This window comes from Kogia breviceps, chromosome 6, assembly GCF_026419965.1.
Source record: "Kogia breviceps isolate mKogBre1 chromosome 6, mKogBre1 haplotype 1, whole genome shotgun sequence".
NCBI classification, from domain to species: Eukaryota; Metazoa; Chordata; class Mammalia; order Artiodactyla; family Physeteridae; genus Kogia; species Kogia breviceps.
In genome coordinates, this window is record NC_081315.1 from 74718212 (window position 1) to 74862390 (window position 144179).

General features: G+C 41.7%; 1 protein-coding gene across 17 annotated transcripts; it reads left to right on the plus strand.

The window, feature by feature from the left end:
- Window positions 1-35632: 35632 nt before the first annotated feature.
- Window positions 35633-101719, plus strand: DCUN1D4 (defective in cullin neddylation 1 domain containing 4). Of its 17 annotated transcripts, none has more exons than XM_067036062.1 (14): window positions 35757-35885; window positions 47415-47503; window positions 51644-51714; window positions 51890-51929; window positions 54538-54666; window positions 57144-57194; window positions 60737-60851; window positions 63740-63831; window positions 72310-72380; window positions 77308-77399; window positions 83878-83986; window positions 95692-95796; window positions 98209-98311; window positions 98420-101719. In XM_067036062.1, exons 5-14 carry the CDS (start codon window positions 54651-54653, stop codon window positions 98473-98475), a joined length of 810 nt encoding a protein of 269 aa, XP_066892163.1. In that variant the 5' UTR covers window positions 35757-35885; window positions 47415-47503; window positions 51644-51714; window positions 51890-51929; window positions 54538-54650; the 3' UTR covers window positions 98476-101719. The 17 variants fall into 17 exon arrangements, 16 of the variants coding, with proteins under 16 accessions (XP_066892161.1, XP_066892167.1, XP_066892157.1 ...); XR_010841050.1 differs by lacking the exon at window positions 54538-54666 and adding an exon at window positions 93577-93632 and having other exon boundaries at window positions 35802-35885; XM_067036056.1 differs by lacking the exon at window positions 54538-54666 and having other exon boundaries at window positions 35675-35885.
- Window positions 101720-144179: the final 42460 nt, after the last annotated feature.

Below are 144179 nucleotides of genomic sequence, written 5' to 3' on the forward strand. Positions count from 1 at the left end.
ATCTTTTGGGGCAGAGATAAAAATTCTAAGAGAATTTCCAAAGGTTTTATGTCACAATCTAAGGAGGTTCCTGCAATCTATTTAATAAAAACGTGTTGAGTACGTCACCATATGCAAAACATGATGTCATACTTTGGTGGTTTTAAATATGTCCACAAGTGATTTGGCACTTCCTTCAAAAGGTGGGGCCTGACTGGTCTCTTTCTGAGTGTGGGCTAGACTTAGTGACTCCCTTTTGATGAAAAGAATAATCTGAGAGAGAGAGGGCATGTGACTTCTAAGCTTGGGTTTTAAAAGATTGTGGCTTATTCTGCCTCAGTCTCATCCTCTTGGATCTGAGAGAAGCCAGGTTCCACATCATGAGCCACGCTGTGGAAAGGTGGGGAGGGACTGAGGCCTCTTGCCAACAGCCATTGGGAGTGAGCCACCTTAGATGCGGAGCCTCCAGCCTCAGCCAAGCTTTAGATTGTACTTCAGCCCTAGCTCACATCTTGACTGCCACTCATGAGAGACCCAAGTCCAACCACCTGGCTTAGCTGCTCCTAAATCCTTAACAGATAATAACTGTTGTTTTAAGCCACCTGTGTTCAGATCTTCCTCAACTTATGATGGAGTTATGTCCTGAAAAACCCATGTAAATTGAAAATATTGTAAGTCGAAAATGCGTTTAATACATCTAACCTACCAGACATCATAGTTTAGCCTAGCCTACCTTAAAGGTGCTCAGAACACTTACATTAGCTACAGTTGTGCAAAATCATCTAACACAAAGCCTATTTTATAAAGAGTACTGAAAATCTCATGTAATTTACTGAATACTGTACTGAAAGTGAAAAACAGAATGGTCACCTGGGTACAGAGTGGTTGTAAGGGTGGGTTACCCTGTGATCATGTGGTTGACTGGGAGCTGCGGCTCTCTGCCCTGCCCAGCATCACAAGAAAGTATTTGTACTGCATATCACTAGCCTGGGAAAAGATCAAAATCCAAAATTCCAAGTGTGGTTTCTACTGAACGCATATTGCTTTCGAATCATTGTAAAGTCAAAAAATCTCAAGTGGAGCCATGGTAAGTCGGGGACCATCTGTATTTGGGTAATTTGCTCTGCATCAGTAGATAACTAACACAGCCCTTGAAACTATTCACATTTAGGGAACTCTGGGAACCTGGCAACAACAAACATATTTACTTAGCATCTATTATATCCATAGTACGGCACTGGGCATGTGATTGTGATAGGAGGTATCACTTAAGTGAAAAAGACACTGCCCTTTTCTCTGGATCCTCATCACCAAGTTTGGGAAACAGAAAGATACAGAGACATCTTGAATGGTAACTATTGACTATTGTCTCTCTATTGAGCCAAGTGCTTTACCAACATTGTCTCCTAACAACAATACTGCAAGGTCATGTAATCCAGATGACAACTGGGGTCACTTTACCTTTTAGCTCTGGATAAGATGGACAGAACCTCCATGCCACTCCCTCCAGAAGACAGTGTCCTCTCCCAAACTTCTGTCAGTTGTGGGAAGTTAAGGGGCAAGTGACATTTTTGTGGTCACCCCTCACACAGATCTCCTTCCACTGTCATAGTTCAGTTCATAGATGGTCTTGCGCTTGCATTTCTAACACTTTGATTATGCTGCAGTACAAGGAGAGGATGCACTTAATGCACCTAGCGGTGCCTGGCACTCAGCAGGTGCTCAGAATTTCCCAACGTTCTGGGGAGGCAAATACACAGAGGCGAGGGCTGCGTCTGACTGTGCCAAGCCAACAGAGGACTCTGTTCTTTCCTTGAGTTCCTCAAAACAAACCAAGTAAAGCGAAACTACTCTCACCGTGTGTTTTAGTGGTAGCATAAGATTTGGAAAGACAGAAGGGTTTAAATTATAAAAACTCAAAACCCCTTCAAGTAAATTAGATATTCCCTTGTTTTACAAATCTTTTGTTTCTTCCACATCATGAAGTTTAGGAATCTCCCTCTCATCTTCTCTGGTTTCCCACAGCTCCCCCAAATTTCTGTTCATTTCTAATGCAAAGTAGATACTAGCTCTTTTTCTCAGTCTCTCACTTGTTCATCAAGTGCTTAGGACCTTACTTTCCATTTCACATGGCTTATCTGAGGTGGAGATTTTGATACACTTTTCTCAGTAAACGACAGAGCAAGCAGAAAGTTTAAACAACACAATGAACTTAACCTAACTGACATGTGTAGAAAAATGAGTATCCCAAGTAACTTCAAATTACTCATTCAAGTGTACATAATTACCAAAACTGACCATATGCTGGAGCAAAAAGCAAGTTTTAACAAACGTCAATTATTGAATTAATACAGAATATATTCTCTATGAAACTAAGCTTAAATAACAAAAAGATAATGAGAAATCCCTAAATATTGGAAATTGGATAATAAATTTCTAAGTAGTCCATGAGTCAAAGAAGAGATCAACATAAAAATTAGAAAATATTTTGAACTAAATATTAATGAAAATATGACATCAAGAGAAATACAACCAATAGGAGATATGTATCTATATATAGATATATATACACACACATATATGGATATATATACATCTATATATCTGTAGGCTGTATATATAGAACCAATAGGAGATGGATATATATGTACATATATATCTCTATATCCATATATATCCACATCTATGTATATATCTATATCTATATCTATATCTATATCTATATCTCCATCTCCTATTGGTTCTGTTTCTCTGTAGAGACAGGCTTGATATGATATCAAAACTGAAAAGAATGTTGAGTGGAAAATCATAGGCCAGTCTTGATCATGTACATAGATATAAAATTCCAAAGCAAAATATTGGTAAATCAAATCCAGCATTGTATAGAAAGATAATATATTATGACAAGTTAGGTTTATTCCAGGAATTCAAGGTTAGTTTAACACTTGAAAATAAACCAATGTAATTCAGAATGTAAAACCAGAAGTACCACAACAATGTATAAATGTAAAGATATATACAAAAAAGCATTTGATAAAACTTAAATATCCATTTATTATTTAAAAAAAAAAACCTCTTAGCAAACTAGAAATAGAAGAAAAGTTTCTTGGTCCAATGAAGTGTATGTACAAAATGTTACAGTGACCAGAACAACAGTGAATTATTGAATGCTGTTTCTTGAGATGGGGCATGAGGCATGAATGCCTGCTATGATCACTGTTTTTGATACCAGAGGTCCTAGCCAGTGCAATAAGGCTAGAAAGACAAATAAAGGGTATAAGAATTTAAAAAGAAAAATAAAATTGTCATTATTTCAGACTACATGATTGTTTTTGTGAGAAAAACCCATCAGAGTCTACAGGTAAACTTTTAGAATTACTGGAAGCATACATCAAGTGGAAAACACACACATTAGGATGAACTGGAAAAAACTAGCATTGAAAAGAACTGCAAGCCTGCTTCAAATAATCTAAGTCCTGTTCCTTAAAGTGTGGCTCATGGACCATCAGCACTGGATTAGTCCGGCTTCTCCAGAGAAACAGAACCAATAGGATATATGTATATAGGAAGAGATGTATTATATGAAATTGACTCATGCAATCATGGAGGCTGAGAAGTCCTGCAATCTGCTGTCTGTAAGCTGGAGACCCAGCAAATTTGGTGGTGTAATTCAGTCCAAGTCCCAAGGCCTGAACCAGGGAAGCCAATGTTGTAGATTCCAGACTGGGTCTGAAGGCCCAAGAACCAGGAGTTCTGAGGGCAGGAAAAGGTCAATGTCCCAGTTCAAGCAATCAGGCAGGATAAAAAACGGTGAATTCCTCCTTCCTCCACCTTTTGTTCTATTTAGGCCCTCAACGGATTGTATGATGACCACCCATACTGGGGAGGGCCATCTACTTTACTGAGTCCACGGATTCAAATGCTAATGTCATCCAGAAAACCCTCACAGGCATGTCCAGAAATTATGTAATCTGGGTACCCTGTGTCCAGTCAACACTTAAAATTAACCATCACGCTGACATCACCCGGGTTTTCTTCTTAAATTGTGGAGTCTCAAGGCTTGCCCCAATTCTACTAAATCAGAATTTTCACTTTAACAAGATCCACAGGTGGTATGTGTGGACATTAAAGTTTGAGAAGCCCTGATTTTAGTTGTCCCCAAAATCTCAAGCCCTGAACTGAAATGAAGGTGATTCTGGATGGCTCGTGCCCCTAGACACTTGGCAAAATGAGTAAATAACATAAAATAAAATACAATTAACAATCCTCTTATGAGGAAGGTAATAGACCTCAAATCATTTTTGTAAATAATTCTTTCATATACAATGTCCAGTCCACAATCAAAGATGACAGAGCACACAAGGAGATAAGACACCCATAAACCACAATCAGCAGAAATAACAGACAAGGGAAACAGACTTACTGAGGCTTTAAGTATGGGAATTATCAGATATAAACTATAAAACAACTATGCTTGCTGTGTTCAAGGGCCTAAAAGCCAAACTTGAACATTCCAGCAGGAAAATTACACTTTTGTAAAACTATACAAGTAACACAGCAGATTTGAAAAAAAAAAGAAAAATTCTAGAACTCTCAAAAATACTATAATTGAAATTAAGAATTCAGTGAACTGCTTTAACATCAGAATAGACAAATAACTGAAGAACTGGAGGATAGGTCAGAAGACACTCAGGTACACAGGTGGAACAGGGCTAGGGAACAGGTTCCAAGGAATAGGTGTAAGGGGAAAATTCAGATGCATCTGTTAAATATTTGCAGACACTATCCTTGTTCTCCATATAAATAAACACATATCTAATAATCCCTTTATACCTTCATACAGTAGTGTGCTACTGTATACTGTATACACCTTTCACTAGTTTTAACAGAAAGTTCACAGAGCCCTGGTATTACATAATCCCCTTTAACCTGATGATGATGATTCCAATGCAAGTCCAGGAACTCAGAGCACCTCTAACCAGCCCAGCCTTGCAGATGCTTGCTGTTGCTGAATCCTGGGGTAAAATAAAGGCCCTGATGTTTTGGGTGGAGTGAGGGTGTGGCTGACCACAGTTTCTCTGATTGCTGGGCCCTTCTGAGAAGACTCGCCTTGGAGTAGGAGGCTGATATCAGCCTGCTGTAAATTGCTAGGAGGGAAGGTTGCCATCCTGGAAATCAATGAGACTACTTTGGAGACTTTGATAATGTGGCTGCACTTGAAATGATTGGTAAACTGGTATGATCTGTCAACCCAGCAAAATACAGTATGTTCTTAGCTCTCCTTTTAAGGTTTCTGAGGAAATCTATAGACCTAATTCCTCTTCAATTCCAGCTGACTTTGTAGAGAAGTAAGGTATGCAGATTCCTTATGTTTGCACTGCTGCCTAGCAGAGTAAAAGACTATATAAAAGTTTCTTTTTTTTTTTTCAACTTGTTTGTTTGCAATAACAGAAACTCTCAAAGAGTATCTTTATAAACATTTTCTAACATTTCTGGCAGTTTTCCACTTAGATTTTTTTTTTTCTTTTAAAAACTGAGCTAGCAAGCAAGATATCAAATATGCTTTTCTCCCCCCGCCCCCAGATTCCTTTTAAATTTAAGATGAGAATACACTTATTTCGTGAATACATACTTAGTGGGACAGGTATTATGGATTGAATGTTTTTGTCTCCCCCAAATTCATATGTTGAAATCCTAACCCCTGATGTAATGGTATTAGGAGGTGGAGTCTTTAAGAGGCAATTAGGTCATGCAGGTGGAGCCCCCATGAATGGGATTAGTGCCCTTATAAGAAGAGACAAAAGAGCTTTCTCTCTCTCTTCCCTCCACCATGTGAGGATACAAGGAGAAAAAGGCCATCTGCAAATCAGGAAGAGGGCTCTCACCAGACACTGGATCTGCTGGCACCTTCATCTTGTACTTCCCAGTCTCCAGAACTGTGAGAAATGTTTGTTGTTTAAGCCAACCAGTCCATGGTAATTTGTTATAGCATCATGAACTGACCAAGAGAACAGATCTGATAACCCAGTGAGTCTCAACCTGGGGTGGGGGTGGTCTGTAGATTGAAGAAGGCAGAGACCCATGGGGGAAATGGAAACTTCCAAATCTTTCCCCTTACTTTATAGTGGACATATTCTTAACAGCCAATGTCTCCTCCATTCTGGAGACCAGGCTCTCCTTTCTTCCCTGCTTGCTTTCCAGCCAATTTTCTACTTAGTGGAATCTGGCAATTCAGAGATGTGTCCTCTTGATTTCCATTCATTTCTCATTTGTTTTTTGAATACTAGTACACTTTAAAAATGATCAGATGGATTCCGGGGACAATGGAAGAGACAAGAAAAAAGGAGAGTGCTGATCTGCTGTATTGTGGAGTGGTGAATTTATCTTATTTTATACAGTTGGGTCAGTAGTTATTTTGATTTCAGTGTATTTGGGAAGCATCTGATTATTTTAGCCATAGCTTCTTATGAGCTAATAATACAATCTCTCTCCCTCTTTCTCTCTTAGTTAGATCACTTTCATCCGTACGAAGAAGCTCTGAGATAATGCCGTGAGCTGCCTTCATTATATGAGCAGCTAATAGGAGCAGAAACATAGTCAAGTAATTTCAGAGTAAAGACATTAAAGAAGACTCTAGAGGGCTTCCCTGGTGGTGCAGTGGTTGAGAATCCTCCTGCCAATGCAGGGGACGCGGGTTCGTGCCCCGGTCTGGGAAGATCCCACATGCCGCGGAGCGGCTGGGCCCGTGAGCCATGGCCACTGAGCCTGCGTGTCCGGAGCCTGTGCTCCGCAATGGGAGAGGCCACAACAGTGAGAGGCCCACGTACCACCAAAAAAAAAAAAAAAAAAAAAAAAAAGACTCTAGAATGGGAACGACCTAGTCAAGCATTGATTGATAATGCAAATAACCAGACACCCTTAATAAACTATAGCTTTTCTCTGCACTCAGCGTGTAGGCATAAGAGGCAATTCCTCGGAGAATATGCCCCTTTCAGAATCCTGAAATTCATAATCACAGGGCTGGAAGGGAACCTAGAGATCATGTAAATTAGCTCTCTTGTTTTGCAGACGACAAAATGAATTCAGAAGCTAGGTGCCTACACAAGGACGTAGCTGAATAACAGAAAAGCTGAAACAAGAACACAGTTTTTTGACTCCCTGGTCCAGAATTCTACATTCCCTACAATATTGCCTCATAAAATTTGGTGGGATGGGTGGGTGGGAAACATTTCCAGGATATATCATGAGGATCTGATACAGTCATGCTTCTACACCATAAAAACTGACGCTCCAAATTGAGTTATGTCTGTCTGTCTTACACATGTCTCTAATCACAGATGGTGCCCCAGCCCTGGACTCACTCACCACCCTATAGGGACAGACGCTGACCATCTACTTCTGCTTCTCCTTCCTTTCCCCCTTCCCCAGGGCACCAGTAGAGGGCCCTTATCTCCAGAGGAGGAGATTGCTTTCCGAACCACCTTTTTTTTTTTTTTTTTTAGAAGATGTTGGTGCTAGGAGTTATTAATTAATTTATTTATTTTTGGCTGTTTTGGGTCTTCGTTTCTGTGCGAGGGCTTTCTCTAGTTATGGCAAGTGGGGGCCACTCTTCATTGTGGTGCGCGGGCCTCTCACTATCGCGGCCTCTCTTGTTGCGGGCCACAGGCTCCAGACACGCAGGCTCAGTAGTTGTGGCTCATGGGCCTAGTTGCTCTGCGGCATGTGGGATCCTTCCAGACCAGGGCTCGAACCCATGTCCCCTGCATTAGCAGGCAGATTCTCAACCTCTGCTCCACCAGGGAAGCCCCGAACCACCTTTTTGACCTCATTTCTTCCCTTCATTTTGTTCAGCCTGCCGTCAGCAGCTCCGTGGAAACTCTGCTTCCTCCCATTTTGTGAGATGCTCGGACCAAAGGGACAGCAAGCCCACTCGCTGGCTAACTTTGTCACTGATGCTTTGCCTGGCTGGCTGGTTGGCTGTTAGAGTTCTTCCCTTCCTCTCTTCCTCTCCCTACCTCTCCTACTCCTCCAAGGTCATTCCCTTTGTAAGGAGGCAGGCCCTTGTCTTCGCTGGAGGCTGGAGGATAGAGACTCAAGATCTTTCTTGTCACCAAGGACATTCAGCTGCCTCTGCTCACGGCTGGGCTCCTTCTTTGAGGCAAATGTCCACCTCTGCCCCACTTCAGACCCAGTGACTTATCTGCCCTGCTTCAGACCCAGTGACTTATCTGCCCTGCTTCAGATCCGGTGACTTATTTGAAGAATTAGGTCAATGCTCTCCAAATGTTTTTTTTTGTTTTTGTTTTTTTTTCAGTACGTGGGCCTCTCACTGTTGTGGCCTCTCCCACCATGGCTCACAGGCCCAGCCGCTCCACGGCGTGTGGCATCTTCCCGGACTGGGGCGTGAACCCGTGTCCCCTGCATTAGCAGGCGGACTCTCAACCACTGTGCCACCAGGGAAGCCTGCTCCAAATGTTTTGATGTATGCAGACCTAACAGTAAAAAAAAAAAAAAAAAAAAAAAAAAAAGCATGCACTGTCAATATATTTACTTATAACTGACATACATGTACTACTATTAATCCATATGTTAAATATAAGTAAAGCTTAATTTATCTCCAATATCTTGGGGGTAAGAAGAAATATAAATTGTCACAAATTCTCTTTGTACATCCTCCTCCCCGCCCCGCACACCCCAGAACTGCTGAATTGGGCAGTAGCTGCTCTGGGAGTCACACATGGAATAAGTCTGGGTGCAGTAACAGTAATAATGATTGCTGCCACGTTTTGAGCCCTAACTGTGTGTCAGGCATGATACCATGTCTTTACATCAAATGTTCCACTGAATTTTTGCAGGAGCTCCATGTGGTAGGCACTCTTGATTCTCATTTTATTGTTGAAGAACTGAGGCTCAGAGATGCTGAGCTTTGCCCACTGTTGCCACTAGCAAGAAGCAGGGCAGAATCAAAGCCAGGTCTCTTCTGACTTGAAGCACGTCTTAGTCACTGTGTTGTGCTGCTTCGGGGATGACAGCAAGCAATTGAGGACTAAGCACTGTGCTGAGCCCTGGACACACATGGAGAACAGGGACTCAGCCTCTGCCCTTGTAAGACTGCCATCCTACTGGGCTCTGATGTCCTGGGGAGCTCCCTAGATCTGACTGAAAAGGGTTTGATCAGGTTGTGTATATCTTCTGAGGCTTAAAAAAAAAAGTTCACAGCATGGAATTGTTGTAGGAATTGTTTTAAACCTTAAAATGTATAATTATGCAGTATTGTAGCACATTTGGAATACTGTTGGCTCTGAGTCTTGGAATCTTATCATTTATAGCATTATTTCAATGGGAAAATGCATTCTAAGTTTCAAACACTCAACTCATAAACTAACTTTTTTTGTGTGTGTGTGGTACGCGGGCCTCTCACTGTTGTGGCCTCTCCCATTGCGGAGCACAGGCTCTGGATGCGCAGGCTCAGCGGCCGTGGCTCACGGGCCCAGCTGCTCCGCGGCATGTGGGATCTTCCCGCACCGGGACACGAACCCGTGTCCCCTGCATCGGCAGGCGGATTCTCAACCACTGCGCCACCAGGGAAGCCCCATAAACTAACTTTTTAATAAATTAAGTTTTCACAATTTTTTCAAGAGCTTGGATTTCCCGAACAACATACTTAAACAAAGTTATTATAGCATTTTAAAAAGATCAGCAAGAAGCACTGATGAAATTTTCAGGTAGAGTACCATGTTCTTTGAATATTGTGGTTAACTGAGATTACTGCTTCAAAATACTCTCAGGTGAATAGAGTCATAGGAAAAAAATTCATTTCTCCAAGTTCCTTAATGAAATAAATAACTTCAAGCCTGATGACATATTCTTTCCCAGCTGGAGATAACATTAATATCCCTTACTCACAAAGCCCTGGAGCCCATCACAGTAAAGAACTAGAAGTTGAATGTATTTCTGTTCATGTCTACTACAGATTCCCGATGGCAAGTGACTTTGCATCCCTAAACAGTAATGGCAAATGTCACAAAAATTAATCATTGGGCTTCCCTGGTGGCGCAGTGGTTGAGAATCCGCCTGCCGATGCAGGGCTCACAGGTTCGTGCCCCGGTCCGGGAAGATCCCACATGCCGCGGAGCGGCTGGGCCCGTGAGCCATGGCCGCTGAGCCTGCGCGTCCGGAGCCTGTGCTCCGCAACGGGAGAGGCCACAACAGTGAGAGGCCTGCGTACTAGGAAAAAAAAAAAAAAAAAAATCATTGTAAACACCTGTGTTCAGAGACTATCTGTTCTTAAAACAAAACATGTTGCTTTGTAGTCTGCAAGCCCTTTTGCATTTACAATTTCTTTTTGATCATCATAGTCATCTATTTTAGCTGATGTCCTAATTATTATTGTATAATAAACATGTCTCATGATTTTGTGGTGTTGACCTAAAACAAATAGACTGCCAGATATTTCTCCAGCAAAGATGGGTTTATTCTGGATTAGCAGAGGATTGCAATTTGGTGTCTGTGACCACGACAAGCCAAGTGGAAGTCCCAATAAGGCACGGGAAGGAGAACACTTATAGAAGAGAAAAGGAACTTGGGAGGGCTACAGTAAACAAAGAGTCCAAGGCTGAGTCCTTGCCAGGAAAGAAGACGAGTCTTTCTTCTTCCTGTGGGGCTCTGCTATCATCACGGGGTGTGACAGTTCTCCCTTCTGGTTTCCTGACTTTAATTTAATTGAGGTTTGTTTATTAATTTTTTACAGTGGGTTAGAAATTTGGGCAGCACTCAGCAGGGCAATCCTTCTGTTCCATGTTGCATTGCCTGGGTCACTTGCTGGCATGTGGATGGTGGCTGGGTGGACCAGAGGGTCCTAGCTGGCTTTACCCATGTGACTGTGTCTTGATGAGGAAGGCTGGAGAGGAGGACTCATCTGAGTCCCTTAGCTGTCTTCTCTATGCTGTTGGGTAGTTAGACTTTATATATGGTGGCTCAGGGCTCCCAAGTGAGTATTCCAGGAGTTAGCATATGGAAGCTTCCAGAAGACTAAGACGTAGGCTCAGATGGAACAGTCACTTCTGCCATATCCTATCCATCAAAGTAGTTGCTCAATTCAAGGACAGGGGACCAGGTCCCCACCTCTCAATAGGACAGGTATCAAAATGTATGTGACAATCTTTAATCTGCCACAGCTAGATTTCAGGAGGTGTTCTTTGCATTTTCTAGATGAGGAAACTAATACTCAGGCTAATCGAGTTGACTTGCCCAGAAGGGCATATCTAGTAGGTGAGGAAGGTGGGACACTTCCCAGGACTGCTGATTCCAAGGCCAGTATACTTATATTGCTGGAGACTTTGCTGGGCTCAAATAAATATTTTCTGAAGAACATAATATGCAACAGTGCTTCTCCTCTTCCTCCTCCTCCCCCCTCCCCACTCCTTTTCTTCTGGCTTCTTAGCTTTTAAAATTTATTGGGGGAATTCAGAACATTTCAGGGCTCAGACAAGCCCTTAAGTATCTGTGTTTCTGATGGTGCATGTGCCCAGTGGCTCTTTTTTCCCATTTGACATGTTTTCTTCCTGAGGCAGGAATGAGGTAAGGGCCAAGAGGGAAAAGGTGGAAGTTTTTCTGTAAGAAATGGGGGTTAGGATAATTTTATTTAGTAGCACCAGATGCTGCCCTTAGCATTGGCTGCTGGTTCCATTACCTTGAGTTCTCAGCAAGCAAGGGGCTTCACCCATGCAAGAAGCACCATTTATTTGAGATTAATGTGGGTGGGAAATTAGTCAGGAAACAAATAGCCGGGGGACAAGGAGATAAGTATGAGCTATTTCATTGACCATTAAGAATCAGTCCTCTGGAATCTGGCTTTAAATCGAGATATTGCTTAACAAAAGCCAGAGCATGCTTCACAGCAGTTTTCCTGTACAGTATAAATGGCTTTTTTGAAAAGCACCACCCAGTACATGACATTTGCTCTATTGCTCAGATTTGGTCACAGGAAATCCTGGGGTTCTCTCTGGTAGAAGGCATTTTGTCTTTACTAATAAGCTATGCTTTCACTTTTCTTTATCTTAAAATGTCAAAAGATGCTTCTTTTCCTCTCTCAGTGAAGCAATGGCTATACTAACCCTCTCCTTTTTTTATTATTATAGCAGAGCCTATTGTTATATTATCCAATATTATTTTATATTATTAATTATGTAATATTTTATTTATAATTATAATAATAGCCTATTGCTATGGCTACTATAGCCTACTGCTATAGTATCCTTTAGATTTAAATTTGTGCACCAAGTCTTTGCAAATACCTCGTCTCTCCTCCTCTTCCAAAGTGCTGGATTTGTTATATTTACTGAAAAGAAACCTGCCCTATTTTTTACCAGACAGCAAAAGCACTAAAGAAATCTACAAAAGCACTTTGTAAATCTACATCAGATGTAAGCGGGGGAAAAATTCCCTTCCAAGTACTCCTGAATGAAACCATGCTGAACAGCATATTGCATACCTTTAGCCCAGGACTTCAAAGTAACAGCAAAATTAAAGTTCAATCAAAGCATCCTTCACTCGGAACATTTTTGCTTTGTGGATATCAAGTACCACATGTACTTGCAGTGGCTAGAATTTCCATAAAAGGAACAACAGGAGAGCTAGATTGCATTACCTAAAAGCAATGGTGGCTGTTATCACAAAGGGAAAAAAATTAAAGCAGAGGAAAGATGATAGGAGTAGAGTTAGCTGAAAATGAAAGGCAGAGTGCTTGAGCACTACCTGGGAATATTAGTGGGACCATGAGCTGTGTCCATCTGATGTGTGCCTTTATTATATCTTTTGTCCACTATGTCTGAGGCTTGGGAAATTTCTGTGATTTATGAAGTGCCACCAAGCTTGCCTCTCTGGCAAGGAAAGCCACTGTGGCTCAGTTTAGTGCAGTGGTTTCCAAAATGGGATCTTTCACTCCTGGGGTGCGGGAAAAATATGAATTAGAATTACTATTTTATTCCATAGTATTTTAGTGTTTTAAATCTTGATTTGGGGGTGTGTTTATAGCAATATTACTGAAAGTGAGGTCCATCACAGGCAGCATCGCTATCACCTGGAAGCCTGTCAGAAATACAAATCCTTGGGTCCCATCTCAAATCTACTGAATCTCTGCTGCTCTGGGGTTGGGACCCCATGGGCTGTGATTGAACAAGCTCTCTAGGTGATTCTGATAACCACGAGACTTTGAAGAGCAAACTGGGTTTTAGTGTATATGTTTATAAATAAATACACATGGGAGATGCACTCAGACTTTTTAAAATAATTTTTAAAAAAATTTATTCAACTTTTTAGAAGTCGTTAATATACTTTTATTTGGGGCTTCCCTGGTGGCGCAGTGGTTGAGAATCCGCCTGCCAATGCAGGGGACATGGGTTCGTGCCCCGATCCAGGAAGATCCCACACGCCGCGGAGCGGCTGGGCCCGTGAGCCATGGCCGCTGAGCCTGCGCGTCCGGAGCCTGTGCTCCGCAATGGGAGAGGCCACAACAGGGAGAGGCCCACGTACCACCAAAAATATATATATATATACACTTTTATTTATTTATTTTTACGCTGTGTTGGGTCTTCGTTTCTGTGCGAGGGCTTTCTCTAATTGTGGCAAGCGGGGGCCACTCTTCATCGTGGTGCACGGGTCTCTCACTATCGCGGCCTCTCGTTGCGGAGCACAAGCTCCAGACGCGCAGGCTCAGTAGTTGTGGCTCACGGGCCTAGTTGCTCCGCGGCATGTGGGATCTTCCCAGACCAGGGCTCGAACCTGTGTCCCCTGCATCGGCAGGCGGACTCTCAACCACTGCGCCACCAGGGAAGCCCCCACTCAGACGTTTTTGCTGATGGGATGCTCAAACAAAAATGCTGTAAGATGATGCAGTGATGGAAACCTGCTGACTCAAGAACATACTCTTCCCTTTTTTTCTATTTTGCTAATTAACCCTGGGATGGGGGGAGGTATCACTTAGCCTCTTACTGTACTTTCTAGGTGAATTTTAACAGGTTACTTAATCACTGTGGAAAATGAGAATAAAGTGAGATGTTTTATCTCACAGGACTGTTGAGGAGAGTTAAGTAAGCTCGTGTATACCAGAAGCATGTAGTGAACGTTGAGCACAAAATAGATGCTTGGTTCCTCTTTTCCCATATAGCTGTGGATGCCACAGCATCAGCAGTGTAAGTTCTTCTGCCTGCTCTGGTAGATCTATTAGTCCCCAAACACATCAGTATATGTATGGAAGCTAAAAAAAAAATCTCTTACGGTCTACAGACTATAACCTTATATATCACACTTTGTGACACCATGCCAATACAGACAGATGGAGAGGGCAGCAAATGAGTTTATTCAACATAGTTACCCTTTCCAAGAGTTGTATGTAATTTTCCATTGACATTCCAAGCTGCAAAGAATAGCAGTGTCAGTGATGCTATAGACCGTAGCAGTTCAACATCATGCTGTTGTGAGGAAGAGCTAGTAAAACCCATTACTGATTATCCTCTAGAGCAGGTAGCCTCTGACTCAAGCTGTGCATGCTTCAGCCCGGCAGCCAGACACAGCTGAGTTAGTTTGTGGGAGATGATGAAAAGTATTAGCCAAAGGTTTTCTCTATGAGACCCGGGAAATGTGCCGAACCTTTTGTGTTCATAAGAATCACCTGGAGAGCTTGTGCAATTGGCACATTTCTGGGCCTCATCCCCAGAGATTTTTATTCTATCGGTATGAGGAGGGCCTAAGAATCTGTACTGTTAACAAGCTTCCCACATGTTTCTATTGCAAGTAGTCCACACACAGGAGAATTTATATGCCCCGAATTGCAGAGGTTTTAGAGCTGATTAGCACTTTAGAGCTCATTTGGTGTAATATTTCTTAACCTTTTTCCCTGCATGAAAGCCAAGATGATTTCCATTAAGATAAATGCATGACACCTTCTCATTAATATATTCACATTTGACAAAACCACAAAGGTTGGGAAAGACTAAAACATGCCACAACTATTAGTAGCAGTAATTCACAGCAGACCGAGGCATTGATAAGACTGTGATTTACTCAATTCCCTACTGTGGAATTTAACAGTACCTCTCAAGAAAACTTATCAAAATATGAGGGAGAGAGAAAAAGTGTTAATACAGAGATGACCTTGAATCTGCTCTGTTTTAGAAATAAGTCATTAGTAATTTTGAGTACTTTATCAGTAACAGATTTCCTGGTGATAACAGATCACAATTGAGACACGCCCTTGTGGCAGGATCTGCTAGTTGTCTCCTGATATTTCTTTTCCTCTGTGCTCTGTAAGAACCTCCAAATTTTAGCTGGGCACATGGACACTGAGGAAAAAACGGCTACATTTCCCAACCTCTCTTGCAGCTATGAATAATCATGGGCCTAAGTTTCTGACAATAGGATATAAGTGGAATTTGTGTGTGAGACTTCCAGGCAGTGTCCTTAAAGGGAGGGCATGCCTCTTCTCCTTTCTCTGGCTGGAATGGGAGGTGAAAGTTAAAGCAGCCGTCTTGGACTATGATGAGGAAAGTATGTGTTGAAGGTGGCAGAGGAAAGAACCAACTAGAGGGGAAGAAATAATCAAAGAAATAACAGAAAGAAAAATGTTCAAGGCTGAGAAAAGGTGGAATCTTCTGACTGAACATATCCTCCAAATCCTGAACAGGATGAAGGAGGCGAAATCAATATCAAGAGACACACAGGCACCATTTCAGAAATCACAGCTCTTGTTGCCTCAGGATCCAGAGAGGTTTCAAATGGCTTAATACTGAGGGATTGTGAGTTGTTGCTTCAACACCTTGAATCTTGAAATAACTGCCCCTATACTGTTTCCAAGGTATAGAGCAAGCAGTCGATGATTGTGTCTTAGTCGATGAGCCTCAAGAGGAAAATGCTCAGATCAAGATGATGGAGTAGGAAGACCTTGGGCTCACCTCCTCCCGCAGACACACCGAAACTCTCTCTTTCTGAGAATGACCTAAAGACTAGCAGGACAACTCTTCTACAGTTAGGGATGTAAAGGAAAAACCACGTTGAAACAGGTAGGAGGGGCAGTGATCTAGCCAGAACTCACAGGCGACCCAAAAGCAGAAGGGGATATCCCAAACTCAGGGGTCCTTCCTGAGGAGTGAGGGGTTCAAGGCTGGATACCCCAGCCCTAGGGACCAGGATGATGAACCCCCTTAAAGGTCTTGAAAGCCAATGGCACTCTATGACTAGGGAGCCAGGGGCTGTAGTAATCTGTGACTCCACTCTGAAATGGTACTCACACAAACTTACTTGCTCTGAGTCCCAGCCCAGAGGCAGCAGATTGAAAAATGCCTGGCATTCTATCTGGCCTGCCAAGACCACCCCAGCACACACCCAGCCTGCACCAGATTCCCGCTCTAGGCCCCCATCCCCCTGCCGAGGCGGCAGCCCTCAGTGGGCCCCAGGAGAAGTCCCTGTCAGCACCAGGCTCTGGCTACAGCCCCACCCACCAAGGTGGTGACCCCCAACATGCCCCAGGAGAAGCCTTGTCCTGTGCCCACTTCAGGTCCAGCCCTCCCATCAAAGCCACTGGCACATTCAATCTGCAAAGGGACATTCCTACACAGGACATGCCTTTACGACTGGGAGAGGTAACTGTTTTGCCTAATTCGTAGAGACAAACACAGCAAGTCAAACAAAATGAGAAGACAGGGGAATACATTCCAAATGAAAGAACAAGATAAAACCACAGGAAAAAACCCTAATGAAATGGAAAATGAGTAATTTACCTGATAAAGAGTTCAAAGCAACAGTCATAAAAATGGTCAACAAACTCCAGAGATGAATGGAGGAACACAGTGATAACTTCAACAAAGAATTACAAAATATAAAAAAGAACCAATCAGAGCTGAAGAATACAATTACTGAAATGAAAAATGCACTAGAGGGAATCAACAGCAGACTAGGTGATATAGAAGAATGCATAACACAGAATAGTGGAAATAACCCAATCAGAAGAGAAAAAAGAATTTAAAAAATCAAGGATAGTTTAAGGGACCTCTAGGACAACATCAAGCATACTAACATTCACATTATAGGGGTCGCAGAAGGAGAAGAAAGAAAGAGGGTGGCAGAAAATGTATCTGATTAAATAATGGCTAAAAAATTCCCAAACATGTGGAAAGAAACAGATATCCAGGTCCAGAAAGCACAGAGAGTCCCAAACAAATTGAGGCCAAAGAGGTCGACATCAAGACACATCATAATTAAAATGGCAAAAGTTAAAGAGAAAATTTTAAGGCACAAGAGAAAAGCAAAGAGTCACATACAAGGGAACTCCCATAAGGTTTTTTCAGCAGAAACTTTTATAGGCCAGAAGGGAGTAGCATGATATATTTAAAGTGCTGAAAGGAAAAAATCTACAACCAAGGATACTCTACCCAACAAAGTTATCATTCAGAAGTGAAGGAGAGATAAAGAGTTTCCTAGGCCAGCAAACAAGAAAAGAGTCCATCACCACTAAACTGACCTTATAAGAAATGTTAAAGGACCATCTTTAAGTGAAAAAGGAAAGGCCGTAACAAGAAATAAGAAAATATATGAAGGAAAAAAAAAATCTCACTGGTAAAGGCAAATTTATAGCAAAGGCAGTGGATCAACAACTTAAAAAGCTACTATCAAGGTTAAAAGTTGTAAAATCAACTATAGCTATGATAAATAGTTAAGAGAGACACAAAAAGATGTAAAATATGACATCAAAAATGTAAAATGGGGTGGGGGGAGATGAAAAATATAGAGCTTTTAGAATGTCTTAAACACTATCATCTTAAATTTATCTATCTACCTACCTATCTATGTATCTATCTATCCATCTATCTCTTGGTAACAATAAACCAAAAACCTATAAGAGATACACAAAAAGCAAAAGAGGAAGCTAAACATAACACTAAAGAAAATCATCAAACTACAAGGGAAGAGATCAAAAGAAGAAAAGAACCACAAACACAAACAGAAAGCAAGTAACAAAATGGCATTAAGTATGTACCTATCAATAATCACTTTAAATGTAAATGTACTGAATGCCCCAATCAAAAGACAGAGTGGCTGAATGGATTAAAAAAGCGAGACTCATCTATACATGGCCTACAAGAGACTCACTTCAAAGTGAAAGACACAGAGAGATTGAAAGTGAAGGGATGGAAAGATATTCCATACAAACAGAAACTAAAAGAAAGCTGAGGTAGCAATACTCACATCAGACAAAATTGATTTTAAAACAAAGTCTATAACAAAAGACAAAGAAGGGCACTGCAATAACAATAAAGGGGTCAATCCAAGAAGAGGGTGTAACACTCATAAACATATATACACCTAACACAGAAGCACCTAAATATATAAAGCAAATATTAACAGGCATGAAGGGAGAAACTGACAGTAATACAATAATAGTAGGGGACTTTAATACCCCACTTACATCAATGGATAGATCATCCACACAGAAAATCAATAAAGAAACACTGGCCTTAAATGACACATTAGATCAGATGGACTTAATACCTACAGAACTTTCCATCCCCAAAGAGTAGAATACACATTCTTTACAAATGCATGTGGAATATTCTCTAGGATAGATCACATGCTAGGCCACAAAACAAATCTCAATAAATTTAAAAAAAAGAAAAAGAGGAAATTGTCAGAAACATTATACACTTAGATTCTAGGAATAGAATCACATACAACAGAATGCAAAATAACAGTAAGGTAGATAAACAATCATTCATATAGAGGAAAATAACTTTTATATCTGTACCTGCTGTTGAAGTCCCACAGAAAGTGCACCAGGGAAACTTACTGCTTACACAAACTGAGTCTACTGCAATTGCAGAGCAAGGAAAACAACCTTTTCTGGAGTCTCAGTAGAGTCTCCAAAGGGGGAAGTTAGGGAAGGGTACTTATAGAGTTTGGAGGGCTGGAATTAGTCATAGGGCGGTTTAGGTCAGGGATTGACAAAATTTGTAAATCTGGCAGGTTGCTAGAACTGTCTGTGGTCTTTGGAACACATAAATCCATGTGGAGTTATTGTTACTGTGGTCTTATATTGGGATATATGGGTCTGAATGAGCAGGTGTTAAAATAATTTGAATTTAGATAGTTTATGTTACACACTATATTCTGGCATAGTTAATCTATTTTGCAAACCACAACACAGGTTGTTTTTTTGCAAACTGTGGTTTCCATTTCTTTTCTCACTGTAGTGTCTCACATAGTGCCCTCGTGGGCACTCAATAAATATTTGGTTGAATGAATTAGTAAATTAATTATTAAAGGTAAATCAAGAACAAAACTAATGGTCCAAGTATCTACTCACAAAAGCATCTGGCAGTGGTGCTTAATAAAAATGCAGGTTCCTGGGGTCACCCCCCAGATAGTGTGATTAAGTAGGTCTGGATTTGGGGCTAGGTGATTCTGATGCAAGTGGTCCATAGATTTCACTTTGTAGAAACACTAGCATAGTGGCATGGTGATAAATAAAGTGGGCTTGAGATGTTAACATGTGGAAGGGAATAAGACCTTATAGGTATCTTTGAGACTTGGTTAAATAGGATTGATAATTGAACTAAAATCAAGAGTTATGTCCCCTTCAAAATAAGCCAGCTGATAGAAGAGGAAGCACAATGAACTGTATAAGTACATACCTACCTAAAAATCTATACATTATTTTTTAATGAATAACAATCCTTTGATTTATTTACTACACATTTTTGTTACCCAGAGCTAACCTCTTTCAACTCCTTTTTATTTTTTTCTATTTCCTTTTTAAACATCTTTATTGGAGTATAATTGCTTTACAAAGGTGTGTTAGTTTTTGCTTTATAACAAAGTGAATCAGCTATGCATATACGTATATCCCCATATCTCTTCCCTCTTGCGTCTCCCTCCCTCCCACCAAAATCTATGGATTTTTATGTGGTACACAGTGGTGAGCACTTAGTTGAGAATTAAAGAAAAGAGAAATAGAAGCGATATTGTCATGGTAGAGCATGTCAGATTACAGTGTCTTGACAGAGCTGTGTTACTAGGTTATTTCTTATTAATAATAAAATGCCTAAATTAGAATGCTTTATTATGCTTTTCATTGAGGTGAAATTAACACAACATTAAACATTTTAGAGTGAACGATTCAGTGGCGTTCAGTTCATTCACAGTGTTGTGCAACAACCACCTCTCTCTAGTTCTGAAACATTTTCATCACCCAACAGTAAAACCATGTATCCATTGAGCAGTTATTCCCCAATCCCTCTGCCTGTCCCCCCCACCTCCCCAGCTCCTGGCAAATGCAGATCTACTCTGTCTCTATAGATTTACCTATTCTGGATGTTTTGCATAAATGGAATCATGCAATATGTGGCCTTTTTGTGTCTGGCTTCTTTCACTTAGCATAATGTTTCCAAGATTCATCCATGTGGTAGCAAGTATCAGTACTTCATTCCTTTTAATGGCTAAGAATATTCCACTGTATGCGTATACCCCAATTTGTTTATTCATTCATCTGTCCATGGACATCTGGGATGTTGTTTCCACCTTTTTGCTACTGTGAATAGTGCTGCTGTTTGTGTACAAGTATACCTGCTTTTTTTAGGTATATACGTAGGAGTGGAATTGTTGGTTCATGTGATAATTCTATGTTTAGACTTTTGAGGAACTGCCAAACTATTTCCTGCAATGGCTGAACCATTTTACACCTCCACCAGAAAAAGATGAGGGTTCCAATTTCCCCACATCATCACCCACAGTTTTTATTTATTTATTTTTTGCTACAGCCATCCTAGTGGATATAAAGTGATATATCATGGTGGCTTTGATTTGCATTTCCCTAATGACTAATGATGTGGAGCATCTTTTCATTCGCTTGTTGGTCATTTGTATATTTTATTTGGAAAAATGTCTATTCAAATTCTTTGCCCATTTTAAAATTTGGTTGATTGCCTTTTTGTTGTTGAGTTGTAAGAGTTTTAAAAAATATATTCTGGATACCAAGCTTTTATCAGATATGTGATTCAAAAATCTCTCTCCCATTCTGTAGACTATTGTTTTTTAAAAAGATTAGTTGAATTGACTAACAGTTATCTTTATACTAACGTAAGTTTCACTCCCTTGTGTTCTGATGTGCTTTCTTGAGTGGAAGACCTAGTTAGGACCATGTGAATACCTATAAATCTCTGGTATATATTGCCTCGCTCCTAATCTTAATAAGTTTGTGGGAACAAGTTGCTCATGGAAACATATTTTTCAGGAGTATCATGGCAAAAAAAAAAAAAAAGATTGAAAATTGCTTTTCTAGACCAAAGGTCCAGATTCAAGAATGATGTATTCCTGATTCCTGCATACCAAAAACTGGTTCAGAGGTGTGAAACAAAAGCAGGAGGGACACCAACTAATGTGACATACATGAAGTCTCCTCAGCCACACCAACCTTGCCGTCCCTCAACCCTTGGATCTTGAGACAGAGTGACGAAAAGCAAGATAATTCCATGATTCTTATTCCCAACGTTGGCTCATTCAGCAACCTCCATAGAACAGAGTGCAGCTCATGCCATTAGAATTCGTCTGATTAAAAGGGGACATGAGTCTCACAAAGCCTCAAATACCAGCTTTTAATTTTTTTAAAAAAAACAAAACTAATAGCAGCAGCAGCAGAATAAGATGAAGCATGAAGCTGAAATTGTTCAGATCCTGGAGTTGGAAGGGAAGGATATGCACCAAAGAGTGATTGCCCTTAATTTAGGAATAATACAAAGACCAGTGGGAAAGCAGACTGTTCCTGGCTGGTAAAACCATGGAGGATTTCAAGTTTTCTGACACCTCTAGACAGGGCCCTAGCAAATATTAAGCACAGAGTGAAAACCATCTTTAACATTCGGCTATAGACTTTCAGATCTGGACTGTGCTTCATCTGAAAGGTGGCCCACTGGCATGTAGCACGCAGAGACAGAATAAAAGCTGCTGATTCTTCCTTATGAAATCAATCCTGCTGGCTACCTACAGCCAGTTCTAGACAAATCAGAGGCATCTATTAACATAAGTATAAACTGGAGACTGTGTATGCTCAGTGTCAGCAGAAACCATGGATGAACTTGGTGGATGATGAGAAAAGTACAGAAATCTACTCTGCCCTCTAATACTTCACCACTTCTTCTAGTCCCAGTGGACACAACCATCACCAGCAGAGAGTTAATCCACTCTTTTTTTGTTTTTTTTTGTTTTTTTGGTGGTACGTGGGCCTCTCACTGTTGTGGCCTCTCCCGTTGCGGAGCACAGGCTCCAGACGCACAGGGGCTCAGGGGCCATGGCTCACGGGCCCAGCTGCTCCGCGGCATGTGGGATCTTCCCGGACCGGGGCACGAACCCGTGTCCCCTGCATCGGCAGGCGGATTCTCAACCACTGCGCCACCAGGGAAGCCCTAATCATCATTAGGAAGCCCTAATGAGTTTTTGTTACATGCTGGAGACAGTGCTAGATCATCAAAGACAAAGCTCCTGTTCTGAAGGTAAGGCGGCCATACAGAGTAGAGGTTTCTCACACAGGAGGATGGGGCCTGGCAGAGTGGAGAGGCCCACTGGACTTGGGAGGCAGGAGAGCTGGGTCCGCTTTGCTCTGAGCCAGGACTCTCCTGGTTGCAATTGTTAGAAACCTAATTTGAATTACAAAGAGGGAATGTATTGTCATGAAACCAATCCCCTGGAAGGGAGAGGATCTGCCAGGTTTCAGAAGTAATTGGAACCAGGGACTAGCTAGCCATCAAGACAAGGTCACTGCATGGGCTATGTCTGGAGAGCTCTTCTCTCCCACTTAGTTTATCAGCTACTCATTATTCATGTGTCCAGTCACTTCCTCAGGAAAGCCTCCCCTCCCCTGACTCAGCTCCCTGACTGAATCTCACTCAGAGACCTGGCTGGTCTATTCAAGCCTTTGGGGCAAATTAGAAAAAGGTGACCCTTTTGCATGGACAGCACCAGGGTGTGAAGAATAGGGTCTCCCTTCCTCTGGGCACATACAGCTTCACACCAGGCCTCATGGCTTGGTGATAAGGCTCTAGATGGGATTTCAGCCCACTTGTCCCCTTGGCTGTGCTGCTTCGCGCAGTGTACACACTGGCTTATCGGCTGTGGACCCTGCGGTTCTCAGCTAGCCTGACTGGCTCTTGGAGACCCTAGTCTTTCTGTTGAGCCTCTCCTCAGAGTCTGTGCCCATCTTCAGCGAGGGACCACACAGTGGCAGGCGAGAGACTGAATTTGCATTGTCGAAGACAGAAGTTGGAAAACCAAAGAAATAAAGTGATGTGGTGCTCACAAAAAAACTCTGTAGTCTATTGTATATTCTCAGAAGACTACCTTTTCTCACTACTTGTCAAAATAGGAGTTTTACTTTGCTTGCATGATTATTTAAGGAATGTCTTCCCTGCAAACTTGTAAGCCCCACAAGGACAGCAGTTGGGCCTGTTTTTGCCTTACATGTTATTCCTAGGGCCCAGCAGTGTCTGGCACATGGAAAGCCCTTAATAAATACTGTTTGTTTCATGAATAAATGAATGAGCAAACAAATGAGTGTGCGTTTATTCCTCTGAGACTGGCTTTTTTAATGAGGGGGAGCCATGGCTGAGGGCAGCTTATAAGCCCACAGACAGAGAAGGCTGCTTCTTCTTAATTCTGATTTTTAAAATTCCAGGGAAGGATGCTAACTGGCCAATTTGAGATCGTATGTCCACTGGGAGTGGGAGGCACCCTGACTGGTAATTCCTATCAAAGCTCTTTTTTGGTGAATGGTAGGGTGAGCAGTACCCCAAAAGAAGAGGAGACTCTTCCTGGCGAAAGAGGGAAAGGCTGGGCAGAAAAAAACTCTGGTGGCCCCCATACTGTCATTGACTTGCCGTGGGCTGGTCACTTCTGTCTTGGTTTCCTCACCTGTGAAATGAGGGAATGAGCTGAGCTCATCTTTGAGATCATCTAGCCCAATGTTCTCTTCCTTTTGTTCTGCTTCTGGTTTTGGTTCTGTTTCCTCCTGCCAAAGTCTGTTCCAGTGCTGCGCGTGTTAAGTGGAAAAAAACATGACTGTGGGCGGCCTCAGTCAAGGAAGGTTTAATGGAGGTGAGCTTTATGCTGAGTGGGAAGGGTAGGGGAGTTGTATATGGAGAGAGAGGGAGGAGGTGAGGTTTCAGGGTGAGAGGCTGGCTGGGAGAAGTCTGTTAGGGATTGGTGTTGAGCCATTTGTTTTCTAGAAGTCTTTTTTTTTTTTTTTTTTTTAAGAGTAAATATCTTTGTAAGGGGTACCATGTTAACTCGACTATATTTTCTCCTGAATTAGCTTATCCAAGAACAGCAAGCCGGTCATCCACAAGGATCCGAGGGAATGAGACATTGGACAGATAAGTTTTGATCATCAAAATAGGTCCTGTGTACAAGCATTTCTCACGTGTATGAATTAGGTTGATCACCGTGAGGTCGATGTATATATTTGAACAACATGGTTTGAACTACACGGGTCCATTTTTATGTGGTTTTCAATAGATATACAAAAATGTACATGTAGAATATTGTGTGCAAGACTTGTGTTGAAGTGGACAGTCTACCCTTACATAGGCACGAGGTGAGTGATAGTATAAAATTCATAATGTGTTAGTTTTCTTACTGTTTTATAACTCTGCTCTCAAAGAATTACATTACTATACAGTATGCTTCTCTCTCTCATAACTGGAGACACTACATATCAGCCTATCATCACAGGTAAGTGGTTTTTAAAAAACATGTAACAATGTTTCCAGCACTGTGTTATGCATATGACACTATATGCCATAAACATTTTATAATGATTCATTCATTAGTGTATAGGCTAGGCTACTGGGAAGCCATCGTATCAATTACAGTAGGCTACCATAAAGCAATCATAATGCTGCTTCTTCATTATCGATGCATGAATCGTTAAACCTGTAAATATATACAAACTTCTTTTTCACATTATCTCTTCATTTTTGATGCCTGGTGTTAGTAATACACATAACATCTACAGTGTTTTATATTATATGACAATATTGATGTAGATGCTGAAAGACGATTCGTAAACAGATGGTGTAAACTTATAGTATAGATAAATACAGTACTGTAAATGTATTTTCTCATCCTTATGATTTTCTAAATAACATTTTCCTTTCTCTAGCTTACTTTATTGTAAGAATACAGTATATATTACATATAATGTGCAATATATGTTAGTCAACTATTTAGCAGTAAGGCTTCCAGTCAACAGTAGGCTATTAGCAACTAAGTTTTGGGGGAGTCAAAAGTTATATGCAAATTTTTGGTGCCCCCAACCGACCCCACCCCCAGTAGTTCAAAGGATAACTGTACTTTGTACGTGTGCTGGTTGGGGGTGGAGGGTGGCTTTGCTGCAATAGTGGGAGAGGGGACTCAGGGGGGCAGGAAGGAAAGAAGTGTCTCCCTTTCATGAAGCTTAAAATGCATGAGGCTCTTACACACACAACTAGCCCTAAACCCTTCCCATGATCATTAAGTACAATAACCTCTCAGTGCCTATCTGTTCCCCTTCTAGTTTTTCAAGCAACCCCTCTGGTTTTCCTTAAGGATGCTGTTTAAGCTCATTTCAATCTTTGTCAATCTTGTTCCTATTGGGGAACAGGTAGGTTTGCCTTCACTCCCTAAGGATGGGCCTCTTCCTGAAAGTGGGAGCAGTCTGTCCAAGAGGGCCATCCACCAGACACCGCAATGGAAGCTCTGAGAACCTGGGAGCAGGGCTGCAAGAGAGAGAGAAGGCTTCCAAGGGGATATGGCAAGAGGGGGACGAGTGGCACAGTTTGGAGCTGGGTTCAGTGGCAATCCTATAACAACACTCTGCTTCTTTGGGCCCTGCTCTCACACACCCCAACACATAGTCCTGTTGCCGCACCCTTGGATCTGTTTCACAAGTAAGAGAATAAAATTCCATACCCTGGAACTGGGGAAACTGTGTTTCATGTTACCACTAATGATGGACCGAGAGAACACAGGACATTGCCTGGATCCCAAGAACTAGGCAAGATGTGACTGTCTACTGGTACTAGAAAAATCAGTCCAGCTTCCACATTAGAGGCCCTGGAGTGTGTGTTGGGGGAGGGGAATGGGTGGGTATGCAGCCCTCTGTAAAATGCTCTACAAAGACGCAATACAGGGCTTCCCTGGTGGCGCAGTGGTTGAGAGTCCGCCTGCCGATGCAGGGGACACGGGTTCGTGCCCCGATCCGGGAGGATCCCACATGCCGCGGAACGGCTGGGCCTGCGAGCCATGGCTGCTGAGACTGCGCGTCCGGGGCCTGTGCTCCGCAACGGGAGAGGCCACAACAGTAAGAGGCCCGTGTACCGCAATAAATAAATAAATAAATAAATAAATAAATAAAAAAAAATAAAAAAAGATGCAATACAGCAGTGACTGAAAATACAGATCCGAAGCCAGTCTGTGTGGGTTTAATTCTCCTGGTTCTGTCACTCACTAGCCGTAAGACTTTGGGCAAGTTACTTTACCTACCTGTGCCTCTGTGCCCTCATCTGTAAAATGAGTTTAACACAAGTGTCTACCTTGTGGCATTGTTGGGAGGGTTAAATGAGTTCATACAGGTGCTAGAACAGTACCCGGTGCCAAGTGAGTTGTACTTAAGTGTTTGCCAGTATTTATAGTCCCCCCAAATTGTCTGTGGGTTTGAACTGTTTCCCAAAGCTGAAGTTATAAACTTTGAATGGAGGTTTAGGACAGACTAAGGTTGTGGTGATGGAGCTTGGAAGCCAGAAAAAGTGATTGTGAGGACGGAGGGATGGAGAATAAAACGGAAGCCGTTGTAAGGGCTTGAGGCTGGACTTTCAGGGTAAACCCACCTGACCATTCGGGGCGGGGTGTGGGGGGACAGGGTGGCTGGGAGGCCTAGAGCTCAGCAGGAGGTCCGGGAGGAGGGGAAAAAACAATTAAAGGAGAGACAAGGCACTGGGCGATGGTGGGTAGGGTAGGGCCCAGGGTCTGGGTGTGGCTGGCTGCAGAAAGAGCAGTTTTGACAGCAAGCAGTTTGGAACTGGAGGTGAGCAAAATCTGGAAAGAAAGGAATTTTATTTTTTGGCATCTCCTCTCCAGAGAACACTGCTCCTCTTTTGCTCTATGTCTGATACCTCCACACTGCCTTGAAAATGCTGCCCTCCAGAGCCAAGCCTCCCCTCCCCCTCCACCCCCCCTCACAAACCTCCCATTATTTAAGCGCAGGCTCCCAAGTCAGCCCGCCTCGAGGAAAGCTAACAGAGTGGAACTCGTCTCTCACTAACAAAATTACTGATAACCACGGACTAGTCCCTAAGGTGCCTTGATTTTTAAAAGTTCAAACTCGTAAACTAAAACGAATTTCTAAGCTAGGAATTCTTAATTTAGGGGGTGATAGGGTGGGCGTTGGTAGGTTTCTGGCCTTTGACAGACAGTCATCATTTTCAATGATTCTTAAAGGGAGTCTGTGATTCCCCAAATGTTGAGGGCATTTGCTTTGACCTATTTTGGCTGAGGCAGCGGAATAAAGTAAAACGTAAGCATTCAGCTTAGTTGGAAGAAAACAGTTTTCGATTCTGTAAGTTAGTGGTGTGTGTGTGTGTGTGTGTGTGTGTGTTGTGTGTGGGTGCGCGCGTGTCTCCAAATTCTTTTGTGTTTCTGTTTTGGAACCATAGATGTTTTCCTTAAATGCTTGGCTTCACTGCTTTCCTCCCACCAACGTGGCTCCTGTGGTAGCTTCAACTGGGGTTCAGGTGCAACTGTTGGAAGGTATGGGGTAGCTGAGGCAGGTGTAACTAGGTTGTAGGGCCTGGAATCGGCTTAGTCACGGGTTTTCGACATCCTACATCATCTTCCTTTCTAAAACAGGAAGTTCATACTTCCACAGCATGCTGTCATCACCAAGGAAGTGGGCATATATTTCCACAGCGCGCGCCCTCGTCTTCCCTCCCCCATTTCCTATTGCTGTCTGCTGCTCCACCCACTCTCCCAGAATGCTTCCCTTTGCCATAATGAGATGCTCGGCAGCCACGACGTCCGGAGGTGGATGGGACCTCCTGTACTGCCCTGAGAGGGATGTTAAAGATACTGTATTCATGGAAGCAGGCTAGAAAAGGCGAGGAGAAATGAAGAGCCTCGTTTCAACAACACACGGGAGCCGATGCTGGAGTAAAATGTTTTTTCCTTCTGTTTGTGCCCTGCTAGCTGGGGTAACTGAAGCAATGCTGTACTTATGAAAGTCACTCTAAAGGTCATGGATTGTTTAGATTCTATTGGAAAATTATACCTTCTGAGATTGAATTTAATGCGACATCATTAGGACTTGATTAGCTCAATGCGGTTAAGGTGGAGACGCCCAATTCAGAGAAGAACATGTGGTAATGAATGAATACATTTTAATTCAAATATTCTGTTAAATCCCTAGACAGGTGTGATTTCCATAAAATAAAAGGCCCTGGATAAAAAAGAGAGGTGTTGGTTTAGGCGTCTTATAGTTGTGGGGGAGAAAAGATTAGTTTTTTTTTTTTTTAAAAAGGCTTATTAATGCTACCCTAATAGTCACATGTCAAGAAATCTTGAAGGTTAGAAATAGTTTCAAAAATAAATGAAATTTTCTCTACATCTAGGAGAGGCAAAAATAAATTCATTGTTAAATGAAACTGAAATTGAAACACTGATGTCAAATCTCAGTGTAATTGAAAATTCTTAGCTTTTCTGAGAGATCCCTAAGATGGCTGCTTCATAAAGGAAGAAACTAGGATCTTCTAGATATTTAAACATACAGACTCATTTTTACCCGAAATAGTCCCAAGCATAAAAATTAGCCTACTGCATCTCACAAGATTGCATTAGGTTCACACAGAAATATGTGATCCCATCACATAATTGGTGCTCAAGCAGTCATTCCTGCTCCCCTCCTACTTTTATAAATGCTTTTATATATTTTATCTTATTTATCCCTTGAAGGTATTATCCCCATTTTTTTTATAGATGAAGGAACTGAGGCCCACACAAGTTTAATGCCGGTTCAAGGGTTTAAGTGTAGGTAGGGCTTGAGTCTTATTTCAGGCTGGCCCAAGGGTAATACTTAAAGACATTTTGCCTTTGTCTCTAGTATAGCAGATTTAAAATCTTTTATACCAGTAACTGTGGCTTTCAGGGAAATGTAGTATTACATCAAAGTACAAGGAAGAGAAATTATTCATTATGGGAACACAATATGTGTCTCTATTCAGGTAGAATAATCCCCTGTAATTTATTATGATCTGTTTGTTTGGGATACCATCTTTCTATAGTCGCAGGAATTTTCTATATCCATTTGAACTTCCAGTATCAATCAATTTTCATTAAGCAAGTTTTTAAAGAGTTTGAATGGCAGGCATTGATATTGGGTACTCATTTTTTTTCTTTACTGTATAAAGTCTCACATGTCGGTTCCAAACTAGACTAATTTCACACTGGTGGCATGTCCTAGTGAAGGACGCTCTTGTATGCTAATTCAGTGTTCACCGGAAACTCTAGAAGGGAGGAAAGAAGCCCAGCTAATAGAACATAGTGACTGCGGAGTCAGGGACTAGCTCAGAGGAAAAGACAGATTTGGGATGACAAGCTGTGTGGGGGAAGAGTATATTCTAGAATGTGCTGAGTCCCGGAGAGTGTCACACCGACCACAGCAGCTATCATTTATTGAGCATTACTATGTGCCAGGTACTTTTAAGAGCTTTACTTGTATTTACTCATTCATTTAATCCTCATAACATTCCTGTGAAGTAGGTCCTACTATTTTCATTATCTTGTTGATGAGAAACCAATACGATTTTAATCCAGGCCATCTGGCTCCAGAAAGCCTAAATTCTGCTTCAGAAAAAAATGGCAAAAGTGCTCCAAGGCTAAAAAATGTCCACTGTACAGGTGGTTCCAGAAAGTTCCATCTGTTAAGGTGTTTTTATACTGGGACACACTTTATAGCCCCAGTGGAGGCAGATGAAAAAAATGGAAGTCTCCTGAATGTGCATTATAAGCCCACATGACAGAAGCATATCAATTTTATGAAGTAACCAGCACTGACTGTTACTTGTGTTTAATAGTCAGTGTTCTGACCTCTAGTGTAAGAGCAGAGATTGTCCTTTTTGGTAACAATCAGGAAAATGTCTACTTCTATGCTTTTTCTTTTAACCTGATAATTGGGACCTGACTATATGCAGGTGTTGAGAAATGAAACCAACATTTTTATTATCCTAGTAGCATCTGGCAAGTGGCTATTTGAAAAACTGTTCTATGTATATATGTGAACAGCAACATATGTTAATAGTGACATACGTAATTAAATTAAGAGCTGAAACTGGTTCCCAATAACACAGGCCTCAATGGTTAAAAGGTTAATTCTAGTAGGCTGAAGAGGCTGCCCCCTCTCACTGATATATATTTATTACATTTAGTAGGACCTCATTAGATACTCTGGATAAATAACCTCAATAATAATATACCATGAAGTAGACAGCTGCTTCTGAAATAAGATCAAAAGGATAAAATAGATAAGAAAGGTATAGTAACCTGAAAATAATCTTTCTGACTCATATTTTTCATAATATATGTCTACAAAGGCAGCTTGAGTGGCTAGATATTCAACTCCAGAAAAAGGCCAGGTTTCACACACTATCTTCTAAAAGCACATTCATATCCATATTATTATATCCTTATAAATAAATCTCTCACGTATGTAGGGCATATATTAACCTGATTACGAAGAGTGAGAACTGAAGCCCAGCATGAGAACACTGTAACACAGGGAGTTTGGCTACTTAGGGGCACTATTACTTACTAGCTGAGTGGCAAGTTATTGAAGTTCTCTAAGCCTCAGTTAACTTATCTGTAATTTGAGGATAATATTAGTACTCCATTGGGGGTGTTGTGAAGTTAGGTGGAATAATTAACAAGCAAAGCACTGTCACACTGAAACACTAAAAAAAGCGTCATCCTTTGGGTCAGCAAATTGTCAGTTGGTTATGACTTTGGAGAAATAAACCATCCTGATCTCTATGGATATATTTACTCCTCCCCCCACCTCCCATATCCTGGAAGCCCACTTAGCTGGACTTTTTGTAACTAGTGGAGTTCTACACACTCTCTCACTGTATGTAATCTGAGGCTGAGTTAATACCTTCCTGCAGTTTGTTTTCTCATTCTCTTCACATCTCCACGGGGCACATTTATCTATTTGTCTGAGCAGGCCCAACTTTATTTCAGTCTTAAGGACTATGCCATTCTCCATTCTGTAACCCCAACCCTAATACATGCAGGAAAAGCAAGCTATAATGGAATTTGTGGAATTTGGGGAAAAGTTCTAAAATTTTATTAAAGAGCACTGCTATTCTTTCTCACTAGACTCTTCCATATCAATTTTCAATCTAGGCTTAAGGTATTTTAAAATATATGATTAAAATTAATGTTGGGCAACAAATAATATGGAAAGATTCCAATTAAATTAGGTATCAGTTGACACAAAGTAACTTGCTTTAATATTACCTTAAAGCAGCAACTGGGTGAAGCAAAATGGCATAGAGACTGCATTCCTAAATATCCACCACAGTCCCAAGACAATTATTAACTTTTTTCTCCAAGGATATGAATATAAATGCACAGAAGTGTAACATTATTATCTCAGTAGACATCCCCACAGGGATCGAGTGATTTGGGAATGCTACCAATGAGAAAAAATAGAAATGTATTATATATTTTAAAAATTCCTTACTGAACTTCATAAAAGAGGCGGCAATATTCCAGCTCTGAAGTACAGAATTTGAAGTAGATTGATATAATAACTTTCAAATGGAAAGGGAGAGTCGTTTACCCACCTTTGGAATTTGAATCCTTGCTAATTGGACAGTGCAGTGCAGGGGAAAGACCTGGTCTAGGAGTTGGGATACTTGAGTTTTTTTTTTTTTTTTTTTTTTACATCTTTATTTGAGTATAACTGTTTTACAATAGTGTGTTAGTTTCTCCTTTACAACAAAGTGAATCAGTTATACATATACATATGTTCCCATAACTCTTCCCTCTTGTGTCACCCTCCCTCCCACCCTCCCTATCCCACCACTCTAGGTGGTCACAAAGCACAGAGGTGAACTCCCTGTGCTATGCGGGATATTTGAGTTTAATTAATGCTTTGCTATTAACTAGCTGAGTGACTTCGACTACATGTTTAACTCTTTTGGACCTCAAATTTCATATTCCTAAAATGAGGAAGTTGGATTTGATAAATCTCCAAAGTTCCTTCGAGATCTAAAATTACACCTTACAGTCAACATTCAGTTTACTTTGAGGAAGAGTTAACTAGTGCCTACTATTTGAAAGCACTGTAATAGGTGCTAGGGACATAAAGATAAATACAACAAGCTTCCTACCCTCAAAGGTTTATAATCTATATATTTGCAGAATATTATGCAGTCATTTAATTATACCTGTTTTATTACTCATAACACATGTGGGGCAGGGAGGCTTAGCAGACTACGAGCTTTGCCTCTCAATCCTCAGGCTATAGCCGACTCACTAGAAAGATCTGAGTAAATTACTTTCTACATCGGTGTTTTTCTTTGAAAATAATCATACTGACCCTGAAAGTGATGCTGGAAAATAACAAAGGTTGTATATTTTATAAATTTTTATGGACCACATGTGCCAGAGGAGTGTTGGGTGCTGGGGCAAACAGCTGGCAGGTACCTCATGTAGATTAACCATTATATACATTATTATTCAATTTGCTGCAAATAAATCAATATAGCAAATGACTACCTAAAATTAATTGTGGCCTTATTTTAATTTAGAGGTCTCAAGAAACAAGTCCATTTCTGTGCAAAATAATGTGTCTCAGTCCTTGAAGTACCATGCTAAGCAGTAAAAAGCCATACAAATATTACATAAACAAAATATTATAAACTTGTATAAACTATAAATGTTTCCTAGATGTAGAAAAGGTTGAAAACACAAATGGGGTAAAGAATGTAGGAGCAGTTTTTCTGCTCAGACTAAGGACAGACATGCAGACAATTAGATCTGCCCCCAAAGTTCTAATTTTCTTTTTCAAAAGAAAGGGGTGGAGGGGGGAGTCAATGGGCCTCTCTTTTATTTGGCGACACGCAAGTGCAAGAAAGTTCATCTGTAATTTGTTCAGTTGTCTATCTTTTGCACATCTGTGTTCTGGCCGGAAGGGACTCTGAGGTTTTTCTGCAGCACATGCGCATCAGCGAGCTCTATCCTCTTATAGTAGTTCCTCTTTGTCTCAATAATCTCAAAGCCAAACTTTCTGTATAAGTCAATTGCAGACTCATTGCTGATCTGGACATGCAGATAGATGTTGTCAAAAGTGCCATCTTGGGGCTTCCCTGGTGGCTCAGTGGTTGAGAGTCCGCCTGCCAATGCAGGGGACACGGGTTCACGACCCGGTCTGGGAGGATCCCACATGCCGCGGAGCGGCTGGGCCCGTGAGCCATGGCCGCTGAGCCTGCGCGTCCGGGGCCTGTGCTCCGCAACGGGAGAGGCCACAGCAGTGAGAGGCCCGTGTACCGCAAAAAAACCCCCAAAGTGCCATCTTTTTCACAGATGTTTAAGACATGATTTAGGGCTTCCCTGGTGGCGCAGTGGTTGAGAATCCGCCTGCGGATGCAGGGGACACGTGTTCGTGCCCCGGTCCGGGAAGTTCCCACATGCCGCGGAGCGGCTGGGCCCGTGAGCCATGGCTGCTGGGCCTGTGCGTCCGGAGCCTGTGCTCCGCAACGGGAGAGGCCAGAGCAGTGAGAGGCCCACGTACCACCAAAAAAAAAAAGACATGATTTAACATTTTAGTTCCTATTCCTAGCCTTCGGTATGGTGCCAGACATCCTAGTTGTCATGATGTAAAGTCTCTTCTGATTCTGTGAATGATCCACCTTACAGCATACTGCACCTACTGCAATATCATTGATATAGGCAAGTATTTCAGAGTCCAGAGGTACCTACCCACCTCTGCAGGGCTCAGCTGATGCTCTGTCAGGTTAAAAGTCACCAAAGTGATCCATAAGTGTCTGAATGACAGAAACATGATAGATATAAAATTATAAGGATGTAGTGAGACATTAGGGATTAAGAGGGATGGAGTATATTACAAGGGGAGTGGTGTGGGACAGAGGAACTGGTTTCATTTTGTTCTTTCAAATATGTTGCTTTTAGCCGTAATATTTATGCCCTGATTTGAAACTTAAATTTCAGAACCCTGAAACTCAAAAGCCTTGGCTGTATAAGTCTAAAACAAAAACTACTGTTTTGTTACCGGTCGTTCTTAGTGTCATCTATCCTCTGAGGCAGGAGGAGGGTGGATTGCCCCCGCTGCAGGATGGCGCAGGGCTTCTACATATAGAGAAGCGGTGTTTGTGTGTTGCGGCTGGGATACGAGGGGTGCAGTCCTCCGTTAATATCTCAAAATATCATTCCGCTACAATAATATGGTTGGTTTGAAAGCCTTAAGAAAAACTGGTCGGAACTCATGAAAATGGTGCGAATTCTTAGGAAACTCAAATGGTCAGAAGTCACCTACATTAACGCCTTCCTCTGCCAAGTAACAGCCAGTTTTTGTTTTTGTCTTTTTAGCACAGGTTCCGGACGCACAGGCCCAGCGGCCATGGCTCACGGGCCCATCCGCTCCGCAGCATGTGAGATCTTCCCGGACTGGGGCATGAACCTGTGTCCGCTGCATCGGCAGGCGGACTCTCAACCACTACGCCACCAAGGAAGCCCAACAGCCCGTTTTGCTTTCTGGACAGTTTCGTGGCGTTACTGACTTATGCGCTTACGCTACTTGTCCTTTGAAGGCTGGTAACTTGGCCTCTGGGCTCGCCGACGTGCCAGACTGAGCCCGAAGCTCAGAGGGTGGCCCTGGTTTTCCTGCACGCTGTCTGGGGGGCGCACATGGTGTATCACCGACAACGCAGCATTCGAAGCTTTTAGAACAGCCCATTTGTGACGAAGGAGGAAGAAATGTGCTGTCTCTGGAAAAGAAGTGCATTTCGAAAACGAGGAGAGGATGGGTTGTTGTACAAGAAAGAATTTGTTCCTCACCAGAGGGTTTGCTGGAAATGAAGACGCGGCGATGCTTTATCCAGTTTCTAGCTGTACGAAACGGCTAGCAAGAGAAGTCCCAGTCCAAGTTCGGCGCGGAATGGGATCCTGCAGAGAGCCGCTCGGAGGCGTGGAGACAAGCAGGAGACTCCGACGCGTCGCGCCAGGCGCGAGGTTAGAGCTGATTCCCCTACTCTGTGTAACGGGATGCAAACCGCCCCAACTGCTCTTCCCCTTCTAGGTTCTTCGGAAAACACTTCGCGTGCTTTGTTTCAGACGCCAACCCGTCTTTCTCGGTTGGTCTACAGCTCCACCAATCCCGCCCGCCCAGGGCGGGGCTTCAGGGTCAAGGTGGACCAATTCCCCAGCCTCGCCCCTACACGCGCTTTCGGACCCCCGGGGCTGAGTGACAGTGGTCGGGTCCAACCTGCTCTCCCAGAACGTGGCCTCCGCCAGGGGCATAAGGGAACGGGGAGTCGGGACCAATCGCTTTGGACCTAGGGGGCGGGGCCTCTTTGCCAGCTCCAGACCGGCGTTCTCCGCACTCCTTTTGCCAAATGAGAGATGAGGAGGGGCGGTCGCTCAGTCAAGGTTCAGCCAGTGGAGGAGGAGAGGTGGGCGGGCCGGGAGTGCCTGGCGGCGGGTCCTCAGCTCCCAGCCGAGGTGCGGCAAGCCGGTGGGGGTACCGCGAGGCGAGCGCGGGAGCTTGGGCGGCGAGCGCGGTGTGAGCTACCCGAAAATGCACTCGGATGCCGCCGCTGTCAGTGAGTAACAGAGAGCTAGCCGGCCGGGACCGGGCGGCTGCCAACACTCTCCGCTCTCCTCCCACGGTCCCCGCTCGGCGCCTCCTGTCCCCAAAAGCACCGGGAGCCCCCTGCCCGGGAGCCACCCCTTCCCCTCCCGGGGCCGGGGCGGGCGGTGACGCTGCGGGCGGCGCGGGGCGGGGGCGGGCGTGGGGGGAAGGGGCCGGCCTGCCGGGGGAGGGCGGAGGTGAGGGAGGTGGGGACTGGCTCCATTTCAGTGTTGGGGGAAGGGGGGGCGGGACGTGCGATGAAGGGCCGGGACCAGAGTGTCCCGGGTGAATGGAGGTGGAGGCGGCGGCGGGCGCTAGCGAGCAGGGCTGGGGGGTTGGCACCGGCGGCGGGGGAGAGAGAGGGAGCGAGCGAGCGGGGCGCAGGGGTGAGGATTTCCTAGGGGCCGAGCGGTGCGGGCGGCTCCGTGAGAAAGGCGGGTGAGTGGTAGGGGAGCGCGGGGGCGGGGACAATGGGAAGAAGGGCTGGATGGCGGGGGTGGGGGGGGAAACAATGGGGTGGGGGATTGGGGGCAGCGGCCGTGTGGGGCAGGAGGGCGGGCGAGGAGATGAGGGCTGATGTAATGGGAAAGCGAATGGTGGGAGGGATTGGGGTGTGATGGGATAGTTGGGGAGTCCGGCGGGCGGGAGGGCCTTAGGAAGCGTGGAGGGGTAACTGGGAGTGGTGAGAGGAGGCAGACGTCGGGGTAATAGGATGGAGCAGGTGTTGGGAAGGTAGGGTAATTGGGAGTGGAGAGGAAGAAGGTGGGGAGGGTTTGGGGTGAGGGGATGGAGGTAGGGGTAGAGGAGGTGCAGTGGGGGTGAAGAGCTGGTTGGGAGGGGCCGGGGCAGGGGTAAAACTGTCTTGCCCAGATTCGGTCCGCGTGGGGCTGGGGGGGAAGGTGTCAGACTACGCCGTTTGGGGGAGGTGTATCCTCCCCCGGATTAGGGCCGGGTTCCTTGAGGGGGAGCTCTGAGGTTTGGGGTGCTTGGAAAGGAGGGGGCGGGGCTGAGGTGGAGGGGGCGGGGGAGGTGCCCAGAGGTTGGCGCTGGCCGCGGTTTCCCCCGAGCGGCGGGAAGCGAGGTCAGCGCTGGCGCGGGCTCTGGCTGCGGGAGTGGGAGGCGGGGCAGGGGAGCGGGCTGCGGGTTTTCCGTGGTGGGAGCCGGAGGGGTCGGCCCTGGAGGCCAGGAGCGTGGGGCGGAGGGTGGTCCCTGGCGGTCCGTGGATTTGGCAGTCTGTGACGCAGTTGTCTAATTTCTGGTCGTCAGGTGTGGAGGCTGGTGCCTCGGGACCCGCTTCCCTGCCGGGAGGGCCGGACTACAGGCCCCGCGCAGCGCTCACGGGGCGCGACCTCTCCCAGCCTTGCTGGGAAGGCGCTTTAGGGGTTTCCTTTAGGGTCTGGCTCCAGTCGCCGGTGTGAGGGGAAAGGCAGTCCCGCGGAAAGGGGAAAAGCAGTCTTGCGGGATTCTGGGACTTGTAGTCCGGGTCGCGGTTGGGTTGGGTGCACGTGGGTAACTGTGGAAACGAGTCCCAGAATGCAGCGCGCCCCTCGGAGCTTCCCAGCTCTGCTAACTCGTGCTTTATTCACCGCGGACCACAGCGCGCTCTAGGGCTGTGCTCCTGTCCGCTGGGACGTTCTCCCTGTGTCAGCGGCTGGGGGAGAACCAAGCCAGATGCAGCCCTTTCGCCCTTAGGTTCTTGATCCCCGAGTTGACTATTTTCCTCTGCGTTTGGTGGCCTTACTTGTAGAATAAATGTTTGGTTTTGAATCATCTAGTACGTAGGTTGTGGAAAAACATTCAAGATGCAACACAGTCTAAAGCAGCGTTTAGGAAGGTGTATGTTTGTGGCATCCAGTGCATATAAACACTAGGTTAAAATGTTCCGTCTTAGACAGATCTGGGAATGCAGTTGAGACACATGTAAACCTTGTGAAGATAGTATAAATTATGTGTTTGTAGTTCTTGGGCTGTTTGGATTGCCAAAGGATAAGGGGGCTTTTGGAAAAAAGATGGTCTTGAAATGAATTGACTGTTGGAGGCGGCTTAATGGAATTGAGGGTGGACATGGTCCCATTCATTTAAGCCTGCGTGAAAATGAGCGAAGGGAACATTTGATGTCTTCAGTTTTCAAAGAAGCATGGGAAGCAAATGAGACTAGAGGAAGGTAAACTCAGTGCAGGACCTTAAGAGGTTTACATGTTTTTTCGTTTCTGTTCTTTAATATTAGAAACCATCCATTTAGACTGCAGACTTTCCAAACATTACATCCTTTGCCAGTTTTCTTTACCATTTATGTGTGATGACTCCAAAACCTGTAATGATTAACTCAGATGAGACTATTTTTATGTGTTGTATAGGGTATTTTGAAACTGTTGGTAGAATGGTGACTAGAAGAGTATTATGATGACCCTAATGATAAAAATTTTACCAAGAAGTCCAAAGATTTGGAAACTGTCTGGTATGGTTACAAAGTAACTGAACTTGAGTACTTGTGTGATTTTTATCAGGAAAAGATTTATATCTATTTTATATTTTACTTAAGCTTATGGTGAAATACCCAGGAAATCCTTTGATATGTAACATGGTCACGTTTGTTTGTTTGTTTTAATGTGCATGTATTACTGGAATTTGCTCTTGTAAAGGGTGAAGTGTATGAGGTTGAAAACAAGAGCTGTACAAGATGGTGTTTTTAAAGAAAATATTAGGCTAGTCATTTTTTTCCCTTTTCTTTTTTTTCAATTTCATCCCAAAGGGCAGGTGCCCTATACACACACATGACACTCCCTCTCCCCCAGCCCGCAAACCCTGGGTTCCTGTACATAATCACCTTATACTTTGTGCTCTGGTTTTTAGGTTCCTCTTTGATTTTTGGCCTTTGGGGGGGTTCTGTGTTTTCTTATGAACAAAATTTTTTGACTGTTTTAAATAGATGGTTCCAACTTAATGATGGCTCGACTTTACAATGGTTCTAAAGCAATATGCATTTGATAAAAGCTGTACCTCGAATTTTGGATTTTGATCTTTTCCCAGACTGGTGATGTATGATAACTCTCTTGATGCTGGGCAGCAAGCGGCATCCAGTCAGACACAACAGCTCCCAGTCAGACACAATGCGCTTATTACCATTTTGTACCCAGACAGCCCTCCTGTTTTTCACTTTCAATACAGTTTTCTATAAATTACCTGAGATATTCAACATTTTATTGTAAAATAGGCTTTGAGTGAGATGATTTTACCCACGTATATGCTAAGGTAATAAGAGTTCTGATCATGTTTAAGATAGGGTAGGCTAAGCATTTATCTGTAGGTTAGGCATATTAAATGCATTTTCGACCTAGGATATTTTCAGTTTGCAGTGGTCTTACTCAGGGTAAGTGGAGGAGGATCTGTACTGGTAAGGATTTTCAGGTTATCTTGTCAATAACGTTGCCAGTAAAGAAAGCCCCTCATTTTCTCCACTTCAGAGGATTTCTGTACTCGTACTCTTTTCTTCCTCAGTTCTTGCCTCCAAGAATTACCCCTATTAACACTTGATCACATTTTTTTCAAATGTTATTTATCATTATATCCTTTTATCTTTTCATCTTTAACTGCTCTCAGAAACTCTTATTAACTGATTGCTTGCTTCCTGACAATAATATATGCTTGCATTTTTCTCATCTCGATAATAACAATCTTGCTTAGTCAGCAGTGTAAAAATCATGGTTTTAGAAACTGACCTCATGATGACTTTTGTTGTATCAGTTAGGATGCCTCTGGCAGATAACAATACTCAATCAAAAATGGCTTAATTAGTAGAACTTATTATTGTTAGCAATAAGTTTAGCGATAGGTGGTTCTAAGGCTGGTGCAAGAGTCCTAATGATGTCTTAAGAATCTAGGCTCTTTGTATACTTTTTTCCTCTCTTCTTAGTATTTGGTTTATCAAGAGCCTCAGGCTCATTGCCTCATGTTTGCAATATGGTTGCTGCAGCACCAGACATCATGCCTATGTAAGAAAAGGAGGGAAGGAACATACTTCCTTACAGTTCCCTCTTAACAGAGTGGAGTCTTTTTCTCACCTTGGCGACTTCCTCTTTAGTCTCACTGGGTAGAATAGACCTCATGCCACTGCTAGTTGTGAGGGAGGTGGAGAAACTGAAAGTCTGGCATTTTCAGCTTCAGTTGTGGGATGTGGACTTTGCTAGGATGGAAGAAGGGTGAGGAGAATGCTCTGGGTTAGTAGCTTGCAGTTATTTCCCTGAATCAGCTACTTAGTCCAATTGTCTCTGGCTTGGACTCAGTTTTTTTTATCTGTTGATTTATTTTCTGTTTCATTCTAAAATAGAGGTGACTTACTAAATATAGATAAAATTCTGTTGAGAGAAAGAAAATAAAGATTTACAGGCTATACATAAATGCTTGCCATATGTTAGAAATGGGCCATATATTTGGCTCTGAGCTTCCTAGTAGCCAAAATAAAGAGGAAAACAAGACCAATTAATTTTATTCATTTGGTTAATGAAACTGCAGTTCATTTAATAACCCAAGCTGGAAGCATAGACATTTCTCATCCTCTCTTTCCCTGGTCAGTAGCGAGAGAGAGGCTGTATCTCTTCCCATGCCTGTCCTTTTCCATACCTATTGCCATTGCCCTAGGTCTGATCCATTCTTTTTTATACTGTAATAACCAGTAATCCTTTTGCCAGGCTCAGCCTCCTTTTTATCCTCTCCATCACCAGTTGAATATCTTTGTCCTTATGATCCCCCTACCCCAAAACCTCAGAGGTTCCTAGTTGCTTACTGAAATAGATTCCTCAGAAGCTGGGATTGATCCTGTTCTGTAGTTTAAGCTCAGTTTTGAATTCCTCCAGCACTGCTCCCTCCCCACTGCCTTCAGTGCTACTTCTGTGGAAGTTCTGTGTTCCTTGTTCCCTCTCTGGAAGGCTCTCTCCTTCCATTGAATCTCCAAAGACTGTTTACTTCTATTCTCAGTTTTATCTTACTTAACAGTAGCTGCTTGTTTACTTATTTGTCCCCTCCCCAATTAGATGATAAGCCCCCTGAGATATGGGACTGTGTCTTACTTAGTAACCACTTTATGGTCCAGCAGAATGCCTCGCTTAGGACCTCAAATATGTAATGAGTTGAACTTAAATGGTCAACTCTTGAGCAGTTAGTGAATTATCTGGAAAATTTTAATGTTTCCTCCTGCTACCCTGCATGCTTCCGAGGTGTCTTTCATTGTCTTTAGATTTTTCTGCCTGGCATACAAACTTCCGCTTATTCATTCTATGCCCTTTTTTGACATAGTTGTCCTATGCAAACCAATTTAAGTAATATATATGTTTAAATACATGCAGATACCAGTTTTGAAGAATGTCTGTGGCATGGAGCAGTTCTCAGGGAGGGAGCGGAGTGCTGGTGATACGCTGAGGGGCTGAGAGCGTGCGTGTGACAGTACACGCCTGTCTGCTTCTGACCTGGTGTGTAACAGGCTGAGAGGTGGGGGAAGGCTTGGGCAGGGCTTGGACGTCCTGGATATGTCTGTTTTTCCCCTCTTCTTGTTTTATGACCAGATTCTGGTCCAAAGGGCTTATTTCTTAATGTTAACAATACATTGAGGCTCACTAAAGGCTTTTTTTCTTTAGAAAGTGAACTATGTTAGTTGGAGGTGAAGTTTCTGAGCCTCTGACATAATGCTAACATCTCTTTGTAGGTGGTCAGCTTAAATTAGAGTTAATAGCTTTTCACAGCTTATTCTTTTTTCTTATTCTGAGATTCAAGTTAGGAGAAGTACCTCTTGAGAGTTATTCTTTTAAGCAGAATGTACATTTAAAAATATTTGTGGCTATAAAAGAGGCTATAATTTGTGGCTTCTGTTTTAAATAGAAAAAGTATTGAAATACATTTTAAATAGAATCATATATTGTAGCAATCCTTGCGTTACTGTTTCAGATCTAAGGATCTTTTTTCTATTATGTTCGGTATTCTAGTAGACAAACTATCTGCTACTTTAGATTTTAATTGTTTTTCTTTTAAACAGAAGATGCCATTAATGAGTTATTTTCAGTCTAGGAAGGTAGGCTTGTAGTTTTTGAAACTACTGATTAATATATTGAGTGAAACACTAAATGATGCAGGAAAAGATCCCCACCCTCCCCAAATAACATTACCTCTGGGTATGATTTTTTTAGTTCCATCTTTGAGATTTTTTCCTTGTGAATATTTTTTGAAAACCTTTCATTACTTGCTGGCTGTATCAGTAGTACTTGCAGAGATGGTGTGTCATCCGTCCGTGTCCGTGATGGCCTTTGCCAGTCTTCGGGGCCCAGGCTCTTCCTCTGATTGGGGAATTCTTTTTTTTTTTTTTTTTTTTTTTTTGTGGTACGCGGGCCTCTCACTGTTGTGGCCTCTCCCGTTGCGGAGCACAGGCTCCGGACGCGCAGGCTCAGCGGCCATGGCTCACGGGCCCAGCCGCTCCGCAGCACGTGGGATCTTCCCGGACCGGGGCACGAACCTGTGTCCCCTGCATCGGCAGGCGGACTCTCAACCATTGTGCCACCAGGGAAACCCTGATTGGGGAATTCTTACCATCAAAGGCAGAGCTGCCCAGATACACTCACACCAGAGTGTGAATCTGAAGCTGACGGCAAGACATGGGAAGAAATTGGAAGTGCCTGGGGGCCACTTACAGAGGATGGACAGTGGTGACCACTGTTTCTAGAGGCCGTGGGAGCTACAGTCCAGGCAGGTCCAGGCTGTGTCAGTGGTGCACTCTGCAGTATGCCCTTAGGCATTGTTTTGGTTGTACACCTGATGTGCTTGGACCTCTGGTTTTCCTAGAGATTCTGTGAACTACCCAGTAACCTTTAAAAAAAAAAAATCGCTGTTCAAATAGCTAGTTGATTTCTGATGCTCGCAGCTAAGAATTCGGACAAATCCAACATCCAGACCCGTCATGGGTTGGTACTTGGCTGAGGCCCCTGTGGAGAAGAGCAGTGATCTGCCTTTCCACCCTGGTTGGACTCTGTTCAGAGTCCAAGAGTCCTGGCTTGAGGTGACCCAAAAGGCTAAAGGGGGGACACAGGCAGTGTCAGTGGGAGCTGCCTTTGCCAGTGGTCAGGCAGGGCTCTGAGGCATGCGTCGGTCACCCCACTGATCACACTGTATGGAGCTCTTACTGCTGTCTCTGCCTGATTCCGTCTTTGTCCCCCCGCCCCCTCCCCAAAATTCTTGACAATATTAGGTATGGAAATAACATTGGTAGAATATTTATTTTGTTTAGCCAAAATTATATCTAATAGTTCTAATTGCTTTTTAATTGACTTTATTGAGTGTAATTTACATTCTATAAAATTGTACCCATTTGATAAATACGTGTGTGTGTAAGCAGTACTATAATTAAGATACAGAATGGTTTTTTTACCCCTAAAGTTCCCTATGTGTCTGTACTTCTCTACCTCCCACCACAGTTGTTTTTTAAAGATTTTTTTGATGTAGACCATTTTCTTTTAAAAGTCTTTATGGAATTTGTTACAGTATTGCTTCTGTTTTGTGTTTTGGTTTTTTGGCCACAGAATCATGTGGGATCTTAGCTTCCCAACCAGGGATCGAACCCATACCCCTTGCTTTGGAAGGTGAAGTCTCAACCCCTGAATCTCCAGGGAAGTCCCCCACCACAATTTTTGGCTTTTAATGTATATCATCTTAGGCCTCCTCTGTGTTAGTTGATGATTTGTCATTTTGCTGTTCATGGGGATAGTACAGTATAAAAAGGTGTAATATCTCTTTGTCTTTTTACTGAACTGTTAAATCCAAAGAAAAACTATCAGTGCTGTATAAATTATAAATCTGGTAATTAATACTTTACCACATAGAATGGGCTTGAATTAGATGACTTGTTCCCTTGAAAGATTTTCTGGTGGATGGCTTTTCTTGCTTCTCTGTGGGCCCAAGGCATACAATGCTAGGATTTGCTCCTTGGATACCACAATTTCTTTTAATTGTAATCTGGGTCAGGTTGAGAGGCAGGAAAGCGTAGTAGTTAAGTGTGGGCCCTGGTTCTGGGTTCTGCCTCTGTTAGTTGTATGACTGTGGATAAATAACTCAACTACTCTGTATAAGCTTCAGATTCCTCATGCATAAAAAATACCTCCTGTATGGTATGGAGTTGTTCAGTCAACAGTGTTTATTGAACACCTACTATGTACGAGGCTGTCTTCTTCATCTGTCATGAAGTTCCCCTTCCAGTGTCGGGGAAGATACAGATAATAAGCAGATAAATCATGTCATATGTCAGGTGGTGAGCAGTTCGTTTGAGAAAGCTCAAGCAGGGAAGGGCAGTGCACAGGTGCCCTTGTGTGTGCAGGGGGAGAGGAGCAAGAGTAGGGGATGTTGTAATTTTACAAGCCTCGGTCAGGGAAGGCCTGACTAGAGGGCTGTCAGACAAGACCTGATGGAGGGGAGGGGGCATTCCAGGGAGAGGGAACACAGTTAACTCAGAGACTCTGAGGAGGGGAGCAAGTCTGTATTTGAGGAACAGCAAAGAGGCTGGTGTGCTTGGAGTGGAGTTGGGGATTGGGCAGAGAGAAAGAAGTAGGAGGCAAGATCAAAAGTGACCCTGAGGATTAAATTAGATAAAACACAAAGTATATAGAGAAATGCTTGGCACTTTTCTAACGATTACTGTGTAATGACAATTTCTTCATTAGGCTCTAAAAGGAGACCCTTGAGAGGAAAACAGTTTATAAGAAAGAAAAGAAGCAAGTGAAGCATTCCCTCACTTAGTCACTCACCAAACCTTTTTTCTTGCTGCTGGGTGCTGCTGTAACAACGTGACTGAGCCTGGTCCTCGTGTTTAAAGGGGCTTCCTTCCAGCAGGCTTAGAGGTGGATGCAGAGAGGTCCTGGACAATTGAAGTATGGGACAGGCCAAGGTTATTTGGATACCCAGGGTGCTTTGGGAACAAATAGGGAGTCATTAAAATTAGACTTCAGGGAAGGGTTAGCTATTGTCATGTGGGTTTAGCTTTTGAAGTTTTATTACATGAAGAAAAAGATGGGTGTGTGCCTGAGGGGTGAGGTGGGAGGGTGCTTTCCAAGCAGAGGGAACAGCCTGGCAATAGCATGGGAGTTGGATAGGCCAGAGCGAAGGGGGGCGAGGTGGAGGGATGGTCAGGAGCCACGTGGGAAGGGCTGAAAGGAGGCACCAGGGAGGGTTTATGAGTGGAAAGGAGGTGAGGGGAAAGAGAGAAGTTAGAGGAGGTGGGGCATGGGGAGAGAAGAGGAACAAAGCAGGATGCAGGGGAGGGACTGACACATGTTTATCCACAGTGATTATTCTTGGGCTGCTCCAGCTGCTGTGCCTGCTTTAACTCATGTAATCCTCACCACAGCGCTCTGCAGTAGGCTATGCAGGTACTGTTATCGTCCCCATTTTACAGATGAGGAAGCTGAGGTACAGAAAGGTTAACTAACCTTTTCAAGGTCACACAGCTGATTGGTGGTGAACTGAAATTCTAACTCAGGCATTCTGACTCCGGGGTTTAGGTTCCCACCACTGCCTATGAAATAATACTCACTGTTTTATCTGTGCTTTTCATTGAATCCTTATGGTAACCTGGCAGGTATATTGGAATTCCGTATTTTGTCACTGTTATCTTTGTTTTGCAATTGGTTCTTTTCTTCTTGGAATGGGTCCCAACAGGATAAGGTCTAGGATGAATTCCTCCTTTTCCACTGCTTTTCTTCCTCTCATTTCTGCCATCTCACAATGACAGTGGGCATTTAAAAATGGATTCTCGCTGGGCAACTGACTGTGGCAAAGAAGAGTATTTTTTTTTTTTTTTACTTCTTGTTTATTTTTTATTTTAATTTTATTTTTTTAACATCTTTATTTGAGTATAACTGTTTTACAATAGTGTGTTAGTTTCTCCTTTACAACAAAGTGAATCAGTTATACATATACATATGTTCCCATATCTCTTCCCTCTTGCATCACCCTCCCTCCCACCCTCCCTATCCCACCCCTCTAGGTGGTCACAAAGCACAGAGGTGATCTCCCTGTGCTATGCTGCAGCTTCCTACTAGCTATCTAATTTACATTTGGTAGAGTGTATATGTCCCTGCCACTCTCTCACATCGTCACCGCTTACCCTTCCCCCTCCCCATATCCTCAAGTCCATGCTCTAGTAGGTCTGTGTTTTATTCCCGTCCTACCACTAATCTAAAGAAGAGTATTTTCATACTTCTTCTTTACTAACTAATGAAATAGGCATTTTTAGTCTTAGATTTTATTTTAAACAGACATTTGTATTAAGTACTTTTTAAACACGTAATTTTTATATATAGAGATACCTAACAACATTGCAGAAAAGCCAGAAAGCTTACCTTTCAGTAGAGCTACTAATGTAGTTTTTGCGTAACATCTTTGAAATGATTTTCTTTCCTTTTCCTGTAGTTGAGGGTGAGTTTAAGTCTTTTTCCCCTTTAAGATCTCTTTCTACAGATTCCATTCCCAAAATTATTAGACCGCAGATTACTTGTTCTTAATTAAACAGGAAGCTGAGAAGGAGTGTTGTACATTCAAGTCCAGGCAACTGGCTATTGAAGTGAGAGTTTTAAAGACCTGTCCTCTTGTCATCCCTTCTGCCCCGTCTTTACTTTGTGATCTTCTGGGTTCAGTCTGTCTTAGTCTCTTCTATGTTGAATAATAATAGGGATTAAAATAATAAAGCTTCATTAGTGCACAGTATGGGCCAGCGCTGTGCTGAGTGCTTGGCATGCACTGTCTCAGGAGTCCTCACAAGCCCTTGTGAGGAGGGGCCTGCTGTTCTGGTCTAGGGAGGTTGGGTTATAGACAGGGCCCTCAGCTGGGACGCTGCAGAGCAGGGACTCTAACCCAGGGCTTTCCGAGGCCAGAGATGCACTCTTTACCCTAAATCTGGCCTCTTCTGAATTAGTGAGATGAGAGGGTGATTTTTACTCTGAGCAACGGAGTGGACGGATCTGTGTTCTTCCGTGGGTAGGGTGGGGTGAAGAGAGTGAATCTAGGGCCCTGTGTACCTTGTCACGGTGGGAGAGCAGCCAGACCGGCTGTCCTGAAGTGGCCGGCTCCATTGAGATGGCACCACCAGCAGGCACAGGCTGTGCGGTGGATGACGGGCGCTAGGTGGCACGCCGCCTGTCATGGGCGGGTGGCTTCTCTCCTAGACGCTTCTACAGGTCCTGTGAGAGTTAGGAGGAAAAAGCCAGCAGCAGTGGTGTGCTTGGTTGGTTTTAACTTCAGATCTTGTGTTCAGTGAAGGTGCTGCGTCACCTGTGATGACCTGCTCCCATTCCTTGTCAGTTTTCCCCTTTCCATGCTCACCTTTTTGGCTTTGTGCCTTATAAATAGCAAATATTTATTGATGAGGAGAATGATATTAACACCTTCCTCACTGCTACTTTGCTTCATTTAGTTTTCACCCAGCTTTTCGACCTTGAAAAGCCTGGATCTTGATCTTTTCTTCACTCTGCAGGGCTTGCAGTGAATGAGTTGAACTCCCCTCTGGCCTGTGCTGAGATTGTGACGTGGATATGGATTGGCTGTGGCGGGCTGGGGATCGAGGTGAGGCTGGGGACGGAACTCCTCTCTCTGGTTGCACTGTAGAGTCACCTGGACTGCTTGAGAAGCCTTTGACAGCCCCACTCCTATTTTTATTTAGTTAGTCTGGATTGGGGCCCGGGCCCTGGCAGTTAGTCGTGCTGCCCGGGTGACTACATGATGTGCAGCAGCTGGATTAATGCTCAGGAGCTTCCTGGTGCTTGGGGTTTGGTTTGGGCTGGGGGGCAGAGGACTCCAAAGCTGCGGCTGCCCCCCTTGGGCCCTGTCCTGGGCGGAGGGCACAGGCCACCCCGCTCGCCGTGCAAGTGAAGCAGAGTGCCACAGAGCCGCCGCTCAGGTGGCGCCTGCTGTGTGCCGGGCACCGTGCTGGGCACCTTGCGGCACGGGTTAGTTTGATCCTCACAGTGTCCTTAGGAGGCAAGCACTATTACCATCCATTTTACAGACCAAGAAATTCCTACTTCTGACAAGTTAGACAGGCGTGTGGTATGAAGCTGACCCACAACCTGGCTTTTAGTTTTTTTCCTAACTGTGGAAAACTCGTTTTAGATCTTTGTGTTTTAATAATTTGGCCTCAGATGTGAATATGTTTGTTTTAACGAATGAAACGTGTACTTGTGCCATCTCACATAGCTAAATGACGATCAGTGTAAATTGGTGTCTGTAATCCCAGTTGAAAATACTACTTTTTTTTTTTTTTTTTTTTTTTTTTTTGCGGTACGCGGGCCTCTCACTGTTGTGGCCTCTCCCGTTGCGGAGCACAGGCTCCGGACCCGCAGGCTCAGCGGCCATGGCTCACGGGTCTAGCCGCTCCGCGGCACGTGGGATCTTCAAGGATCGGGGCACGAACCTGTGTCCCCTGCATCGGCAGGCGGACTCCCAACCACTGCGCCACCAGGGAAGCCCTGTTGATCATTTTTAAGTATGCCCAGAAGATAATTTAGGCAGACCATTTATCAAGCAGGCTGTGCCTTTCTGTAGAGCCATTTTTCACTTTTAATACAGAATGTAGGGTTCGCATGTCACACAGGAGAGTCAAACCCAGTGACTACTGTGGAGGGCCTTTTGATCATTGACTGAAGTTGACTTAACCAAGCATTTATACTTTGGAATTAAAATATGAGCAGAAGGAGATTTTATGAATGAGTTAGTACTTTCCTAAATAAGTTCTCTGTAAAGCATTTGATCTTTATCCTTAACATCTATTCCTTAAGGATGTGAAATCTATTTTAGATTTCAAGATCTGTTACTTGCCCTGAGCACTGAACAGATGAACCGTAAATTCAATATGTATTAACCTTTGTGGATTTATCTTTTAATGCCATTTCGGTCTTTTTTTCCTGAATTTGTGTCTATTCCCCAGCTTCTTACCTTGGTGAAACTAAAGCAGAACTATTCTGTTCATGCTGCTGTTCCTTTTCTTTTTCCCTTTTTTTTTGGTGAAGCGATGATGAGGTGGTTATGGTAGTAGATGCTGGATATGGAAATAGAGAATTGATGACATATATTATGTGACTTGTGAAATGAACCTTGTTGCTTGTGTTGTCTGTAAAGTGAAGCTTCATGTATAGAACCTGATCTTAAATGCTTTTGTATATTTTCCACCATCATTATGAATGCAGTTGGTGGTATATGAATATAGATAGAAATGCCATCATACACAGTAGAGATGTATCAGGCCACATGCCTCAGTCACAGAGGGAGCTCCAACTTTGAGATCTTTGATGTGTGGCTTGACTTGGACCTACAGAAAGTAGAAACCATTGTAGATAGCTGTGTGGTGTGGAAAACGGTATAATCGAATAGAGTGATAATTGATGTCTTTTATTCGGTACTCACTGTGATTCAGGCATTACACTGGCTGTCTGCCACATCTAGGCATTGTAATCTCACTTCACAACTGAGGATGTTGAAATTTAGGTTAAATAAATGGTAGGCCTGAGATTCAAACTGACTGTTAGACTCCAGAGTCAGGTTGTAAAGCTCAGTGAGTGGTATTTTGGCAGAAACCGTGTGTGTGTGTGTGTGTGTGTGTGTGTGTGTGTGTGTCTGTGTGTGTGTGTAGAAGGATTTAGCAGTTTTGTTTTGTTTGGATTCTCCTGTGTGAATCTTGACAGTTGAATTAACATCAGGGTGGTATGGCATGAGTTCTGGAGACCTCATTGCTGCAATGATCTTTGGCAAACCCCTTCTGTGTGGCCTCAGTGAGAGAGAATCTAGACCCTTAAGTTTTCTGGTTTTGTTTTTTTGGGGGGCCCAGGAGCTTAATTAATATTTCAAGATGTTAATGTAGTATATCATTTGTCTTCCAAATTTTAAATTGAGAGAGTACAAAAAGGGGGTTTATGGCTTGGTCGTAGGTGCCAGGGGAGGGGGGCAGTGTAAGATTAAGCTCCCCAAAGCCTTTGCAGGTCAGGAGTAGGCTGTTGCTTCTAGTTTTAGAGCCCCCTACCCAGCTTTATGAAATAGAAGCATAAGTAAATAAATACACGCACATATACACACTCGGATACCCCAAATGGTGTTTAATCCTTTTCTGTGCAGTCACACTAATTAAGATGGAAAATCAAGGTCTGTGCACGTTATGTCATCATTTACCTTAAATATGGCTAAACCATTCAGATGCCAAATAATTAATAATGCAAAATAATTAACACATGTCTATATTTGAGGCCCTGCTCTGGTTGCCTCTCAGCCAAGAACTCTGATTCTTTGGACCATTCTCGGTGGCTGTGCCTGTGGTGTGCATGTGCCAGAGCCATGCATGTGTGCATGTACACGTGCAGCCTACTGCTCCTGACAGTGGCATGTGCATGTCAGGGTCTCCGCTGCCTGCTGGCCCCTCTGCCCTTCAGGCCAGCCTAGACCTGGATTCCTGGCACAATTTAGAAAAGAAAGTGAAGTTTTCTAAATGCTGGCAAGTCAGCTTGCTTTCCAGATTCGGAGCAGCAGCCCAGAGAGTCCAGCCCCAGCAGAGACAATTCGTGTTGTAGTGTCTGTGCTTTGCATCTGATATGTGTGCCACATAAAATTCCAGTGAAGGGAGTTTTTTTTCTTTTTTATCGGAATGGCATAACTTGGAAAGTTACAGTATCTTTTCAAGGTTATTTTCAGACTAACCTTTACTAGTCTTTATGATAGTAAAGAAAAGGAACTACTGTAAATCTTGGTATTTTATGAAAATACTTGTATTGCTTGTTCAAATATGAAATTATTCATAGACTTTTAACCCATATTCGCATAGCCTAATATGTAGGTAAGCATACTTAACTTTATAAAAAACATTTGAAATTGGAAATTTAAAAGCCTAACAGTTTAACTTAAAGTTTTATGTTGTGCAGGATTGTATGATGGAGCAACTTAATTCGTCTTGTGTGTATGATTCATTGTGCAGTTATTAGAGATGGCATGTGGAGACAGTCTTTGATTTGGCCATGTTTCTCTGTGAGTGTGAGTTCTGCCTCTCTGTTTCTGGTTCTGTGGCACATTTTACTGTTGCCATGCAGGTAACTATAGATTACATCCCAGAGCCCTGGCCTTTCAGACTGGGAGCTTGCAGGATAGTCCTTTTATCTGTCTGTGTTTGTTAAATTAGGAAGGGGAGGGGCTTAGATTCCGTTTCTGCTCTGTGTTATATAAGAGCCAACAAAATAAGTATATTGTAAGAAATGCCGAATGGTTGAGATGCTTTCCTATTATTTTCTTGCCAGGAGCTTGATATTGTGCTAGTAATTCTGGGGAAGAGAAAGAGAAAGTGAACAAGTTTCATTTGAGATCTGTCTTCTATTTTTGTGACTTGTTTAACTTGCTAGCATTATTGATATTTTTCTTTTAAGCTCAAGTTTATTGATAGGCTATTATAACTACTGAAGTATTTTTGTTTTACCTTACAATTCACATGAAAATTTCATGAACTTTATTTTACCATGTGGTTGGGAATGTAATTTTATTGTCAGACTTTATTTCTAGCAGATAGGTTGGTAGTTGCATGTTGTATCTTATTTAATAAGTATCAAATTAATGGAGATAGAATTCAGTTGTATCAAAACATTTGTTTATCTTCACTTCTGAGCTTTCTTTTTTAATAGTCTTTTTGCAATATGAGAAGTAAATGACACTGAATTTTCCCCTTTTCTTTTAAAGACTTTCAGCTGAACTCTCATCTCTCAACACTGGCAAATATTCATAAGATCTACCACACCCTTAATAAGCTAGTAAGTCAATCTTTTAAAGACAAAACTACCAGCTGTTTAAAGTAGTAGTTTTAAGTGGATTTGATAAAATTTAGATTATGGATATTAAGATATCAGCTGTTTATGAAAATGTTGAATTTTAAGGCTTGCTGTATGGTATGTGATTTCTTGGTAATGGTGAACATATTTCTTGCAGAATCTAACAGAAGACGTTGGCCAAGACGATCACCAAACAGGTATCTATAAATGCTGACACTACTTAATTTTAAATAAACTTCCTAATATAAAGTTATAATGCATTCCATTAGCAAGTTGTTACTTGGTTGAGGATTGTTTTTCAGGGTGTATGGAGGTAGCCATCTCACAGTTCCTTCCCTGGAGGAGATCTGTTCTAGGGCTCTGGTTTACAAGAGTACTTCAGTTCCTTTAAAGGGGCTGGAGAGTCTCCCCAGCGGTTTCAAAATAATCATTTCTCTACTGAAGTATTTTAGTTTATACTAAAAAGTTGCTACAGTAGTGCAGTTTGGAAGGTATTCCATAAAGATTTGTTGACTTGAGATGTAAAATGAGTTGATAGGTCGGTAGGGGCATGTGTGTGTATGTGTTATATAGGTCTTGAGGATTTATGAATGGGAAAACTGAAAGTTGATAATTGTAAACAATTCTCTAGCCCTGTGGTTCTCAATCTGTAGCTGGCATTATAATCACGGTGGGGGCGGGTAGTTCCAATGGATTGCTGGGCTCCACCCACAGAGTTTTTGATTCTGTGGGTTCGGGGTGGGGCCCTAGAGTTTGCATTTCTAACCAGCTCCCAGGTGATGCTGATGCAGCTGGTCTGGAGACCACACCTTGAGAACCACTTCTCTAAACTGTAATGATCATAAAGTTCAGAAACTTGCACTTGATCTGTAGTTATGAAAACTTCCAGCAAAATGATTAAAATATATTTTAAAGTTTTTGAAAATTACCACAGTAATATATGAATACATTGTTGTTAGAGAATTGTGAATAGCACAGAAGCAAATGAAGTAAAAAGCCACAATCCTCCTTCACGTCTCCCAGTCCAGCTTTCCCCCAGTTTGCTGATTGTTTGTTCTTTCAGACATTTTTGTACCTGCATATATTTTTATAGTAGTGGGTTTTTTAAAAATTTATCATTGATGAGCTTATACTGTGCATACTATGTAGCATCGTTCTTTTTTCATTTAATTTTTTAACTTAATGGTGTATCTTGGAGGTTGTTGGGATTTAGAACTCTCCCTACCCTTCCCCTCCAGATTGGTTCAGGATCAATTGAAAATTAGGCACAAGATGGAGATTGAAGTAACAGTTGTGTTGGAAAACACAGCTTAGAAGAGCAGCAAAAATGCAGAGGATTTTCAGTATTTCAACTTAATTAGATAGCCTTACACGCAATCACTGCCACAGCTAGTTAAGCACAGCACACCTCCCGGCCCCTCTCTAACCCATCACTTACGGTGGAAGGGTATCAGCTTCTGCTGGCAGGTTGATCTGAAAGGGAGTTCAGAAGGGGCTGGGCCCCTCTGCTCAGTTCCTCCCCGCCCCAATCACCAGTTAGATCAGACATTCCCTCTTCCAGAGGAAGGAATGAGAGAAGGGGGAATGTATTCTAGAAGGCCAGGCCACGGAGGGTCCCCTCACCTGATCTTTCTGTTTTAGTAAATATAGGTCAACTCAAGGCAGTCAAAAACAGTTTGCTTAATAATTTTATTGATTGATTGATAATAGCTCCTTAATTTTAGAAGCAGTGTATGCACGTGGTTTTAAAAGAAATGTCAGAAAGGTGTAAAGAAGCAAAGGTTGCTGGCCCATTTTATGAGCCCTAGCTCCCATCCCCACTAGTACTACACCCTTGACTCTCCAGAGATAACTCTTATATTCTTGTATTTGTTTCCCCAATGATGATGATATATGTTTTTCCCCAAATACAAGTATACCTTTGTATGTGCCTCTTGGTTTTTTTTTTTTTTTTTTTTTTTTTTTTTTTTTGCGGTATGCGGGCCTCTCACTGTTGTGGCCTCTCCCGTTGCGGAGCACAGGCTCTGGACACGCAGGCTCAGCAGCCAGGGCTCACGGGCCCAGCCGCTCCACGGCATGTGGGATCTTCCCGGACCGGGGCACGAACCCGCGTCCCCTGCATCGGCAGGCAGACTCCCAACCACTGCGCCACCCGGGAAGCCCTAGTTTTGATTTTTTAAAACTGAATTTTGTGTTTGTAAAGCCTTTAGGTTGTCTTTCCCTTGGCTAAGGTAATAAAACATCTAAGTGCTGAGTCTTGTACATTCTGTAGTTAACGTTGAACTTTGGATTTAAATGAGTATTGTTACCGTGGTAATTTCACATTTAAATATTTAACCTGAATGGGGCAATTTAATAACAATAAGCTATAATTAAGGAAAACGAAAGTGGAGAGTGTGTTTGGCCTCATGCCTCCTCTTTCGTCCTTGGGGACAGTGGATGTGCCTGATGTTTGGTATATGACTTGCTGGTGCAGTGCCTGGTACCTCATATGTGCCAGTCAATGTCAATTAACATTAGTAATTTCTCAGAGTGGTCCATTTCATTAACATTTCCCCATCTGGTTATAGCATCACTTGTGATGACCATACCTGACAGAGTATACTTTAAAAATTAAGTAACATAAAATCCGTAGTGTTTGGAAATCTGAGAAAGTTAATCACTGTAGTGCCTCTTTGAATTTCTTGGCCCATCAGTAGTCTGAGCCACTTCTATAACAACTGTATATGGAAGAGCCAAACTAAGTGCAAAAGAGGCCTGTATGTTCCTGCTGTTTCCTTTAACACTTTTCTTTGGTGCTTTCAGTCTTCCACCAAAAAAAGAAGAAAGAAAAAAAAAGAAAGTGTGTATGTTAAAATTGGAGAAGTAGCACAAAATACTAGGAGTGAATTTTAAAAGCCAGAGAGGACCAAAAGAAAATGATGAAGGAGGATGGTAGGTGTCAAAAGTCAGTATTGTTTAGAGAGAAAGGAAAGGAAATTTTTTGGTCTTAAATAGTAGGATAAAAATTGCGCATTTGGACACTACTAGTTTTACTGAAGCAAGTAGTACAATGGTCTGTTTAAGAAAATGAAATAAAATATTTAGGTACTGGTAAGATGTCTTAAAATGCATCCTATTTACCAACTTAAATTACTACCTTTGTGACATTATTCAGTGAAAAGTGAGGTGAAATGGCTATATGAAAAGTATTGAAATGGCAGAATGAACATGTAAGATGTTATTGAGTCAAGGCTATATGATACAACAAACTCATTATAATGAAAATTAGACAGTGAGATTTTTGTATTGGAACATGCATTTATACTAAGTTTGGAAAAGTCAGAAAAATTCTCTAATTGTATAAACCTCTTTGGGGATGACTAGAAGCTGGGCACACAATTTAATATGTCTTACAAAAAAAGAATCCTGAACAGGACCTTTTTTTACTTGAGGCCCACAGCAGGAAGATTAAATTAAAAAAACAAAACAGTGGAGCAGTGACTTAGATACCGTTTATTAAGAATAACATCCTCGGCTTCCCTGGTGGTGCAGTGGTTGAAAATTTGCCTGCCGATGCAGGGGACACGGGTTCGTGCCCCGGTCCGGGAGGATCCCACATGCAGCAGAGCGGCTGGGCCCGTGAGCCATGGCCGCTGAGCCTGCGCATTTGGAGCCTGTGCTCCGCAATGGGAGAGGCCACAACAGTGAGAGTCCCGCGTACTGAAAATAAAAAAAGAATAACATGCTTAGTTAAATTATTATCAAAACAGCCAGCTGCCTAGGCATTAAAAGGCCTTTGGTTTGATCCAGGTGAACTTAAATTGCTCTTTAAAATTGGAATAGATATGTTAAAAATGTTGGCAGTATTTCTAATTGTTTAATGTAAGAAGAATAGCTATATTCATTGACTACCTGATTTATTTGAAAATACGGTCAGTTAATAGAATAATTTATTTGTTCTTCTTAAAAACTGCACCGAAAGGAAATGACCCTGAACTCAAATCATAACCTTTGGTTAAAAAATAGAAACAATTTTTATTGCCTTCCTAAGGATCATTTAAACACTTCAGCATCAACAAAGAGCTTCTTTTTTTTTTTTTTTTTTTTTTTTTTTAAATGGTACGCGGGCCTCTCACTGCTGTGGCCTCTCCCGTTGCGCAGGCTCAGCGGCCATGGCTCACGGGCCCAGCCGCTCTGCAGCATGTGGGATCTTCCCAGACTGGGGCACAAACCCGTGTCCCCTGCATCGGCAGGCAGACTCTCAACCACTGCGCCACCAGGGAAGCCCAACAAAGAGCTTCTAATGATGGGAGAGGTGATTTCAGAGTCACTGTCACAATGTAGAAATATAGACTGAACACCAGAATATCTATCACGATAATGTGAAAGAGCCTGAACCATAGTTTGGGATTACTAGTTGAGATTATTCATCTCTTCCTCTTCCTACTTCTTTATTATTATAATAAAAAGGCTTTTTCTCTTTCATAAGTACCTGCCAGACATTTCTAATGAGATTTAAGATGGATCCTTAAAATCTTTTTCATCACTGTTTTTTCTTGGGTGATTGGCAAATATTGAAAACTTGCAGCTCTGATCATTTCAAATCAATTTATGGGTTAAGTCTCTTTAATTTGTTAAGTATTTATTGAAAAGGAACTTTCAGGTGCTCCACTTATTGGCCCATTGTCTTATCTGTAGAATTGGGGTGGTAATAATACCTCTCAGATTTGTGAAGATAAATTTGAAAGTGCTTTGTAGTTACTAATTTAAAACGTCAGCCTTAATATTTTGCTTCTACCTGTAATGTCAGATTGTTTATACCTAAGTAGATACTTGTAGCAGGTTAAAACAGCTAAAGCTTCTTTGAAACATAAACATTCCGTAACATTGTTGTTTACAGTAAAGTTTAATTAAGGTAGATAAAGTGATATAAGTTCTAAAGCAGTAAAGTCTAAATTTAATGATATGAGTAAATACAAATTTGTAAAACATTCATTTAGGTTTAAGTGTTCTTATTATAAAAAGACATCACAGAGTTATTTTAAGAAGCAAACATTCTGGAATATTTGTGTTTAAAAAAAATCCGACCTGCCAGGAAACTTAGAATCAAGTGCTTGTCTTAACTGACAAATGGGAAAGAAAATCTGAAATGGTGGTGTGTTATCTATTCATAGATGTTTCATATTTCTGGAAACATACTGATCTCTAAGCAGAATTTGATTTACGCTTGTTTTAGGAACACATTTATTCAACAAATATTTGCAAATCTACTGTGGGACTCTCAGTACTGTATATACTGTATTACTGCGGTACTGAGATGATATATTAGCTGCTGTGTCTGCACAGGTGAACAAAGCAGAACCCTGCAAACCAAGGTGTACTTTTGTGCATGAACCTAAAAACCTGAGTTGTTGCTCTTGCTCCGGTAGGATCCCTGGAGCCATGCGGGGTTGGGGGAGCAGCTTCGGGGCCACCGAGCCGTGAGTTATGTGCTCTTTGTGTATTTTTGTTGACTTGGTTCATGTTGGCAAATTATTTTAGGTAAACTTGTTTTCCTCAGCGTTAAAAAATTGCTTTTGAGATAGCCTGGAACTTTTCACTGTCATCATGGGTTCCAGGGTTCTACCTGTGGAGCTCTGCTGCGTCGTGCGAGTTGGACTAGTCCTTCCTGTGAGGTGGGGGGGGGGTGGCGAGAGGCTCAGTGAGCCAGTGGGTGCCTGGGCTGTAATGGGCACCCGGGACGAACAGATGCCATTTCATTGTGAAGGGTGGCCCCTAACAGTCACTCGCTTATGCCGATGGTTAGAGCAGAGAGGTCTGAACGAATGCTACAGGAATAAGTGAAAGAACAAAATGCCAAATTTGGGATGCTTTGGGGCTAAAATACGAGTAAGTTTTACACCAGGAAAAGCGATTTGTGGAACTTCAACAGTAAGAAAAAAAATAAAGTTGAAAAAGTTAGTTACTTTATGATGTTTGTATGTTTACCAGAAACATGATACTCTTGTCAAGTAGGAATCCGTGAAAGCAAGACATTATGCCAGTGTTTCTATGAAGAGGCAAATAGTAGAGGAGCTGGTGGATTGTCTTTATTGGTGAATATTTGTGAAGACATTATTTTAAATGGTGTTCATCTTCCCACGCACTGAGGAGATGAGTGCATTTCCTCTGTGTTCTGCAAATGCTGGTGGGAGGGGGAGGTTCCTCCCAGAACACATGCTCAGAACCCGACCGTGACCAGTACCAGGAGACAGTATCTTTCCTTCAGACATGCATGTCCAAGGCGGGAGAAGCAAGCCTCAAGGTTGAAGGCAGACTCGTTTCTGAGCAGCGTGGCAGGCTTCTCGGCAAGGCGGGACCTACTTTTTCATTCTGCAAGCCCCACCCCGAGGCATTAACGGACAAGAATAAATCTTGACCGTTGACAGTCTGCAAAAGCTTGGGTCTCCGTGCACCTCTTCAGACCTTTCTGCACGCGTCAGTGTAAACAGGACTGCCATTTCACCGGGAGGATGAGCGGGGCGTGTGTGGTGGGCAGCACGTTCTCTGGCTCTTTCTCTTCCTGATTTTGCTGCTGTTGTGGGGAGAGAGATGAGGGTGTGCCTTGTGTCTCTGAAGAACCTCCTACTCCCTCCGTTGTTGGGCCCCGGGAAGGGTGGCTGAGGATCGTCGTCTTTTCAGCCTGGTGGGCGCTGCCTCTGGCTGAAGGAGCAGGCATGGTCCAGTACCCGGCGCTGGGCCCACGCCTCGTTCGCGCTGTCGTGCTGGTTTGTGCCAGAAGAGGTGCTTGCGGCTGTTCTGTTCCTGAAGCGCATCTCCTGGGAACTTAGTGTGGTGGTGGAAGCCTGAGTATGTCCTGAGATTGAGGTTCCAGTCCCGACCATTGTGCTTACCAGGTTGGGACTGTTAGCTACTGACAACTCTCTCCCTGCCTTCTGAACAGCTTTCTAGAGAGAACTGACCACATTCACTGGGATCACACCCTCCGCTCACATCCTTCCCCAGCCTCTTGCTTCTGCATCTGACTGCTGCCACCGCCCTGTGCACTCCTCCTGCTTTGGCTTCTGGGAGTGTACACTCACCCAGGTTTTCTCCCCACCCAGGTCTTCACCCTCGTTTCCCAGCCCCCGAATATCCACACTCCCTGGGCTCTGGCCTTAGTCCCCTGCTTCTCAGTCTCTGCTGCTGAGGCTGCGTGGAGGCGGCAGCGAGTGGTGGTGGGGAGCCTGGCCTCGCCGCCGAGCTGCTTGGGTTCCATCCTCGACTTCACCTACTGCCTTCCAGCTGCCGCTTCATCTCTCTGCCTGAGTTTCCTCATTCGTAAGAATGGGGTGGTTGTGAGGAGGTCCAGCCTGAGCGCACACCTCCCTGGTGGCACTCAGATCCCAACATCTGTCTACTTGCAACACTTGGCCACGTGAGCACGTGTTGAATGGATATTTTTCCCTCATAAAACTCCAGAGAGGTAGATCTCACAGTTCTCATTCTTCAGACGATGAACCAGAGACCCAGAATAGGTCACTGACTGACTGAGCCATGTGACTAGGTGAGGAGCTGGAGCTCATCCATTGAATGCAGAGCACTCAGACCCTATTACCCAGTGCTGCCTTGTCCCAATGGCTCACTGAGGGCCCTGGGCCCTCCCACCAAGGCACCAGTGGAAGGAGGAGGACGTGCAGTCCAGATTTCACCACTTAGCACTTCCGAGACCTTGGAAAGTCTCTTGAATGCCTGAGCCTTACTTTTTACCATCAGTCAGTAGAGATAATTAACTTTGCCCTGCCTGTCATTCAGGGTTATTGTGGGAACCAAATGACATAATATCTCTGATAGTACTTGTGCCAAGATGGGTATTTTAATTATGTTATAATTGTCTTGTAATTTATAATGGTTTAAGACAGTCTGAAGTGAGACTGGGTTTGAATTCCAGTTTTGCCCCTTACCTGACCCCTCTCTGCATCCGTTTTCTTATCTGCATAAGCAGTAATGATTATTCTTTTTTTAAAAATTTATTTATTTATTTATTTTTAGCTGTGTTGGGTCTTCGTTTCTGTGCTAGGGCTTTCTCTAGTTGCGGCGAGCGGGAACCACTCTTCATCGCGGTGCGCGGGCCTCTCACTATCGCGGCCTCTCTTGTTGCAGAGCACAAGCTCTGGACGCGCAGGCTCAGTAGTTGTGGCTCATGGGCCCAGTTGCTGTGTGGCATGTGGGATCTTCCCAGACCAGGGCTCGAACCCATGTCCCCCGCATCGGCAGGCAGCTTCTCAACCACTGCGCCACAAGGGAAGCCTGATTATTTTTTTTTCGTAAGCTTGTTGTGAGGTTAAGTGAGGTGTCATACATGTAAGTGTTAAGAGCAGGGTCTGGCTCACCATAAGGTTTCCATAGGTGTTCCATGTTATTGTTACATTTTAATATCTTTTACCAAATGAAAGTTAATGCTTCCGAAAACCCTGACTGAAAGTGGCAGAAACAAATTAAAAATTTTTATGCAAGTTTTGCTCAAGACCATGTCAGGCTTTTGCCCCAAAATTCCAAATTCTGTTTTTTTTTTTTTAAATCAGATATTCCTTGAAGCTTAAGAGTGTTGGGACTGGTGTACTTGTATGTATTTTAGACCCAAGGTCACCAGTCGAGCTGGCCTTGCCTAATGAAGTACAGAAATGAGATAGCAGTGTAATTCTTTCTGAAGGAACATTGACATGTAAAGGAAGCTGGAAGCTTAGATGATTTATATTAGTATTTTGGAGAGTAAACTGAAGTTATGATAACTTCATTTCTGGTGTGTTTTGGGGGGACTATTAACTTATTTGTGTCATTGCTAGGTTTATTTCTTGACTCTAACATTTTCTCAAAAAAGAGCTGAAAACCAGTTTTTCACTTTTCATTTTTTCATGTTTACAGATAACATCTAAACTCTTTGCAGTGTAAGTTGTGAAAGCTCTTCATTTAGCGCTGATATTCTTTGGAAGGGTTTCGACGTGGCATTCCTTACTTTTGTGCTCTTCACTCTGTTTTGTAGGAAGTCTGCGGTCTTGCAGTTCTTCGGACTGCTTTAGTAAAGTGATGCCGCCGAGGAAAAAGAGAAGACCTGCCCCTGGAGATGATTTATCTGCCAAGAAAAGTAGACACGATAGGTACGTTGCAGAGACAGTGGAACCACATTGATGGCATATGTGTTGAAGAGGCACCTTTCTACCCAAGCCCAGCATGGGTCTTCTAAGCATACAAATGCCAACTGGAATATTGTTTTGGTTCTGCCAGGAAAACTTTCAAAGTGTAATTTACCGTACTTACTTAACGTGTGGGCTCATGAAACAAAAACAAGTTAGGTAACTTGAGTTCTTAGAAATTCAAGTTTTATCTCAGTCCATTGAGCCATCAGAACTGGTGTAGAGTTTCTTTCTTTGCTTTTAAGAGCTTGCCCTCTGTGCCTGTTGAGGACCTCAGGATTGGTATGTATCTCTTCTTTAAGAGGGTCTCACTCACTACCTACAACCGCAGGAATCCTGTAGCTTCCTTTGCCAGGACTTGGGCTGCGTGGCTGGAGAGAGCTGCATGGCTGGAGAGAGCTGTGTGGCTGGAGAGAGCTGCCTGCACCAAATGCTCTAAGCCTGCCTGGAATATTAGCTGAGCTGACATTTCTTCTCAGAAGTGTGAGCATTTGTTAGAAACCATGAAAAACAAGACTGTTGAAACCACTTCTCTTTCACACAAGTGAACTGTTAATTTTGGTAACTCCCAAGGTCTATTAGACTTGCTTAGTTTAGGCATCTTTACTGTTTTGCCCAGATTTTATTAGACATTTTTTGGTTCTTTCTTTCTCTCTCCTTTTTTTTTTTTTAAAAAAAAAACTGAACAAACATCATAGTTTTAATTTTTTCTGCCTTTTCCCATCTTCCTCCATTCTGGCTCTGTAGGTCACTTTACTTCACTTATGTAGCCTGAATTGCCACATCGATAAATCAAGGGAATTAGATGAGATTTTTCTGCTTCTTTCTTTAAATAAATTTATTTTTTTATTTATTTATTTTTGGCTGCGTTTGGTCTTCGTTGCTGAGCGTGGGCTTTCTCTAGTTGCAGCGAGCGGGGGCTACTCTTCGTTGTGGTGCATGGGCTTCTCATTGCGGTGGCTTCTCGTTGCGGAGCATGGGCTTTAGGCGGGTGGGCTTCAGTAGTTGTGGCACGTAGGCTCACCAGTTGTGGCTTGCGGGCTCTAGAGCGCAGGCTCAGTAGCTGTGGCACACGGGCTTAGTTGCTCCGCGGGATGTGAGATCTTCCTGGACCAGGGCTCGAACCCGTGGCGGATTCTTAACCACTGCCCCACCAGGGAAGCCCTGAAGCCAGTTTAAAAACTGGTAATTGAATTGCAGAAGGGTGCGAGGTACTCTCATTGATAGCATTTCATCGGTCACCTAGGGGGTGGGGAGCTGTAGCGTTATCCGAGTTTCATTCTTGGTCTTTTTTGAAAAACAACTTTATTTACATACCACAATGTATACGATTTTAAGTGTACAGTTGAGTGATCTTTACGGAGTTGTTGGAGCTGTGCAGCCATCACTGCAAACCAATGTTAGAAGATTCCCATCACCCCTGTTGGAGCCTTGACGCCCATTCACAGTCCATCCCTGTGCTTATTCCCAGCCCCAGGAAACCACAAATTCACTTTCTGTCCCTACGATTTGCCTTTTCTGAACAGTTCACGTCAATGGTCTTTTTGTGCCTTGCTTCTTTCACTTAGCATAATTTTTTTGAGGTTCATCCATGTAATAGCATGTATTGATATCTTTTTTTTTTTTTCTGAATGTTATTCCATTGTCCTTTTTTATGTAGAGTATTTTTAAGTGATTCAGTCATTACAGTGTCATGTAGAGGTCTCCAGGATATTGAGTAGTTACAGACTTTGAGCTGAGCTAGGATGTCCAGGCCCAGGGTTGGAGCAAATCTGTTTGAACCCCTGGGCAGTATCCACCTTTGTTTCCAGGTGGGATGGCTACTTTTTATAGAAGAAATACAAAACTGGTGGTTTGCAGTTTCAGTATCTTAATACTTTATAATCATGTTTTGGGGATTTTCTGGGTATTAAAACCCAGAATCTCTGATCAACGGTATATACAGATATTCTGGTGAAAGTCTTGATCATGAATAAATGCTCTTTTAAAAAGAATTATACATGACTTTATATTATATGCTATATAAATAAAAACTGTATTCATAAATGTTTATATAACTATTTAGACAGTTTATATATAAATACTCATAATTTTTCTATCAAAATCACTATTTTAAAAGTACTGCTACTTCTCCCCTCCCCAAGTAGGGCCTATCTTGGTTCTCAGCCCCGTGTCATCATGAAATAAGGAATCCCTGCCAAGGGTCACAGTGTTGGCAGGAGGAAGCTGCTGTGCTTGCTGACTCAGTTCTCCAGCTTATGTGTCTGTTTCCACACTGCTAGGGTATGATAGGAGAAGGGCAGAAGCCAAGGATTCTCTGTACTTCATTTTCCTGAGATTTTTTTCCTGGAAGCTTGGACATAATTTGATGTTTCTTTTTATTTGCTTGACAAGTTCCTTGGAGGTGTCTGATACTGCCAGGTTCTTCCTTAGACCATGTGCTGCCCAGCCTGACTCGTGTGGCACGGGAGTCAGGAGAACTTGATGCAGAGACATGAGTGAGTCCTAGGGTCACCAGTTGAAGAAACACCATCCACATTTCTTGCTGTATCACTAGTGTTCGGTAGTTAGTTCTGGCTAGAGAGGTAGAAAGGAGTATATTAAATACTTGTTCTCTTCAGTTTTTACTGATTATTTGTTCATCAGAGAAAAACCTGTATTAAGTGCTTACCATTTAATTTTATATTGGGTGTGACTGTGTTTAAAACTATAGTTATAAAAGCTGAAGCTTCCAAATGCAAGAAGTGAAATATTTTAAATATACATGAAATACTGACTAAAAACTATTTGCTACTTTAAAAAACTCAGTATCTTTACTTTAAATAACTTAAAACCCATTTCTTGATTTCTAGCATGTATAGAAAATATGATACAACTAGAATAAAGACTGAAGAAGAAGCCTTTTCAAGTAAAAGGTGCTTAGAATGGTTCTATGAATATGCAGGTAGGTAATCATTTATATCACCTAAGACTGAGCCTCATAAAAATAAGGAGTGCCTTAGAGGAGATTAAAGAATTAAAAGGGAGTACTTTTCGAATTTGGGGTGGTGTGTGTGTGTGTGTGTGTGTGTGTGTGTGTGTGTGTGTGTGTGTGTGTGTGTGTGTGTGTGTGTTTTCGGGAGGGAACACAGTTGAAACAAATCACCAAATGTCCTATTTATAGCCAGCAACTAAGCCAAAGAATTCAGAACACTAAAAGGGAACTGAAAAGATGAAATGTACTTGGGAGAAATACTTTGGATTGCTAGGAAACCTCTTGAGAATGCTGGTAATGGGTGACTATTTGGTTTATGCATCCAAGTTAAACTAAAATAAGCTTTGCTGCTTTGAACCTTTATGTAGCGCAATGGAATTTCTTACATTGTGTCTCTATTTTGAAAGATCATTTGGCAGACAGTGTTTGTTTTGTCATTTAAAATGTCTTAAATCCAATCCCATTTTTGCAACGTATTATAATTGGTTGGATAATGTAATACTGAAATAAAGGGTTTGTTTGTTTTTGTGGCTGTGTATGTATAAAAAAGGGGGAAAGAAAAATTTTCAGACAAGTTTGAACTGAAGGCTCTTTTACCTTTCCTCTTCCCCACCATATTTCTGGCCCTGTCATAACTTATCAACTTGACAGTTCCAGTGACCTTCAAACCAATTTTCTTGACATCAGTCTTTACTCCCAGTCAGGTTCTATGTGTTTCTTGTTGTATTATTTGAAAAAATAAAATAAAATAAACTGAACAGATCATACATGTCATTCCCTAACAAGCCGCTGCACCCTTGCCCCCCACTTAAAAATCCCTGCTACCTACAGGATAAAAGACAACTAACTCAGTGCCATCCCTTTGCCTGGAGTGTTTTTCTCTACTTTTCCATATGACAAGCTGCAATGCATCTCTTCGCTTACTTAGTTTAATAGCCTTCTTTGTACTCTTACAGGAAGGACATTGTTCATAACTGGTTTTGATACCCTTTTATTGGGTATCAAAATGAGGATTCCTCCTGGGGCCAGTGTTTTCCTCCTACCCCTACCCTACCCTTTTTCTGATAAAAGTCTTGCCCCTTTGGCCACAGAGATTGTTCCAGGGGCTGCTAGGTAACCCAGGTCAGGACAATCAGATAAAATTTCCTAGGGTTTTCAGATTGAAGCTGGGAGAAGAGCATCTTTCTCTTCTGGTGGTAGACTTGAAAGGATGCGATCCTGATTCCTGTAGTTTTTTGGATTTTTGTGAGCTACCCCAATATCCTTCTAGTGAATTCTCTTTCATTACTTGAACTAGTTTGAGCTGGATTTTGTTTGCAGGGCACAGACACATGGTGCAGACACTTATACAGTATTAGAATTTATCTGTTTTCATGTCTAGGTCTTGAGAACATGCATCTCTTGAGGACATTTTGTGAAAGTGGTTAGCACGTTTCCAGGTGTTCAGTACTTGGGTCTGAATGATGGAACGTTTTCTCATGTTCATATCACTTTGATTATGAAGATCTCTTGCTTTCTCATATTGGTTAACATTTATTGTTATGAAATATATTATAAAAAGGAAAGTTCAGGGCTTCCCTGGTGGCACAGTGGTTGAGAGTCTGCCTGCCGATGCAGTGAACACGGGTTCGTGCCCTGGTCCGGGAAGATCCTATATGCTGCGGAGCAGCTGGGCCCGTAAGCCATGGCCACTGAGCCTGCGCGTCCGGAGCCTGTGCTCCGCAACGGGAGAGGCCACAACAGTGAGAGGCCCGCGTACTGCCAAAAAAAAAAGGAAAGTTTAAACAGAAAAAGTATACTTAATCCCACCACCATAGCACAGCTATTTTGATATTTTTGTGTCTTCCTTTATAAGCAAATATGAATTTTTCCATAGTAAAAACCACACTTCTGTTTTCTTTTAAAAGGAAGCAAGGTACAGTTTTCCTTCTTGTTTGCTTTTCTCTGGCTCAGAAAGGTGACATTTGGGATAAAGATTAAGCCACATTCTTTAGGTTCCTTGAGGGCCCTGACAGGTGGTTCCTTGGGATTTCATCACTGTGAGAAGTTTATGTGGGTGTGGCTATCCCTATTTTTATTAATGCCCCCCCCCCTTTTTTTGCTTTTTTTTGTATTTTATCAGGGAAAATAGCTTGAAATTGAGAACAACTGGCACCTGCTTTCTTTTTTAAAAAATTAATTTATTTAATTATTTTTGACTGCATTGGGTCTTCGTTGCTGGGCGTGGGCTTTTCTCTAGTTGCAGTGAGTGGGGGGCTATTCTTGTGGTGCCCGGGTTTCTCATTGCAGTGGCTTCTCTTTGTTGTGGAGCACTGGCTCTAGGTGTGCAGGCTTCAGTAGCTGTGGCACACGGGCTCAGTAGTTGTGGCTCACGGGCTCTAGAGTGCAGGCTCGGTAGTTGTGGTGCACAGGCTTAGTTGCTCCGCGGCATGTGGGATCTTCCCAGACCAGGGCTCGAACCTATGTCCCCTGCATTGGCAGGCAGATTCTTAACCACTGCGCCACCAGGGAAGTCCTCATTTTTTAATATCCCAACTACATGAATAAAAACTGAAAATAAGTATTATTCAAGAAAAATGCATGGTGAGAAGTCCCTGGAAGGTTGTGCTCTGGGCAAGTCTGTGGGAGCAGACAGTGAGGCCGTGGGCCCCCTGTGCTAGGGTGAGGGCCTGCCCCCCTCGCTGTGCTCGTGTTCCCTCGGAGAGAGCCACCTGCTTTTGGTGGACTCCCTGCACTGAATCCGGAGTGCAGTGGAGGGTGGTAGGGGCCTTGGTGCTGCAGTTGTGCTACACAGATGGACCTTAGTTCTTTCCAGAGTCCTCAGTTTCACCCTTGCCCTGTCCTCTGCGCTCTGTCCTCTGCACTCTGTCCTCTGCAACCCTTTAGCCTGAGGCCAGCTCCTCTCAGCTCCTGCCTGGCCAGTTAGTCCCAGCCCTCTTTTGCACATCCTGTGATGCAGCCTATCACCTTTTTAAATCCCTGTCAACTCAGTTTCTGATTCTCAGAGATTTTATAAATGAAATGGTCTCCACTGGGGCTCTTGTCATGTTCTCTGTGGTTATAGGCTTACTCCCTTTTGTACTTTGGTACTTGAGTCCTCTGTGACTTTAGAAGGGATTGCTGGGGGCAAGATTGGGGGGCTGTCTTATTTAGACCTCTGTCTGAAACTGGAATCCCATTTCTTTTCATTAAAATAACCAGTTTTACATAAATGATTTATCTAATAACTTCCACTTTCTGAAATATATCTAAGAGTAAGAGATGAGACCAGATACACAAGTGCCAACATTTCAGAGTCACGCTAAAGCTAATACACGTAGGTCATAAAAGTTCTACAAATCCTGACTGTAGGCCCTACTTTCGATTAGGTTCTGTAGCAAAATTGTTTCTTGGTTTACCCAAGTGAGATTTGGGACCAGGAGCAGGTGCTAAGTGACAAAGGAGACAAAGGTTTTGCTGACAAAGGTTTCTTGGCAAAGGAGACAGCGTGGCACTGTTTGCCCCAGAGATGCAGCATGGTGTGATTATGGAAACTCTGCCATGAGCATCTTGGGCTCTCATGAAAGGGTTAAGTATGTTTAGTTAGGGGCCCCTGCTTAAAATGGCAGTGAAAGTGGGAGGACCACTTTTTTCTAGATTATTGTCAGTACATCTGCCTTCTAAATATACCTCTAGTGTCTTTCACCAGGGCATTCTATAGCTTTTAGACCATCTCCCTCAAACCCACTTTTAATCCACTTTGTGTTAACCAGTGGCCTATTTATTAGATTAAGATTGTTCAATTCTACAGGTAAAATGATAAATCTAGTGTAAATATACCCATAATCCCAATGAAAAATGTGATTACAAATAGATCTAAATGGGAATGGTAATGAGAAAAAAGGAAAAGTTGTTATAGATATCAGGATTATGGGTAGCCTTTAAGTAATGTTGACTGATAAACTATATTTAATACTTTTAGGATAAAATATTAAAGTAATATGAGTCATGCCATTGCAGATCATATTGTTAAAACCTTGCTCTTTTCAAATACACAGGTGCATGTGTATATAAGTTAACATGACAATGGCATTGCATAAAATGTGGAAAAAAGAAAAAAGCATGGCTGACTTAATGTTTACCACTGCCCAGTGTACCTCAGCCACCCTTTGAGGGCCTGCTACTTGCCAGGCTCTAGTGTGTGGATGACAGAAGCACTATACTTAGAGCTTATTTTCTGGTGTGACAGACAAACAAATGAGAAGCATCGTATTGTAACAAGCATTGACAGGGATAGGAGGCCAAGTTGGAGGGGGTGTGAGTTGGACAGCCAGCTGGGAGACCCCAGGGCCCTGTGCACAGGCAGGGGAAGGGCAGGTGGCTTGCCAGGCTCAAGAATAGGTTGCAGTAAATGAGCTTTTTTAAATCACGAAGAATAGAAGCCAAAGACAAAAATTTTTTTAAGATTATCAGGTACCTTTTTTTTTTCTCAGCTCTGTGCAACCACCTGCCAATGAGTCCTATCAGTAGATACCAAAGAGTCATCTGTTCCTACAACCAAACCTCTTAGCAAAATAGTGATAGATAGATACTTCCATGTGAGAATAATTACTCTTTAATGTCACAGCCTAAATACTTTATAGTAGTAGAATGAGGAAAAGAATGATGAAACGTGGGATACACACACACACACACACACACACACACACACAGAGTCACCTACAGGGGCATAATGTAAAGTATGTCAGCTAGGTGATCTCACAGGAAGATTATCAGACACGGTGAAAAAAGCAAGGTGTAGAATTTATAGGTACAGTATGAACCCATGTGTATAGATAAACAAATTCAGGGCTGCATTTCACTATATATTTGCACATACATAAATACACAGCAAAAAGGTCTGGGAAGATACATGCCTGTCTTGTAAGGAAAGGAAGAAGGCAGCCTTTCTCTTTTTACTCTGTTTTACTTGGACTTCTTTATTTGAACATTTCACTGTGTGAATGTCTTCATATATCGTTTGTGTAATATACACATGAGTGCCCACATGCGGGGCTGTGCACACTCAAACCCAAGTGATAAAATGCTCACTGTATTTTCATTTGAGTCAAGAATGAGATAAAGATGCCCACTCTCACTCCTCTTATTTGCCATTGTTTTGGGAGTTATTAACTAATGCTGTTAGGTAAGAGAAAAAAAGAATGGGCATGAATACAGGAAAGGAGGATGCAAAAATGATCATTCATTGAAGGTGAAATGATTGAATTGTTGTGTACCTGGAAAGCCAAAGAGAATTGCCTGAAAAACTTAGCAACTAAATAAATATGGATATATATTCTGCAGGTAAAATTTATAAAAATGGCTTGTTTGTGGAAGGGTTCTTAAAGAAATTCTTTTATTTATTTATGGGCTCTGTAGTTTGCGGCATGTGGGCTCTCTGGTTGAGGTGCGTGGGCTCGGTAGTTGTGGCATGCTGGCTTAGTTGCTCCACGGCATGTGGGATTTTAGTTTCCTGACCAGGGATTGAACCCGTGTCCCCTGCATTGGAAGGCAGATTCTTTACCACTGGACCACCAGGGAAGTCCCAGAAGTTCTTTAATAAGTGGTCGTCTCTGGGGAGTAGAGAGAAGTTAGGGGAAACTTTTGCTTTTTTAACATTTTTATTTTCAGTTTTACTTTTTTTTTTTTTTTTTGCGGTATGCGGGCCTCTCACTGTTGTGGCCTCTGCCGTTGTGGAGCACAGGCTCTGGACGCACAGGCTCAGCAGCCATGGCTCACGGGCCCAGCCGCTCCGCAGCATGTGGGATCTTCCCAGACTGGGGCAGGAACCCGTATCCCCTGCATCGGCAGGCGGACTCTCAACCACTGAGCCACCAGTGAAGCCCTCAGTTTTACTTTTAAATGAAATTTTATATCATGTTCATGTATTAATGTTGCCCAAAAAACTAAGTTAAAAATTAAGTAAACTTTTATTTGATTTTCCCTCCATAATCAAGGTAAAAAAATTAAGAATTCATAGGAAAACATGTAAAATAAAAGGAGAAGAAAGAAAATCCCAGCAAAAGGTAACAGATTTGAATATGTGAAATAAAACTCTTTGTAACAAAGTAGCACATTTGTGATTAAAAGGAAAACACATGCAGAAAAAGTATTTGCTCTGGCTAGATTATGTGGAAGAGCCTGAGTTTGGACTTCAGGGGGAGCCAAGGATTAGAAGCAGAAAAGTGACACGAGACTGTCCAAGGTGATTTTTTTTTTTTTTTTAAATAATCTCAGTTTATTTTTTATTTTTATTTTTATTTATTTATTTATTTTTTTGCGGTACGTGGGCCTCTCACTGTTGTTGCCTCTCCCGTTGCGGAGCACAGGCTCCGGACGCGCAGGCTCAGCGGCCATGGCTCACGGGCCCAGCCGCTCCGCGGCATGTGGGATCCCCCCGGACCGGGGCACGAACCCGTGTCCCCTGCATCGGCAGGTGGATTCTCAACCACCGCGCCACCAGGGAAGCCCTGTCCAAGGTGATTTTAATGGTCATCCTTTGTTGAGAACAACCACCTTACCCTTTTATCGTGATCTAGTTATTACCGTATTGAAATTACTCTTATGCCTTGTCTCCCTTCCTGGAGGGCAAGGACCATGGATTACTCCTCTTTAGCCACTTCTACAGTGCATTGCTCCAGGGTGTGCCCAGTAGATAATATTTGAATGAAACTGAGACATTTTCAGATGGTGGATCCTGCTTGTCTTGGCAGTTTGCTAGAGCTGAAGGCTTTGGAAGATTGTAGAGTGATTCTTGTGTGGTCCAGTGGCTAAGACTCTGTGCTCCCAATGCAAGGGGCCCAGGTTCAATCCCTGGTCAGGGAACTAGATCCCACATGCCGCAACTAAAGATCCCGCATGCCGCAAGTAAAAGATCCCGTGTGCCACAACTAAGACCCAATGCAGCCAAATAAATAAATTTTTTTTAAAAGAATAAATAGCTCTTACACTTGAGGAACTTAGAAGGAGAGGTAGATGAGTTGGGACTTAATGCAAATGTGAGAAAATCATTCCTAGCATTGTACGGGGTCACACAAGACTGCCTGACCCAGCCTCCACTGCTGGGGGTGAGGAGATTGGGAGGACTGCCTGTATGGTTCCTGTCTTAAAGATTGAAGAAGCTGGCATGGGAAGATGGGAGGAGGGGAGAGGGAGATGGGCTGAGGCCACAAAGAGTTAGTACTGCGTTGGGTATGTGTCAGGATGTGTGTGCATAGCAAACAATGGGTAGGTGTTTCTGGATCTTAATTTTTATTTATTCAGCAATATCTATTGGATTCTTTCATTTCCAAGAAGCTTGATATGAAGGTGGAAAGCTATGAGGCTGAAGAGGAAGGGACGCAGTAGATCATAGAGAACCTTGTTTGATATGCCAGAGACTTTGGACTTTATCCATAGGTAGTAGGGAACTTAAAATCGAAGGAGTTTGTGTTTGAGGTGGACCCTCCAGGTGGCTTTGTAAGAGATGGGTCCAAGGGGGATGAGGCTCTGGAATTAGGGAGATCCTGAGGAGACTGCTATGGTCATCTAAGTGAGAGAATGACATCTGAACAGGTCAGTGCACGTTAAGAAATATTTGGAAAGTAAAATTGGCAGCACACTTGGTAACTGATCGGCTCTGGAGAATATAGGAGAAGGGGGGACTCCAGGATGATGCCTCCGTTTCTGTTTCTGGTGGTGCCCCCGTTGAGATGCTACAGGAGGATAATCTCAGCTACCACAGAGAAGCCACATAAAATAAAGATTGACTGTGTCTACTGGATGTGGTGATTAGGAGTTTATTGGTGACCTTGGCAAGAAGAGTTGCAGTGGAGGGAGATGAGCAAAAACCAGATTGCAGTGGTTGAAGAACGAATGGGGGCTACAGTAGAGCTGGGACATGTGGACAGTTCTTTCAGGAAGAAACAGAGATAATGTGGAATGTGAAGAAAGGGGTTATTGCCTTGTCTAGAACAAAAAGACTGCTTGGTTTTTTTTCTGTGTAAAAGAAACAATTGTGTTATCTCCCAATTAATTTTAAAAAGAATATTAGGTAGTTCTTTGCTGTGTTTCCAAAAATTATTGTATGTGTTGAAATTATTACCAAAATAAGAATAGAGATTTAAGCTACTTTAAAGAACAGGAATTGAATGCCTGTAGCCTTATCTTTAGACATAAATTATGTGTACATCTATCCACAGGTTGAAGGACTTGGCCATAAACTGACTTAAATGACTGTGAAGAACATAATCCTTTAAAGATGAACTGAAATTCTAGAATATTTTTCAATATATACTTGGTGATTTCTTTCTTCAGAAAGGATTTATGGTCTTTAAGTGTTATTTGATCTAAGTTTACTTTAATAATAAGTATTTTAAAAGTATAATACTATAGTATTAAGAGTCTATGTACATGGTTAGATTAATTTCTATAAATTGCATTTCATCACAGGTACTGATGATGTTGTAGGTCCCGAAGGCATGGAGAAATTTTGTGAAGACATTGGTGTTGAACCAGAAAATGTAAGTCTAACTTACTAATTTGGGTAGATCAGTTGATCTGATTTTGTCTCTTGGCAAACAAAGCAACAATGAAGAAGTAAGGGTGCATTAGTTTTTATGAGGCAATCTAAGAAATAAGTTCCAATTCTAAGTTGGTTTGTAAGCAAAAATTTTTTTGCAATTGGTATGGTGTAACTACAGTCAGTCATTTTTTTCTCACATTTAATTTCTTGTCTCTAAAAGGTACAGTAATAAAGTAATTAAGCTAGATGTTTAAAAAGTGGCGTCGGCATGTGTGCCTACCATGACGGATAACTGGGGACTGGGGGACTGAGGGCTTTCATAAGGGTTTTGAATAAGTTATAATTAAAAAGGTTTTTTCACAGCTCCTTCACTTCCAGTTGAATTTAACTCAGAAAGTGATTGCTTTTTAGTGTAAAGCCCCTAAGTATTTCCTTTAAAACATTTAATTAGAAGTTTTTTTATATGCTTCATTGTTTTTGCATAATTCTTACCATCATATTATTTTTGAATATTTTTTCCTATTCCCACGTTTGTCTTACTGCAAAATGAAACATTATACAAATGCTCTGACTCATTAACTATGCAGTTTAATATTACATCGGCCTCCAATTTAACAAATACCTCTTACATCCTAAATGAATTTATGCTCTGGAAGAGCTCTCAAGGGATCATCCCTTTCAGACTGTTGGTGAGATATCTGGTACCCATGCATATCATGCTCTTCGAGACTTCACACTTTATTCCTTAAAAAAATTTTGTTGGGCTTCTCTGGTGATGCAGTGGTTAAGAATCCGCCTGCCAATGCAGGGGACACGGGTTCGACCCCTGGCCCAGGAAGATCCCACATGCCACGGAGCAACTAAGCCCGTGTGCCATAACTACTGAGCCTGCGCTCTAGAGCCCGCGAGCCACAACTACTGAAGCCTGTGTGCCTAGAGCCCATGTTCCACAACAAGAGAAAGCCTGCACGCAGCAATGAAGACCCAGCGCAGCCAAAAATAAAAACAAACAAATTAATTAATTTAAAAAAAATTTTGTTACCATTCCTATGCCTCCATCCTCCCCACTTCCCCCACCCCCAGTAACACTGTAAATTTTCTAAAGAACCTTTGGACTGTCTTTAACTTACTACATGGATTTTAGTCTTGTATTTTTATTTTAACGTAATCTAGTTCAGGTGTCTTGATAAATTATTGAGTTTGGTACAGAGGTTTGGGGACAGCTGGGTCAGTAGTATTTTGCCTGATCTAGTCCATAGCCGATGGACAAAAACATTCCACTGACTTTAAGAAGGAAGTTTTCTGACAGGGGCTGGGCCAAGGTTGGCAGTGTTTTCTGGACAGTAGTGTAAAAGGGACGAGAGTGAGCTGGGCCTGAGAGGAGATCCAGAGGTTCCACCCAGGGGACAGTAATCAGCATGTGATCAGAGGGGTGGGTTGCAGGGCCCAATAGTGGGGAGGCTGGGAGGCATCGGGCCGCCAGTGTGAGAGGTATCAGGTGGGCATCTACTCTCAGGGCCAGAAAGGTCTGTTGGGTGGGAGGAGTGCTGACACTGATTCTAACCGAGAAAACAGGGAGGCCCAGCTCTTTAAAGTTCCTCAGCCCCAAATACCAGTACTCAATAAAAAATAGCTACTGTTATTATCATTTTTTGGCAATTATGAGTCTTTGGTTCTCTATTTCTGTAGCAGTAGAAATAGTCTTGAAATGTTGAATCACATAGAAGACTGAATGACTGAATTCAGACTATTATTCCAAAGAATTGATTCCTGTACTTCAATTCTAAGATGCCACTGATAGAATTTTTATTATTTTATTCATCACTAAAAAGGAAAAATGTTAAGTAAATTCTGATAAGCCATCAGTTGTGGATACATCCCAATTTCAGAAATTTGAAAAACCAGCACAAAAATAGTTTTTTAGAGGTTTGTCTGCGTTGATGAGTGAGCACTTTAAAGTATTTAAAACCCTCAACTTGCCTGATATTTATAGCTTATGAAATTTAAGCAGGCTTGTAAAATTCAGTTTAACTTCCATTTACTAAGGTAACAGCAAAATCCTTTAAGTAGCTAGCTTCCTTATTAGCTGTGCTAGGGAAAGGTCTATTTGTGTAAAGAAGTACCCATTGTGAATATCTGCTTTGGCTGTTTGGCCACATTACATGCATACTTGTATGTGTGAATAGTTTGAAGAACATGTAACGCCTTCTTTTTGGAAAATCCTTCCTATTAGGCCCCTGGTCTCTTAAGTCACCATTTTCTAACCAGTTTAACAATCATGTTTTGTGGTGATGTGCATAATATGTAGAAAAATTGGTTCACTTATCAGTTCTAGTTATCTACCTAGTAATCTGGATTTTTAAAGTGTAAAAAACCTAGTGACTTAAAAAAATTGGGTAAGTACTGATTGAATTGATATTTGATTGATAGGTCCTAGAGATTTACTGGGTTCTTACTGATACTAATCTCCAAAGTAGAAAACCATAAAGTCAGCACCAAGAGAAAGCTTTGCATTACTCTTCCAGTTATAAATGAAACAAAGCTGGAGATTTTTAGTCTACAAAGGAGCTCATTGGCAGTTGAAGGGACAGACCTTCTGAACCTCCTGAATGCTGTTGTTCTGGAGTCCTTCATGTGCCTTTTGGCTCTCAGGGCCTAACTAAATCATCTAAAGTGATTTCTGAGTGGCTGCTTGCCTCATTATGGTGGGGAGTGTTATGCTTTTATTTTGTATTTTGTTGTTGTTTGGGATTTTTAAAACTTTGGTTCTATTACAAAAAGTAATAGAAGGCAGGTGCGAAATTGTATTTGTATTTTTTGATTCATTTTCAGGGATAACAGCCTAAAAATATGTTGATGCTCTTTTTAAAAAAAAATTTTTATATTGGAGTAGAGTTGATTTACAGTGTTGTGTTAGTTTCAGGTGTACAGTAGAGTGTGATTCAGTTGTACACATATGTGTATCTATTCTTTTTCAGATTCTTTTCCCATGTAGGTTATTATAGAATATTGAGTAGAGTTCCCTGTGCTATACAGTAGATCCTTGTTGATGATCTATTTTATATATAGTAGTGTATATATGTTAATCCCAAACTCCTAATTTATCCCTCCCCACCCCCGCCTTTCCCCTTTGGTAGCCGTAAGTCTGTTCTCTGTGTCTGTGAATCTGTTTCTGCTTCATAGATAGGTTCATTGGTGTCATACTTTAGATTCCATATGTAAGTGATATCATATAGTATTTGTCTTTCTCTGTCTGACTTACTTCACTTAGTATGATGATCTCCAGGTCCATCCATGTTGCTGCAAATGGCATTATTTCATTCTTTTTTATGGCTGAGTAGTATTCCCTTATCTATATGTACCACATCTTCTTTCTCCATTCATCTGTTGATGGACATTTAGGTTGCTTCCGTGTCTTGGCTTGCCTCATTTTTTTATGTTATGTCACCCCGATTCCTTTCACTGTCACCACCATCTGACCCATGTGGGCACATGGATTATAGTTTAGTGGTTTGGGGCAGTTCTTCTGTTAGTTGAAATGAAGTATTTAGGTCCTGGGTAAAGAAATCAGATTAACTGCCAAATGCAGAGTGTGCTAGTCCCCAGCCAACTGTATACAGAAACATTAATTTTCTTTCCATTGCCTTCTTTTTTTTTTATTACAACAAATGGACATATAGCCATTCAGCAGTGTATGTGTGAGCTCCACTTTTGTACTCGGGTTCCCTTTTGTGTGAATGACTGTCCAGAGATAGCTATCAGCCTTGCACAGTGGCAAAGCTTCCTAGGACGGTCCTAGGAAGGCCCTGTCCCTCTTCTTTACCTCTCTAGGAGTGGCATACTTTCTTTTTTAGTTACCCCTCACCTTGTCTTGGGTCTTTGAGGTAGACAGGATGGGAGAGCTTCTTCCTCATCCCCCAATCCAGGCAGCCTCAGCTCTGTCCCTGTGTAAGAGCCCTGGAGAGCTTACAGTTGGGGGCATCTTGGAAATGTAATTTTGTCTTTTATACCTCTAGGTATTTATTAAACTCACCATCACTGTCTTGGTGCCACCTTTTCTCTAAAGCAGCTGAGTGAAAAAGTGATGAGCGGTGCCAAAAACCCTAGTTGTCACAGTTCCTTATGTCTGCACAGTTTCAGAAGATGCACTGAAAGCAAGGATGGCGCCCCACTGAGAAGTGATTGAGTGATTGTCCGCTGATCCTGTGTTCATTGCAGGCACAGTGCTATCGAAGTGGAGTATTGTACTACTTTAAAATCATTTCCCCAGTGTATGTAGTTGAACTCACAAACATTGAGTCCACTGTCCATGTCTCACCACCTACTGTTTGGGTTTTTAACACTCTGTTCTGCACCTCACTCTTTTCATTTTCACTTAATAAATCTTGGAAACTGTTCCATATTTGTACCGATGGCTCCACTTCATTTGTCTCAGTGGTGACATAGTATTCTTTCGTATGGAATGTGTTTATCAAAGAAGTATTTAAGTAGTCCCTTATTAGTAGATGTTTGGTTGTTTTCAATCTTTTGCTACTACAAATAGTACTGTAGTCTGTCTTGTTGACTATACAGCTTTGTGTATGTGTGCAGGTGTATCTATGAGATAACTTTCCATAGGTGGAACTGCTGGTTTCAGTTTTGATACATACTGCAGAACTGCCCTCGGCAGAGGTTAATGGCTTTACACTTCCACCATCGGCATCATAAGAAGTCATGTTTCTCCAAACCCTTGTCAGCAGACTGAATTATCAAACTTTTAGATGTTTGCCAAACTCATTTTTGAAGTTACCTTGTTCATATTTCAGTGACTAAACTACTGTGAACCGAAGCATTTGGCTGATGTTAATGTATTTAACTACTGAGGTCTGTCCTCCTTATTTGATTGGTCTTTCTGCTTTGTTTTGTTTTGTTTTTGTTTTAAACAGGTAGTTATGCTCGTCCTAGCTTGGAAATTGGATGCACAAAACATGGGTTATTTTACTTTACAGGAATGGTTAAAAGGAATGACATCTCTACAGTAAGTCCTGAGGCTACCCTGGGGCAAGGGTGGGGGGTGGGTGTCCTTGCCCTCCCCTGACTGCCTGCCTCCCCCCTGGGGTCTCATCGAGCCTGGCTTGGGTGACTGGAGGACCGCCAGGGGATCTGGGCAGGCTTCACCTGTGCATAGGTGTGAAGACCAAGCCCCGTTTTCCTATGATGAGGAGGGCTATAATGGATAAATTTTAGAAATTAAAATTTTTACTTAATGTATATCGTTTATTTTAGTATTCTTCTAAGGCAGCTCAGTAGAAATAGGCCGTCCTTTTCTCATATATGTGAGCCACGTATATAATTTGAAATTTTCTAGTCTACCCACATTTAAATAAGTAAAAAGAAACAGGTAAAATTTATTTTAATATATTGTACTTAATCCAGAATATCCAAAATATTATCATTCCAACATGTAACCAATATTTTTTAAAGCTGTTTTACCTTCTTTTTCATATTGAATCTTGAAAATCTGGTGTATATTTTACATTTATGGTACATCTCAGTCTTCATTAGCTGCATTTCAGGTGCCCAGTAGGCACATGTGTCTAGTGGCTACCGTATTGGACAGCGCAGGTTTAAAATCAAAGTATTAGCATCTGGTTTATAATTAGTGAGAAAAGTTGAGTAAAGTATAACTTGTAAGTAAAGATGTTCAGTATCTTTTATTTGATACATTCTGATATTAGCTTTGGGCAAAGTTAGAACTTCATTACTCTAGTGATTAAAAAGTAATAATAATAAAGATTCTGTTTATGTTAACTGGGCTAGAATTGAGGGGAAAAATGTCAGTGGTTTTATGTGTTCACTTTGTGCTTACATGCATGTGTGTCTGTGTGTGTGTGTTTACGTGTGTGTGCTTGCTAAGAGTTTCACTCAAGAAACAAATTGTCATTCTCTGTTACTCATTGAAAGATACACTTGAGGTGGATGATGAAACATTTCAAATGATATTTGAAGAGAAAGTGCTAATTCTTAATATAGTAAATGATCTAAAGTACTTGAATGGCTTCTCTTTTTCTTTTTCCTTTAACTAGGAATAATAGACTTCAGCTTTTACTGGATTAAAATTGGAATTGAAATGGTTTTATTTAAATAATTTTGTAATTTGTCAACTTTCAATATGATTGTCCCTTTGTCATTGGTAACAGTGCTTCATTTTCGTCATGCTTTAGTAGTTTTATGAGGCCTGTTCACTGTTCTTTCATTTGAGCCTCACGGCTACCTAGGCAGATCAGGCTTTACCTGCACATTTTACAGATGGGGAAACTGAGGCTTAGAAGGGGTATGTGTTTTGTGAAAGAAAGTGGTAAGATGGGAGGAAAACCTAAGACTTCTGATTCTTCAGTCACATTCTTCCTCTGACAACTATTGTCTGATGACAAGTGCGTTTTTAGGTAAAAGCCAAATCACCCTTTCACAGATATGCTTTCCTCTCAGCATGCTCTAGAATTTTAGGGTTAAGTCTCTGGAATCTCTTAAAATTGTGTATGTCATGTTGGGAAACACCTCTTTACAGTTTTCAGCCTACTAACTCCTGTATTGTTTTCCGTGCTGCCTCCCGGATAGAGCACGTGATGGCTGCTCCTTTTTAAGTATCCTTGTAATGATGAATGCACAGCCAAATCAAGATTTTATTCATGGCTTTAGAGAAGGCACCATCAGCATTTCTTCAGGCACAGTTTCATGTGTCTTAAGAGGGTGTAGTATCCATTTTTGTACAGCTCTAGATTTGTTTTTACATTTGACTTTACAGAAGAATATTACCCCGTGCCAGGCCTTGCCCATGTTTTGAGGATTGCGTTGCCTGGGAATTGAAAATACACAGTTTTCCTGGAAGAGGCCTACGTGTATGTTCATGGGCTGGGGGGCGCTCTACAAGCTCTTTGTGGGGAACTCTGCTTGCCACTTTGTGTGACACAGGTAGGGGCAGGTGGATTCCCATAGAATGCTGCCACTTGGCCCTTGCAGTTTACAGTATAGTTACAAACCTGATCCACTGTTAAGGAATTGAGGAATCTGCTTTCTTTTGTGAGATGAAACTCTGAGATTAGTTTCCTCATCAGTGAGGTGAAGATGATTACTCACAATAACCTTTAAGCTTCTTTGTAGCTCAAAAATAGTACAATTTCAAGTTTTAAGAACTTCCTCCCCCTTTCCCTCCTGCCTCCCTAGATTCGTCATTTGTTCAGCAAATATTTGAGTGGCAGTGGTGTGCCAAGCACAGAATTCTAGGTCCTGGGGAAACAAAAGCCATGAAAAAGACAAAGTCCATTTGGGGCAGGAGCTTGGAAGCAGTGTTGAGGCAAAATGTCCAAAAGTAATAAGGTCACTTCTCTTTATGCTACTTGTATTTATAAGGTATTTGCACCCAATAAATAAGAAAACTCAGAGGCTAATCCTTTATATGCTCTAAAGATGGAAAGTAGTCCATCTTTTGAATGATCTATTTTGTCTTCTATTTGGATTTTTTTTCTCATTTTTGGCTTTATTAAACCTGTCCAGTGAAGTTTTACAGACTCAAGCTGGAATTAAAGTGTATATAACAAAACCTTTTCTAAAAAAATTGTAACTGTACAGTGAGCACATGCTAGCAATAGGAAGCCCATGGGTTTTGGAACCAGAGAGTTTTGAATCAGTTCTGCAACTTCCTGGGTGTCCCTGGTAATGTCCTTAAGACTAGGAACGTTGAAGTGATGAAATGTGGCTTTCCCCAGGGCACCCAGAAATCAGTCTCCTGGATGCCATCTGGAGTTGTGTGCTTGGCCTCTCCAGGGCCATGTTTTGTGACTCTTGGAAGCAGTGACAGCAGCTGGTAGGGAACATCTATCCCCAAGTTCCTGCAGTCGTTCTCAGAGAAGGCACAGCTCTTGATTGATTGATTTATGTATTTATTTATTGGCCACATGGCTTGTGGAATCTTAGTTCTCCGACCAGGGATTGAGCCCATGCACTTGGCAGTGAAAGCGCCGAGTCCTAACCACTGGACTGCCAGGGAATTCCCAACTCTTGTTTAATTGACTGTTTTATTTATTGCCTTGTTCCAATATGTGGTTTAAGGTTATCTCTGATGAATTAAGCTTATAGAGTGTTTAAGCTAAACAAAACAAAACCCCAAAAAAGTGTGTTACGAGTTGTAGCTAACTTTGTAGAGAACTGATGATGGGCTGGAAAAATTCCTTTGGGCTGACCAAATGAAGGGGCAAAGGCTGTCCCAGGGTAATGGGAGAGAACTACCTTTGATTTTATAACCTTTGAGGAGGATTATCCTGATTCCTGTTGCTTCGGACTGTGTTACAGCAGCAAAGTTCACATAAGCAATGATTTCATTCCACAGTATATGCATATTTTCTTATGGGAAAAGATGCCCCTTAGCAGTGTGGCACTGTCACTGTATGACTACCACAAGTTTTCTTATACGTGGTACACAGAAAAGCTGGGGGAAATGTATTGAATGTTGTGGCTGCTTTCTGAAAAATCTCAGGCCAAGCCTGTTTCTTCACAGGCCCTTTGTTTGAACTGAGCCCCTCTGCAGATGGCCTTGTTGAGTGGCCACTAGATGGCAACCTGCGGTTCAGACAGGGTGACTCAGCGGCCTGTCTCCCTGATGGGGGTTAGTCCACAGTCTCCGCAGGACAAGACCCCTTTTAAAGCAGATTAAACCCTTTATTGACAGTATCGTCTCTAACCCATCCTTAATAGATACATGAAGTGAAAATTTTACTTTGGGCATTTTATGCTTGACACTCCAGATGAGCTCTCTGAGCGTCTTGCAGAGGTAGGGACGTCTTTGCCAGTGTGGCTGGACTTGCTTCCAGGCATGCTGCAGAACGTCATATTCACCTTGCAGCGACTTTATTTTTCTATTTTCTTTTGGCTATGTGCAATGGTCATCTAAATGAGTGGTTCCTGCTCTAGAATCTGTTGAAACAAACAACTGCTCTTCTTCCTTTCATTGGGCAGGATTAACTAAACTAAACCACTGGCCCAAATCTGGCCAGTTTCCTGTGGTTTTCATCCTTAACCTTCTTTCCAAATGAAGAGGGGAACCTTGGCCTTAGATGTTTTGGGATTAGCTGGTTTCCCTCCTCTTTGATCCTCCCCCATATTATTACTAATAAAATATTATTGGTCATTTATATACCTGGTAAGAAAATTGAGCCATACAGTAGAGTGCCCAATGCAAGGTAAGCCCTGTTCCCAGTCCTACCTCGAAGGCTCTACTTACTGTTTTCTTGTGCATCCTTTTAGCCTCCAGTAACCCTCATTTGGGTTCTGGCAGTAAATCTCTATAACTAGGCTATCAATCAGTGTCTCTTTTTTTCCTTCCCTAACCTTTCTCCACAGAGATCCAGAGTTGGCTTTTCAAGATGGAAGCCTGATCATGGTCTCTCCCATGATAGGAGGTGGCTTCCATTGTTTCTAGGATTCAAAAAAACCTCCCAAAACAAACAAACAAAAAAACCCACTGTGGACCACAAAAACCCTTTGTGGTCTGGCCCTGACTCCCTTTCAGCTTCATCTTGGACCACTTCCCCTCTTACTCTACCCAGTCTAGTCACAGTGATTTTCTTTTAGTCTTTGGACTTGACATGCTCCCTTCTGCCACTGGACCTTTGCACATACCATTCCTTTAATGTGGAAAGCCCTCCCCTCCAAAAACATCTAGTTTCCACCTATCTTTCAGCTCTCAGCTTACATGTCAGTCCCTTAAAGAAGGGTTTTCTGACTTCTAAAATAGTCTAATTTTAATCTTTTCTAGTTTTCAAAAACATCAGGAAGAAATAAAGCACATTCTAAATTGTTGTAGACTCATAGAAATGAAATATTTACTGTAACTTTTGACTTTTAGATATTTTATCATCTCAATAGATCCTGGGGAGTTTTTTGTAGATAGCTACAAAAAAAAAAAGCTTTCACAAATTTATTGCTAAAAATACATTAGTATGCTCTATTATGAACTATATTTTAGTTTATAAAGTATGTAAAATATTTACATTGATAATACTTATAATATGTATGTCTATACTTAGTAGGAGGTAAAAGCTCTACAGAGAAACTCAAGGGTACACATGCAGCATTGAAAAGCTTTAATATTGTCAGTGAAAATGATGACTCTCTGTTCTCATTTTTAAGGGCTAGATGTTATGAACAGAAAATTAGTTTGTAAAAATAACCAGTTCGTCTACTTAAGAAAAATAAACAGTGTGTCTCTTATCTGTGAAAATAGATGGTTATCACTAGGGGCTCCCTGGAGAAATAGCTGATTTCAAGTTTAGGGTAGAGAGAGTACAAGGTGAGCTAGAATATCTTGTGCCAGAAAGTGAGGATGTGCTCAGAGACCGAAGGGGACATGTCAGAAGGACACTGGAGCCAGCTTGAAGGGGCCACTGCCCAAACAAGGACAATTTATGCATCAAAAGAATGAAGACAGTAGCAGATTATAACACTGAGTAAAAGGCAAAAATCCTTAAGTCCAGAAAGTAAGAAAGATGGTGAGTAAAACTCTTTATAGAACAATTCCAGCCTGTAAGTGTAAAAGCATGATAGAATTAGAAAAATCACCATTTTGTACCTTCAGATGTAAAACTGATTCAGGCAGGGCTCATCAACAGATGCTAAAATGTTTCACCTGGTGAAATGTTGAGGAACAGGATTGTCAGTCTCAAGGTATCATCCCCCAGATTACACGCCATTTCAGAAGGGCGAAGAATACCGTTAAGTGGGGAATCTGGTGGACGCTACCCTTCACCAAATGAATCAACTTAGTATCACCAGTAATGGGACAGATTGACGTTACGAGCCTCCTCACGGGGTGTACTAAGAAGGACATCACGTGGAGAGGCCTTATCATGAGTACTTAATCTAAATATAATCATAGGGAAATTATCTGACAGACTGAGATTCTGCAAAACAACTAGTCTGGTCTTTTAAAAAATGACATTGTCAAGAAAGACAGAAAAAAGACAGGACACCTTCTAGATGCTAAGGAGATAGATACCTGAAAGCAGTGCATGAGCCTTGATTGGATCTCGGATGAAAAGAAACAGCTGGGGGAAAATTGGGAAATTTGCGCGTGGGTCATATATTAGCTCAGAAAGTTAACATTTCTAGGATATTAAGAGTGATGATGGCATTGAAGTGTTTAGGAGTAAAGTGGCATTATGTTGGTAACTGACTTTCAAATGGTACAGAATAAAGTGCATGTATGTGAGAGAGCAAGCACAAATGTGGCAGTGCTCGTGGTGAACCCAGGGGATGGGTATATGGGTGTGTATTTACTAGGCCTTCAACTTTTCTGAACATTTGAAATTTCTTAAAATAAAAAGTGTAGGAAAAAAATAGCTCATTGTGGGCATGTTCCAACTCTAGGGTTTTTATTGTCTTTGTTAGTATTGTGTTTTATATTACTGCCCCACGTTAAAAAAACACTCGGGTTATAATTTGCCTTTATTCTGTTTTTCTAGATGTGATACAACAGAAAAACTCAGAAATACTTTGGATTACTTAAGATCATTATTAAATGATTCTACAAACTTTAAACTTATTTACAGATATGCGTTTGACTTTGCACGGGTGAGTTCTCTGGAGCCTATCCAGATGTTTCCCTCTCTCTCCCTCCCCTTTTGAGGTTTATTTTACGTACTACAGCAAGGAAGTTGAATAAGCTACTCCCATGAGGCTAGTTAGAATTTCTCCCTATGTGTACGCTTTCTACACTAACTGATTTCTGGGCAAGAATGTAGTATGTCAGCAAAAAGCTCTAGTGACAGACTATTAATAGCTCTTGAGATTGGCTTAGAAGTAACTTGTAAATGGGCATGTAATAGACACTGCTGTAAATGTCTCTTAGGTAAGCTTGACAAATCTTTTCCTTCTCACGAAACAGCAAGGCTTCACCCATTAAGTTTACTGGAATAAGTTAGTCAGATCAAAGCCAGTTTCATTTTGGGTGCTATATTGTATCTGAAAATCGTTTGAATTTCAAACGTAAGCTAGTTTCAGTGGACGTTATTCAAACATAGTTTCTAGTCATCATTTTGGAAAGTGATCATCTTGTTTGTCACATAGTGAGCCAGTCCAAGTAGGTGAATAGGTGGTTTTACTGGAGTGACATAAAGCCTGGTCACCGTAGGTAGCGAATTCTTAGGTATAAGTTGGCATTGTGTTCATTCACTGTCCATGGCCCATATGTACGATTACACTTTATTGCAGAATGGTGGTTTCTGTTATGTTTGTGTGTTTGGTGGGTTCAGGTGACTAGGCTTTCTTGATTGATGATTTCTTTTTAATCTTTTTTTTTTTTTTTTTAAGCAGAGAACTCAGTGACAAATAATTCTTTTTTCTTACCTCCGTGTTGATCTTTTCACTTTTTCTTCGCTTTGGCTCTGTTAGCTCAACCAAAGGTTTATTTGCTGATGAGTTCTGGTGCATCTGTAATGACACATTAGTAGTTCACTGTGATGTCCTCACTTGTGAATTTTTGCAACCTTCAAGTAAAATCAGGACACGCATGAAAATTTATAGATGTTAGAAGTAATATGGTGAAATTCAGTTGCAGTGTTTTACTAAACAGCGTTTGTGTAATTATATATAGAATTTGTTTGCCAGAAGCTTTTAGAATAGATGCATAGTTTTTAGGATTAAATGTTTTGTTTCATGAGATTTGTTTTCCTTCCAAAGTCAGCATTGTCCTATTGTATGGGCAAAAGTTTGTTTAGAAGCATCATGCCTTCTCATGAAAATATTTTCTAACTTCCTTGTTTGAGGGTCAAATTTTCCCACATATCCACTGCTTTAGAACTGGGTTCCACTTTGCTCCTCCCTGGCTTTCCACCCCCTTCACCGAGGCCCCTTCTCTTGCCTCTTTCTTGGTGCTTCCACCACAGCCTTGGGGTTGAGGCCGTGCTCCTCGCCTGTACTGCTGCCGTGGCCTTGTGTCCACATTCTCTCCCTCTCACCCACACTCACACCAGTAGGGTGTCCTCCATCTTCCTTCATCCTGGGGCCACTCGGGCACCTTCAGCTCACCAAGCCACTGCACCTGTCGCCTCCGTGTGAATGTAGTGCTTCACCCACCGTGTGGGTGGTACGGTTGCACCCCCCGCAGTTGAGGGACAGACGGGATGGTTTTGTCCTCCTTCACAGGGGAGCGGAGAACTTGGGGCAGGGCTGCCTCGTTGCTCAGCAGTAGGTTCAGGACTCAGACTCAGGTTCTGGCTCCAGGTTGCATCTGCGGCTCCCTGCAGGCCCTCGTAGTCCAGTCCCAGGCTTCCTCTCCCACAAGACGCCTGTGTCGTGCTGACGGCGAACGAGCAGTTCGCTGAAACTGCCTCCTGCCCCCGCCTCTCTGCTCCCTGCCTTTTGTGCTGCCAGGCTCTGCTTGGAGCCATGTCTCTCCCCCGACTACTCTCTGCAATGTCGGGCTTCTGGGCCCAAGCCACGTGCCTCCGCTGTCACACAGAATCATCCTGCCCCAGAGAGAACACGTGCCCTCACTTACATGGCCCTTGTATCCCTCTAGCTTGGCCTTGGAGTTTGGGTACAGGCCTGCATTTTTTCTGACAGGTTAAGGGAGTGCATGTTTTCTTTCGTCATATCCCTGGGAGCAGCCCACAGAGATCTTTGCCGTTTAAGGAGAGTATCAGTAAATATCAGCAAATTAAGCCCCTTTATGTAATGATGAATAACAACCACCCATATTTAATCATTACCAAATAGATATTAGTTTAGCTAAAATATGCTCTAAGATGAGTTTGTTATTGAATCCTTTGTTTTGTTTGGTTTAGCTGTATCCCACAAGTGTCAAGGTGTTGCGTATTCATTTGCATTCAGTTCAGAATATTTTCCAGTTTCCCTTGTGGTTGTTTTGGACTCATTGGTTATTTAGAAGTGTGTTGCTTATGTTATTTGCCAACTATTAGGACTTTCTAAGTAATCTTTCTATCGTTAATTCTGCTCTGGTCAGAGAACATACTCTGGACAGTTTCAGTCCACTAAAATGCAGGGAGGCTTGATCTGTGGTCCAGAATATGGTCTGCTGTGATGAATGTTTTATGTGTACCTGAAAAGAATGAATATTCTGCTGCTGTTTGGTGAAATGTTTTATAAATGTCAGTTAGATCAAGTTGGTTGATAGTGTTGTTGAGGTCTTCTGTATCCTTATTGATTTCTGCCTACTGTTCTATCATTTACTGAGGGAGGAATGTTGGATTCTCCAACTATAATTACTTCTGTCATTTGTATCATTTCTTGTCTCATGTATTTTGAAGCTTAGGCATTAGGTTTAGATAGACTTAGTATTATTATGTCCTCTTGAAGAATTGACCCTCTAGCATTATGAAATGTTTTTCTTTATCTCTGATAATATTCCTTGTTCTGAAGTCTACTTTGATACAAATATAGCCATTTCTGCTTTTTTTAAAAAATTAAAGTCTTTATGATATATCTTCTAACATCCTCTTTAAAAACTTATTTGTGCCTTTATATTTAAAGTGGGTTTCTTATATGTAGCATATGCATAGTTGGGTCTGACAGTATATGTCTTGAGATGCTTAAACCATTTACATTTAATGTATTTATTGATATGGTTAAGTTTACATCTCCTAAACCGCTATTCATTTCTCTTTTTGTCCCATTTGTTTTTGTTCCTTTTTTCCTCTTTTCATGACTTCTTTTGGATTGAGGATTTTTTTTAGATTCCATTTTAATCATTCTTTTCCACTATTGTCTTATTAGCTGTGTCTCTGTTTCATTTTTTTGCGATTGCTTTAGGCTTTACGGTATACATCTTTAAATTTTCACAGTCCATCTTCCGACAATATTATACCACTTCATGTATAATGAAGGAGCCTTTACGATAGTGCACTTTCATTTTGCCCTTCCGTACTTTTTTGCTGCTGTGTCATGCATTTTACTTACACATGTATTATACATCCCACAATATATTGTTTTAGTCTGTTCAGGCTGCTGTAACAAAATACGAGAGACTCAGTAGCTTATAAATAATGGAAATTTATTTCTCATAATTCAGGAGGCTGGAAAGTCCACGATCACAGTGCCAGCAGGATGGGTGTCTTTGCCGTAAGCGCACATGGTGGCAGGGAGGAGGGAGCTCTCTGTAGCTGAGGACCCTACCTCCTGTTTCCATTATCTTGGCGATCAGGGTTTCAGCATATGAACGGGGCGGGGGGGGCAGACACAAACATTCAGATCATAGTATATAGTAATACCATTTTTTCTTTAAATAGGCAAAAATGTCTTTTATATTTACCCAAATATACACCACTTGTGTGCTCTTTCTTCCTTTTGTGTGGATCCAGATTTCTATCTGCTATCATTTACCTTCTGCCTAAAAAATTTCCTACAACATTTTTCCTAGTACAGATTTTCTGGTGATGAATCTCTAAGCTTTTATTTTGCTTTCAGTTTAGAAGGTACTTCTCTGGATAAAAGATTCTAGATGGACCATTTATTCTTGTAGTACTTTAATGATCGTTCTCCATTGTCTTCTGTCTTGTGGAGTTTCTGATGACAAGTCTGGTGTCATTCATTATTCCTTTGAGCATACTGTCTTGTTTTGTTTTCTGACTGCTTTTATTCTCTTTTCACTGCTTTTCAGCAAGTTGACTATGGTGTGCCTTGGCATAATTTTCCTTATGTTTATTCTGGTTAAGATTTGTTGAGTTTTTTAGGTCTTTGGACTTAACAGTTTGTATTAAATCAGGAAATTTCTCAGCTGTTATTTCTTCAAATATTTCTTATGTTCTCCCTCTCTCTTCCTTCTGGGACTACAGTTGTACTTATGTTAGATGCTTGATATTGTCCCACAAGCTACTGATACTGTGTTCAATTTTTTAGTTTTTGTTTTCCCTTTGGATAATATTTATTACTATATCTTCTAATATAATACTAATCTTTTCTTCTGCTAATCCTAGCCCCAGTATATTTTTCATTTCAGATACTATATTTTTCATCTCTAGAAATTCCATTTGTGTCTTTTTATATCCATTTCTCTCATCATGATAATATTTTCTTCTACCTTCTTGAACATCTAGAATGTGTTTATAACAGGTGTTTTAACAGCATTGTCTTCTGGTTCCATCATATCTGTCATTTCTGTATTTCTTTCTCTTGGTTAAAATTTTTATCTTGGTTGTGGCCAATATGTTACCGCTTCTTTGCATTCCTAGTAGTTTTTTTTGTTGTTGTTGGATGCTGGATATTGTGAGTTTTATGTTGTTGGTTGCTGGGGTTTGTTGTATTCCTTTAAATAATGTTGGATTTAAATTTTTTTCTGGTATATAGTTAAGTTACTTGGAATCAGATTGATCCTTTGAAAGGACTGGTCCAGAGCAGCCTCAGTCTAGGGATGACTTAGCCCCACTAGTAAGACAATAATACCCTTCTGAGGATTCTATCCAAGGCCCGATGTATTATGAGATTTTTTCCACTGTGGTTGGTGGAAATAGAAACTATTCCCAGCCCCATGTGAGCTCTGGGAATTTCTGCATACTCTTCTGCAGTGATTCTTTCCCAGACTCAGGTGGTTTCCTCTCACATGTGCACAGACAAGTCCTCAGCCAGTGGCTGGGAAGACATTCTGCGGGTCTCCAGGTCTCTCTGTGCAGCTCCCCGCTTGCTGGTATTTTGCCCCACCAATTATATGCCTCCTTGAACTCCACAAACTCTGTCCTTTCCAACTCAGTCGGTTGGGGTTCCACTGGGCTGGGGCTGGGTCCCCCTCCTGTGCTGTGGCCTGGAAGCCACCCCCGCACAGTATGCTGCTGTCACTGGGGACTTATCATTTTTCTCAGGGGTCACACTCCTGTGCTGCACACTGACCAGTGCGTGAGAGCCATTGTCTCATGTATTTTGTTCAGTTTTCTGGTTGTTGGATGTGCACGGGGGGTGGGAATCTAGTTTCTCTAACTCTGTCGTGGTTGGAAGCAGAATTCAACCCCCCACTTCTTCCCTCCAGTCCTTTTCTTTTCCTAGTAGAAAAATGACTCGTAGAGGTAATAATGCATAATTACACAGCAGACCTTTTAAAATTAAACTTTTAGTAAGAACTGAACTTTGTTATAGTTTTAATATCCTAAATATCCTCTATTGGAAATAACAATGACATATGTTAAATATTCTGAATTACCCTTTAATATACCAGGAAAGAAACTGTAGTACCAGAAAGGGATAAAACGCCCCTTTAACATCTCTCCACCAAAATTATAATCCTAAGAGTGTGATTGTTTTCCCCTCACCTTAGAACCTTGTAGGCAATTAAAAATAGTACTTGGTTGTAAAGTGATATTATTTTTCTCTTAATTTTACTTTGACTTGAACTTATTTGTAGTCTTAGGGATGGCAGAGAATCATGCAACTTGAGAGTTGAAAGAAACCACAAGAGGACACTTGGTCCAGTCTTGTCACAATGCAGACGACAAGGCTGAGGGCCAGAGAGGAGGGGACAACACGAGGGCCTGGGCTCTGCCTCTGAGTGCAGACCGTGTCCTCTCCATGGAGCCACACCACCTTCCTGACTCAAACTGTCCACCGTCCTGTGGTGTCCTGTTCCCGGAAGATGGTGGGGGTAGAGACTCGAGCTGAAATGGCCAATTCCTTCTACAAGTGGAATTTTGTCTGAGTACTTTTATGCTTAGCGTTTTCCCCCAATGTAGATTTTATTTATTGTATAAACAAATATGGTTGTGTGGATTCCTTAAGTAAAACAGCCGTTTTTGCCTTGATTGCTTTACAAGGACCTAGTGAGAATAAGATTGGACAAATAGAATGAGATAAAAAGACTAAATATAGTGATTTTTTTGGTTGATCTGGGACTAGTTATTAAATATGAGTTAAATTTGTTTTTTCTACATGCTCTGGGGCAGAGACAGGGTGCTGTGCTGAAAGCCACAGAGAGTTGCCTCTTGGGGTTCTGAGAAGGATGAATGTTGGGCTGAGTGAGGTGCTGATAGCAGCAGCATCTTGGCATCTGGCTGAGAGTGGACACCATGAATTGACGGTGATGCTGTTCTCGGAGATCTTCCAGCAGTGCTGCATCCGACAGCCTCGGTGTAGGAAGGCGAGAATGATGGGGAGGACTGAGGCAAGGCCTCAGTGGGCTCGGAGGTGGGGTGGGGGAGATGGGAGCTGAGTGGAGCCCTCCCACGTGACTGAGGTAGAGAAGCGCTAGATGGAGAGAAGGGAGGCCTTCAGGGTGAAGGAGAGGAAGGGCAGTGAGCAAGAGAAGAATGGGAGATTCCTCTAGGGGCAAGTCCTTGTTTTTCATTCCTTGCAGTAAAGCTTGAAGAAGTTGTAACGGAGGGTTTTGTGGAGGCCTAAGGTACCAGTGGGAATCCCCCTTCCTGAGAGGTGATCCTGTGACAGTTAATCTGTTGTTACAAGTCAGTCCTCACAGCCTGTCCCTTGATACACCCACTTTTCCAGCTACTAGTGCTTTTATTTAGTTTCTGAGGAGGTGTTTCAAGAAAGTGTAAGAGGTCACAGGTGAAAGCGAACATCTATGTTGCTTCGATTTAATGGAATGGTTGTGGATGTTACTTATAGAATTTGTGAAGGAAAATTTTGCTGGGTCTTGTGTTCAACACTCCCTGTTATCAGAGAACTCTGCCTGGCTCTAATCTGACATCTGCTCTGACCATTTGATTCATTTTCTCTTCTAACTTGAGTCAGTTTCTTACTTCTTAACAGATGTGTTTGTCTAATTTCCCTTTCCACACAACCCCTAACGCACCAGACACACACACGTACGTACTCCTCTCTACTTCTGCCTTGTACTTTCATTATAAATTATGAGGAAAACAGAAGGTGGGCCCGGGCGAGGACAGAAGTCGGAAGAGTATGTGGTCATCTAATCTGAGGTCTGTTACCCTGGACATCTTGTCAGCTTTACCTTTAAGATTACCGTTTGGTTATTGCCCAGATTTGCTCAGCAGTTGTTTGTAAAGCGAATTGGACTGTGTATCTCTTAACATTGAGAGCTGTCTTCCCCCCCTTCCTTCTCGGGGAGGTGGATTGGTACACGATGAAATGCTCAGGCTTGGAATCAGAATCCTGGTTCAAGCCCCAGCTCTTATCGATTGTCATTTCATTTCTGTGCCTCAGTTCCCTTATTTATAAACTGGGGATTATAATAATGCCTATCCTAATACGGTTGTATTACATGAGTTCGAAGTATGAGGCACTTAAAACAGTTTCTGGCTCAGTTTAAGTTCTCAGTAAAAATTAACCATAGAATTAGAAATAGTTGTTGAATTATTTTTCGCTGACATTACTTAGGTTTCAAATAATAATTTGCCTTCCAAGAGTAGTGCATACAGTAATAGAGTCTATGCCAAACAAAACAACTGTGGAGAGGCTATGCCTGTTGGCAGATCTTTCTTTTTCTTTTGTTTTAAAGGAATTGTCAGTAGTTGAGCTTAATCAAGTAATTGCCATGCACACATTGTTATTTGAAAACTAGGCTGGGGTGAGTTCTAAGAGCATCATGGTTTAGTTTCACTTTTCCCAGTGGGAGGGCACGCATGGGTTTTATGACCTTTTTGCTTGTTTTTAATGTGTATTAAAAACAAAAAACAGCTCTCATTCAAAAAACTGATTTGCTGTATTTTCAGCTTTGTAAACAACCACTTTAAGATTTGAGTTCTTGAGTGCTATTTTTGCCTTATGTTAGTTGAACTGTGGTAAGGAAGACTGCATTTTCTCTTTCTATTTTGTAATCCTGTGGTCTCAAATGAGAGTTCCATGACCTATATTACAAGTCTTCAGTGAAGGCCTTTTGATTTCATGTACTGATTTCTGACTTGGTTGTCACCATTTAAAATGTTTGTGATCATGGGCATTTATATACTGTTTCTCAAGTTCATCTAGTCTCTCTCGAAAATCTTAAGGATTTCTTTTTTAATGTTGAAGATTTTTTCTTTATAATTTTAGTAATTCAACATTCCCTTTTTCAAGTACAAGTCTTTAAGCTATTAAAACTTTGTGAAAATTGGAAGATCATTTGACACAAGGGTCTGTGATGCAGCATATCTGGATACCTACATGTTTGAAGATTAATTTTTGTAATATATTTATATTTGCATATTGACAATTAACTGTTTAATTACTTTGTTTCAGTCTGTGTCATTGGTGCCATTTAAGAAAAAAATGCTTAGTTTTCACATCTTACAGGAAGACCTGTGTTGGAACAGTCTTACATAAACAAAGGCAATATTTGTTTTCATTTTTGAATGTCAAATCAGAACTTGGTAAAACTTCATTATTCTCTACTCTACATTAGGTGTTAGTAGTCTTCAGCTTGAGTAGTGCATTCCATATACGAAACATAATTTCATAGAATATTCAGAGAAGGATCCTTTGGTCTTGCAGCTGCAAATAAGAGGACTGATCTCATCTGTAACTGAATTTTAAAATCTGTGTTTAAGGAAGACCACAAGGCAGAATCTAGTTGTGTATTGTAGGGGGTTAGTACATCTTTGGTGTGTGTATAGAACCTGTTCAGTTCCTATTATTATTTGAAAAATAAAATTGCTTTTTATTTTGTTATCTTAGCAAATGAAAGTTGGGTAAGAGGTGGGCAGGGAGAAAAGTTTCACTTCTTCTCCCTTAACCTCAGTGGGTCTTCTGGGGATGCTTATTGACTCTGGACAGCCTGTCTCAAGGTACTTTCTGCTTAAATTCTGACCTTGAGATGCAGAAATCTGCTGCTCGCTCCCTGGTGCTCCAAAGGCAGAGTCACAGCATTGGTGTTGACAGTTTACTCTGAATTTCCTGCAAGGGGTTTCTAGATGTCTTTGCTGTATTCCTTGAATTTGTTAAGGTGATTTTTTTTTTTAAATACTTGTAATGTTGATGGCTGCTTCATAGCATTCTGGGAGATTCATTTCACTTTTAATTGGGAAGCCCTTTGAGAATGCCATTAGGATCATTGTCAGAGAACCCCCGGGCACGTCTCCGTTTTGCTGGTTAGTAGCTGTGTGCTCTGGGATCTCTCAGCTGTGCTGTGGCCCCAGGAATTCGGGGTGCTCCCACTCATGGTCATTTGCACGTAGCCTCACATCCACCCACAGGCAATGTTGGTTACCAGCGAGATGCCACTGTTCAGATCGCGAGTGCATCCATAATATCTCTCTCTTATTTGCTAGGCAGAAGATGGTGTTAGTGATTGCGAGCTGCTGGCTGGCACCCTTGCAGAGCAGGAGTAAGTGAGTGCTGTTCAGCTTTCCAGTCCTGTGAGTCTGATGCCTTTCATCCATGTTTTGGCATCGCTGCCAAACACATGCATTGAAATCCTTCATGATCATCAGTTTGTCAGATGAGTGCACTGTTTGAAAGAGTCTGTCCAGGTCCTTTGTATCTTTTTTTTTTGTCACCTTAGTGTATGTCCATTGTGACGGGGACATGGATGATGTTGGAAGAAGGCACAGTATGTTATCAGGGCAAGACGAGCGACTTTAGGTTGAGTGAAGGATTACAAACTCCTTAAAGGGAGAGCATTTCCAGAGCGCCCGTGCCCTCAGCCCAGTGCTGCCTGAGCTGTTGTTCAGCAGGTGACCTGGGGCCTGGTCCTGTGGTGCCGCGTGTGTTTTCAACAGTTCCCTCGTTTTCCTTGTGGATGCTCCATAGCGGGGTGTGCCATTGCTGCCACACCCATGTGACATGGTGAGAGGAAGCTTTCCGTTTCCTTGCACAGTGTGCACCGCAGGAGTAAGAGCCCATGCCGTGCAACAGACCTGTGAGGCTTGGTGGCAGAAGGTGGGCCCCCTCGAGGGCACCTTTCCTGCCGTCGTCCTCTCCACGGAGTGAGTACTGCAGCCCTGAGCAGGATGATATGCGTGGCCGGGGACAGCAGAGCAGGCTGTAGAGAGGAGGGCCCCTATTTGCACTGAACTGTGGAGTTGGGGTCCCCCGCCATCCTCAGACTTCAGTTGTGTGGCCAGAACAGGGAAGGGTGACTCGGAGCCATCTGACCTGGTCTGTTGGTGAACGGTCGTTGTGCTGTACAACCAGGACCAAAAGACAGACCCATCACACATCTTCCCGAATCTTCATCTACTTTGTTGGCTGTTGAGTTAGGCCCTTACATTTGCTGTATTGTTTAAGTCCGTCACTTTAAAATTCAGTGTCACGGCCAGAAATTCTCTGTGTACTAAAGAGCACTTCACTGTTAGAATCCTTGCGGTAACAATTTTTTGGGGAGGTGTGTGTAGCTGCATATGTGGCTGACAGTGGTGGTCCCGGCATCACCCCGTAATTTGGTGAACATCTAGATTCCACCCCACGTGGGATAGCCAGGCACTTTTCCTTTTCCCTTTGTAGAAAAGTCCTTTCTCAAACTTTCTTTGAAGTTGAGATACCACGAGGAGGCTAGCTCTGGATATATAAAGTTACCACTTAGGGTCCCACGTCCTCTGTCCTTTTGCATAGAAACTGCCCACCTGTAGTTCCCGAATGGAAATTAGTAAGAAAGATCAGTGAGAAATTAGGATTCTTAGTTGCAAGTATAAGTAAAATGAGCTTAATCTGCCCATATTCAGGTTTATGTAAATGTCTTTTCTGGATTCCTTATGCAATGTTGTCTTTCACTTGGCTGTTAGTTAGGGGTGTTCTGCTAGGAGATTTCACATGCAGCGACTCCAAGGTAAGAAGGACTGTAACAGGTAGACAGACTGCTTTCCCCCAGAGTGGGGGAGCGAATGCATCCTCTGATTTGGGAAGACCCTCCAGAGCCCCAGCATTCATTATGAGCTCAATTTAACAACATTTTTAGGTTACAAGAAAAACATTTACCAAAGAAATAAAAATTGGTGGAAAAATGATCTTTATCAAGGAAACCTGATTCCTAAGCATGGAATTAGAAACCTTTAAACTGCATTTAGTCAAGTTATGGGCTTTGGGATCAGTAATTATGATGTTGATAATAATCATAAATGTCAAACAGCAAAGTTTCAGGTTTTTATTTATTGCATGAAATAATCATAGAGATTGTTAACATGTAACTAATGTATTTTGCATTAGGGTGATCATTCAGTTGACATGACTGTTTCTCACAGTAAAATTATATAGTACAAAACCATTTACTCTTCCCACTGTGTCCTGACTACCTCCTCTCTCCCACCTTAGTCTGGATTCAGGGTTTTTATAGTGTATGATAAATGAGCTGTTTACTAATTTTTTGTTGAAGTAAAACAAAAATTTGGATTATTGGGATTTATTATTTGGGGGCACCTGGCTCATCCTTGTTTTTGTTTGTTAAACAGGAAAAGGACCAGCGCAGCCTAGACATAAACACTGCCAAGTGCATGTTGGGACTGTTATTAGGAAAAATCTGGCCCCTTTTTCCAGTTTTTCACCAATTCTTAGAGGTACTAAATTGTTATTTTATGGAATGTATGTTTGCTTGCTTAGAACAACCAAGTATACTTTATTTAACTCTTTTATGTAATTTTCTGTTTGTTGTACTTTTCTGCCTGTAGGAACTGTGGTGGCGTAATTGCCGTCAGTGAGCACCTCCCTGCGTTCTGAGTGTGCCCGTGTGTGCATTGCATGTGCCGCACCGCTCCCCAGTACAAACGCGTCAGAGGCAGCGCGGCTCTGTCCTTTCCTCTCTTGTCCCCATGTTAAAAGCTTGCTTTTGTTTAGATTTCCTGCTCTCTATAACAAGAGTAAAACAAGATTTACTTTCTTTTGTGGCTTTAGGTGAAGTTCTACTTTTATGAAGCAAACGTTAGAGAACAGCCACCTGCCTTCTCACTAAATTAAGTTTGTAATGTATTCTTATGTACGCTTATCTCCAAGTAGCTTGGGGACCTAGATCAATCTAAGTGGCAAACTCCTTCAGACAGCATCTCCTGCAGTTTAAATTTTCTTCACATTTGTGTTAGAAGTAATCCAGCACTTTCCTCTCTCATTGTCGTTCGTTTGCTTTAAGTATTAGTGATAGAAATTTTGAGCTGTTGGTTTTTAAGAACGGGCTTTGATGCAGTGTGTGTAATAACTCTGCAGGACCTAAAAGAATCTGAGATGTAAGTTTTGAGTTACGTGGGTTGTCATGTCATGTAGAGCATCCTTCTTGCCCTCCAGTCCCAGGCCCCTTTAAAAAATGCTTTCTGCTTGAAAGGATGAGGGTGTTGCATCTTTGAGAAAATCCTGGGCCTTCCCCTGACTCCAGCTTCACTCTTGAAATGATCTTCCTTACAACTTACTTGGTGTAATGGTCCAGAAAAACTTCCAACTGATAGGATTCTTTGAGAACTATTATTAAAAATGGCTTTTAACATTACTAACTGGGACTCCTGAAGAAAGGTATAAAAACTAGTTTTTAATATAAGAAGTACTTGTTTACTTGTACTTGTGACAACCCATATTTACCGGTGATCTGTTCCAGTTTCTCTGACAACCTTAAGAAGTGTTAGCTTTGTTTGGAAAATGAGTAGAAACAGGTTCCTATTCTCAGAGAGTTGGGCAGAATTTGAGCCCAGGTGTGAAGGGTTCTGTAGCTGAAGACCTTGCCGCCAGCAAATTTTGACTTCGCACAGTTCCAGGAGCACCATCAACTGTTTCGGTGACTGGGTTTTGCTTTTAGTTGCTTAGAAAGTTAAACTTGTGGTCTGTGCTTTGCTCTCTCTCTTATATTAGTTTGCATTTTTCTTTGAAAAGGGCACAATCCTTTCATTTGAGCTTTTCTTGTGTTTGCATCGTCCAAACTGTTGGTGCAGCTTTCTTTGCTTTTAAGTACTTGTTTTGTTTTCCTGTGTTCCTGATTTTAGTGGCGAGGGGTTGTTTTGTTTGTTTGTTTGTTTTTGCGGTACGCGGGCCTCTCACCGCTGTGGCCTCTCCCGTTGCGGAGCACAGGCTCCGGACGCGCAGGCTCAGCGGCCATGGCTCACGGACCCAGCCTCTCCGTGGCATGTGGGATCTTCCCGGACCGGGGCACGAACCCGCGTCCCCTGCATCGGCAGGCGGACTCTCAACCACTGCGCCGCCAGGGAAGCCCGTGGCGAGGGTTTTTAAACATTGTTGGACTGGGTTTTATTTTAAAATCTTTATATAGGAATACTGTATTTTAAAATATGCATGTGGCATATTTCTTGTCTGGGAGGAAGAGAAAAACTAGTTCATCGCTATTCTGAGTTCTTTTATGATCAGACTCAAGTTCTGAATTATTAGAGCAGTAACTCTTCAGTGGCTAGACTGCCTCGTCCTGAGACCGCTTGCAGCACTTAGCAAGGTCTTGTTGAGTCAACCCACCACTGCGTGCGCTGTAAGCTAACAGCTTGACAGTGAGCATGCCGTTCGTGTCAGAGGCTATTAATGGGAGCAACTCTTTATTTAGCACTTACTGTGTGCCAAGCACTAAATAAGGTACTTTGCGTGAATTGCAGAAGTTATCTCTTGCCACAAGTTATCCTTGCCACATCTATGTGGGATAGGAATTATCGCTCTTTTATGTAAAAGGGTTTCTGCCGTTTAGAAATTTCACTTCTGGGGATGTAAAATTGTGTTTCTTTGATGTACTTGTTGTTTTGTGTTGAGCCCCCATAATATTTTTGTAATGAAAATTGTCATCTGAAGCTCCCCTCTTGCTCTCTCTCACCCTTCTCCTAGATTGGTGCTGACTTCCCTGGTGGTCCAGTGGTTAGATTGGTGCTTAACGTACCTCAGGTGGAAAGAGTTAACCTTCGTGAACTTTATTAAATTGATTGTTACAGCAGTTGAAACCATCTCATTTGTTAATTGTGTGTGTCAATAATTCATACTACTTTTCCCTCCACCAGCAATCAAAATATAAAGTTATAAACAAAGACCAGTGGTGCAATGTGCTAGAGTTTAGTAGAACAATTAACCTTGACCTCAGCAACTACGATGAAGATGGAGCATGTAAGTACCGGGCAGGTGTTCGCCCGCCCTCCCCCCGCCCCTGCACATTTGCTCATCTGCCTCATTGTGAGAAGCCTCATAGCCATGTTGTTCTCTCTCTCTCTTCAGGGCCAGTTTTGTTGGACGAGTTTGTGGAATGGTATAAAGACAAACAGATGTCCTAGGACTTTATGCATAGCAGCGAGAGAGTCACTGTTACCACAGTTATGTCAACCATTAGCCATAAATTGCTGTTTGTATCCAAGCGCATGCTGCTTTTCTTGCACTGTCTCCCTTTGGCAGGGACGTGTTGGTGTTTGCTATTGAATGGGCCAGCTCTGCTTGCTGTGTAGCATTGTTCTCTTGGAAGGCTGCTTTGCAGTTTGTATTTACACTACAGATTGGTGAATTTGCCAACGTCCTCACTGTGATTATGTGTATATTGCTGTTTAAATTTTGTATATGTGTATAAAAAGAAGCTTCACCTAGAGATTATTTCTGCAAAAATGTATTGTAAAATAATTTTTGTGGCATATTTCTAGTCCCTTTTTTCAGATGAACCAATTATACATTTATTTGGTCTCAAATGTAGCATTTCAGAAAACAAGACAGAACAACTGTTACCATATGCAAATGTTGCCAGAATTAACCTTATTGTTTAAGAGGCCAACTTTGGAAGGAGGTAGGAGTCATATAACTTTTCAGAGGCATATGCCAAATATAATTTGGTTTACTTAAATATTAGCATTTTTAAATGGTGGAAGTTAGAGTAATTGAACATACAGACACATACTATGCCACAAATCATTTCCACCATGCAGGGTATAGGTTTTGATTTTTCTAATGTGAAACCTAGCATGGTTTGACTATAGGTACAGATGAACAAATTAAAATCGCATCTTTTTTTTTCCATTGGTTTTAAACTTTTGTAAACGTTTTTAGTGTTATTTTTTTCTTTTGCATTCTTCTAGTCAGTGTTTGGTCTGCTGATGCTTTCTATGCCATTCTAAGTAAAATTTATTTTGCCGCCTCCATGAAAACCTAATGGTTTGCTGGCAATTTATAACTGCAGAGCACTTTTAGTTGTGGCTTGAATTTTTAGTTAAGCTTTCATGGTGTTTAATTCTCTAGTTTTGAGGGGGAAAGAACTATACTATAAGTGAGAGGTGTTTTGTTTTGTTTTCCATTTTTGTTTCTTTCACGCTAGGCTTTTACTGGCAGAATGTCCATTGCAGGCAGTGGACACGTCACCACCAGCATTGAGCTAAAATCTCTATTACACAGTAGGACCTTTCCTGGAGGGGCCGCTCATCATTACCTGAGTAATGTGTACAGAGAGGTGATAGCCATTAATTTATGTGGATGAGGAAACAAGCGTAAACAGGACGGTAGTTTTAGGTTTGTATTTTATGTCTTTTTTTTTTTTTCCCTTGTCTTACCCTTCTCAAGGAAATGTATAAATAACATGTTTCTCCCTCAACTATCTGGTGCTATTGAATGACTAATTTAGTCCCTAAAGTTTTGTGAAAACACAAAAGTCTGACGACTTAAACCAAGTGAAAGCTAATGGTGCATTTAAACAAGTGAATGCCTAGTTATGAGCAAAATCCATGATTGAACATGCAGTGGTTGGAAGAGGTTACGATTATTTCAAAATCTGGCCCCAAAACCTTTTGGGTCAAATGTGAACCTCTAAATGGCATTAAATGAGTAAAGCACACAGACAATGCTACTCTTGACCATGATTTCACAGTTTTTTTTGCCAACAGTGTTCAGATTTTCATATTATTTCATATTGTTATTTTTTTCCCTAACTGAACCACTGAAGACAGGAATTTTGTATGTATATACAGTGTGTGTGTGCGTATACAAAATCATGATATGGTAGAATGAAATTACTTCCTTTTTCTACCGAATAGAAAGGTTTGGTTTGCTGTGAAATATACCAGAAGTTGGAAAAACTCTGTAGTGATTAAGCATACTTAACCATTCCTTGTTGAGAAGTTGTAGACTCCCTTCTACCTTATACATTCATACCAGTTTGCACAAATTCCTATCTGCAAAGGATAGAAGATGTTGAGCAAGCACTGCTCCTGAGACCAACACGTTGAAAGGGCTTCCGTTCTGATGGGCGCCTGCTACTCCAGTGGCGATTGGCCATAGGCAGGTTCCAATCTGTTGAAAACTTGAGTCATTTTCAAAAGGATCCCATAAAGTTAACAAATTACACTTTAAAGGCAGCAGTTCTTAAATTTGATTAACTCTAGTTTTGTTTAAAGCAAATATAAATCATAGATGAAATTGGTTTAAAAGTTATCATTAGAAACTGGAGAATTTTTTAAACACTGAAGCACAGTTAATCCTAAAACAAAAGGATTGTTACAGGGAAGATGTTACATTTTAACCACAATGGACATTTTGATGATAGGGGTTTTGGAAAAGCCAAATAACTATTTCATGATGTACCTAATATGGAAATAAGTATTCCAAAGGGATAATCTTGCATATTTAGAGAAGTCCAAGTAATCTTTGAACTCCCTTGAAAAATAAATCTTTGTGACTGCAGAGTGCTTGCCCTTGGTTTTCTTGATTCTGTGCAGTTATTTTTAAGGGGAAGAAGAGGGGCCAGGGTAATATACTTTTTCTTAAAAATGTCCCTCAGTTACATAAGCACTTGTTTATGGGTGAATGCCAAGTGAATGAGGGTGCCTTTTTCTGGTTTTTCTTTCTCACCTACGTCTCCCCCCTTTCTCTTTCCATCATGTTTTGAACTCCACGTTGCAATACTCTGTCATAATAGAATGCAACTTTTAGATGTTTACTGCTGCGGTAGGTCGGAAATTTCCTTATTTGATTTGCCATAAACACCCTCTATAACATTACATGCAGCTTATTTGAAGCAAGACCTCTGAATTAAGTTTTTATAAATCTGACTAGACAGACCTCTAGATTAACAACAAACTTCTGTTGCCTCTCAGTCTCCATCTTAACAGTGCTTTTGAAGTTTATACAGAAAGCTTTAAAAGTTAGTTTGTGCCCTTGGTTTTTATTCTTACAACTGCTAAAATACCTCTGTACGCCTTATCTTTTATTCTTTCATACGTTGTATAATAAATGTATAGAATTCATTGACCAACTGAAAGGTTGGGTGTCTGTAAATGAGACCAAAACGTGGGTTGCTTTTTTTCATGAATTCATTTCTCTTGGGGGTTACTGTTAGTGAACAGCAGCTAACCTGTAACTGTGAATGCTTCGTGTCGTCAGTATTTGCATTACCTTCATAAACGTGTGCAAGTCCTGTGACTCCCAGCTTAACTGAAATACTGTTATGCCATCTAACTTGAGTACAGCAAACTGGTTTTAGGTTTTAATGGAATTGATGTAAAACGATACCCCATAAATAAAAAGTATTTGTGTTTGGTTTCAGAACTGATTTGTCAATTCTTTCTTCTCTTCTCTGACTTTTTCTTTAAACATCTCTTAAGGTAGTTTCAAACTATTTAGTTTTTTAATCTTTTTTGCTTTTCCCCAACTTTTTATATGGAAAAATTTCAAAGCTACGGAAAAAACGCAAGAATAACATAATGAGCTCTCATATATCTATCACCTACGTTTTCCATTGTTCACATTTTGCCACATTCTCTGTGCCACTCTGTGTGTGTGTGTGTGTACTTCTCCCTATAAATAGAGAGATGGAATTTTTTCTGAACTGTCCTAAAGTAAGTTACATTATGACACTCCATGTTTTGAAACAAGGACATTCTTATAACCACAATACACTGCTCACACTCAAGAAATATAACATTGATACAATACTGTTACCTAATATACAGTCCAGATGAAAATCTCTCCTTGGTACCAAGAATGGCCTTGAGAATTATTTTATTTTTAATCCAGGGATAAGCAATGCATTTAGTCATCATGCATCTTCAGTTTCCTTTAACCTAGAGTAGTTCCAGATACAGTATTTTAATAAGACAGTACAAACAGTCTCCTCAGCCAAAGAGGAAAAAAAATTAAACATTTTAAAATAAAATTAAAAATTTACTGCTGTATGTTGAGTATTTCTAAACATCGAACTAATAACCTAGTGCTTACCATGTGCCAGGAGCCAGATAGAAATGACCATTTTTACTATCTCCAAGTCTACCACCCACTTAGTTTGTAAGTATGTGTCAGCATTGGTCACCACTTTCTAAAATTGTCCTACGCTAGAATCTTACCTCCCTGATGGTGGGACCTCCAGCTCAGAGTGGATGCCCAGAAAATGGATGAGGAAGGAAGCAAGTCACATGGCCAAGAATTGTCGGGACCTAAGAAACCTCGTGTAGAGATCACAGAATCCAGGAAGGACTGATACAGATGTTAAGATTTTTAGAAGCTTGAAAACGAGAGGAGGTAGAGAACAAGATTCTTAAAAACACAGGATCCAGGTACACTTATTTTTTCCTTGGGGGCCATTTTATTTTATTTAACATCTTTATAGGAGTATAGTTGCTTTACAATGTTGTGTTAGTTTCTGCTGTATAACAAGGTATATCAGCTATACATACACATATATCCCCATATCACCTGCCTCTTGTGTATCCCTCCCACCCTCCCTATCCCACCCCTCTAGGTAGTCACAGAGCACGGAGCTGATCTCCCTGTGCTATGCGGCTGCTTCCCACTAGCTATTTATTTTATATTTGGTAGTGTATATATGTCCATGCCCCTCTCTCTCTTCGTCCCAGCTTTCCCTTCCCCCTTCCTGTGTCCTCAAGTCCATTCTGTACATCTGCATCTTTATTCCTGTCCTGCCCCTAGGTTCTTCAGAACCTTTTTTTTTTTTTAGATTCCATATGTATGTGTCAGTATACAGTATTTGTTTTTCTGACTTACTTCACTCTGTATGACAGTCTCTAGGTCCATCCACCTCACTACAAATAACTCAATTTTGTTTCTTTTGATGGTTGAGTAATATTCCATTGTATGTATGTGGCACATCTTCTTTATCCATGCATCTGTCAGTGGACTCTTAGGTTGCTTCCACATCCTGGCTATTGTAAATAGTGCTGCAGTGAACATTGTGATACATGACTCTTTTTGAATTACGATTTTCTCAGGGTACATGCCCAGTAGTGAGATTGCTGGGTTGTATGGTAGTTCTATTTTTAGTTTTTTAAGGAACCTCCATACTGTTCTCCAAAGTGGCTGTATCAATTTAGATTCCCACCAACAGTGCAAGAGGGTTCCATTTTCTCCACACCCTCTCCAGCATTTATTGTTTGTAGATTTTTTCATGATGGCCATTCTGATCACTGTGAGGTGATACCTCATTGTAGTTTTGATTTGCATTTCTCTAATGATTAGTGATGTTGAGCATCCGTTCATGTGTTTGTTGGCAATCTGTATAACTTCTTTGGAGAAATTTCCAGTTAGGTCTTCTGCCCATTTTTGGATTGGGTTGTATGTTTTTTTGATATTGAGCTGCTTGTATATGTTGGAGATTAATCCTTTGTCAGTTGCTTCATTTGCAGATATTTTCTCCCATTGTGAGGGTTGTCTTTTCATCTTGTTTATGGTTTCCTTTTCTGTGCAAAAACCTTTAAGTTTCATTAGGTCCCATTTGTTTATTTTTGTTTTTATTTCCATTACTCTAGGAGGGGGGTCAAAAAGGATCTTGCTGTGATTTATGTCCTAGAGTGTTCTGCCTATGTTTTCCTCTAAGATTTTATAGTGTCTGCCCTTACATGTAGGTCTTTAATCCATTTTGAGTTTATTTCTGTGTATGGTGTTAAGGAGTGTTCTAATTTCATTCTTTACATGTAGCTGTCCAGTTTTCCCAACACCACTTATTGAAGAGGCTGTCTTTTCTCCATTGTATACTCTTGCCTTCTTTATCAAAGATAAGGTGACCATGTGTACATGGGTTTATCTCTGGGCTTTCTGTCCTGTTCCATTGGTCTATATTTCTGTTTTTGTGCCAGTAGCATACTGTCTTGATTACTGTAGCTTTGTAGTATAGTCTGAAGTCAGGGAGCCTGATTCCTCCAGCTCTGTTTTTTCTTTCTCAAGATTGCTTTGGCTATTTGGGGTCTTTTGTGTTTGCATACAAATTGTGCAATTTTTTGTTCTAGTTCTGTGAAAAGTGCCATTGGTTGTTTGATAGGGATTGCATTGAATATGTAGATTGCTTTGGGTGGTATGGTCATTTTCACCACGTTGATTCTTCCAATCCAAGAACATGGTATATCTCTCCATCTGTTGGTATCATCTTTAATTTCTTTCATCAGTGTCTTATAGTTTTCTGCATCCAGGACTTTTGTCTCCTTCGGTAGGTTTATTCCTAGGTATTTGATCTTTTTTTGCAATGGTAAATGGGAGTGTTTCCTTAATTTGACTTTCAGATTTTTCATCAGTGTATAGGAATGCAAGAGAATTCTGTGCATTAATTTTGTATCCCACTACTTTACCAAATTCATTGATTAGCTCTAGTAGTTTTCTGGTAGCATCTTTAGGATTCTCTATGTATAGTATCATGTCATCTGCAAACAGTGACAGTTTTACTTCTTCTTTTCCGATTTGGATTCCTTTTATTTATTTTTTGTCTCTGATTGCTGTGGCTAAAACTTCCAAAACTATGTTGAATAATAGTGGTGAGAGTGGGTAACCTTGTCTTGTTCCTGATCTTAGTGGAAATGGTTTCAGTTTTTCACCATTGAGAATGATGTTTGCTGTGGGTTTGTCATATATGGCCTTTATTATGTTGAGGTAAGTTCCCTCTCTGCCTACTATCTGGAGAGTTTTTATCATAAATGGGTGTTGAATTTTGTTGAAAGCTTTTTCTGCATCTGTTGAGATTACCATATGGTTTTTGTTTGTTTGTTTGTTTTTGCGGTATGCGGGCCTCTCACTGTTGTGACCTCTCCCATTGTGGAACACAGGCTCCAGACGCGCAGGCTCAGCAGCCATGGCTCACAGGCCTAGCCACTCTGTGGCATGTGGGATCTTCCCAGACCGGGGCACAAACCTGTGTCCCCTGCATCGGCAGGCGGACTCTCAACCACTGTGCCACCAGGGAAGCCCTACCATATGGTTTTCATCCTTTAGTTAGTTAATATGGTGTATCACATTGATTGATTTGTGTATATTGAAGAATCATTGCATTCCTGGGATAAACCCCACTTGATCATGGTGTATGATCCTTTTACTGTGCTGCTGGACTCTGTTTGTTAGTATTTTGTTGAGGATTTTTGCATCTATGTTCATCAGTGATATTGGCCTGTAGTTTTCTTTCTTTGTGACATCTTTGTCTGGTTTTGGGATCAGGTTGGTGGTGGCCTCATAGAATGAGTTTGGGAGTGTTCCTGCCTCTGCTGTATTTCGGAAGAGTTGGAGAAGGATGGGTGTTAGCTCTTCTCTAAATGTTTGATAGAATTCACCTGTGAATCCTTCTGGTCCTGGGCTTTTGTTTGTTGGGAGATTTTTAATCACAATTTCAATTACAGTGTTTGTGATTGTTCTGTTTATATTTTCTATTTCTTCCTGATTCAGTCTCAGAAGGTTATGCTTTTCTAAGAATGTGTCCATTTCTTCCAGTTTGTCCATTTTATTGCCATATAGTTGCTTGTAGTAACCTCTCATGATCCTTTGTATTTCTGCAGTGTCAGTTGTTACTTCTGCTTTTTCATTTCTGATTCTATTGACTTGAGTCTTTGATGAGTCTGGCTAATGGTTTATCAATTTTGTTTATCTTCTCAAAGAACCAGCTTTTAGTTTTACTGATCTCTGCTATCGTTTCCTTCATTTCTTTTTCATTTATTTCTGATCTTATGTTTATGATTTCTTTCCTTCTGCTAACTTTGGGGTTTTTTTGTTCTATCTTTAATTGCTTTAGGTGTAAGGTTAGATTGTTTATTTGAGATGTTTCTTGTTTCTTAAGGTAGGATTGTATTGCTATAAACTTCCCTCTTAGAGCTGCTTTTGCTGCATCCCATAGGTTTTTGGTCATCATGTTTTCATTGTCATTTGTTTCTAGGTATTTCTTGTTTTCCTCTTTGATTTCTTCAGTGATCTCTTGGTTATTTTGTAGTGTATTGTTTAGCCTCCATGTGTTTGTATTTTTTACAGATTTTTTCCAGTAATTGATATCTAGTCTCATAGCGTTGTGGTCAGAAAAGATACTTGATATGATTTCAGTTTTTTAAAATTTACCAAGGCTTGATTTGTGATCCAAGATACGATCTATTCTGGAGAATGTTCCATGAGCACTTGAAAAGAAAGTGTATTCTGTTGTTTTTGGATGGAATGTCCTATAAATATCAATTAAGTCCATCTTGTTTAATGTATCATTTAAAGCTTGTGTTTCTTTATTTATTTTCATTTTGGATGATCTATCCGTTGGTGAGAGTGGGGTGTTAAGGTCCCTAACTATGATTGTGTTACTCTCAATTTCCCCTTTTATGGCTGTTAGCATCTGCCTTATCCTTATGCCTTATTGAGGTGCTCCTATGTTGGGTGCATAAATATTTACAGTTGTTATATCTTCTTCTTGGATTGATCCCATGATCATTATGTAGTATCCTTTGTCTCTTGTAATAGTCTTTATTTTAAAGTCTATTTTGTCTGATATGAGAATGCTACTCCAGCTTTCTTTTGACTTCCATTTGCATGGAATATCTTTCCATCCCCTAACTTTCAGTCTGTATGTGTCCCTAGGTCTGAAGTGGGTCTCTTGTAGACAGCATATATATGGGTCTTGTTTTTGTATCCATTCAGCCAGTCTGTGTATTTTGGTTGGAGCATGTAATCCATTTACATTTAAGGTAATTATCGATATGTATGTTCCTTTTCCATTTTCTTAATTGTTTTGGTTTTTATTTGTTTATTTATTTATTTATTTATTGTGGTACGCGGGCCTCTCACTGTTGTGGCCTCTTCTGTTGCAGAGCACAGGATCCAGATGCACAGGCTCAGTGGCCATGGCTCACGGTTCAGCCGCTCCGCAGCATGTGGGATCTTCCCGGACCAGGGCACAAACCCACGTTCCCTGCATTGGCAGGTGGATTCTCAACCACTGTGCCACCAGGGAAGCCCTGTTTTCGTTTTTTTTTTTTTTTTTTTATTGTAGGTCTTTTCCTTCTCTTGTGTTTACTGCCTAGAGAAGTTCCTTTAGCATTTGTTGTAAAGCTGGTTTGATGGTGCTGAATTCTCTTAGCTTTTGCTTGTCTGTAAAGGTTTTAATTTCTCTGTCAAATCTGAATGAGATCCTTGCTGGGCAGAGTAATCTTGGTTATAGGTTTTTCCCTTTCATCACTTTAAATATGTCCTGCCACTCCCTTCTGGCTTGCAGTGTTTCTGCTGAAAGATCAGCTGTTAACCTTATGGGGATTCCCTTGTATGTTATTTGTTGCTTTTCCCTTGCTGCTTTTAATATTTTCTCTTTGTGTTTAATTTTTGATCACTTGATTAATATGTGTCTTGGCATGTTTCTCCTTGGATTTTCCTGTATGGGGCTCTTTGCGTTTCCTGGACTTGATTGACTACTTCCTTTCCCATATTAGGGAAGTTTTCAACTATAATCTCTTCAAATATTTTCTCGGTCCCTTTCTTTTTCTCTTCTCTTCTGGGACCCATATAATTCGAATGTTGGTGTGTTTAATGTTGCCCCAGAGGTCTCTGAGACTGTCCTCAATTCTTTTCATTCTTTTTTCTTTATTCTGCTCTTTGGTAATTATTTCCACTGTTTTATCTTCCAGGTCACTTATCCTTTCTTCTGCCTTAGTTATTCTGCTATTGATTCCTTCTAGATAATTTTTAATTTCATTTATTGTTCATCTTTTGTTTGTTTGCTCTTTAGTTCTTCTAGGTCATTGTTAAACGTTTCTTGTTTTTTTTCTCCATTCTATTTCCATGATTTTAGATCATCTTTACTGTCATTACTCTGAATTCTTTTTCACGTAGAATACCTATTTCCTCTTCATTTGTTTGGTCTGGTGGGTTTTTATCCTGCTCCTTCATCTTTGCATATTTCTCTCTCTTCTCATTTTGTTTAACTTACTGCGTTTGAGGTCTCTTTTTCGTAGGCTGCAGGTTTGTAGTTCCCGTTGTTTTGGTGTCTGCCCCCAGTGGGTAAGTTTGGTTCAGTGGGTTGTGTAGGCTTCCTGGTGGAGGGGACTAGTGCCTGTGTTCTGGTGGATGAGTCTGGATCTTGTCTTTCTGGTGGGCAGCACCACGTCTGGTGGTGTGTTTTGGGGTGTCTGTGAACTTATGATTTTAGGCAGCCTCTCTGCTAATGGGTGGGGTTGTGTTCCTGTCTTGCTAGTTGTTTGGCATGGGGTGTCCAGCACTGGAGCTCTCTGGTCATTGAGTGGAGCTGGGTCTTAGCGTTGAGATGGAGATCTCTGGGAGAGCTCTTGCTGATTGATATTATGTGGGGCCAGGAGGTCTCTGGTGGTCCAGTGTCCTGAACTCGGCTCTCCCACCTCAGAGCCTCAGGCCTGACGTCCAGCCGGAGCACCAAGTCCCTGTCAGCCACACGGCTTAATGAAGAAACGCTGCAATGCAGTGATGGCGTGACCGGAAGTCCTCACTGTTTTAATTGGTGATGTAGCTGGTTCATTCAACTATAGCTTGGGCCAAAAGCTGTGGGTCAGACCAGGAAAATTTCTGTTCTTCCAGACATCCACAAAGATTGGGGATGGGTGGTAGATGGAGATAAAGGAAAATTCTGACCCTGAATTGCTGGAAAGCAGTGGGAGGTGAGAAATCTTAGGACAGGGAATTCTTAATCTGGGCTACAGCAAACAGTAGGAAGTCATGAGGCAATTATCCACTAATAGTAAATAGGAATGCGAGATGTATTATTCTCCAGGCAATACTAGTCGTCCACCTAAAAATTAATAGGAATTGAATTAAAGTTCTCCAGCAAGGTGACTGGAACAAGGTAGACTGGAGAGAAATTAAGTCACTAATGCTTGCTCCAGATGAAAAACCCAGCTGAAGTGCATTGCAGACCTATAAGGGAAAAATTTACAGGAAGGTCACTCTAAAGGAAGGGTGTTTTTAAAGATAGCTTTTTGAAATGATGGAACAAAGGAAAGAGAACCAAAAGATGAACCACATAACCCCGGCCCCACCCCACCCCCCCAAAAAGGGAAGATCGTTGAGTTGGCTCCAGGGCTATAAAAGTGAGGAGGAAAATAGCTACTTCTGGACTTTCTTCATGTGTCTGAACCTACGGGAAGGCAGGACCTGTTTTCCATGATGCTGTAAGGTGGGTTACATCATACTGAAATGACTCATTTGAATGTTATCCCCAAATTCTGATGTGAAAAATAGCTTTTAGGCAGAAGCTTAGAGAAAAGCTTTTGAGATTCCTTTAGAAAAGAATTGCCTGTGGAACTTCGCTATAGCTAGAAGGGAAAAAAAACTATCACGTGAGGAAGTAATACATCAAGCTTTCTGGCCCTGTCTACTTAGCTAAGCTTGTAGGGCAGAAGATTATCCAAAATAAGGCACGTTCGCCACTTTTGGCACATTCAGCAGAAAATAGTTTGGTTTTTTTTCCCCCTGAATTTGTTCCTAACATTTATCTTCGATTGCCTTAACGAAAAATCATCCCAAGTATAGAAGTACTTGCTTAGAAATTATGGTGAGTGAGTAAGTAGGCTGTGCTGAGAATAATAATTGGAAACTGAAAAAAAAAATGACTATAGTAATTAAATGGAAATTTTTTTAAAACACCATTTAAAATGTAAATCTCTTCTCCCAAAGAAATGTATTCAATCCTTTGAAGAAAATTCTTTTGTAATCACTCTGAAGAATGTGGATTGTGAAGAACCCTGGCTGTGAGAAGGTAAGCTGCGGAAGTTTGGTTTTTCCTCTGACACTTTCCAGCAGAGACATCTCAGAATTGCCTGAATTTGAATATCTGAAATTCAAACTAGTGTTCTCTAGAAGTCTTAGGATAAATGTATGGTGATTAAAGAGAGCTGCAGCTGTACTTGTTACCAAGGAACTAACTCACCAAAGAGTTTTGGACCAACTTTTAATAGTATATTGAAAGCCGCTACATTTTGTCTCTAACTGCTTATTATTTATTTTGGCTTCATTACCTGTCATGGTTCCTACATGTTCCGTCTCAAGAGTAGGACTTGGACAAGGGTTATCCTTCGCATGTACTCCCAGAATCACCACATAAAATAATAGGTACCTTTTAACAACCTATTCTGCATGTCTTAAAGTGCTCGTAAATCCTTCCAAACCTTATTCCTCCTCCATCAAGGTTGATTTTCAGATTCTCAATATAATCATCTTTATTAACTTTAATTGTATGTTTAGGCAGAATTCCTATGTGAAATTGGGAACGTAAGCATTAAAATTTATAAGTGTACAGAGAGAGGACCAGGGTAAATAGAAAATCAACAGACTGAAGAATTAGGAAGGACCTCTGGTTGGGTGGTCTTCTGCTAATTGGGCATAAGTGGCATCAACCACTTATATATGGTAGACCAGAAAGACACTGACTCAGTTGGAGCTGAGAGTTCCTTTTGTAGAGTTGAGCATTATAGGGACAGATGGGGACTTATCCAAGGACTGTCCCTAGGGAGGTGCAGCAGTGCACACGAAGATAGCGATGGAGGTGGCAGAGAGGTTGACTGAAGAGCTTGTGGTTGTCACCAAGAGATAGCAATATAATTGATGAAAAGATGCCAACAGAAGAAATCTCCTTTAATGGTAAAGCATATGGAATGTACTGAGGCAGTCGCATAAAGCAAGAGATAATAAAGCATGTTCCCTGGTGGTCCCTGGTGGAGGAACTGCTTCCCAGATCCCCAGAGTTCACCATGGGGATGTCCAGCTCTAGTTAAGTGCAAGGATTCCACCAGGCATGAGATGCTGTCTTTGCCCTCTCATGGGAGGCAGTGGGTGCATAACCGTCTGCTGTCCTCTGGAGCCTTTGGCCATAAGCCTGCCCACCCACCTGATGGGAGGAGCTGATGCAGGACACCCCAGCACATTCCCTGCAGGAGGGGGTGGAAGGCCAGTTGTCCAGGAGCACCCTCCCCAGGCCCAGCTGCTAAGCATTTCGTAGAGGGGAAGACACACATGAGAGGAAGACCCCAAAGGTTCTGGAAGGGGAGTGGGGAGCCGAGGTGCTGGGAGGTGAGAAGGGTCAGACAGCACAGCTTAGTGGAGGGCACCTCCGTGGGGAGAGGTGTGGAGCAATGGGAGGCCAGTGCTGGGTGAGCAGCAAGTTCACCTGAGACCCAGAGCTTGTATTGTGTTTGTGTCAAACACCCACAGAGGCATTGACTGCCCGCATTCAGTTACAGAGAGGGCATGCAGGCTAGCGGAGATCCTGTGCTCTCCCCTCTTCATCAGAAAGGGCATAATTTTCATACAGCATATGTTTTTCTGTGCAATGAGTGTCAAAATCTTTGCAGCTAGGCAGCTGCATTGCTGAGAACTCCCCCTTCCCCCAGCCCCACCCTCCCTGCTATTATAAAAGAATAGGTTGCTGAAGGCACCTGTAACCATCTCTTGCTCCAGAGGTGGAGATTTGGAGATGAGGGAGCAGACTTCCATGGGTCTTTTTAGGCAGCGTATTTTTAAAATTCTGACCACCATGAGATGACATTGCAGGATCCTGAACAAGAGAAAATGAGACTTTTCATCTTTTGGTTCATCATGACTTTAGCACACTGATACCAAATGCATACACGTGGATTTTGTTTTGAGAGTTGGTTGCCAGCAGGCTGTAATGGATTTGAGGGGTGCAGTAAAGAAGACCAGTTGTTGGCTTAATAACATCGTGGAGCTCCTTTCAGAAGATAAGGCGGCCAGCCAGGCAATGTGCTCTACACTGATCTACACTGAAGATCCACTAACTGATCTTCCAGGAGATCAGTTAGTCTCTGAGTAACTTGTCCTAAGTGGCATAGCTGGAAGGTGGGGGAGCTGAGGTTTGAGCCCAGGTGGATGTCTCCACCCAACAATTTGCTGGGGTGCCCACGTGGTGTGGAGAAAGTTGGCCAGGAGGCGGATGGAAGTGTGTAAGCCCTACGTGTGCTGCTTGTTTCTCTGATGAACTTACTGTTCCCCCTCTCCTGCTAATTTTATAGAGAGTTTTGGCCAATTTTTCAGAAGTGGGGATGTTTAGGGATTGGTTGAGCATCAGCCACGGAATTGAAGTCACTGGAGCGAGGCTGTTGCTGACTGACCGATTTCAGAAGTTTGGGGCTGGCTTCCAAAGGCATGGTCTGATGTGTGGCTGTTTGCCAACAGCACCAAGCAATTAATTCTGACACTGTCTAGCTAGAGACAGCATCCGATCCTACAGGTTAAGGGCTCAGTCCCACAGGACTGCACCCACACTTCAGATGCTAATCCCAAGTCCAGGTTATATCACCTGTGCTTCTAGCCAACTGGCTATAAATTTGCTAAATTTCCCACACTGCTTCCTTAGGTTCGATTAATTTGCTGGAGTGGTTCATAGAACTTAGAGAAACACTTACTTACATTACCAGTTTATTATAAAAGAATATAACTCAGGAACAGCCAAATGGAAAAGATGCTTAGGGCAAAGTATGGGGGCACGGAGCTTCCGTGCTTCCTGAGCACCACCGTCCCCAAATCTTCACGTGTTCATCAACCTGAAAGCTCTCTGAACTCTGTCCTTTTGGGTTTTTAAGGAGGCTTCATAATAATAGGCCTGATTCATTTAAATCTTTGGCTATTGGTGATTGAACTCAATCTCCAGCCCCTCTCTGAAGATGAGGGGCTAAGTCTGAAAGTTCCAACCCTCTAATCACAGGGCTGGTTCCCTTGGCAACCAGCCCCTCCTTAAGTTACCTAGGGACTTTCTAAAACCCATCTCATTAACATAGCAAAAGACACCATAATTTCTAGTCACCTAGAGAAATTCGAAGGATTTTAGGAGCTCTGTGTCAGGAACTGGGATGAAGACCAAATACATGTTTCTTATAAATCCCAATATCACATGTGGATCCTGATACAAGGCTGTCACTGATCAATAGAGACAAGTTTAAAATGAGTTCTAGCAGTTACACGTTCCTGTGGCCAATGAACAATCCACTTTTCCCTCCTGTTTCGAATTCGGAGTATTTTCAAGATAAAAGAGGAGAAAAGAGACGGTGATGGAGTGAAGGACTGAAGGAAGAAGGAGGAAGGAGCCCAAAGCACAGGTGGAGGTTTAGGAAAGGGACCAGTTTTCCCAAGACAGCAGACGTTTGTAAATGGGTAGGACGTAGTAAAGAGTTCTCGCCTTACGACCTTGATTTTCTCAGGGACTGACTCAAAGATTTCTACTGAGAGGGAGAAAAAAGAGGTAGGAGTTTCAAGGAAAGAGATGAAAGTTTGGAAGAGCCTCTGGGGAGAATGAGAATGGATGATTAAGGAATAGGCCTCATTGCCCTGAGAGAAATAAAAAGTAAAAATAAGACTAGGCTCTGTAACTGTGGCACAGGAAGAAGTGAAGGATTCAGGACATTAGGTCCAGGTGACATGGCCAGCAGGCTCCAGCCCCCAGCTGGAATTGATATAAAAGGCAGCAGGATTTGGACGTTGGGCTCCTCTGACCTGGGAAACTCCTGTCTCTTTGCAGACTGCTGAGACTACCCACCTCTGGACATGCCTTTTGAGAAATAAGGGAGACCCAGTGAAGACATATCCCCTGACATCCTTGAAGGCTTGCATATACTTTGCATTGTTTTCTAGGTGAAGGGATGGCGAAACAAAGTAGAAGTTTCCATAGCTGAGTTGCCATTCCTACCGGTCTTCAAATCCAGACCAGCCCTGTGGTCAGCCCCGTTCCTGTGGAATGGCCAGAAGACTGGGGCAGAATGACCTCAAGTGTAAGAATTTAGCAGGGAAAGACTGAGGCGGGCATGAGAAACTTAATAAGTTCCTGGAGTGGTGTAATCCAGCCAGGGCTTTCTGTGGCTTTTGAGCTGCAGGCACAATGGAAGATGGCATCTGTGTGATTATTTGGGGGCACTGGAGGGGATCAGCTGGTGGATTAAAAAGGAAAAGTGGGACAAGGGGCATGCTGTGCCTCAGAATTACAATTCCAGGAATACCAGACTACTCGTTACTAATTTGGAACAAACATCAGAGGAGGTCACATTTTTCCAAGGCACAGAGTGAGATACTAAGGTAGAAGGACAATTAATGACCACTTAGGTAAAGAGGACTCATCCAGTGGTGCTCCAGTGGGCCATCTCCAAGGCTAGATTCCTTACTGGCATCTAGGAGATCTTGAAGGATGTTCTGGAGGAAGGAAGTGTAGGAGACCAAGACTCTAACTGGGTAGGAGACAATCAGTCTGGTGGGGAGCAATCTAGAAATGGAACTGACCGTCAGGTCAGTGAGAGGAAACGGAAGAATGGGTCTGGTGGCATGACCCCAGGACTATGACATCACCATAAGCATGACAACACATTTAAGAAATATAGAAAGAAGAAGCAAAGCTTGACCTTCTCCATCATTACCCCATCCTGTACTCCCCAAATCCAAGCTGGATGAGACTAGCTGGATGAGCTCCATGGACCCAGGTGGTCCTAATATCAGGCCCATCAGAAGATAGGAGACTGTACCTCTTTTCAAGGTGTTAGCAAAGTGGAGGGGTTGGAAAACATATTCTGGGGGGTTTTTCAATATGAGAAGTCAGATGATAGCTGAATAACCCCTGTCATTTTCAAAATGTGTCTCCTATTTGATGAGAAGCTGAAAGGACACATTGCATAAGAGCCAGATTGTCTGGAACCCGTTATCTGGTGGTTGTGATTGTGGGAGACCAGCCAGCATGCATTGTGGACCCTATTAGGGAACGAGCGGGGGAGTGACAGTTTCTTCTCTTACATGAAAATCCATGTCCTAATGGTGGGTCAGGTCTACTCAAAACTTCTCACTTTACCTCAACTGTCCCATTAGTTTAACATTTTGTCATTACCTATACAGCAGGCGGAGTGGAGGAAATCACAGCCCTCATCAAAAACAAAAGTGGTGGGCTTCCCTGGTGGCGCAGTGGTTGAGAGTCCGCCTGCCGATGCAGGGGACACGGGTTCGTGCCGTGGTCTGGGAGGATCCCACGTGCCGCTGAGCGGCTGGGCCCGTGAGCCATGGCCGCTGAGCCTGCGCGTCCGGAGCCTGCGCTCCGCAACGGGAGAGGCCACAACAGTGAGAGGCCCACGTACCGCAGGAAAAAAAAAAATGGTGGTTATGTAGAGGAGGACATATATATCACACTAGATAACACTTCCATATTCATTCATTCATTCATATTCATATGCCATATTTCACATTCATTCAAGTGTTCACACTAGATAACACTTCTTGCACTTGGGGTCTCTCTTTGAGACAATGGGACAAGAGCAGAGACTGTGCCATATTGGCCTATGTTTTCAGAAAGCTCTTGAGAAAAATCATCAAGTGCAACAATTAATGTAAAAGTTAGCTATAAGACCTTTCATAATATGGAGGGACCAAAGACCCTGGGAAATAAGACCAATTCTTATTCTAAAATGATAATACTCTTGGGAAGTATGTGGATATCATATGAAGTCTGGCCTCCTGCAGTGGCTAAGTTGTTTTGGACAACCTCCTGCTAAGAATAACTAGAAAAATTAGGCAAAATATTAAAAATCTGTTTGAAGGGATTGAAAAGCTACTAAGGAAGTGAACATTTGTTAGTTAAGATCTAGAGGAAGAAAGAAGCCAAGAGAAATGAGCCTAGTATCCGAGGCTTATCTTTTTCCTTTCAGACAATTGTCAATTCTGAAAGCGAAAGCAGAGGCTGAGGGGCTCAGAAGACCTTTTTGGGGTTTCACAGGGACAAGGGTGACAAAACTAGAGTTCGGAGTGTCCCAGGGAGGATGGGCTCTGGTAACCAGACTTATGGTTAGGACCCTGAGATGCTGGGGGCACAGTGAGGTCTACGAGTAAGTATGAGCTAGAAATAGACCAGTACTCACAGGACTAGAGCTCAGTTCCAAATCAATTCAGTCCCTCATGGGGTTAGGTTAATTGCCTCAGTCTAACTGCCTGACAGAACCAGAAGTAAATTCTCTCTGGAAAAAATACGTCATCCACAGTGATACATATATGAAGTAAAATTCTATTCACTCATGAAAAGAGAATGAAAACAGAAAGCAAAGAGATGTAATTTATCTTCAGGAAAGCTAACAGATGAAGAAAATAACACAAAATCTAGTGATGCTGACATTGGTGTTTTCCTACTAGATATGAGTATCTTTGGTTTCTGCTGAGACTTACTTCTAAGCTTGACCTTGCTGCCTTTTTGGAACACTTGAGTTCACACCTCTCCAGCTACGGTGACTGGACCTTGGGTACAAACCTGTCCCGACAGGTACCAATCCACTGCCTTGGCTGAGTCTTTCATATTCTTTTCCTTAGGAATTTGAACTAAGATGTACTGAATCAGTCAGGAGGAAATAGGTGAGTATGAGATCTATAATAGCATGAAGATTTGGGGTAGCTTGACATTTTACACTGTTTACATGTCAATAAGTCAGAAGTAAAAGCCGTTTAGCAAAGAGCAACAGTAAGAAGCAGGTATGGGATGTACAGTTGCCTGAGAGATGGATGGGGCAGCTTTGTGCCCACATTTCCAGGTCCACACCCATTTCCCCAGCTCTTTGTTCTGCTCTTCAATGTCTTTTTAATATCCATAAGACTACTGAAGACTTGAAATAAACTTTCTTTTATTAGTTAAAAACGTATCAAACAGAACCTCATGCTATGTCTACAATTTCTTTTTTAAAAAATTTATTTATTTTTGGCTGCATTGGGTCTTTGTTGCTGCATGTGGACTTTCTCTAGTTGCGGCGAGAGGGGGCTACTCTTCCTTGTGGTGTGTGGGCTTCTCATTGCGGTGGCTTCTCTTGCTGCGGAGCACGGGCTCTAGGCACGTGGGCTTCAGTAGTTGTGGCACACGGGCTCGGTAGTTATGGCTCGCAGGCTCTAGAGCACAAGCTCAGTAGTTGTGGCACATGGGCTTAGTTGCTCCGCAGCATGTGGGATCTTCCCAGACCAGGGCTCGAACCCGTGTCCCCTGTGTTGGCAGGCGGATTCTTAACCACTGTGCCACCAGGGAAGCCCAAGTCTACAATTTCTTGTACACAATGTTAGCAATCACTAAAAAATAACCAGGCCTACAAAAAGGACAAGATATTTTTAAGGGGGAAGAATCCATAGAATAAAGATACATGAGAGATTCAGATATTAGGGTTATCTGGTGTGGAATTTAAATAACTATAAATGAATATTTATAAGACAGAATTTCAGCAGAGAACTGGAAACTATTAAGAAGGATCAAATGGGCTTCCCTGGTGGCGCAGTGGTTGAGAATCCGCCTGCCGATGCAGGGGACACGGGTTCGTGCCCCAGTCCGGGAATATCCCACATGCCGCGGAGCAGCTGGGCCCGTGAGCCGTGACCGCTGAGCCTGCGCGTCCGGAGCCTGTGCTCCGCAACGGGAGAGGCCACAACAGTGAGAGGCCCGTGTACCACAAAAAAACAAAAACAACAACAAAAAAATAAATAAATAAAAATAAAACAAAGAAGGATCAAATGGAAATTCTAAAACTGGAAAACTTAATTCGATGAAACTAACAACTCAGTGGATCGGATTTAACAGAAGATTAAATATGACGTAGACAGAATTAGTGACTAGAAGATGATGTCAGAAAAAATCTAGATGAAAGCACAGAGAAACTTAAAAAAATGTAGAAAATATAGAGACAAGTCAAGAGATTTATGGCATAGTGAAAAGCTCTAAAATACACATAATTTGAGTCCTAGAAAAAGAGGAGAGAGAAAGCAGAAGAAGCAATATTTAAATAAATAATGTTCAATAATTTCCCAAAACTAATGAAAGATGACAAGCCCCAATTAAAGAGTCCTACAAACACCCAAGCAGGACAAATATAAAGGAACCAGACTTAAGTACATACAAGGAAAACTTCTGAAAAAACAAAGACAGAAAATCTTAAAAAGTAGCCACACCTGTAAGTAGCAACTGTAAAATATTATAGACAAATTAAAAACAAACAACAACCAGAAGGCACTGGAGAGTAAGCAAAAGCAGAGTCTGAAGGAAGTTGATGCCATTTTTTATAGCATTTAGTCTAGGGCATGCCAGAGTCTGTACCACGTGGGGTGAGTAAAACTTTGTTAGAAATCTTGCAATCTTTCAAATAACCAGAGGACAGATTTCAGGGCAACCATAACCCCTAGAAAGTAAGAGGGGAATCCCAGAAACAGAGCCAAAAGGAGAAAGCCCAAATTCCGAGTATAAACTCTGCCCAAATCTTCACCTAATCCCTGAACCGTGCATGTGCAGGGCAGTTTGCAAGGAGCCCAGCTCAAGATAAAACTACTGAAATGAATTTTGAGTTGCCACACGATAGAGTTTGCCATTTGAATGGAAGCAAGTTAACACTCTTTGGAGGAACTTAAACCCAGAGTTTCCACAGCAAAACAGTCACAATATCCAGGATACAGTCTCAAAATACTTATGAAGAACCTGGAAAATATAACTGAATCTCAAAAGATGACTATCATCAGAGACTGGTCCTGAGGTGATCCAGATATTAGAATTAGTAGGCACGAATTTTAAAGTGGATATTATAACTAGCTCAACATAAAAGAAAATGTGGTCATAACAAGGGAAAGGATAGGAAATTGCAGCAGAGAAATTAGAATATCTTGTAAATACAACAAAATGAGAATACTAGGATTAAAAAAATTCGAAACTGAAATAAAAAATTCACAGGAAAAAGATTCAATATAAATGAAGATAGATCAGTGGAAATTAATCCAACATGAAGACCAGGGGGAAAAAAAGATTGAAAAATAAATAGAAGCTCAGGTATCTATGGGACAATACAGCAAAGATTTAACTTACATGTAATTGGAGTTTCAGAAGGAAAGAAGAGGAAGAATGAGGGAAAAAATTAGAACTCAAGGCTAGAATTTCCCCAAATTTGGTGAAACACATACATTTACAGATTTGAGAAGTTCAGGAAACCCAAAACAGGATAAATATGAATAAAACCATACATAGGCACATCATAGTCAAACTGCTGAAAACCAAAAATAAAGAACAAATGTCATATGATATCTCATACATGGAATCTAAAATATGATACAAATGAACTTATTTACAAAACAGAAACAGACTCACAGACACAGATAATAAACTTATGGTTACCACAGGGGGCAGGGGAGAATAAATTAGGATTAGCAAACTACTATATGTACAATAGAGAAATAACAAGGTCCTACTGTATAACACAGGGAACCATATTCAATATCTTTTAATAAATCATAATGGAAAAGAATATGAAAAAGAAATCACTTTACTGTACACCAGAAACTAACACAACATTGTAAATCAACTATACTTCAATTAAAGAAAAAAAAACAAAGATAAAGAAAAAATTACAAAAGCAGTAGTCAGGGTAAAAAAGAATACATTTGTGGGACTTCCCTGGTGGTCCAGTGGTAAAGAATCCTCCTTCCAATGCAGGATCAAACGCGGGTTTGATCCCTGGTCAAGGAAATAAGATCCCACATGCCGCAGGACAACTAAGCCTGCACGCCACAACTACTGAGCCTGCGTGCCACAAGTAGAGAGAAGACTGTGAGCCACAATGAAAGACCTCGCATGCCGCAACTAAGACACAGCGCAGCCAAAAATAAAATACATACATACATACATACATAAAACCAATACGTTTGTATACAGGGGAACTACCATTTCAAAAACGACCACTTCTCATCAAACACAATGAAGTTGAGAAGACGCTGAACCAATACCTTCAGTGTAATAAAATTTAAAATAAGCTTGTTAACACAGAATTTTTACATCCAGTGAAAATATCCTTCAAGAGTAAAGGCAAAATAAAGACAATTTCAAGTAACTGAAAATCAAGAGAATATGTTCCTAGCAGTTTTGCAGTACAAGAAATGTAAAGGAAATTGTTCATACTAAATTAATGGACTGAATATTTTACTGTTATGAAATATCCCTCCTTATCTTCAGTAACATCAGTTGCCTGAAATCTACTTTGTTTGATGTTACTGAAGTAAGGAGGGATATTTCATAACAGTAAAATATTCAGTCCATCAAGAAAATATAATAAAAAGGGACAGAACCAAAAGGACAAATAGGCAAATCCACATAGTTGAAGAGTTTATTACATCTCTCTCACTGATAGAAGCAGACAAAAGGCCATTAAGGATATTCAACATTTGAACAACACAATGATCATACTTGACTTAACTGATAGTGCACTGCTTTCAACAATTTCAGAATAGGCAATTTTTTCAAGTGTACGTAAAACAACACCATAACTAATGATAAACTGGTTCAAAAAGCAAGTCTCAACAGATTTCCAATAATGTACCAAACAGCACACCTAAGTAGTGGTCTCTGAAGTCAGGATAGGGATTACTCTTGGGAAAGGGGATAATAGCAGAAGGAAGACAAGAATGAGCATCTGGGTTGCTGATTACGTTCTGTTTCTCAACCTGGATGCTGGTCACATGGCTATATTCAGTTGTGAAAATGTACTGTACTGTATCCTTTTGTGCACTTTCCTGTATGTTCTTCTTAATAAGAAGTGAACAACAGGAAAAACCTTCCTGCGAAAAAAAATGAAGCAAACCTTCAAGCTTGGGTAACCCCACCAATGAATTCTTCCCAACATTTGAGGAAGAGATTACACTAACATTTTGAATCTTGTTTTATAATCAGTATAATCTAAGAACTTTACAAGAAAGAATACTATAGGTCAACTTCTTTTGTGGCATATGTGCAAAATCTTAAAATATTAAATCAAATTTGATAAAGAGTATAAAGTTGGGTTTATTCCAAGAGTGAAAAGTTAAACTTTTGAAAATCAATCAATGCAATCTACTATACTTACAACATGAAGGGGAAAATCATATAATAATCTCAATAGTTAAAAAAAATTTCACTCAAGCATCTGAGGTTCATTAATTCTGTATCTGATGATTCATACAGCTAATCATCTGAGAAATACAAATTAGAACCCAGTGAGATGCTTTTACTCAAACCCTGGAGTGGCTACGATCAAACATAAAATGACTGACAATCCCCAGGTTAGTGAGGTGATGGAGCAACTGAAACTCTTATCCATGGCTGGTGTGAGTAAACTTTGGTACAAATACCATGGAAACTCATTTGTCGTTATCAGTTAAACTTGAACATACACCATCCCTGTGATTCATTATTCCCCCGCCCCCCGCAGGTATAACTCACCAGAAATGCTCAGGCACCTGTGCCAAATGATACTGAAATGCAAGTTCAGAGCAAACCACCCCTACGTTCAACAGCATTGGTCATTATTACAAGTCTACTACCAAGTGAAAGAAACAAGATGCACTTCACTTTCTGTAATTCCCTTCAAAACCAGGAAAACTAATTTGTAGTGTTAGAAGTCAGGACAGTCGTTACCTCTGAGGAAGAGGGAAGGACTCGTCATTTGGAGAATAGGTGGTGGGCGGGGATGAAGTTCTAAGGTTCTGGTAGTGGCTTGTTTGTCTTAGGATGATTGTCTTTTTTCACTTGTAATAACTCGTGGAGATGTACACAATATTTGTGCCCTTTTTAGGTATATATATTCTGCTTCAATAAAAGAATTTATATTAACATAATAGCATAGGAAATTGTCCATTTTACTGAAGTTCTAAAATCTTTGCATTGCCATACAAATACTATCTTGGTTTCCTTTTTTTTTTTTTTTTCTTTTTTTTTAGTTAGTTAATTTATTTTTGGCTGCGTTGGGTCTTCGTTGCTGCGCGTGGGCTTTCTCTAGTTGCAGCGAGCTGGGGCTACTCTTCGTTGTAATGTGCAGGCTTCTTATTGTGGTGGCTTTTCTTGTTGCGGAGCATGGGCTCTAGATGCATGGGCTTCAGTAGTTGTGGCACACGGGCTTAGCTGCTCTGCAGCATGTGGGATCTTCCCAGACCAGGGATTGAACCGTGTCACCTGCATTGGAAGGTGGATTCTTAACCACTGCGCCGCCAGGGAAGTCCCTATCCTGGCTTCTTATTCTGAAAGGCAGCAATAATTCATCCTGTGAGTGTATAAACCCTAACATAGTCCAAGAATCAAGCCAGTGGGCGCAGTGTATGTGGAATGTGAAGCATCACAGATAGATCCCTAGGCTGTCACAACAGAGCCACAGGGCTGCCAGGAACCTCAAGGACCAGAAGATGATTTAAGAAAATCCTTTATGGGCCAAGAGCTTCGAAGAAGTCGCAGCTAACAAGTATCCTATGGGCACTCTCCTTCTCTGCTGACTGGTCGTCATGGATCACAAACAATCGAGGCATGAAAAGTTTGCTGCCAAAATTACGGCATGTAATATCTGCTGAGCTCTTTTTATGATCCAGGCCCACTTTGCAGGCAATAACTTTCTTAGTCCTCACTATAACCTTATTATTCTCATGACATGGATGAAAATATCAGAGGCACAGACTGGTGTAGCTATTCCCACAGAGTGAAGAGGCAAGGTTTGAACCCAGGCAATCTGGCCACAGCGTCCCTATGCCTAACTTCTATCCACGTAGCTGCTCCAGGCTAATTTAGCAGCTTTACAAACTACTCTTGCACACATCTCAGTAATGGGATGGAAGGAATACAATTTTTTTAATGCACTGGTAGAATATTTTTCCCTCCCAAAGAAAATATTATATATTTTTTCCTGTGGTTAGAAACTCATCTGCGTGGAAAGCTCTTGCTTTAGCAGCTTTACAATAGAAAACTCTTCCTCCTGCCTCGTCAAGGGGGAGGCTTGGGATTAGGGGAGGTTGCTGACCCACTAGAAGCTTCTGACCTCAGGAGAGCTTGACTGTGACAGTAACTCTACCCATTTCTGGAAGCAATAGAAACCCTCTTTTTACAAAGCCCTGTTCTGCTCAGCTGCCTGTCCAGTTCAAACCCTAATTCTTCAGGAAGAAAAGAGATTATAGACTGTGAATCATTTTGTAACATCAGACTTTCCTCAGTGGAACACCGTTTAAGTGTTTTTTTGTTTTTTTGGTCCGGGCTTTTTTGGTTTTTATTTATCTCTTTATTTGAAGATACATGAAATTCTGTGAATCTGTTTTTTGTTTCTCTGATGAGCAACTGGGCCAATGTAGGAACCAGAAATCCAGATTTTGACACTTTCCCTCCTCCTTTAAACTGTTAAAAACATTCTGTATTTCTAAAGTTTCACATTTTGGCTTGATCTGACTTTATCTTATAGTAACTGAAAGCTAGTTACTTCAAATTAAGTTCTAAGCAAGTAATTGTCCAAGGATACACTAACAGCTAAAATATTATGCATCATGTTCTTATGATGCATTTCTTTCTGTAAATGTGTTTCTGGAAATAGTTGATTGAAGAAAGTGAGTTAAGAGAAGATAAGTCAACCCTGACACAGCTCAGATTGTTTAGGGGTGCCGGGCTGTCTGGGAAGTCTGATTCCAGCCCAGGTAACTGTTGGGTGTCAGCAGATGGCAAAGTGTTTGCCGGGATGAAGTCTGACTGAAGCCAATGTGAATTGTAACTGCTGCGGTGTTTCTGCTTGTCCGGGCAGCGATCTCAATATGTGAGACCTGCTAGCCTGGCTCATTTCATGCAACTTAATTATATGACTACTAATTGTATGGATTCTCTTAGATGCCTACTTGGTGCCACAAACAACTCAAATGTTGTTAGTCATCAAATAGGTTAAGAAGAGGCATAAAAAATTTTAAAAAAAGGAGAGGCATAGAGGACTTCCCTGGTGGCACAGTAGTTAAGAATCCACCTGCCAATGCAGGGGGCACAGGTTCGATCGCTGGTCCAGGAAGATCCCACATGCTGCGGAGCAACTAAGCCCGTGCACCAAAACTACTGAGCCTGTGCTCTAGAGGCCGTTCTCCGCAACAAGAGAAGCCACCGCAATGAGAAGCACGTGCACCGCAACGAAGAGTAGCCCCTGCTCGCCGCAATGAGAGAAAGCCCGTGTGCAGCAACGAAGACTCAATGCAGCCAAAAATAAATAAATAAGTAAATAAATTTATAGAAAAAAAAAAAAAAGAAGAGGCATAGAATGACAAGTTTACTATGAGCCAGCCCTTCCCAGATTGTAGTTTCTGTTTCTTGGTGAGGAGCTGATTCCACTGTTCTCAGTGGAACAGAATTTGGATTCTGTTGTTTTCATGTTGCGTCTCCATATTGCAGCAGCAACCAAGAACATACGACTGGGATGCTTTGCTTACTGCTTATGACCTAGTGATAAAATGTTGTGTCCCTTCCCTAAATTAAAAAATTTTTTAAATAGTAAATGAGCATGGTTATGAATTATATAATTCAGAGAGGATCCTAATGAAAACCAACAGTCATCTGCATCACTCATTCATTCCCAGCTCAGTTCAAGCCAAACTGGGAAACTTTGCAAATGCAAGAATGTTCTTAACAGCTTAATATACAAGAGTTAATATGCAAGAGTTTTCTCTTGCTGTTTGATGGTTTGTTCTCCAATTTCTCTGTTTACTACTGAGTCATGTTATTCAGTTGGTTTATCATATCTTTCTCTTTAATGTTTTGGGCCTTAATCACATACGTGATGACCTGGCAGAAAATCTGCAAATTCCCTTTTCTTGAACCTGTCAGAGAGCTGAGGTTGCAGGTCAACCAACTAACTTGAAATCTAGGGGATTCCCTGGTGGTCCAGTGGTTAGGGCTCCGTGCTTGCACTGACACGGCCTGGGTTCAATCCCTGGTCGGAGAACTAAGATCCCGCAAGCTGCGCAGCACAGCCAAAAAAGAAAAAAAAAAATCTAAGGAAAGACAGGCACCTCCAAGGAGGAATGGGCTGTGAGCACTTGCTTGGCCAGGGCAGATGCTTCTAGATACAGTACAAGTTGGTAAGAAGAATTCAACTAAGATTTTTAATGAATTGCTAAGGGCTGAATGCGACGAGCATAAAAATATGAAACTCCTTGGAGCTACAGAATTTGCACTGATTTGCAGGTTCTTCACTGGAGCTCACCAGGTGCTCACAGAAAAGCTGAGGACAGGACGGTGATGATGGTATAGGTCACGGCCAGGAACACTGAGTTTAGGGAGTCACCTCCTTCAGAGCAAGCCTGCTCTTTGTCTTCGAGGAGGCGTCGCCTCATCGCTTGAGCTGCTCCCTGCAGACACAACCCTGAGAAGTGCCCTGGGAAAGGGGCTGAGAGCCGGCATTCTTGGTACACCCAGTAGGAACTTGCAGGCAGACACATGGCCGAGCACCTCTCCCGACAGGGTCAAGAACCAGTCTCAGAGGACCCGGCCCAGAGAGTTCGTGTGTTGACTAGGGAAGATCCCTTGCCTGCCCACCAGGCCTGGGCCACGGGCTTACTGTTTGATCAGGAGGATGTGAAATAGTGGAAATGAAAGGTCAGAACCTGCCCCTCTGGCCTTGAAGGATTGTAGGAGGTGATAAGAGACAAGAAAGAAGGAGGAGAAAAGAGAGGTGAGGAGGGAGGGACTTGGGTTACATGGGACCAGAGGATGCTGAGGGCATCAGGTAGGATTCTGGGAGGGGGTTGCCTCAGACACCACCCCCTCCCACCGACCTGGGGCCACCAGAGCCAAACTGCCTCAGCCAGGCCAGGAGGAGGGAGATGGGAGTTAGCTTTCCAGAGCTGCTCTCTGTACCACTGTGCTGTGGCTCAGACCAGGCAATCCCGGAACGACCCAGAAGGGGGTGCACTGGACCTAACTTACGTGCCTCCCCGGATTGCTTTGGCCAAGTGCTCCTGGGCCCAGTCATGGGGCTGCTGCCAGCCGTGCTGGACCCTTTCCACCCTCTGCTCCTCTTTTCTCATGGTAGGCAGCCCGGGCCAGTAATGCACAGCTCTAGCAAGCCTGTTATTGTTAGTGACCTGTTACTGACCTCACCCCATAACTGTTGAAATGTGGGCCCCATGGGAGCCATTGTGGCTGAAGCCAGAGCCCCACCATTTCCAAGTTCAGATGCAGCATGATTTGACAGGGATTTGGCTCGGCTGAGTGCTGAACGGAGGGGCCAGGAACACAACGCAGAAGCGCAGGAGAGTCTTGGCTTGTGAGGTAGAGTTTGAACAGGGAGGGACAGGAAGTGGAAAGAGCCAGCGGATGCATTCCTTGCCCTTCCTCCTTTCCCCTCAACCCACCCCCCTCCCCGCCCCACCTCTTGACTAGTTCATGACTCCAAGATCCAAGCAGCCACTCTCTAGATGTCCATGTGCCTGGGCGACCGGCTGTGTTTCCCTGAGCATTGTCTTGTATTTACATTCCCTGTCCCTTGCTTCAGTGACCTTTTCCTCTCACTCTGGTATCCCGGGGATTGTTCTCCAACCCCATCCCTCCCTGCCAATAACACACTGGCTTTTAAGTTTTCCTGCATACTCTTTTTTCTAGGGACCCTAGGCTCAGGCAGCAAGTGTAGAGGTTGGTTAAGGTTTTTCCTGGGGATCTTGCCCCAAAGCAGATCATAGACGTGGGGCTGGGTGGCCCTCGGCTTTAGAGCTAGAGGTGCAGGCAAGTCAAGCCGACCTCAGTGTTTGTGAGAGTCTGGGTGAGGATTGGCCTGTGAGGGACAGACCTTGACAAAGCCAAGGAAGGGACAGCCAGAGAATGACAATAAGATGTGCAGCCACTGGGCAGTCAAGGGACACCTTCTGCAAAGCCTAATTTGAGAACCCTTTCTCCCCAGAGCCCCAAAGACAGAGCGTGTCCCTCATATACCCAGACACTGACAGGAGGAAAAGAACAGAGAGGAGACAAAAATCAGAGAGATGAAGTCATTCTAAGGAGGCTGCTCAAACCAGTCCTGACAGAGAGTTCAATTACTTTTCAACAGACTAAAATTTTATTCAGAAAGAAGATAATTTAGATTGGAAGAGATATAAATATTTTTTTACTGGCAAATCTAAGTTGTTCCTGCTAGCCCAGGAAGAATATCAGTTACAGATGAAAGAAAGAAATCGCATTTACTCTCCAAGTCTGTGTGGCTTTTGAGTGATTTTGTGGCCCTGCTATAATTCACTGGAGCACTAGGTGAGAGCCAAGATTATAGGTCTAAGGAACACCAGAAGTGGCCCTGGAGGGGCAGACAACTGGCCAGCACTGCTGTTCACTAACTTCGTGGTTGTGAGGTCATTCCTTCTTATCTTGAAATGTGCCTGTTTGGCCAGATCCGTGGTTCTAAGGCAGAGGTTGCAGACTGCAGGTGCCCACAGGGGCTAGGCAGATAATGAAATGGGTGAAGAGGACCCGATGGGAACTGTGTGAACTGGAGTATGTTTGGCCCGTATGAACAGGCAGCCACTCGGCTCCCTCAGAAAAGAGGGTGTGGTGTTCCCAGGTAATAGCTTACATTTACTGAGGCAAATAGATGATCTCATTTTAAGCTCACAATAACCCTATGCGGGAGCTCCTATCACTATCCCTGTTTTTCAGATGGGGATGATAACTTGAGTTGTTTTGAGTCCTGAGGCACAGAGAGGTTAAGTAATCTGAAGGCCAAACAAGTAGAAAAGTGGCCGAGCTGAGCAGTTGGGCTCCAGAACATGACCGGTAATGATAGCACAATTCTGCTGATTTTCCATCATTATTTGGAAATGGAGATTTTAAAAAATTTCCAAAAATGATACAAATATTTTAAAATGAGCTTATTTACAGAATAGAAGCAGACTCACACGCTTAGAAAACAAACTTATGGTTACCAAAGGGGAAAGGTGGGGAGGGATAAATTAGGAGTTTGGGATTAACAGATACACACTGCTATATATAAAATAGATCATCAACGAGGACCTACTGTATAGCACAGGGAACTCCACTCAATATTCTGTAATAACCTACATGGGAAAAGAATCTGAAAAAGAATAGATACACGTATATGTATAACTGAACCACTTTGCTGTACACCTGAAATTAACACAACATTGTAAATCAACTATACTCCAATATAAAATAAAAATTTTTTTAAATTAAAATAAAACATTTTAAATCTCCCAATTTAAATATTCAGAGTTAAAAAAAAAATACTTTGCAAGCCAAAGAAGACCAAAGTGTGGGCCAAGATATGGCCTGTGGGTCGCCACCATGTGTCTGGCCTTCCATGAGAGTAAGTTATGCAGTATCCTTGGAAAGCAAAGTTTTTGGTTTTTTTCCTCAGATATTCATAGCGGTGTTTAGACTTGTGGGTTTCTTTTCAGAGTAGTCAAGTTGGACATCTACACACCTTTACCAACAATGCTTTCATTGCTCAACACATTTCCGGAATTATTCTTTTGGAATCGCCTTCAGAAAGGTTTACAAACCAGCTATAATATTTTGTAACCATATCTCCTTTTTTGATGAAACTAGCACTTCCCTGCATGAGTCCAATCATCTTCACCAGATGTGGTAGTTATTTCCAGAAATCACATCCATTCCTAGTGCATGGCAACTTACTGCCAGGGGAATCATTGAAAAGAATGTGTTTCAAAAATCATTAAAATAAGTTTATAGCCTTCAAGGTAATGACATTTAAAAGGACACACCAATTCATCCCTACATGTTCTTATTGGTTAAAAAACCAGCCACTAATATCAGGCTTCATCTCATTTATATTAGCTGGGTCAGACATTTGGAGAGAAGATATTATATTATCCCTCGTAAATTCTGCCGTATGCAATCAATCATCTCTCTCTCTCTCTCTCTTTGGTGCTAAGAATTATGACAAGGTACAGATTTAAATGGTTTAGGTCTACAATAAGATAATATCTGAGATCTTGAAAAGCTGAGCAGTGTGCATTAGATTACTTTTTCTAGGCTTTTTGCTATGTACGAGGTGGCTCTGTGTAGCACAGCATTTCTAAATGCACCTGTTATGTGCAGTTTTCCTTTTAGTTCCTGTGATCTGAAACAAATTCCAGTGTAGTTACTAGCTGCATAGTGAGTGCAGTTTTCCATAAGGTATTTAAATGCGAAAAAAACTACAGAGGAATATGAAATAAAGAGAAACAGCAGCAGTGGCTGGTTGGACACATCATCCTGTTTCTGTTGCATCCATTCTCAACTCTCAGCCTCCCCGGAAGTGGGGTAGGGGAGGCAGGGCGTACTCCGATTCGATCTGCTACCCCTTCCAGATTACAGTGAGTAAGACTGGTTTCCAGCTAGGAGATGTTATTCTGTCTCTATTGCATCTATGCTAGAATCCATTTATTTTCTTTTTGTATTTTAAACCCATCCTCTTCTTACCCTAAGCAAGTATTAGTGCATTTATTGCTGTTTCCTGCCCAATAGTTTCTAGACTTGGATGTTATGACCTGAAATTTTTCTTTTAATGGCAGGGATTGACAGAGCAATGTCAACTTTTAATTTTTCCATGTAAGGATATTAAAGAAAATACTATCTATGATTGCCACCATTTGATGAAAGAAAGGTGATTTTAACCTTTAAAAAAGTAAAAGAAAGCACAATCCTAAAATAAAGGATGGTGAAAGAAATTTATCTCTTCACACCCTACATGATCACACCCATTCTTGAAAAGAAAATAACAAGTGTTGATGGGAATGTGGAGATATTGTAACCATGTTCCCTGTTGGTGGGAATGTAAAATGGTGCAGCTGCTATAGAAAACAATACAGTGGTTCCTCAAAAAATTAAAATTTTCATATGATCCAACTATTCTACTTCTGGGTAAATACCCATAAGAATTGAAAGCAAGGTCTTGAAGAGATTTGTACACCCATGTTCATAGCAGCACTATTCACAATAGCCAAAAGGTGGAAGCAACCAAATTGTCCACTGACAGGTAAACAGATGAACAAAATGTGGTATATAGATACCAAATAATATATTAAAAGAGAATGAAATTCAGACACATGCTACAACATAAATGAAACTTGAGAATATTATGCTAAGTAAAATAAGCCTATCACAAAAAGACAAATACTGTATGATTCCACTTATATTAGGGACCTAGAGTAGTCAAACTCAGAGACAGAAAGTAGAATGGTGGTTGCCAGGGGCTGGGGAGAGGAGGATATGGGAGTTATTGTTTAATAGGAACAGAGTTTCAGTTTTGCACGAGGAAAAATTCTGGAGATGTGTTGCACAATAATGTGAATATATTTAACACTACTGAACTGCACACTTAAAAATGTTAAGATGGAAAATTTTATGTTTTATGTATTTCATCACAATTAAAAATAAAAAGTAAAATAAAATAAATGAAACCATCATTCTCCTTTTCTAAACAGAACAAAACCCACCCTATATGAGTGTATCTCTTGCATCACCCTCATATCTCAGCAGGCTGGTAAAACTTCATCACAGTTGGGCACTGATCCTCAGTGGCTGTTTGGGAATCATTGGGCCAAGAGGCCTCATGCTTCTAAGAGGGAGCCGAGGTTCTATGCTAGAAACAGAGAAGGAGCAGTGAAATGTCCCTTGCCTCAACCAACAAGGGAGTTTACCTGGGACAGGGCAGCTCTGTGGGAGGAGCCTGGCTATGTCCCCCAGGCAGTGGAAGTCTCCCTCAATTTCAGATGAGGAATCTGACTCTGGAATGTGTAATCTTATTTATTTCCCTTAACATGGGGTAGCAGTCAACTATTTTAAGGACAACCATTCATCAGTGGAATGGATGCTGGCTGAGTGTTGGTGCAGGGATCTGGAGCGCCCCCTGCTGCTTTACCGGGTGCTCTGCCTCTGCTGGAGGGTTTCAGGAAGCTTGGGGAAACTGCTGAATGAATACCAGTGTTTCAATATCCTACACGCGCCCCCCCCCAGCTTTATTAAGGTAAAATTGACAAATAAAAATTATAAGTATTTACAGTATACAGTGTGATGTTTTGATATATGGATACATTGTGAAATGATAACCATGATCAACTCAACATATCCATCACTTCACATAGTTACCATTTGTGTGTGTGTGTGTGTGTGTGTGTGTGTGTGTGTGTGTGTGTGTGATGAGAACATTTTACCTGACCAAATTTCAAGTATATGATATTGTTACCTATAGTCACCATGCTATATATTAGATCTCCACAATTTACTTATCCTGAATAACTGGTACCATTTTACCAACATCTAGTGAGTATGACTTTTTTAGATTCCACATATAGGTGAGATCATGCAGCATTTGTCTTTCTGTGCCTTGCATATTTCCCTTAGCATAATGTCCTCTAGGTTCATCCATGTTATCACAAATGACAGGATTTCCTTCTTTTTTTTAAGGCTGAATAATATTCCATTGTATATATACACTATATTTGCTTTATTTATTCATCCATAATGGACACTTGGTTGATGCCATATCTTGGCTATTGTGAATAATGCTGCCATGAACATGGGAATGCAGATATCTCTTCAAGATCCTGATTTCATTTCCTTTGGATATATACCCAGAAGTGGGATTTCTGGATCATAGTGCCAACTAAAAATAGGCACTTGCCATCTGCTTCTACAAGGATTAAGTCACAAACTGCTGTACAGCTGACCTTCAATGCACTCTGAAAGGAGTTCAGGAATGAGGAACTCTGCTCTGGGAGAAACCGGCAGAACAGGCCTTCAGATAGTTAGATATTTTTAGGAGATGATTTTATGAGCCCAATTCTTGCATCTCCTCATATCTGGAAAAGCACTAAAATCCTTAATGGTGACCTCTGCTCCTTGTGACTACTAGCAAGCCTCTGCCAACATGTGTGCTTGATTGCATATAACCCCCTTCACTAAAATCGTATATAATACTGACCTCTCCCCTACCTCTTTGGAGCAGTTTCTCAGAGCTATCTGAAATGCTGTCTACTGGGCTATAGTCCTCATTTTGCACCAAATAAACTTAACTCATAACTCTCATGTTGTGCATTTTTTTTTCTGTCGACAGCAGATAGTTAAATTTTTAACTTTTTGAGGAACCTCCATACTGTTTTCCATAATGGCTGTACCAATTTACTTTCCTATCAACAGTGTGTAAGTGTTCCTTTTCTCTACACCTAGAACTTGTCTTTTGATAATAGCCATTCTAACACATGGAGGTGATTCCTTATTGTGGTTTTGGTTTGTATTTTTCTAATGATAAGTGATGTTGTATTTTTTCATATATGTCTTCTTTATGTCTTTTTAGGTATTTTGCCTACTTTGTTTGTTTGTTTGTTTGTTTGTGGTACGCGGGCCTCTCACTGCTGTGGCCTCTCCTGTTGCGGAACACAGGCTCTGGACGCACAGGCTCAGTGGCCATGGCTCACGGGCCCAGCCGCTCCGTGGCATGTGGAATCTTCCCGGACTGGGGCACGAACCTGCAACCCCTGCATCGGCAGGTGGACCCTCAACCACTGCACCACCAGGGAAGCCCCCCTTTGCCTACTTTTTAATAGAGTTATTTGTTTTCTTGCTATTGAGTTGTTTGGATTCCTTGTATATTTTGAATATTAGCTCCTTATCCAAGGTACAGTTTGCAAATATTTTTTCCTGTTCCATAGATTGTCTATTTACTCTGTTGATTTCTTTGCTATGCAAAAGCTTTTTAGCTTGATGCAATCTCATTTGTCTATTTTTTTTGTTGTTGCCTCTGATTTTTGGGGTCATATCCAAAAAATAATTCTCCAGACCAAGGTCAAGAAGGTGCTCCCCTATGTTTTCTTCTAATAGTTTTACAGTTTCAGGTCTTATATTTATGTCTTTAATCAATTTTAAGTTAATATTTTATATGGTATGGGACAAGGGTCTAGGTTCATTCTTCTGTATGTGGATATCCAGTTTTCTCCACACCGTATATTGAAGAGATTATTCTTTTCCTATTGTGTGTTCTTGGACCTTTGCCAAAGATCAATTGCCTGAAAATGCGTGGATTTATTTCTAGAGTCTCTATTCTGTTCCACTGGTCTATTTATCTGTTTTTATGCCATTACCATACTGTTTTGATTACTATAGCTTTGTAGAATATTTTGAAATCAGAAAGTGTGGTGCCTCCAGTTTTGATATTTTTGTTTAAGATTGATTTGACTATTTGGGGTCTTTCATGGTTTCATATAAATTTTAGGATTGTCTTTTCTATTTTGGTGAAAAATGCCTTTGGAATTTCTTTAATTTTATTTATTTTTTTATACAGCAGGTTCTTATTAGTTGTCCATTTTATACATATTAGTGTATACATGTCAAGCCCAATCTCCCTATTCATCCCACCACCACATCCCATGCCACTTTCCCCCCTTGGTGTCCATACGTTTGCTCTCTACATCTGTGTCTCAATTACTGCCCTGCAAACCAGTTCATCTGTACCATTGTTCTAGGTTCCACATATATGCATTAATAACCAATATTTGTTTTTCTCTTCCTGACTTACTTCACTCTGTATGACAGTCTCTAGATCCATCCACGTCTCTACAAATGACCCAATTTCATTCTTTTTATGGCTGAGTAAAATTCCATTGTATATACCACATCTTCTTTATCCATTCGTCTGTCGATGGGCATTTAAGTTGCTTCCATGTCCTGGCTATTGTAAATAGTGCTGCAATGAACACTGGGGTGCATGTGTCTTTTGGAATTATGGTTTTCTCTGGGTATATGCCCAGTAGTGGGATTGCTGGGTCATATGGTAGTTCTATTTTTAGTTTTTTAAGGAACCTCCATACTGTTCTCCATAGTGGCTGTATCAATTTACATTCCCACCAACAGTGCACGAGTGTTCCCTTTTCTCCACACCCTCTCCAGCATTTATTGTTGTAGATTTTTGGATGATGTTCATTCCGACTGGTGTGAGGTGATACCTCATTGTAGTTTTGATTTGCATTTCTCTAATAATTAGTGATGTTGAGCAGCTTTTCATGTGCTTCTTGGCCATCTGTATGTCTTCTTTGGAGAAAAGTCTACTTAGGTCTTCTGCCCATTTTTTGATTGCGTTGTATTTTTTTTTGATACTGAGCTGCATGAGCTGTTTATATATTTTGGAGATTAATTCTTTGTCCGTTGATTCATTTGCAAATATTTTCTCCCATCGTGAGGGTTGTCTTTTCATCTTGTTTGTAGTTTCCTTTGCTGTGCAAAAGCTTTTAAGTTTCATTAGGTCCCATTTGTTTATTTTTGTTTTTATTTCCATTACTCTAGGAGGTAGATCAAAAAAGATCTTGCTGTGATTTATGTCAAAGAGTTTTCTTCCTATGTGTTCCTCTAAGAGTTCTATAGTGTCCAGTCTTACATTTAGGTCTCTAATCCATTTTGGGTTTATTTTTGTGTATAGTGTTACTGAGTGTTCTAATTTCATTCTTTTACAAGTAGCTGTCCAGTTTTCCCAGCACCACTTATTGAAGAGACTGTCTTTTCTCCATTGTATATCCTTGCCTCCTTTGTCATAGATTAGTTGACTATAGGTGCGTGGGTTTATCTCTGGGCTTTCTGTCCTGTTCCATTGATCTGTATTTCTGTTTTTGTGCTAGTACCATATTGTCTTGGTTACTGTAGCTTTGTAGTACTGTGTGAAGTCAGGGAGTCTGATTCCTCCAGCTCTGCTTTCTTCCCACAAGACCACTTAGGGTATTTGGAGTCTTTTGTGTCTCCATACAAATTTTAAGATTTTTTGTTCTAGTTCTGTAAAAAATGCCATTGGTAATTTGATAGGGATTGCATTGAATCTGTAGATTGCTTTGGGTAGTATAGTCATTTTCACAATATTGATTCTTCCAATCCAAGAACGTGGTGTATCTCTCCATCTGTTTGTGGTGTCTTTAACTTCTTTCATCAGTCTCTTATAATTTTCTGCATACAGATCTTTTGTCTCCCTAGGTAGGTTTATTCCTAAGTATTTGATCTTTTTCTTGCAGTGGTAAATGGGAGTGTTTCCTTAATTTCTCTTTCAGATTTTTCATCATTAGTATATAGGAATGCAAGAGATTTCTGTGCATTAATTTTGTATCCTACAACTTTACCAAATTCATTGATTAGCTCTAGTAGTTTTCTGGTGGCATCTCTATGTATAGTATCATGTCATCTGCAAACAGTGACAGTTTTACTTCTTCTTTTCCAATTTGTATTCCTTTTATTTCTTTTTCTTCTCTGATTGCCGTGGCTAGGACTTCCAAAACTATGTTGAATAATAGTGGTGAGAGTGAATATCCTTGTCTTGTTCCTGATCTTAGGGAAATGCTTTCAGTTTTTCACCATTAAGAATGATGTTTGGGCTTCCCTGGTGGTGCAGTGGTTGAGAGTCCGCCTGCCCATGCAGGCGATATGGGTTCGTGCCCCAGTCTGGGAAGATCCCACATGCCGCGGAGTGGCTGGGCCCGTGAGACATGGCCGCTGAGCCTGTGCGTCTGGAGCCTGTGTTCCACAATGGGAGAGGCCACAACAGTGAGAGGCCCGCGTATTGAAAAAAAAAAAAAAAAAGAATGATGTTTGCTGTGGGTTTGTTGTATATGGCCTTTATTATGTTGAGGTAGGTTCCCTCTATGCCCAATTTCTGGAGAGTTTTCATCATAAATGGGTGTTGAATTTGTCAGAAGGTTTTTCTGCATCTATTGAGATGATCATATGGTCTTCTTCTTCAATTAGTTAATATGGTGTATCACATTGATTGATTTGCATATATTAAAGAATCCTTGCATCCCTGGGATAAACCCCACTTGATCATGGTATATGATCCTTTTAATGTGTTGTTGGATTCTGTTTGCTAGTATTTTGTTGAGGATTCTTGCATTTATATTCATCAGTGATATTGGTCTGTAATTTTCTTTTTTTGTATGTCTTTGTCTAGTTTTGGTATCAAGGTGATGGTGGCCTCGTAAAATGAGTTTGGGAGTGTTCCTTCCACTGCAATTTTTTGGAAGAGTTTGAGAAGGATGGGTATTAGCTCTACTCTAAATGTTTGATAGAATTCACCTGTGAAGCCATCTGGTCCTGGACTTTTGTTTGTTGGAAGATTTTTAATCACAGTTTCAATTTCATTACTTGTGATTGGTCTGTTCCTATTTTCTGTTTCTTCATGGTTCAGTCTTGGAAGGCTGTACTTTTCTAAGAATTTGTCCATTTCTTCCAGGTTGTCCATTTTATTGGCATAGAGTTGCTTGTAGTAGTCGCTTAGGATGCTTTTTACTTTTGCGGTGTCTATTGTAACTTCTCCTTTTTCATTTCTAATTTTATTGATTTGAGTCCTCTCCCCCTTTTTCTTGATGAGTCTGACTAATGGTTTATCAATTTTGTTTATCTTTTCAAAGAATCAGCTTTTAGTTTTATTGATCTTTGCTATTGTTTTCTTTGTTTCTATTTCATTTATTTCTGCTCTGTTCTTTATGATTTCTTCCCTTCTACTAACTTTGGGTTTTGTTTGTCCTTCTTTCTCTAGTTCCTTTAGGTGTAAGGTTAGATTGTTTATTTGAGATTTTTCTTGCTTCTTGAGGTAGGATTGTATTGCTGTAATCTTCCCTCTTAGAACTGCTTTTGTTGCATCCCATAGGTTTTTGGATCATTGTGCTTTCATTTTCATTTGTCTCTAGGTATTTTTTTTTTATTTCCTCTTTGATTTCTTCAGTGATCTCTTGGTTATTTAGTAACATATTGTTTAGCCTCCATGTGTTTTTGTTTTTCACATTTTTTTCCCTGTAATTGATTTCTAATCTCATAGTGTTGTGGTCAGAAAAGATGCTTGATATGATTTCAGTTTTCTTAAATTTACTGAGGCTTGATTTGTGACCCAAGGTGTGATCTACCCTGGGGAATGTTCCATGCACACTTGAGAAGAAAGTGTAATTTGCTGTGTTTGGATGGAATGTCCTATAAATATCAATTAAATCTATCTGGTCTATTTTGTCATTTAAAACTTGTGTTTCCTTATTAATTTTCTTTTTGGATGATCTGTCCATTGGTGTAAGTGAGGTGTTAAAGTCCCCCACTATTATTGTGTTACTGTCGATTTCCTCTTTTATAGCTGTTAGCAGTTGCCTTGCGTATTGAGGTGCACCTATGTTGGGTGCATATATATTTATAATTTTTATATCTTCTTCTTGGATTGCTCCCTTGATCATTATGTAGTGTCCTTCCTTGTCTCTTGTAGCATACTTTATTTTAAAGTCTATTTTATCTGATATGAGTATTGCTACTCCAGCTTTCTTTTGATTTCCATTTGCATGGAATATCTTTTTCCATCCCCTCACTTTCAGTCTGTATGTGTCTCTAGGTCTGAAGTGGGTCTCTTGCAGACAGCATATAGATGGGTCTTGTTTTTGTATCCATTCAGGGAGCCTGTGTCTTTTGGTTGGAGCATTTAATCCATTCACGTTTAAGGTAATTATTAATATGTATGTTCCTATTATCATTTTCTTAATTGTTTTGGGTTTGTTTTTGTAGGTGTTTTCTTCTCTTTTTTTTCCTACTTAGAGAAGTTCCTTTAGCATTTGTTGTAGAGCTGGTTTGGTGGTGCTGAATTCTCTTAGTTTTTGCTTATCTGTAAAGCTTTTGATTTCTCCATCGAATCTGAATGAGATTCTTGCCAAGTAGAGTAACCTTGGTTATAGGTTCTTCACTTTAATCACTTTAAGTCATGTCACTCCCTTCTGTCTTGTAGAATTTCTGCTGAGAAATCAGCTGTTAAGGCTATGGGAGTTACGTTGTATGTTATTTGTCATTTTTCCCTTGCAGCTTTCAATAATTTTTCTTTGTCTTTAATTGTTGCCAATTTGATTACTATGTGTCTCAGCGTGTTTCTTCTTGGGTTTATCCTGTATGGGATTCTCTGTGCTTTCTGGACTTGGGTGGCTATTTCCTTTCCCATGTTAGGGAAGTTTTCGACTATAATCTCTTCAAATATTTTCTCGGGTCCTTTCTCTCTCTCTTCTCCTTCTGGGACCCCTATAATGCGAATGTTGTTTTGTTTAATGTTGTCCCAGAGGTCTCTTAAGCTGTCTTCATTTCTTTTAATTCTTTTTTCTTTATTCTGTTCCACAGCAGTGAATTTCACCATTCTGTCTTCCAAGTCACTTATTCGTTCTTCTGCCTCAGTTATTCTGATACTGATTCCTTGTAGTGTATTTTTCATTTCAGTTATTGTAATCTTCATCTCTGTTTGTTTGTTCTTTAATTCTTCTAGGTCTTTGTTAAACATTTCTTGCATCTTCTCAATCTTTGCCTCCATTCTTTTTCCAAGCTCCTGGATCCTGAATTCTTTTTCTGGGAGGTTGCCTATCTCCACTTCATTTAGTTGTTTTTCTGGAGTTTTATCTTGTTCCTTCATCTGGTACATAGCCCTCTGCCTTTTCATCTTGTCCATCTTTCTGTGAATGTGGTTTTTGTTCCACAGGCTGCAGGATTGTAGTTCTTCTTGCTTCTGCTGTCTGCCCTCTGCTGGATGAGGCTATCTATGCCATTGGAATTTTGATAGGGATTGCATCGAGTCTGTAGATTTCTTTGGATAGTATGGACATTTTAATAATATTAATTCTTCCAATCCATGAACATGGGATATATTTCCATTTACCTGTGTCTTCTTCAATTTCTTTCATCAATGTTTTATAGTTTTCAGTATACAGATATTTCACCTCCTTGGTTAAATTTATTCCTAAATATTTTTTGGTTTTGACGCTATTGTAAATGGGATTTTAAAAAATGTTATTTCTCAGATAGTTTGGTGTTAGTGTATACAAATGCTACTGCTTTTTGTATGTTGATTTTGAATCCTGCAATTTTACTGAATTTGTTTATCACTTCTAATCGTTTTTTAGTGGAGTCTTTAGGGTTTTCTATATATAAGATCATGTCATTTGCACTATTTCAATGTCTTTATAACCAGTAGGATCACACTGGTGAATACCAGCTCAATACTAGCTTGTCCATTAGGTTCTTAATAAAGGTCTTTCAAAAAATTACCAAACTCTGCTGCACTGAACTGAGGAGGGAGGAGATTTGTTTGTATCTGGAACAAGTTACCTAAGGAAAACAAAGTGGCTTAGATCAGGTGTATGGGCTTAGTGGGGAGTCAGGGAGGAGGGATGGTGAGCATCTGGCCAACTGGAAAATCATGGAAGAGCTAGGTAAGCTGTGGTAAGGATGTGGGCAGAAAGGATAAGTTGGAAAGAATAAGTGGAACAACACCTCTCCCTTCCCTCTTTTCAAGGGAGTGTGCAGAGCCTTGGCATACATGATTAACCTTGCAAACTCTAATAAAAGTAAGGACAGTTAATGGTTTATCTTCCTTCCACCACTCTGTTAGAGCTCAGAGCAAATCATAAAGCAGATTTTCTGAAGCCAGCAAACTAGATAAATGGCTGGTTAGTTCAGGGAAAAGTTAGCTTTCGTATACAATCAGGCTCAACAGCTTTTTGGCATCTCATGGGCACATCTCAGTGTAACCTACTTTCTCTTCTTCCATCCAGAGGTGATGATATTGACCAATGAGGAAAGCTGAAAGCCAAACAGGAAATAGAAATAGCAGCAAAAAGCCTGGAGAGCATCCATGAAGACTGAGTGGCAGGCAGCACCTTCCATCGGAGAAGCTTGACCATCACAGTTTAAACCTGAGAATCCTCCCACACTAGGGGTGGTGGTGAGCCCCCACTTGGGAGGAGAGGCACAAAATTTGCTCCCCTTCACCACTGGAGCCAGCGCTAACACTTCTGCTTAGAGGAGTTAGGCCACTTCCCCCAAAGCACTTCCGTAGGCACTAACAGCAGAGCCAGGGCTCAAACCGAGATCTCACCCCAGAGCTGTCCTCCTCACCAGTGCACCAGAGCACATTGTGATGTATCACCCAGTGTAAAAAGTGTCCACCTGGAATGGGGGGTTGGGACAAAGGAGAGGAAAGGATGGGTGAGAGAGATTTTTGCAGAAAGCATTCCAAAAGACAAATGTTATTCATTTTTCTCAGCCCAGCAGTCTGAAAAAGCATAGTTCAAAGATCAATGACCAATTAATATCCAGCTGCTGAAAGAAAACAGTGCTTTGACCTTAGCAGAAAGTTACATAAACTCTCCTCAGGGCAAGAGACTTCTTAGGGAGAATTAAGAGGTAGCATAAACACAGCTCATTTGGGAAGAACCACAGGAACTTTCCTGTTTAATCCCTAGAATTCCACTGAAAGCTGTGGTGGGTGGGGCAGCCCAGAGGGGGACTCAGCAATAGTTTGGGAGGTTCTGGGATTAGGGGATCAGGTTTCTAGAGGTATCTCAAGCCAAAGACAGTGGGATGGTGGTGGTGTTGGGGGTGATTTCCAAATTCTTCCTCTATGCTTCTGTGTTGCTTTTTGGACACAAGCTTGATTGTTGCAGTAAAGGCTCTGGCTTGCTCAGGATCCCTGGCACATGGTGCTTTGTTTGATAAGCACGGATGTGGTGTGGCATGTTGGAGAGAACTCTGAACTTCTGAACTTCATTCTGGTCCCAGCCTTGAGTTATGGGCTGGCTGACCTTGGCTGTGCTACTCTGACCTGACTTTTGTCATTTGAAACACAAAACTGTTGGGCTTGACTAATTATTAAAAATTCATTCCATCTCTAAAAGGCTATGATTCTGCGACACAAATATTTTCATTTCCTAAGTGAAATGAAACTTTCTTAAGTTTCACACAGAAACTTTGACGAAGTAAATATAACTTGCAAATAGAATAACAGTAACAATAAACATTTGCATGGTGCTTATTTGTGCCAGACATGGTTTAAGTGCTTTACAAATGTTGAATCATTTAATTCTTACATCAGTCATTTGAAATAGATAATATTATTATCTTCATTTTGTAGATGAGGAAACCAAGGCACAAAGTGGTAATGTCAGCCTATGGGGTAGATGCTATTCTTATCCCTATTCCGTGGATGAAGACACTAAGGCATACACGTGGGGATGTGCTGCTAGCTTTTGGCAGAGGGTGGAAAGGGTCCAGCACGGCTGGCAGCAGCCCCATGACTGGGCCCAGGAGCACGCGGCCAAAGCAATCCGGGGAGGCACGTAAGTTAGGTCCAGTGCACCCCCTTCTGGGTCGTTCCGGGATTGCCTGGTCTGAGCCACAGCACAGTGGTACAGAGAGCAGCTCTGGAAAGCTAACTTCCATCTCCCTCCTCCTGGCCTGGCTGAGGCAGTTTGGCTCTGGTGGCCCCAGGTCGGTGGGAGGGGGTGGTGTCTGAGGCAACCCCCTCCCAGAATCCTACCTGATGCCCTCAGCATCCTCTGGTCCCATGTAACCCAAGTCCCTCCCTCCTCACCTCTCTTTTCTCCTCCTTCTTTCTTGTCTCTTATCACCTCCTACAATCCTTCAAGGCCAGAGGGGCAGGTTCTGACCTTTCATTTCCACTATTTCACATCCTCCTGATCAAACAGTAAGCCCGTGGCCCAGGCCTGGTGGGCAGGCAAGGGATCTTCCCTAGTCAACACACGAACTCTCTGGGCCGGGTCCTCTGAGACTGGTTCTTGACCCTGTCGGGAGAGGTGCTCGGCCATGTGTCTGCCTGCAAGTTCCTACTGGGTGTACCAAGAATGCCGGCTCTCAGCCCCTTTCCCAGGGCACTTCTCAGGGTTGTGTCTGCAGGGAGCAGCTCAAGCGATGAGGCGACGCCTCCTCGAAGACAAAGAGCAGGCTTGCTCTGAAGGAGGTGACTCCCTAAACTCCGTGTTCCTGGCCGTGACCTATACCATCGTCACCGTCCTGTCCTCAGCCTTTCTGTGAGCACCTGGTGAGCTCCAGTGAAGGATTTGGGGGGGTGGGTACTGATTTGGAGCATTTACCTCTTTTCTCATTGTAGGCAGCTTGAATCAGTGCCTGCTATGGAGCCTGAACACGTACAGAGCCAAGTGGCTAAGTGTTTCTAGAAACAATCAGCTATTTATTGGCTTCTTGGCTCCAGGTAATCTGATTTGTGATTTCATAAGATCTCCAACAGAGCAGTGGGAGGAGGATGAATTATTAGCCATCCTTACTTTTAAAGTTTTTAAGATAATTCTATTTTTGGGGGAGGAGGGCTGGCATGCGGGCCTCTCACTGCTGTGGCCTCTCCCCTTGAGGAGCACAGGCTTTGGACGTGCAGGCTCAGCGGCCATGGCTCACGGGCCCAGCCGCTCCGCGGCATGTGGGATCTTCCCTGACCGGGGCACGTTCACAGTAAGAAGACAGATGAAAAATCTCACAATTAGATGCAGGGAGGCCCTCCGTTGCTGGCTGTCCTCACTGTCCCGGGTTTGTAGACTGAGGTGCTGAGACCCATGGAGGATTATAGAAACCTGCTCCTGGTCCTTGAGGAGGAATTCAACACATCCTCCCTGATGGGAATGACGGAGATTTATAATAAAAGGCTCCTACTGGGGCATGACTGCATTAGGCGCATGGGTCATGTAGAAATCAAGGCGGGGCCCAGTATGGGTGGGAAGCCAGCGAAAGTGCAGGGCTTTGGTTAAAGCACTGAAAGGGGCCGAGGAAGGTATGTCAGACTCAAGAGACGAGGGTAGATACCACCGGGGACCTAGAAATCCGAGGAATCTTTACCCAAGCCCTTTTAAAATACACTCACAAGTGGCTTTCCATTTACCAAAGCATAGAAGAGTTGGGTCCAAGCAGCCCTCTTCCAATGGTGAAAATTGTCAGAGAGATAGTACTTGGTCACTCTATCTATTGAAATTTTATGAAAATGTTTTAAGCGAAGAGAAAGTTAGACTGAAAATCAGGAATAGTTAACATTCATCTAATTAAAAAAAATTTTTAGAACATGAGGATGCTTCCCAAGAGATCACATAAAGTTATTATTAGAGGAGATTGACTGCATTCTTCTTTAGTGATTTCTGCAAAGTGAACAGTCTAGGACCTCCTTCGCATCACTAACGTGTGTGTCCTTTCTCATAGAAGTATGTCAAAAATCACTTTTTCTGGCTTCAGTTGAAATTTATTTGTTCAATCAAAAATGTTTATTGAGACACCAAGGGGGGAAAGGGGGGTGGGATGAACTGGGAGATTGGGATTGACATATATACACTAACTAATATGTATAAAATAGGTAACTAATGAGAACCTGCTGTATAGCATAAGGTACTCTACTTCACTTCGCTGAAACTAACACAACATTGTAAAACAACCATACCCCAATTAAAAAAAATGTTTATAGAACACTTACTCTGTGCCAGGCACTTTCCCCAGCCTAGGGAATGCTCTAGTGACCCAGGCAAATCCAATTTTTGCTCTTACTGGGAAGACAGGCAATAACACAAGGAAGTATTTAAATAAACAATAATTTTATAGATAATTTTAGGAGGTATGAATGTGATAAAGAATGCTTTGGGTGGGGTGTGCTACTTTATTTTGTTTTATAAATTTATTTATTTATTTTTGGTGGCGTTGGGTCTTCGTTGCTGCATGGCATTTCTCTAGTTGTTGCGGAAGTGGGTGCTACTCTTTGTTGTGGTGCACTGGCTTCTCATTGCAGTGGCTTCTCTTGCTGCACAGCATGGGCTCCAGGCATGTGGGCTTCAGTAGTTGTGGCATGTGGGCTCAGTACTTGTGGCTCGTGGGCTCTACAGCGCAGGCTCAGCAGTTGTGGTGCATGGGCTTAGTTGCTCCATGGCATGTGGGATCTTCCCAGACCAGGGCTCAATGCTGTGTCCCCTGCATTGGCAGGCGGATTCTTTTTTTTTTTAACATCTTTATTGGAGTATAATTGCTTTACAATGGTGTGTTAGTTTCTGCTTTATAACAAAGTGAATCAGCTATACATATACATATATCCCCATATCTCCTCCCTCATGCGTCTCCCTCCCACCCTCGTGGCAGGCGTTTGTACTGCTGGTGAAGGAAGCTTGTCTTCCTGAGTCTTTCCCTCTGAATTCTAAGCAGTCTGAGGGCAGGAAGGCGTCGCTATGGGTGCAGCCCCGGCCCCCATCC

Coding starts and splice junctions, on each gene's coding strand:
- DCUN1D4 (XM_067036056.1), top strand. CDS start 47,473: ATGGATTGGCTGTGGCGGGCTGGGGATCGAG. Junction 47,504..51,643: donor GTGGCGGGCTGGGGATCGAG/GTGAGGCTGGGG, acceptor TTTCTTTTAAAG/ACTTTCAGCTGAACTCTCAT. Junction 72,381..77,307: donor TTGGTGTTGAACCAGAAAAT/GTAAGTCTAACT, acceptor TGTTTTAAACAG/GTAGTTATGCTCGTCCTAGC.